The following is a 144,179-nucleotide window of genomic DNA, read 5'->3' as shown; positions in this document are numbered from 1 at the left end:
TAAAGTGATCTCGTAAACATCGCCAACAACGTCTCTGTTCCTTGATCCAATTAGTTATCTGGTCTTTGGTGAGCTGGAGGAAATCACCACACTTACTGACATGATGTTCAGTAGAATTGCAGTAAGCGCACACTGGATAGGATTCAGCCAAGTTGTTAGGAGGCTGAATTACTTTCGGTGAGGGAACTTGGGCTTTGGAGGAGGTCATATGAGAGGAGGTTTTAATACCATGGAGTATGGTTGTACCTCTTAATGGGTGAGGAGGTGGAGGAGGCCTCTGCCGGATAGGCTGAAAGGTCCTTTCTCTCCTAGGCTGGCAGCGGGCTTCTTGTTGTAGCCAGTTGGAAAAATCTAGGAGGTTATAGGAAAGGGAACCTGGTCTACTCAAGCATATCCATCTCTTAAACTGACAGAACTGCTCATGGGGAAGTTTCTCTAGAAGTCGCTCAACATGTGAGCCACAGGTAAGCTCAGAGAGACCCTCAGGGCCCATGGATTGAAGGAGGCCTACTAATGCTTGCACTCGAAGAGAAAATTGGTCCAAGCCTCTACCATCACCTGTACGAATAACAGGCATCTCCATGATGGACCGGAGCTCCTTCAAAGCAAGCTGTCTAGGTTGACCGTAACGCTCATCTAGGGCTCGTATAGCTTGAGTATAAGGATCTGGGGCATAAACATAAGCCAAAGCAAGTCTCCTCGCCTGGTCCACCTTTAGATGATCCAATAGGATGTGGTATTTATATTGCTCTGATTCTCTTGGATCTAACAAGTTGGATAGGGCCATCTTTAACATCATGTACTGACATTCATCCTCTCTTGTGAGATCAGGGAAAGAAGGACCTTCTACCCTCCTATGGTTTAACTGCAGGGGAACAATAGGAGGAACTAGCTGGTTTAGAGGGGCAGCCGATGTCAGGTGGTGGGGCTGCACATTGAGAGGCTGGTATGCCGGCTGGACAGAATAGGACAAAACACCAGGCAAAGGTTGATTTGGCAGTGTATAGGCTGGGAGCATGGGGTTATATGAGGCTGGTGCTTGATATGTGACAGGAAACTGACCACAGCCAGGAGGATGCGTGCTCTGCAACGACTGTGGCATAGGTTGGGTAAGAGGGGCACGACTTACAGGAGGCAGAGGAGATGGAAGCTGTGGCTGAAGTAGGAGAGGAGGGGGCCTATGGTCCTCTGTATGGGCTTGTGGAGATGCTGCTGATTGAAGGTTAAGATTATCAGGGCAAGGGGATGGCAAGCGAGACCGTGAGGAGTGGGTGCTGCTCCTAAGCATGCACTGCTGGATTAGTCTACCCTGATTTCTTAATTCTTCTACCAATTGCTGTAGGAGTGCAGTCTGAGTATCAGGAATGGGAGCTATTGGAGAGGTATGTTGGTGTTCAACTTCAGGGGTTTGCACTCTCTCAGATAGGACAGGTGAATAAGGGTGTGGAATATCCTCCTGAATGTCTCCCTCCGTGGGCAATTCCAACTCCTCTGGCTCTTCCTCAGACTCATCTTCTTTCCAGGGTTGATAATGAGGACCAGTACCAGGAATATCTGCAGGATGGAGCAGTTGTTGTTCTGGTGCTTCTGCTGTAGGTTGCGACCGCTGAGGATATTGTAGGATGAAATCATCATAACGTGCGGGGAGCTGAGCTTGGCGACGTGGGCGCTCATGCTGAGACAATGAGGGCAGGGAGTGACTAGACATATCCACTGATCATCAATGAGCTCCGGCTCGAAGGACCATGAAAAGGAGGATTGATAGAGATGTGTAGGTGGCTGGCTTGAAAACCAGTGGAGGTGTCGGTAAGAACAATCCAGTCTAGTCACTTCAATTACACGGCATCTTTCTTTATTAGGAATGTATGTGTGTGAGCGTGTGGTTTCTACAAGAACAGAAATACAATGTTTTAGTTCACAATAAACATAACATGAAATCAACATGAAATCCACTGGAAATAAAGGAATTTAAACAATACATGAAGTCATCTACTCATAATATAATCTCAGATACATATGTAAATAACTAAAGAACATGCCTAAGCAAGAAATACAGCAAAATAAACACATTTAGGATAAACTTAATACAGAATAATGATTAAGTGTCAAAATAAGCACTTACATGGTCAAATACACACACGCAGGGAAAAACAAAGGAAGAACTCAGTCCTCTGCACAGTGCATCCATGTGCACCAGAATGAAGGTGCTGTGGGCACAGGTGCAATTTATAAGGCCTGATAGTGTCCTAATTGGCTTGAGATTAGGTGGGTGGAGCTAAAACTTAATAGGAAAATTAACAAGCAAAGTGGGGTGTGGCACATGCTTGGCACCTTGACGCTTAGGGACACACAACTTCTCAACACTAAGTGTAGGCCTTCTTGCTTTGTGTGGGCTTGATATACCCTTTACTGCTGTGCGCAGTCAGTGGGATTGTGTGTGTGGCCTTACCTGGTGTGAGGGTATTATGGCCTCTCATTGCTGCCGATATTGCCAATCAGCAATGGACCCTCGTGATGGACATAGGGAATGCCCTTCATGCCTGGGGATGGCTCATTTAAGAGAGGATGTGGATAATCCCTGCAGTGCGGCTTGTGACCTGCCCAGAGGGGAACGACTTCACCGCGCTATTAGAGTATGCAGTTCTGTACCTGAGCGTGGTAGGAAGAGGGAACGCTCATCGGACAGGCATAGTCATAAGCGTTCTCGCAGGCACTCACATGATCGCTATGAATCACACAGATCAGGCCATGAGAAGGTGGTGGAAGTGGCTAAACAACAAACTCCTGCTCCACCAGCGGAGGGTGGCAACACAGACACTCAACTACAGATCCTGGCTGCTATTCAGAGTTTAGCACAGAGGATGGACAGAGTTGAAGCTCGTCACTCATTTTCACCATCACTACCTCCTGGTCAGGAATGCGTTCCTCCACCTGCGCAGCAGGGTAATCCTGACACTGACGCAGAGGATGCTGATGTATTATCTCTTATTGCTCCTCACTCGCTGGTTGATAATGCACGGCAGGCAGAAGGAGGAAGCCAAGAAGGACCCCATTCAGATTCTGCCGAAGTGGATGGCGAATCAACTGGGAAGGATGATTTTCCAGCAAATTCTCTTGTTGCTAGAGTATTTAGTGCAGCAAAAATACTTTGTTTGCAGCCTTCTGTGTCTGACCCTGCTCCTGTTGGGGGTGTCTGGGAAGGTATACCTCAGACTAATTCTCCATCTTGCATTCCAGTGGCAGATGATTATACCTCAATGTTGAGGACAGCATGGAAGAAACCATCTCAGAAACCTCAATTCAATGCAGGCTGCAGACGGTTGGCCAATGCCCATTACCCAAAAGAAACTGGACTGGGGGACATGCCTACTGGACCGGTAGAACAAGAAATAGCATCATGGACAACTCTGGGACCAGCCTATGTATCAGCTAACCCTCGCTGTCCCAAGAAGGAGTGTGCGAAAACTGACCGTTTGATCTCACGATCCTTTAATGCCACTGCACGTGCAGCTCGTACAGGCAATGCTTTGGCTATCCTCTTAGCAGCCTTACGGAAAACAGTAAGTTCGGATGACCAAGATTCTAGGAACCTTGTTGATTCTGCTCTGGCAGCCCACTCACAATTGACACGTGATGTGGGGGACGCTATGTCTTCGGCTGTTTTATGTCGTAGACAGATATGGCTGGCACAGACCTCTTTGCCAGAGACCATAAGAAGCGAACTAATGAATTTGCCAGTAATTCCTGGTCACGTTTTTAATTCAAATTCTCAGGAGGTGCTGGATAAGGCTGAGCGCTCCATTACAACGAGAGAAGCTGTCCAGCGGGCTTGTCATAAACCAGCTCCAGTCTTCAGACCAAGGTTTCGAGAAACACAAAGACCACAGCAACCTGCTTGGTCTAGACAAATGAGTGGCAATCCTGTTAGTGTTCAAGGGCAGAGCTTTCGTGCCCAAAGACAAAATTCTGCCACTTATCCCCAGAGGAGATTTCAGTCCCGTGGGGGAGCCCAACAGAGAGGTTCACGAAGGGGTGCAGGACGTGATGGCACTGCATAGGGGTCAGGGGCTGACCGTCGACTGTTCCTCTCAACTTTCACGGGCCAGTTGGGAGAGAGTGGTCTCAGACCAGTGGGTTTTATCTACAATAACTCACGGGTATCGGCTACAGTTTCGACGGCGCCCCCCCCCCCCCCCCCCCCCCGTTTTCAAGGGTCAGAATGATTGTGGTCAAAGACCCACTATTGGAGCCCGTATTGAGAGAAGAGGTGCAAGCTCTTTTACGAAAAGGAGCAATCGCAAAAGTGCCATTCAACGCACAGCAGAATGGGTTTTATTCAACCTATTTCATATTTCCAAAAAGAGATGGTGGTCATCTTTCCATTCTAGATCTCAGGCACCTCAACCAGTACTTAAAAATTCTTCCATTCAAAATGATTCATACAAAGATGGTAATGCAGTCCATACGTGCAGGAGAATGGTTCACGTCCCTGGATTTAAAGGACGCATATTTCCACATTCCAATTTGTCCAGAGCACAGGCCTTTTCTCCGCTTTGCTTTTCAAGGACAGGCCTTTCAGTTCCAGGTTCTACCGTTCGGCCTGTCTTTAACACCGAGAATTTTTACTCGGGTGATCTCAGCCGCCCTAGCTCCCATTCAGCTGCGAGGTATCAAAATCCTGCCATACCTGGACGATTGGTTAATTTGTGCTCCTTCTCGAGAGCAGGTGATCAGGAACACAGAGGAGGTACTAGCTCACATTCAGTCCCTGGGGTTCATGGTGAACTGGAAGAAGAGCAGTCTCCAGCCTCAACAGCAGGTGAAATTCCTGGGGCTATATTATATTATAACTCCATAACAATGGAAGCATGTCTCACTCCCATAGACAGAATAGACAGCCTGGAGAAGGCATTAGATCACTTTCAGAAGGGGAAGCTGGTGACAGCCCACAGGGTTCAGAAGCTGGTAGGACTGATGGCGGCAGCATCAATGGTGATTCCCTTAGGCCTACTGAGGACACGCCCGATACAGAGATGGTTCAATTCTTTTCGTCTTCATCCAAAAAAGGACAGAAGAACGAAACTATTGGTGACAAAGGCCTGCATGCGGGCCTTACTCCATTGGAGGGACAAAGACTTTCTCCGCAGGGGAACCCCACTGGGCAATCTTCCTCACAGAAGATCAGTGATAACAACAGATGCATCACTGACAGGCTGGGGAGCCGTTTGGGAAGGCAGGTCAGTAAGTGGCAAATGGGATCCCCATTGGTCATCAGAACACATAAATGTGCTCGAACTGAGAGCTGTTCATCTTGCTCTCAAGGGTCTGTTACCATTTTTTCGCCACAAGCATGTGCTAGTGAGAACGGACAGTACCTCAGCAGTTTACCACATAAATCCCCAAGGAGGGACGAAATCACTACGCTGTCTCCAGGTGGCAACGAACCTGCTGACGTGGCCACGGCTGTCCTCACTGAGAGCAATCCACATCCCGGGTGTGACAAACAGAGCAGCCGACATTTTGTCCAGAACAGGGCCTCTCCCAGGAGAATGGCGGTTGCACACGGAGGTAATAGCCCAAATTTGGACCCGATACGGGACAGCTCATGTAGATCTCTTTGCTTCCAGGGAGACAACCCATTGCCTGGGATGGTACTCCCTCACGGTACAGGAGGGCAGTTTAGGCCTGGATGCTCTGTCGCAAGAGTGGCCGACAGGCTTATTATATGCTTTTCCCCCCTTTCCTCTGATTTCCCAGGTCCTCCAGAGGATCAGAGAGGGTCACTGCACAGTTCTACTAGTTGCTCCACGCTGGCCAGGAAGACCATGGTTATCGGACCTAGTTCAGCTGATTCAGGGTCCTCCGTGGCAACTTCCATCGCGGGTGGATCTCCTATCCCAAATAGACGGGCAGATTTGGCATCCAAACCCGATGGCACTGCGATTGTGGGTATGGCCTCTGCAGAGTCCGTCCCTCAACAGCTAGATGAAACTGTATGTGAGACACTGAATAACGCCAGAGCTCCATCTACTCGGGCTAATTACTCCATAAAGTGGAGAATTTTTTCAGAGTGGTGTTTAGGCTTGAATGTTGATCTAATAACCTGCTCTGTGCCACTTGTCCTTAGATTCCTGCAGGCTCAACTGGATCAGGGCAAAGCAGCCAGCACAATCAGGGTTTATGCTTCATCTATTTCAGCATCTCATAGGGGAGTGGATGGCCAGCCATTAGGCCGACATCCCTTGGTAGGTCAGTTCCTGAAGGGAGCTCGTCGCTTATGTCCAAATCGCACTTTGCGGGTACCCAATTGGGATTTGCCTTTAGTACTAGACTCTCTCACTAAGCCCCCGTACGAGCCTATGGCGGATGCAGATTTAAAAGCTTTGTGTCTCAAGACAGCTTTTCTCTTGGCTATATGCTCTGCTAAAAGGGTAGGAGAATTGTGTGCGCTATCTATTAGTGAGGATTGTTTACGTTGGAGGCCGGATGGCACAGGGGTGACACTCTGGCCCAACCCTGCCTTTTTACCAAAAGTACTTAATCCTCAGTTCAGAAATCAAGTCCTGGAGTTAGTTCAATTTCAACCCGCTTCTTCACAGACAGATCAGCAGAGCTTGCTCACCCTTTGTCCAGTAAGGGCATTACGCACCTATGTAAACTTTACTCAGGCCTTGAGGAAGTCTCATTCTCAGCTTTTTGTTTGCTATGGAAAGGCCAAACTAGGGTTGCCACTTTCTAAGCAACGTTTGTCACATTGGTTGGTTGAGGTTATTTCTCAGGCTTATACGGAAAGAGGGTTTCCAGTTCCTATGGGAATACGGGCCCACTCAACCAGAGGTGTAGCTACTTCATGGGCCACACTAAAAGGAGTTCCGGTGGGGGAGATTTGTGCTGCAGCATCATGGTCTACACCATGTACATTTGCTAATTTTTATAGAGTTGACGTAACTAGCACAATGCCTGTCAGCACGGCAGTTTTGATTTTTATAGCGCGTGACGTTCCGCTTCCGGGGTCATGGGCATGACTTTGTTTACATAAGGTCTCGAGAGAAGGCGGAACGAAGGTTATCATCCTATTAGACCGTAGTGACGGTCATCCTTCGGTCTCACAGATCCATAGTTATATTCATAACTTACGTTTTCACTACCTCTGGAAGTGGTCAAAAGTGGACAAGCTCAAATTGTTTTAGACCCTGTTTACACCAGTGTTTAGCACGTCCACTAGTGATGTTTTTTTTCCCCATCATAATTGTTCTTTTATTGATTTACTGAGCACTTTTTAACTTTAATTTCAGGCCCAATGGATGAGAATGAAGAAGTGAATGAAGTGGAGAAACATCAAAGAAGATCTCAGAAATCTTTCACTTGCACTCAGTGTGGAAAGAGTTTCACATTCAAACCATATCTCAAGATTCACATGAGGATCCACACTGGAGAGAGACCGTTCTCATGTGATCAGTGTGGGAAAAGTTTTGCACGTCAAGGACACCTTCAGGAACACATGGTCATCCACACTGGAGAGAAACCGCATGAATGTGATCAATGTGGTAAAACATTTTTGTCGGCTTCAGCCCTGAGGAGACACATGACAGTTCATTCACAGGAGAAACCACATTCATGTTCTTTGTGTGGAAAGAGTTTTTCACGTCTGCAGGATTTACAAGTTCATCAGAAAATACACACTGGTGTAAAAAATCATGTGTGCTTTGAGTGTGAGAAGACTTTTGTTAGAGCTGAAGATTTGAAACGGCACCAGAGGATTCACACTGGAGAGAAACCTTACAAGTGTTCACACTGCGACAAGAGATTCAATCAATCAGGATCCCTGAAAACACACGAGAGGATCCACACTGGAGAGAAACCGTATCACTGCACTGCATGTGGGAAGAGCTTCACTCGTTCATCTAATCTACACAGTCACACAAAAACTCACATTAAGTAGCTTATCTTCAGTTCCAGCACTTTCAAGTGCGATGCCACCTCTCTTTCCTATTAGTTTGTCTTAACCAGCCTCGACCACGGCTGTAGCCAGTTATGAAGTCACTGAGGTCCAGACTTCAGTATATTTCCGAGGTGTATATAACAAAGGTTGTGAAATAATATGCTAATATATTATTAACTCTACTTTAGTGCTGCAAGGATATTGCACAGCTCCAAGATCTTCTCGTCTGAGCTCTGCGGTCTGTCGCCGCTCATCAACATCAGAATATTGAGATGACCAATCAAATTAAAGTAGACAGGCTTTATGTTCACAGAAGCTGCTGAGCGCATGTTCTAGCCTTCAGTTAACGGTCATGAAGTGTGAGATCAAATATAGCTAAACTAAACATTTCATATTTGACAGCTATTTTAGGATAGAAATGATAAGTGACCGACAAAAATAATCAGGAAAACTGATGTATATAAATATCAGTTGAGTCTATGTTTATGACCCCGAACCCCCTGAACTACCTCATATCTGGGACACCGGCGATTCTAGAACTCTACAGCCCTGGCCACAACCATCGACAGTATAAAAGAAACATTGTCAACATTTGACACTTTAAATAGTTTATATTTAACTGTGAGATTCACATCAACTCAAAGATAACGTTTCTTCCCAAAGAGCAATATCGCATATATAATTTTGCTTAAAAGTACAAGTGTTTTTTTTTTTTACATTTCAGGGCTCCAGACTAACTTTTCCACTGGTTGCACTGGTGCTACCAACTTTCTCAGTTGGTCGCACCAGCGCATGATTTGGTCGCACCAAATTGTTTTGTTTTTTTACAACATGGAATTAATCAATGCATGCTGATGAATAGTTGTCCTTATTTGCGTACCCTAGTTTTACACTGATGTAAAAAGACTGACAGTGACACAAGACCTCATGTTGGCAAAATGTTTTAATCTTTTAAATGAAAACCATTCAAAATACCTATAAAAAAAACACCACGTATGTTTTTTAATGTTTGATTGTATTTTATTTAGTACTGTCAATCGATTAAAACAATTAACTAGCCTATTCGCGATTAATCACACTTAACATTAAAGGTTTTAATATATTTTTATATTGTAATAATTTCACATTTAATCTCCAAATTAATGTGAAACAACAAAGTATATTTTAAATATTTGATCTATTAGGTAGGAAATATACATAAATTGAATAAAGTTACACCTCTCAGACTTCACTGTAATTTTCTCTGACTTTTTTCTTTGATTTGATTTTTTTACATTACTGTATCACAGAAGCGGGTTTATTAGGCTGCTGTCGCTTTTAGATGTATACAATGCGGATCTGGATCTGACAAGCATCCGATGTTGTAAACTTTTTGCGTTCATTTAACACTTTTTAACTAATTTAATACTGTGCTTAGGAGGATACTCGACAAACTGAACATTTTGGCATACTTTTGTGTGTTTTTGTCCGTTCAAGCGTGAAAGAGAAGCGGCTGCGCGCTGCTGAAGCGGCATTCTGAGCGCATGAGTCGTGTGTGTGTGTGTGTGTGTGTGTGTTGCGTGTATCACACAGAGAGGAGATATAAAGACAGCGCGCCGCCAGTACAGATTTAAATTCTTATTTTTTGCTTATTTGAAAAGCTTATTTCACGCTTGAATGAATGATAGCGTGATAAAATACTATAGAGCAGCCAATGGATGAAAGAAAAAATCTGATGCTGCATTAATTGCGTTAAATATTTTAACGCGTTAAATATTTTAACGCGTTAAATATTTTAACGCGTTTAACTGAAATAATTAATCGCATGCATTAACGTGTTCATTTTGACAGCCCTAATTTTTGTATAATCAAACATAAACATAATATGTATTTGTTATATTCCTTTGCTCACTTGGTTCCTCCCTGTCCGCACCTGTGCCCTCGTCATCAGTTGTGTCTGAGGCTGTATGCTGGCTCGTTGGCTTGTAATTCCTGAATTCCTAATTCGCGCGTTTCACCATCAGTGTGCAATGCGCGTGACATGTACGTTCTTTAATTAATAAACTTCAAGTGTCTTGCGGAAGAACATTGTAGCCGGAGCTATTTCTCTCCGTTAATGTCTATGGCGAGCCGCGAGTCACGCAGGCACTGGGCAACTCCGCAGCCGAGCCGACCCCGGGATAAAATAGTCAGAAATATAAACACTTATTATAGGCGTACCGTAGTGATTCAGGATAAGTCAAAAACACGGTTTGAAAAATGGATTCATGATGTAGGCTACTGATACAACGGCGTTCTGTTGCGCATGCGTGGATTTAACTGAGTTGTACATGACCATGCACTCGCACAAATGCGACCACATAAAATTTTAACTCGCACATTCTCAAAAAATGGTCGCAGTCTGGAACCCTGCATTTTTTACTAACTGTTCTTGCTCAGGAAGCTTAAGAAGAGGCTGATTGAGATGCTTTATTATCTTTTTAGTCAATAAAGAGAGAGATCTGTCTTATTTGCTTCCAGTTTTACTTTCTTTTTGTATTTGCTGCACCAAGTATTAAACTTTTATTGTCCATTTTTATTGTCTGCTCTTTCTTCTGGCATCAAGAAAAAAAAATTGTTACTTCTAATGTTTTCCTGTTGTTAGTTTGATTGCTTCTATTGCTCTCCTCATTTGTATGTCGCTTTAGATAAAAGCGTCTGCTATATGATCAGATGTAAATGTATTGTATTTAACAGATTTTATAAGGAAGCAGATTGATGGAGGTAAAATACAAGTGATATGAGGAGTTATATAAAGTAAGAGACTCGCTCTGAAAATAAACTCTTATTGCATTTAGGTAAGAAACCGGATCATGTTATGTGAGTCTAAAAGTAAACTGAACAAGGTTCCTAACCTGTGTGTCAAGGTAGGGGATTGTGTAATATCAAACAGAAATAGTGTTAATTATCTTGGCTGTGTCCTTGACAATGATTTAAGTGGTGCAAGTATGGCTATGAAAACTTTAGGTAAGGCTAATGCTAGAACAAAACTTCATGCTAGATATGTTAGTTTTCTGGGTAAACAAAATGTAAAACTACTTGCATCATGTTTAGTGCAATGTCATTTTGAGTAAGCATGCATTTCTTGGATGTCTGATCTGTTCTGTGTATGGTTGGATAAGTTACAGAAATCTCTAAATAAATTAATACGATTTTGGGTTTGAGTAGTTTTTCACATGTTGATGATCCCATTTTAGGGATTCATTGATTTCCCATTGATTTATTTTATTTCTTTCCCCAGCCAAAACATTAATACAATTTCTTACTGATCCCAAACTTTTGAACGGTATAGTGATTAATATTACAAAAGATTTATATTTCTGTTCTTTGTAACTTTCTATTTATCAAAGAATCCTGAAAAAAAATTGAGCATCAAATCATCATATTAGAGTGATTTCTGAAGGATCATGTGACACTGAAGACTGGAGTAATGATGCTGAAATTCAGCTTTGGTCTCAGGAACAAATTATACTTTTTTTTTTTTAATTGTAATAACATTTCACAACATTACTGTTTTTTTAAATGCAGCCTTGGTAAGCAGAAGATACTTTTAAAAACATGCCTGAAAAGTTGAATAAGGCTACTGGGAATGGCATCAAATACTACAGCAAACTCTTTAGTAGTCACAGGGATCTTATAATGATTAAGGAATTCACAGTAAAGAGATGTTCATTATTCTTAAATAACTGACCAAAATTATACCGTTATGTACCAGTTTCTGTAAAATAAAGATTTATTTTTAAACTTAATATATTTTTTTGTTCCAAATCACAAAGTTGAGTGGAGAAAAGTTATGCTTAAAAATGAGTTTTTAATAATCTATCATTTATTTCGTCTCGCGGTGATGACGTCACCACTTTCGCGGTCGCGCGTCTTCTGAGTCTTTTGAGGTAAACAGTTCACACGTTAAATCACGTAACTACTATAAAGTTTACACGGTTTACTCAACATTTTACGGGGTCTTTTCAGAAAGGTTTTCATCGTGTGTCTTTCTTTTCCCATACAAAACGGTAAGATGTTAGCCAACTACTTTGTTGTTATGAAGTTATTAGGGAATCGGATTCATGTGGACAAATTACAAGGGTTGATAATGTTATCAGCGGCTGTCTTTATATTTACATTTATATTACTGTTGTTATATTTTACAGTATCATTCTTGTATTCTCTATATTCTTGTTGAATGAGTATTGATAGTCTATGGCTCATCACTATTATCAGAGCAGCTGAAAAGCCTCTTTATTTCATGTCAATAGATCCTGTTTTCTCCTCATTCATTATGCTGATGTCTTCAGATCTGTAAATTCACACATTAAGCTAATTTTATTGTCAACAGATTTGAGCAATCGACACGATCAGCTATTGTGACATCTGCAAGATATAGGTAAGTTTTATAATGCCTTTTATTTCAATAATCTGTTTTGAACCATGTTTCATATGCAACACAGTAAACAAGTTGATTTTATTTGATTAGCCTTATTGTCTCCTAGCGGAGAAATTCATCTTGGGCATTCGGGACAACAGATGCAGCACAACATACGACACATAACATGATTTACTACACATAACATGAATTACTACACATAATTATCACCTTAAAAAACCGTGAACACATCCCACCTTCCTAGCACCTTCTGCTAACGCATACTGTAATCACTAGCCTCTATACCTAATTACAGCTTGCCCACACCCTATTTGTTTTTATTCAATATTTTAATAGAGAGTGGCACAAAGGAAAATTTAAACCTATTCAGTTTACAGGTCGGTACCCTGTACCTTCTGCCTGAGGGCATCAACTCATACTCACTGTAGAGAACATGATTCGGATCATTAATAATTTTAAAACTCTATTTTCGCACCGCCTCCTCAAAAAGCTCATTAAGAGTAGTCGGTGGCACTGATCCAATTATCTTCCCTGCCCTTTTAATCAATGTTTGGAGCTGTGTTTTTAGTTTAACTGACAGGTTACCAAACCAAGCTATAATACCATATCTCAATATAGACTCAATAACTGTCTTGTGAAAAAGGAGCATAATATCTTTATCAACACCATGAACTCTTAGTCTTCTTAAAAAATATAAACGCTGACACATTTTTGATGAAACATAATCTACATGATGTGACCACTGTAACAGTTTGTCTAAATGAATTCCTAAATATTTATATGTTGTTACTTGTTCAATCGGTACTCCTTCAATTATAATAGGGCTTTGGTCACCTATAGACCTAGGGTCAAAAATCATTTCTTTAGTTTTGTTAACATTAAGGAGCAAGTTATGTTTCTTGCACCACTTCTCCATCTCCTCTATCTCCTGTATATAAGTACCAATGTCTGACTCTTTGTGGAGTAAACTCAATATGGCCGTATCATCAGAAAATGTAATAATAAAATTGTTCCTATTGATGTTTCTACATTCATTTGTATATAATATAAAAAGTAAGGGCGAGCTTACACAGCCTTGAGGGGCACCTGTGCTTATATTAATCATCTCGGAAAGAGTGGAGTTAACTCTCACCTGCTGCTTCCTTTCTGTCAGGAATGAGCCATACCATTTAATAATGTAGGGGTTCACTTCCATCTGATATAATTTGTCTAGCATTGTCTGCGGAAGAATACAATTAAATGCAGAACTAAAATCCATAAATAATAAACGAACATAGCATGATGGATTGTCTAAGTGTTTTAAGATAGAGTGGACAGTTGTAATTAAAGCATCATCAGTACCCCTGCCATTATTATATGCGAATTGGTACGGGTCCAAGCGAAGCTGTACCTCACCTCTTAATTTACCAACCATAATACGTTCGAATGACTTCATCACTGTAGAAGTTAGCGCTACTGGTCTATAGTCATCATTTTGCTGTGGCCATGGTTTCTTGGGCAACGGAATGACAACTGATGTCTTCCAGATAGTAGGAATGACACATGGATCCACAGACGATTGAAATAAGGGGCACCAAGCCGGAGTTAACTCATCCGAAAATGTTTTCACAATAAAAGATGAAATACCATCAGGTCCACTTGCCTTCTTGTTATTCAACTTTTTAAAAACTGCAGTAACATCTCTGGGGTTAATTAATATTCTATCCCGTACTGGGTCACATGGTATTGACATAGACAGCTCTTTACAGCTTATCACATTTGTTTCACAATTCAAATCAAAACGTTTATAAAAGATGTTAAGATCATTAGCCTTATCTAAATCATTCTCCACATTTAGTTGCTTCTTACTAGAGTTCATATTAGTCATATCTTTCACCTTGTCCCACATTTTTTTGGGGTTGTTCGTTAAAAAGGTTTCCCTAACTTGTTTACTGTGTTCCTCTCGCGCCATCTTCAGTTTCCCCCTCAGTTCTTTTTGTATTGATCTCAGTTCCATCAAATCATTATTCCGGAATGCTTGCTTTTTCCTCCTGATCAGATGTTTAATTTCAGGTGTTATATAGTCTTTATTGTTCGGATATATGGTGATTGTCTTTTTCGGCACAACAGTGTCAACACAGAAATGGATGTATCCCGTTATTGTTTCCGCAATTTTGTCAATACTGTTGTCCCTATAAAAAACATCCCAGTCTGTAGCCAGAAAGCATCCACTCAACGTCTCCTTGCTCTCATCCTGCCACACACTGACAGTTTTTGAGACGGGTTTACTTTTTTAATGGCACACTTAAAGGTGGGGATCAAATGGATGATGTTATGATCCGAGTTTGAGAGGGGGGGAGGGGGTTAATTCTGGCAGCATATGCATCTTTAATGTTGCCATAACATTTATCTAACGTCCTATTCTTACTTGTGCTGTTTTTAACATATTGCTGGTAGAGACAGCTCCAGTTTACATTGATTGAAGTCTCCGAGAACAAATATAGGGGAGTCTGGTTTATCTTTTAGCTGCTGATGGACACAGTCTGCTACACATGCAGCTGCTTTGGATGCATTCCCACTTGGCGGGATATATACAGAGCATAAAAAGATGTTCCCATAGTCTCTAGGTAGATAAAAAGGTCTCAAACTAATGCAGATAAGTTCAAGATCAGGAGTACACACCCTGTGTTTTATCGTATAATTATTGCACCAGGAGTCATTAATATAAACACAAATCCCACCCCCCCTCATCTTCCCTGAGTCATTATTTCTGTCCATACCATAGACTGTAAAAAAATATGGACGTAGTGTCCGTGACGTCACCTGTATGTTTCTGAAGAGCATTTTTGAAGCCTAAAGTGGGCGGAGCCGTCCGTCGCCATCTTGGCCTTGCGTCACTCCCGGATAACAGAAAATAGGCAAAATGGCGGGGCGTGAGTGGAGCTGAGGAGCCTGGCCATAGATATGAGCCTGGCTATCTGAAATCACCTAGCTCGACGTGATCGAGTTAGCTGATGATGTAAAGTCAATTAAAAGTTCCTGTTTTTGCCCTTTGAAATATTTTAATAGTTAAAAGACATGGCTACAAGTGAGACTGTGTATTACTTCGAGTATTTGTGTGTGACAGTGATTTATGTGCATACATGTACTTCACTCTTTCATGGTCCGTCAGCGCGGCATCGCTCAGGTTCGTAGCGAGCTTATTCAGTCCATTTTAAATTCTGATTTTGGCCGCCTCTCAAATGGGTTAAACCGTTAAACCATAGATATATTGCCTTTGAAGTGCAAGTAAATGCGCTAGAAAATCCGCGCTCATTTATGGATGTGCATTTATTGCACGGACGGAGAAAGCGCCGACGCCTGCATGATTTCATCTGACGGTACATAAACATATTATAATCCATCTGTTCCGTGAGAGCAGAACGAGCGAGCCTTTATTGACGTTTTAAATTTGAAAACCCCAAAAAGCAACGAAATTGTCAGACATCCATTAGTGCCTGTTCACAGAGGAAAACAACTGAAATAGCGCTAGTTGTTCTCTCAAACGATACTCGACGACAACGACTGAATCCAAAGACGTGGGCTTTGTACCCAAGTATTAAATTGTATGAAATAATCCCGAAAAAAAGCACAAACACTGCAGAGATGGCAAGTTCAGCAGCTAACATTTGCTGAGGTGAAGTGACGACGGCTAGTAACAGCAGACAAACGGCTAGCATTGACATCAGCGGGAATCCACCTGTCACTCAATTGGCCACACCCTTAAATTTAAATATTAATCAACTAAACGGATGAGTTATAAAAAAATTCACCCCCCTCACAGTTGTTATGAAGGGCAAAATTAGCTGTATAGACCAAAGCCACAGAGAGAACCAGGCTGTAAACATGTTTTTTTCTGCTGTAAAGTTGGTAATTTTAACATGAGGGAGATACAGATTTGACTCACTTCTGCAGCCAGGCCAAGCGGCCAGTAAATGAATTGCAGTTTAACTCACTTCCGTGTTGGTTTCAAGAGAGAGACGGGGAGGTTGCCGCTTGGTCCATGCGCACACATGAGAAGCCTCGTACCTGCACTAATGAGTCTGGAAAGTCCTCTTGTAGCCAGGTCTCTGTGTAAATCATTAGGCATGATTCGCGATATTCGTTACACGCCTTTGCATTAAGCTTCAGCTCCTCCATCTTATTCCTTAGGGAGCGGACATTGCCAAAGAGTATTGACGGCAGCGGCGGCCTTGTGGCCCTCCGTCGGAGGCGTAGTTTAATGCCCCCCCTTCTCCCTCGTTTCCGCAGCCGTTTACCTCCGCGCTGCCTAGGGCTGGCCGATATGGAGCAAAAAATATATCTCGATATATTTTGCTATATCTCGATATACGATATATATCTCGATATCTTTACAGGAAAAATAACCCCCCAAAAACTACTGCAAAAACAAATATGCCAAATACCACAGTCTTTTTTTATTGAAGTGCAAATTGGTAGGCTGTTCATGTAGGAACAAAGTGCTTCTGCAACATAAAAAAAAAAAAAAATCCCTGTATACAAAAATAATAATTTAACTGTAAAATAAAGGAAGAAATAATACATATTGCACTATTTTTAATAAACCTGTATAGAAATATCATTACTAATTTTGGCAAATAAATAAAAAAAATGCCATATATCCCCCAAAAACTGCACAACTGTAGAGTAAAACATTAATTAAAAAAAAGTGATAAAAATGCATCTAAAAATTGACATGATTGTTACAAAATCACACTGTCTGGGGCCTCTGGGGGAACTCAGAACAACTGCTAGCATAAAGTTTAAGGTAAAAATAACTGCCATTAAATTATAGTATCTGACTACTATGCAATTAGATAAACTGTTCATTCATTACATCACTTTACCTCTGTCTTTATCCACCTTTATCTTCTTCTCTTCTTTTCGGCAATGTATATAGCAGAATAGGTAACTTAGGCTAATGCTAATTTATAATGTGTCATGTAAATTCGGCCATCCGTCACAATCAGGAAACTTTGAACGTGTCTAGAGCTGGCGCGAGCTGCCAGGTCCGTTTCTAGGGGAGCATGTTAAGTGTGAGTGTGTTAAGCGCCCTCAAACAAAAGCAATGCGGCGAGAGGCGACGCTACACAAAAAAATACCAACAACAACTGATCGCGCGCGCGCGCTGTTTCTGACGCACTTCAAGCACTCGCTGGGCGGGGAAAGATTGATGTGCCTGACCGGACTCGGGGGACTTGAATGAGACAACACGCGAGGGCGGGGGCGAGCACAGCACAGAGAAGGCAAACAAGCAAATTGGCGAAATCAGAATTAAATATAAACAATATATCGATATATACGATATGTCAAAATCCATATCGAGTTTAAAAAATATCTCGATATATCGTAAATATCGAGATATCGCCCACCCCTAGCGCTGCCGTAGCAGCTCCTCCGGAACATCTACCAACAGGCCCGGTTCTGGTGTTACTTTCCTCCTCAGAGACAGCAGCCAGTCCCTGCCATCCTCCCGTAGCGTCTGCTCATTCCCTTCGGCGAGTGCGGTGACATCATATTGTAAGCGGGTGCAAAAGGTGGCTGTAATTAGCAGCAGCAACAGAAGCCACACTCCAGTGACTCTCTTTCCCATCATAACTTCTCTTCCCAGTTCACTTCTTCCTCAATCGGCAGACCACAGAAGCACTTCAACACTCTTGACAATGACAAACAAACTTAACTTGGAAAACTTAGACAAACTTTAGACGACCACATGCACCTGTTCTCCCGTGCCCGTGTCGCAAGCAGTGCTGCGCCACCGGAAGTTGAGTTAACTCAGTTGGTGCGCCATTTGTTTCTTGCAAATCTGTAAATATATTTTTATGTTTTCATCTTTTTTTATTCTTAATTTTTTTACAATGTGACCATAAATACTTAAAGTGTGTGGACTATTTTTTTTAACTCAATAAGTGATTTCTTCTTGATTTTGTTGGATCTGCTCCTCCTCCTTCAGTGAAGCTCCTCCTCCTTCAGTGAAGCCCCTCCTCCTTCATTGAAGCTCCTCCCACTGCAATTCACCAATAAATGCTGGAATATTCCCATCAGCTACAAGTGAAGACGAGCATCAAACCATCAGGAAGAGCTGAAATCTGCAAAGACAGAGTTTATTGAAGGACAGTGAGAACATGAGAGATCCAGAACACTGCAGAATGAAACACACTGAAGAACAAAGAGGTTGGTGTTTATTCCTGATTCTTCATTAGTGAGGCTGAAGAACATTAAGGTTATAAAGCAGTTCATCAGATTTAGCTCTGTTATAGTAGGACAAATAGTTGAATTATAATTAAAGCAGCAAATAATATGAACCGGGTGCAATTATTTATTTATTTTAACTAGGATGTTTGTTATCTGTAAGTCAATATTACCGTATTTTCCGCACCATAAGGCGCACTTAAAAGCCTTTCTTTTTTTTTCAAAAAACGACAGTGCGCCTTATAATCCGGAGCGCCTTATATATGGATCTGTCTGTAAAACAACCGCTGACTTAAACCTTGTTTATACTTTCGCCTGGCACCGGAGCGCGAACCTCCGCTGACTGCGCGCACCTCCCCAAACAGACGAGGCATTTATACTTGACGCAAGTATATACTTATACTTGTTTTAGACTGAACACCAGACCATACAACTGATTTAGACGCGCAAACTGGGTGCCGGTGTGATGAGATGTACTAATATCCGTCTGCTTGGGCAGATTCGGCTCAAAGTCGTGCATCTTCGGATGCGGAGTCGCGCACGCTGTTACAATGACGTAATTTTGCCGCGCGCGCCTCCGCATCCGAAGATGCACGACTTTGAGCCGAATCTGCCCGAGCAGACGGATATTAGTTTTTATTACCTTCGCGCTCATGCGGACGCGTCAAGTATAAACAAGGTTTTACAGCTCAGCCACTTGTTTTTTCATAAATTTTTGCAAGTGGTAGATCTTGGTTTACATTTGGACTTTGGATGTGATCTTAGGCTTGAAAAGGTTGGTGACCACTGCATAACGCAAACCCAGTCAAACGTTTGACTGCAGTATCTTCTATTCTATGCGCCTTATAATCCGGTGCGCCCTATATATGAAAACAGTTCTAAAATAGGCCATTCATTGAAGGTGCGCCTTATAATCCGGTGCACCTTATAGTGCGGAAAATACGGTAGTATTATCTGAGCATTTCTTTCTGTTTATTTTACATCTGGTTCACAATTACTGCAACCATGTTACCAAAATTATGGATATGTCTTAATACAGTTTTTGTGCATTCAAAAATATTGTTATTATCTTGCTAAAACACCAACATTTAAAAACAATGATCAAATAAATAGACTTTGCTACACGTGGTTTAGTTTGTGTAAAAACAGTGAGTGTTAAAATTATAGCATTATTGCGTATTTTTTAAATGTTCATATTTTAGGTAGTTGCATAATTTATCAAATATTTAATAGTTCTCACTACAAAAATGTGATTTATTCAGAGCCCCTAAAGGGACATGGTGATGGAAAAACTATATTTCATTGTTTTTGCGTTCTTTAGGGTTGCAAATGAACAAAGACATTTGCTTTCCTGCTCCAACCCCCTCTTTCTTACCACAAGGGCCATTAGTGATCCATAAAGAAGTGCTGATAGTGATAAAGGTCTGTCGGCCAAGATGTGTGTGTACATCTGAGGTTTGCTAAATGTCACACCTTCAGTACGATGTGGGAAAGCTGTAATCTGCTGATTGGTCAGTTTAAATGTCTCACATTTGGTTTCAATCACATGTTCAAAAGGATTAAAGAAGATTGTGAGGCTTTGTCTACTTTGTTCAACCTGTATATGGTCCGAATGAGCCAAATAATGAGAAAGAACCAAATTGCTTTCCACAGCTATGCAGACGACACACAGCTCTACTTAGCCCTATCGCCTAACGATTACAGCCCCATTGACTCCCTGTGCCAATGCATTGATGAAGTCAACAGTTGGATGTGTCAAAACTTTCTTCAGTTAAACAAAGACAAAACTGAAGTCATTGCGTTTGCAAACAAAGATGAAGTTCTCAAGGTGAACGCATACCTTCACTCCAGGGGTCAAACAACTAAACATCAAGTCGGGAATCTTGGTGTGACACTAGAGTCAGACCTTAGTTTCAGTAGTCATGTCAAAGCAATAACTAAATCAGCATACTATCATCTGAAAAATATTGCAAGAATTAGATGCTTTGTTTCCAGACAAGACTTAGAGAAACTTGTTCATGCTTTCATCACCAGCAGGGTGGATTATTGTAATGGACTCCTCACTGGCCTTCCCAAAAAGACCATAAGACAGTTGCGCTCATACAGAACGCTGCCGCCAGGATTCTGAGCAGAACCAGACAATATGAACATATCACACCAGTACTCAGGTCTTTACGGCAGGGATATAACTACGTGCTGCCTTCCACAAGCAACAACTTCTGATATAAACAGGGAACTTCAGAACATTCTGATGAAACATAAGACTGCAAATCGACTCATCATTCATGTGGGGAAGAATGATATTCATAAAGAGCAGTCAGAACTCCTTAAGAAGGATTTCAATGAACTTTTTGAAACACTTAAAAAGTTCAAACATTAATCAGTGGACCACTCCCAGCAAGAGGAACAAACAGGTTTTCACGGTTGCTTGGGCTTAATACATGGCTGCAAAAAACCTGCAATATAAAAGCAGTGAACTTCATTGACAATTTCAATCTTTTCTGGAGTCAACGACAACTGTTTCATCGGGATGGCCATCACCCAAACAAACTTGGTTCAAGAGTGTTAAAGGACAATATCTACTTCTCCCTCAATCATCCTTCTGCGGTTTGTGCCAATCCACTCAATCTGAACGGCACACACACACCTGGACACAGTATGAATGACCACGGGACTTCACTTCAGCAGCAAAATGGACATGATAACACCACTCCGCCACAACAACTTCTGCTCACGGACACAATCTCAGCTGAGCCCTGCACACAGAGCTCACCACAGACAGACATATCAGAACTGCTTGAAGATTCAGCACCCAAGGACGACTTCCTGGAAAACAGCCAGGGAAGCCAGGACAGCATATCACAGCCTCCGAAGACACCAGAGCAACAGCCCCTTTCACCAGACACGTTTTCCCTCTCGCCAGCAACGCCACTTCTGTGCTTCTCACAGAAAATGGAAGAACTGCTGCATGCTGGAACCAGACAATCCCACTCTTTTGCTGCAAGCCCCCAGATACCAACTAAAAAAAGACAGGCACCGCTGCCACCAAAGCCTGCGGGCCCAGCTCGCCCTCCCCCTCCTTCTGTGAGAGCTCTTCGGCCTCTGCCACAATGCCAGGGCCCACACCCTCCTCCTTCTGCTCGAGGTGAACCAAAAACAACTGATACCAGCTCTCAGTGATATGTGTCGGGTCCCCGCTCTGATAACAGTAACTTTCTCAAATGTTTACAGAACAAGCGGGAACCCAGTGTGCCTCTATCTTTCTCTATTGCTGTTCTATTACATGATAGAAAGTCTAAGGCCTTCAATAGCCGTACAGCAAACCCAACTAATCTGGTGCCTATTACACGTCAAACTAATATTGCTGTGGGGAAAAGTAAGTCTGTTAAGTTAGCTCTTTTAAACATTCGCTCACTTAAAAATAAATCACTTCTAGTCAACGACTTAATAACCACAAACAACCTGGATTTTATGCTTCTAAATGAAACCTGGCTAGAAGACAGCTGCAGTGCAACAATCCTCAATGAAGCAGCCCCTCCTAACTTTACTTTTATGAGTGTCTGCAGAGCTCTTAAGAGAGGTGGGGGTGTAGCTGCTCTTTTTAAAGATATCTATCAATGTAAGCAAATATCATTTGGGAATTACTTGTCTTTCGAATACCTGGGTACTGTGTTAAAAGGTGCTCCACGCATTTTACTTTTCATTATTTACAGGCCTCCAAAATACTCTCCATCCTTTGCTGAGGACTTTACAGAACTGTTATCAACAATTACCTCAGAGTTTGACTGTTTTGCCATTGCAGGAGATTTTAACATCCACATAGATAGTGCAGAAAACAATATGGCAAAAGAAATCAAAAGTGTTTTAAAAACTTTTGATCTGACTCAGCATGTACATGGACCCACACACAATCGTGGACACACTCTAGATTTACTTATCAGTAAGGGTCTAAACATTTCATCGATTGTTATTAAGGATGTACCACTGTCTGATCATTTCTGTATTTTCTTTGATATATTGATCTCTCCTGCCACTGAAGCTAGATCTGTGTCTGTCAAGAAGAGATGCTTAAATGAGAACACTGGTGTCCTATTTATGAAGGCTATATCTTTAACACCAAGCATATCTGCAGACTCTGTTGATTTTCTCCTTGATTCTTTTAACTCAAAAGTTAAAGGTGTAATTGATGATATTGCTCCTGTTAAAGTCAGGAAGAAGAGTGGCAGACAAAAAGCACGTTGGAGAAACTCAACAGCTGTGCAAACTATGAAAAGACAATGCAGAAAAGTAGAGCGCATGTGGCGGAAGACAAAACTTGTAGTCCATTATAACATCTACAAAGACAGCCTTCATGCTTTCAATATGGAACTAAGCAAAGCTAGACAGACTTTCTTCTCAAATATTATAAACAGCAATTTAAACAACACACGCACTCTTTTTGCTACTGTAGAGAGACTGACAAACCCCCCAAGCCAGATTCCCAGTGAAATGCTCTCAGAGAACAAGTGCAGTGAGTTTGCTTCTTTCTTCTCTGAGAAAATCAATAATATCAGAAAGGTGATCAGCACATCCTTGAGTTGCACTGGGGTCAGACAGATCAAACCACCTGAGAAAGTAGTTACTATGTCTGACTTCAAAAAATTGATGGCAAAATTTTGGAAGAAACCGTACAGCACCTTAAAACATCAACATGCGCTCTTGACACACTTCCCACATCATTTTTCAAAAGTGTGTTAAACAGTTTAGAAGCAGATCTTCTAGAAGTGGTAAATGCTTCACTTCTCTCTGGGAGTTTTCCAAACTCCCTGAAAACTGCAGTTGTCAAGCCCCTCCTGAAAAAGAGCTATCTAGATAAGACCATATTAAGCAACTATAGACCGATCTCAAATCTTCATTTCATAGGCAAGATCATAGAAAAAGTTGTCTTCAATCAGCTGAACAAATTCTTGAGCTTGAATGGATACTTTGACAATTTTCAATCTGGTTTCCGACCGCACCACAGCACAGAGACAGCGCTCATAAAGATAATAAACGATATTCGCTTAAAAACTGATTCAGGCAAATTATCAGTGCTGGTACTACTCGACCTCAGTCCTGCATTTGACACTGTCGATCATAACATACTTCTGGACAGGCTGGAAAACTGGGTGGGGCTTTCTGGGATAGTCCTAAAATGGTTCAGGTCATACTTAGATGGGAGAGATTATTATGCGAGTATAGGAGACCATAAGTCTGAGTGGACATCCATGACATGCGGAGTCCCTCAAGGCTCAATTCTTGCGCCGCTCCTGTTCAACCTGTATATGCTCCCAATGAGCCAAATAATGAGAAAGATCCAAATTGCTTACCACAGCTATGCAGACGACACACAGCTCTACCCTATCGCCTAACGATTACAGCCCCATTGACTCCCTGTGTCAACAGTTGGATGTGTCAAAACTTTCTTCAGTTAAACAAAGACAAAACTGAAGTCATTGCGTTTGGAAACAAAGATGAAGTTCTCAAGGTGAACGCATACCTTCACTCCAGGGGTCAAACAACTAAACATCAAGTCAGGAATCTTGGTGTGACCTAGAGTCAGACCTTAGTTTCAGTAGTCATGTCAAAGCAATAACTAAATCAGCATACTATCATCTGAAAAATATTGCAAGAATTAGATGCTTTGTTTCCAGACAAGACTTAGAGAAACTTGTGCATGCTTTCATCACCAGCAGGGTGGATTATTGTAATGGACTCCTCACTGGCCTTCCCAAAAAGACCATAAGACAGTTGCAGCTCATACAGAACGCTGCCGCCAGGATTCTGAGCAGAACCAGAAAATATGAACATATCACACCAGTACTCAGGTCATTACACTGGCTCCCAGTTAAATTTAGGATTGATTTTAAAGTATTATTACTGGTATATAAATCATTCAATGGCCTAGGACCTCAATACTAGGGCTGGGGTAAACGATTATTAATTAAACGATTAGTCGGGCGATTATTTTATCGATTAGTCGACTAATCTAACGATTAATTGGAATTATTTATCCTGTCTGTTATTCGCATATCTCTGTCGAACCGTTACTCCTATGGATTTCAAACTCGACAGCTGTCTGGGCACGAGAAAGTGCAGTGCCAAGTTTGACGTTGTTTGGATGAGAAATGCAAAAGATATGTTAAATATATCGGTAAAAGAAGCACTTAGAAGGTTGTGGTTTAAAAATAAACATTCTGACATAAACACACTGCAGCTACAATGTTTACTTCTGAATAATATAGTATAAATGTGATAAATCCTTTTTTATGCAATTAATCCATTGAATCAATATAAAAGTTATTTTTAACATTGAAACTGTTGAAAATACACAACAAAGTAAGTTGATCCACATATGACAGCCTCTGAACTCGGTCAATACTAATCTGGACTAAACATAGGCTACATTCAATCAGCCATCGCTAAGAAATACCTTCTGAACGACGGCGACCTTCTTTCTTGACGGCGATCAGCTGTAAAATGGCTTAGGTCCTGCTCGGTTTTCGTTGACTTTGAGTAACGTTACAAGAATTGAAAGTTTTTTAAAAGATCCCCTGGGGTTAACGTGTCAGCATTCGACAGAAGTTTGACGCTGTCGTGTGAGAACAAGCAACAGTCGGCATTTCTCTTCCTCCCGCGTGCCTCATCTTCTTAATCTCCTCACGTAAATGATTAGATTTCGATGGCTTACGTTTCTTCCCTACGGCAGAATCCACCACAGGTTCATCAATGCCGTCAAATGTATTAATTTTTTTGTTTGTTTGTTGATCAAAAAGTGCAAAGTAGATAAGGAAAACTAGGACGTCGGGTGTCAGAGCGCCACCGTTACTGTTTACAGTGCGTGGAATGGTGCGCTGTGATTGTTTGAGCGGATTTATGGCATTCTGCAGAGAAAGGAGACTGGCGTTTGTAACGGTTTGGAAAGAAAGGGAGAAAACAAGGTAGAATAACACGGCGGGCGGTGTGTGTGTGGCGACTGGCGAGCTGTACCTCCGGGAATGGTGCAAAAAAATAAATAAATAATAAATAAAGAAGCGTCATCGACGCACCGCTACAGCACTACTCAATACATTGCAGATATGCTCACTGAATATAAACCCAACAGATCACTCAGATCATTAGGATCATATCAGCTAGAAATACCAAGGGTTCACTCTAAGCATGGCGAGTCCGCTTTAGCTATTATGCTGGAACAGCTTCCAGAGGAGATCAGACGTGCTCCTACAGTAGTCACATTCAAATCCAGACTCAAAACACTTCGGTTTAACTATGCATTTACTGAATGAGCACTGTGCCGCTGTTCGTCCGACTGTTTGTACTGTATTTTATTTTTTATTTTTCTAAACTGTTTTAATTATTCTTATTTCTTTTTATTATTTAAATTTCTTGTATGTAAAGCACTTTGAATTGCCATTGTGTATGAAATGTGCTATATAAATAAACTTGCCTTGCCTTGCCTTGCCTTACAGCTGGTGTTAAGATGCGTTTTGGTCAGTTGGATCACAAGTATACAAGGGCCCATTCCCGTTTACACCTGGTGCTTCAAATCCATCTCTTTTATCCACTTTCGACCACTTTTGTTCTGTTTCTTTGAGGGGACGGTCTATGGGCAGGTAAATGTACGAGCTTTCAATATAATGGGTGAAATAAGCTCATGCAATTTGCATATGAACATGACCAGAGACGGACAGAAATATAGACGAAGAGTTTTGTTTCTGCTCTTAAAGCTGCGAATCCACGTCAAACACAGAGTTTTCCTTCTTCAAACCAAACTCGGGTCTTCAGCCAACAAAGTTTAAATGCCGTCTGGCTACAGCGCTTCCCATAATGTTTACACATTTGTGTCTGTTTGAACACACTCGACCACATGAGCGTCTACACTACCAAAGCAATCCGGTTGAATGTGTTTTCGACTACCTCTGGAAGTGGTCAAAAGTGGACAAGCTCAAATTGTTTTAGACCCTGTTTACACCAGTGTTTTGCACGTCCACTTGTAATCTAGTTTTTTTTTTCACTACATAATTGTTATTTTATTGATTTACTGAGCACTTTTTTAACTTTAATTTCAGGCCCGATGGATGAGATTGAAGAAGTGAATGAAGTGGAGAAACATCAAATAAGATCTCAGAAATCTTTCACTTGCACTCAGTGTGGAAAGAGTTTCACATACAAACCATATCTCAAGGTTCACATGAGGATCCACACTGGAGAGAAACCGTTCACATGTGATCAGTGTGGGAAGAGTTTTAGACATCAAGGACACCTTCAGGAACACATGATCATCCACACTGGAGAGAAACTGCATGAATGTGATCAATGTGGGAAAACATTTTTGTCGGCTTCAGCCCTGAGGAGACACATGACAGTTCATTCACAGGAGAAACCACATTCATGTTCTTTGTGTGGAAAGAGTTTTTCACGTCTGCAGGATTTACAAGTTCATAAGAAAATACACACTGGTGTAAAAAATCATGTGTGCTTTGAGTGTGAGAAGACTTTTGTTAGAGCTGAAGATTTGAAACGGCACCAGAGAATTCACACTGGAGAGAAACCTTACAAGTGTTCACACTGCGACAAGAGATTCAATCAATCAGGATCTCTGAAAAAACACGAGAGGATCCACACTGGAGAGAAACCTTACAAGTGTTCACACTGCGACAAGAGATTCAGTCGGTCAGGAAACCTGAAAGCACACGAGAGGATCCACACTGGAGAGAAACCATATCACTGCACTGCATGTGGGAAGAGCTTCACTCATTCATCTAATCTACACAGTCATACAAAAACTCACATTAAGTAGCTTATCTTCAGTTCCAGCACTTTCAAGTGCGATGCCAACTCTCTTTCCTATTAGTTTGTCTTAACCAGCCTCGACCACGGCTGTAGCCAGTTATGAAGTCACAGAGGTCCAGACTTCAGTATATTTCCAAGGTGTATATAATAAAGGTTGTGAAATAATATGCTAATATAGTATTAACTCTACTTTAGTGCTGCAAGGATATTGCACAGCTCCAAGATCTTCTCATCTGAGCTCTGCGGTCTGTCGCCGCTCATCAACGTCAGAATATTGAGATGACCAATCAAATTAAAGTAGACAGACTTTATGTTCACAGAAGCTGCTGAGCGCATGTTCTAGCCCTTCAGTTAACGGTCATGAAGTGTGAGATCAAATATAGCTAAACTAAACATTTCATATTTGACAGCTATTTTAGGATAGAAATGATAAGTGACCGACAAAAATAATCAGGAAAACTGATGAATATGAATATCAGTTGAGCCTATGTTTATGACCCCGAACCCCCTGAACTACCTCATATCTGTGACACCGGCGATTCTAGAACTCTACAGCCCTGGCCACAACCATCGACAGTATAAAAGAAACATTGTCAACATTGTTAAGATCTGTCTTATTTGCTTCCAGTTTTACTTTCTTTTGTATTTGCTGCATCAAGTATTAAACTTTTATTGTCCATTTTTATTGTCTGCTCCTTCTTGCATCAAGAAAAAAAAATAGTTGATTCTAATGTTTTCCTGTTATTAGTTTGATTGCTTCTATTGCTCTCCTCATTTGTATGTCGCTTTAGATAAAAGCGTCTGCTATATGATCAGATGTAAATATATTGTGTTTAACAGATTTACAAGGAAGCAGGATTGATGGAGGTAAAATACAAGTGATGTGAGGAGTAATATAAAGTAAGAGACTCTCTGAAAATAAACTCTTATTGCATTTAGGTAAGAAACCGGATCATGTTATGTGAGTCTAAAAGTAAACTGAACAAGGTTCCTAACCTGTCTGTCAAGGTAGGGGATTGTGTAATATCAAACAGAAATAGTGTTAATTATCTTGGCTGTGTCCTTGACAATGATTTAAGTGGTGCAAGTATGGCTATGAAAACTTTAGGTAAGGCTAATGCTAGAACAAAACTTAATGCTAGATATGTTAGTTTTCTGGCTAAACAAAATGTAAAACGTACTCGGTTACTAACGTAACCTCGGTTCTCTCTAGAGAGAGGAACGAGTACTGCGTAGAATACGCTAGGGGAAAATCCTTTTCCACGAGAATACTGAAGCCAAAAAATTATCCTTAATTTTGTATTAATGTAAAACGCGTTGCGGCAGCATACAGACATAGGCGAGGCAGCTTGCGCGCCTATTGGCTGGTCTGCTGGCAACTGCTTAAGCCTATCGAGCGAGACCTAGAGTGACGTCAGACCCAATGAGGGCGCTTCGCGCCCTCTGCGTCACGTCCCGCCGAAACGGGCGTGGCTTAGGTCTATAAATACCGTTCGCAGGCTTTATATCTCTGGTTTTTCATAGTCGAAGCAACCAGAGCGCGTGCATGCACGGCAGGATACGCAGTACTCGTTCCTCTCTCTAGAGAGAACCGAGGTTACGTTAGTAACCGAGTACGTTCTCTTACGAGAGATTCTCTCGTACTGCGTAGAATACGCTAGGGGAACCTACGGTAAAACACCGTGCGTGCTGGGATCTGATACTATAGACTCAAGGGCGACAGCCCGGAGTTCATACAGTACACAATCACCCAGGGGACTCACAGGGAATCCTGGAAGAGGAGGGGTTTAGCCACTATCTTCCTCTATGGCAGCATAGAGCAAGGACTGCAATACTCAAATAGCTGCATAACTGACAGCGTCAGTTTATGAGATTTGGCCATACTAGACCGACAGTAGTCTGGCCTGTAGTGCGGGAACCTCTAGGTTGTAAAACCTTATAAATGTAGACGGAGAGGCCCAGCCTGCCGCCATACAAATATCTTGCAAGGCAATCCCACTTGACCAGGCCCACGATGAAGCCATTCTTCTCGTGGAGTGCGCTTTGACACCCAGCAGGCACTGCATGCCCTTGGTTGTGTAAGCTAGCGCTATTGCGTCCACTACCCATCTGGATAGGGTCTGTTTCGAAGCGGCTAGTCCCTTAGAACGCCCGCTGAACGAAACAAAGAGCTGCTCCGTATGTCTGAAAACAGACGAGCGAGACACATAAGCTCTTAACGCCCTGACTGGGCAAAGGGAGCTTTCGTCCATATTTCCTTCAGTGACCGGCAGAGCAGACAGGGAGATGGCCTGTGCTCTGAACGGTGTATTGAGGGATTTAGGAACATAACCGTGCTTAGGTTTGAGTATAACTCTAGAGTCATTCGGCCCAAATTCCATGCACGTCGCGCTTACTGAGAGTACGTGTAAGTCCCCTATGCGCTTCACTGAAGCGAGAGCCAGAAGAAACGATGTCTTGAAAGACAGGTGTTTAAGATCAATCTTCTGCAAGGGCTCGAATGGATGACCTTTCATGGCTTCCAGTACCATAGAAAGGTCCCATATAGGGACTGTGGGAGGTCTGGGAGGATTCAGTCTCTTAGCTCCTCTAAGGAAGCGAATGACTAAATCGTTCCTTCCAATAGACTGGCCAAGCGTGGTCGAAGAGAACACTGCTATGGCCGCTACATAGACTTTGAGCGTGGAAGGGGACCTGCCCTTATCCAACAGCTCCTGTAGGAAGGAGAGAACCTCTGTCACACCGCAATGCAGGGGTGACACACCACGAGCTGTGCACCAGCTAGAGAACACTGACCATTTTGAGGCATAGAGGCGTCGCGTAGACGGAGCTCTGGCCTGTGTGATAGTGTTTAACACTCCCTGTGGGAGGTCAGCGGGTACCCGTTGATGGCCCACACATGGAGGGACCACAGCTCTGGGTGAGGATGCCAGATCGAGCCGTTGGCTTGAGAGAGGAGATCCCTCCTCAGAGGCACTGGCCACGGGGCGGTGCTCGCTAACTGCATCACAATTGGGAACCAAGGTTGGCTCATCCAAAGTGGGGCTACAAGCAGCACTGAGCATCCTTCTTCCCTGACCCGTTCTACCACCTGAGTCAGGAGGGAGACGGGGGGAAAAGCGTAGAGAGGACGGCGAGGCCACTCGTGGGTCAGCGCGTCCTTGCTCTTCGAGAAAAATTCTGGACAGTGAGCGTTTTCTTGAGACGCGAACAGGTCTACTTCCGCTCTGCCGAATTTCTTCCACAGCAGCTGGACTGTCTGTGGGTGCAAAGACCATTCCCCTGTCGGAACCTGGTTCCTGGACAGTCTGTCTGGTCCTATATTTAGGAGCCCTGGCACATGCGCTGCTCTCAGCGAGAGCAGGTTGCTGCGGGCCCATATCAGGAGGCGCGTGGTTAGCCTGTAGAGAGTCAGGGACCTGAGGCCGCCCTGGCGATTTATGTAGGACACCACTGAGACGTTGTCTGAACGTATTAGCACATGATGTCCCTTTATGAGGGGACAAAAGCGCGTGAGCGCTTTGCTCACTGCCAACATTTCGAGGCAGTTGATATGTAAGAGCTTCTCCTGCTTTGACCATTGGCCAAAAAGCGGTCTGCCCTCGAGCAGCGCTCCCCATCCCAAGGTGGATGCGTCCGTGGACACCACCATCACTCTCGAGGAAGTCCCCAGGCTTACACCTGATTGGTACCAGTCTTTTGCCTCCCAAGGTTTCAAAGCTGCAGTGCACGCTTGATTGACCTTGAAGCGAAGCCGACCGGAGGCCCACGCTGTGCGTGGTACTCTCTTTCTGAGCCAGAACTGCAGTGGGCGCATGCGCAGAAGGCCCAACTGGAGAACTGAAGATGCTGAGGCCATCAGACCTAGCATCCTTTGAAATGTTTTGAGAGGGACTATCGCGCCGCAGCGGAACGAACCGGCTGCGCGCCGAATGTCCAGTGTGCGCTGAGATGACAGGCGTGCTGTCATTAGCAGCGAGTTCAGCTCTATTCCCAGAAAAGATATAATCTGACTGGGGAATAGCGAGCTCTTTTCCCAGTTCACTGCGAGACCAAGATTCTCGAGGTGATCGAGTAAAATGGTCCTGTGCTCTACGAGCTCCAAGTGAGATTGGGCTAGAATCAGCCAGTTGTCCAGATAGTTCAGCCCTCGTATACCCCGTAGTCTGAGGGGTGCGAGCGCTGCGTCCATGCACTTCGTAAATGTACGGGGTGCCAGGGACAAGCCGAAAGGCAGGACTGTGTACTGATATGCCTGGCCCTCGAAGGCGAATCTCAAAAATTGCCTGTGACGTGACGCCATCTGTATTTTAAAATATGCGTCCTTTAGATCTATTGACACAAACCAGTCCCCTCGGCGGACATGCGCGAGGATTTTTCTGGTCGTGAGCATCCTGAACTGGCGCTTCAGAAGCGCTCTGTTCAGCTGCCGCAGATCTAGTATGGGTCTGAGACCCCCGTCTTTCTTGGGCACCAGGAAGTATCTGCTGTAAAGCCCCCCTTCGCTTTGAGCTTGAGATAGGGGTTCTATAGCCCCTTTGCTCAACAGTTTCAGAATCTCGGCTCGAAGTAGATGAGCTACTTTCGATTCTACCATGGTCTCGACGCGCGCCATGAAGCGGCGAGGGCGCCGGCGAAACTGCAGCGAATAGCCTTCTTTTATGATGTTCAGCACCCATCTCGAAACCCCGGGAAGCTTTTCCCACGCAAGTGCGCGAGTAGCAATGGGCTGGATGCGAAGCACGCTCTGATCGGCACGCGATACAGCGGCTTTTGTGTGCTGTGACATAAGCGTCGCGCTCATGACATCTGAGGCAGGGGGCGCGCTGATAACAGCGGGCAGAATGCCCGCGCTCGACTCCTCTGCAGTGTCTAACTGAGAGGGGGAGGGCTGGGCTAGTTTCATGTCTGTGTGTGGGGGCGTGGGCGCAGAGCAGCGGGCACATACACCACTTTTACAGCATTGCTCGCGTGAGCAGAGCGTATGCATACTGGTTCTGTATTTACAGAGACCGTGAGACATGTGGGAAGTAGCGTTTGTGGGCACTGGGTAGTGGGCACGTTTGCTACGTTTAAAGCTCAATCGATCTGAGTCGATTTTATGTGCGCAAGCCCTGTGTGAAGGGCTGTGCTTGTGTGTAGGAATGGGCACTGAGTAGTGGGCATTTTTTCTACACATGAAACACCGTCGGCCGTAGCCGGGACACCAGAAAATACACTCTTTAAGGGATTTATCTGGGTAGCCGTAAAAACAGCTTTTTTGTGCAGGCAAGCGGGCAATGGAACCGGCTTGTTGGCTGCTAAATACGCTGGACCAGTCACATTTCCTGGAACTGGACGAGCGGCAAGCTTTGGTGGAAGTCCGGCCGCAGCGGGACTTGGACACCGTCGCTTTCCTAGGCGTGCTAGGACGATTTCGGGGCCTCTGGCTTCAACGCAACCTTTTGCCGCGGGGCGGCGGCCGGATGAGCGAGAGCGCGGTCTCGAGCTCTGGGTTTGGCGGCGTTGTGAAGAGGAGGCGGTGGGCGGAGGCTTAGGCTGTGAGCTCTGAGCAGACGGTTTCGCACGGCCTGCTGCAGAACTGGAGCGCTTCGGGAGGAAGTGCTTCATGGCCTGGGTCGCTTTCTGCACCTCAGCGAACCTATCGGCGAATTCTTTGACCGAGGTTCCGAAGAGGCCGCCAGGGGAAAGCGGCGCGTCGAGGAACGCGGTGCGTTCTGACTCAGTCATGTCCGAGAGCGTCAGCCACAGATGTCTCTCAGACACGGTGAGCGAGGCCATGCTCCGTCCAATGGCCTGTGCTGCTTACTTGGTGGTGCGAAGAGCTGTAGCGCTCCTCAAGTCCGGTACGCAGATTGCGTCAGGTCCTCTCTCATCCAGCTTACGGAGGAGATCGGCCTGGTATATAAGGAGCGTGGCCATGATGTGCAATGCTGACGCGGCCTGCCCGGCGGCGGAGAAAGCGCGGCGGAGCAGGGCTGACGTCGTGCGGCAGGCTTTTGAGGGCAGCGCCATCTTAGCACGCCGTCCAGTGGAGGGCGGGCATAAGTGCGCTGCAATAGCCTCTTCGACCGGCGGCAGGGAGTGGTAGCCTCTGTTCTTTGCGTCGTCGACAGCGGAGAACGCCAAAGAGACAGAGGATCGTGTCCTGGTCGAAAAAGGGGAGCCCCAAGACTTAGCAACTTCTTCATGAAGCTCAGGAAGAAAAGGCGCTGGCTTGGATGCAGGAAACGCGCTCCCCAGGCAGGAAGTAGCCGTCCAGCCGGTTGTGAGCAGGCTGCTCAGGCGTAATCCACTCGAGGCCGAGGCTCGCCGTGGCCTGAGTGAGTACGCGCATGAGCTCCGCCTCAATGCTCGCTCTCTTCCCCGTAGAAGCACGGGCAGGGGGGGCGGGATCCTCAGAGCTCGCCCAATCCTCACTGCCTGATGCTAGGAGAGAGCAGGAATCCCCCTCTCGCAGCAGCGCGTCGATCTCATCAGCGTCATCGACAGAAGCGGCGGCAGACCGCGGCCGCTGTCCGTCCGGAAGTGAAGCTGATGAAACCGGAGAAGCAGGCGGGCGCACCGGCGAGCTTCGACGGCTGGGAGAGGGCTCCGGGATTCGCTGAGCGCGGCGCTTTTTACGGCGCGGCACAACAGCAGGTGTGGGCGCAGTCTCGCTGAATAGTGCCAAGCGAGTCCTCAGAGTCGCTAATGGCAACAGCTCGCAGTGAGGGCAGCCGCCGTCAGCGAGCGCGAGAGCTGCGTGATCTTGACCCAGGCAGGAAGCGCATATGACATGGCGGTCCCCGTCGCTGAGTGCGGCTTTGCACGAGCCGCAAGAAGGCATCTTGAAAAAGACGCAGCTCTTTTAGATAGTGTGAGTCGCGCCGGCGAACACACACACACAGTGCAGAGAAAGGATATGGGCGCTGGATAGCGCAGCAGGAAGGCGATGAGGGCGGCGCGGCCAGCAGCTTCGTCAACTCATCCCGCCGAGGTGCTTCTTCAACAGCGCGGCTTCTTCTCGGATCCAGCGATGTGAGTTGCTTCGCTGAAGGATGAAAAATCAGAGATATAAAGCCTGCGAGCGGTATTTATAGACCTAAGCCACGCCCGTTTCGGCGGGACGTGACGCAGAGGGCGAAGCGCCCTCATTGGGTCTGACGTCACTCTAGGTCTCGCTCGATAGGCTTAAGCAGTTGCCAGCAGACCAGCCAATAGGCGCGCGAGCTGCCTCGCCTATGTCTGTATGCTGCCGCAACGCGTTTTACATTAATACAAAATTAAGGATAATTTTTTGGCTTCAGTTTTCTCGTGGAAAAGGATTTTCCCCTAGCGTATTCTACGCAGTACGAGAGAATCTCTCGTAAGAGAACTACTTGCATCATGTTTAGTGCAATGTCATTTTGAGTAAGCATGCATTTCTTGGATGTCTGATCTGTATTGTGTATGGTTGGATAAGTTACAGAAATCTCTAAATAAATTGATACAATTCGGGTTTGAGTAGTTTTGCACATGTTGATGATCCCATTTTAGGGGTTCATTGATTTCCCATTGATTTATTTATTTCCCCAGCCAAAAAATAAATACAATTTCTTACTGATCCCAAACTTTTGAACGGTAGTGATTAATATTACAAAAGATTTATATTTCTGTTATTTGTAACTTAACAATTAATCAAAGAATCCTGAAAAAAAAAAAATTAGCATCAAATCCTCATATTAGAATGATTTCTGAGGGATCATGTGACACCGAAGACTGGAGTAATGATGCTAAAATTCAGCTTTGGTCTCAGGAACAAATTATACTTTTCTTTTTTTTAATTGTAATAACATTTCACAACATTACTGTTTTTTTTTTTTAATGCAGCCTTGGCGAGCAGGAGAGGCTTTTAAAAATATACCTGATAAAAGTTGAATAAGGCCACTGGGAATGGCATCAAATACTACAGCAAACTCTTTAGTAGTTACTATATTTCTTATAATGATTAAGGAACTCTTTACACAGTAAAGAGATGTTCATTATTCTTATAACTGTCTGACCAAAATTATACCGTTATTGTACAAGTTTCTGTAAAATAAAGATTTATTTTTAAACGTAATATATTGTTTGGTTCCAAATTACAGAGTTGAGTGGAGAAAAGGTATGCTTAAAAATGAGTTTTATTTTGTCTATCGTTTATTTCGTCTCGCGGTGATGACGTCACCACTTTCGCGGTCGCGCGTCTCCTGAGTCTTTTGAGGTAAACAGTTCACACGTTAAATCTCGTAACTGCACAGTAAAGTTTACTCAACATTTTACGGGGTCTTTTCAGAAAGGTTTTCATCGTGTGTCTTTCTTTTCCCATACAAAACGGTAAGATGTTAGCGAACTTCTTTGTAGTTATGAAGTTATTAGGGAATCGGATTCATGTGGACAAATTACAAGGGTTGTTATCAGCGGCTGTCTTTATATTTACATTTATATTACTGTTGTTATATTTTACAGTATCATTCTTGTATTCTCTATATTCTTGTTGAATGAGTATTGATAGTCTATGGCTCATCACTATTATCAGAGCAGCTGAAAAGCCTCTTTATTTCATGTCAATAGATCCTGTTTTCTCTTCATTCATTATGCTGATGTCTTCAGATCTGTAAATTCACACATTAAGCTAATTTTATTGTCAACAGATTTGAGCAAACGAGTCGATCAGCTATTGTGACATCTGCAAGATATAGGTAAGTTTCATAATGGCTTTTATTTCAATAATCTGTGATGAACCATGTTTCATATGCAACTCAATAAACAAAAAAAAAAGTTGAGTTAACTGTATTGGTGCGCCATTTGTTTCTTGCAAACCTGTAAATATATTTTTATGTTTTAATCTTTTTTTTTATTCTTAATTTTTTATAATGTGACCATAAATACTTAAAGTGGGAGGACTATTTTTTTTTACTCAGTATGTGATTTCTTCTTTATTTTGTCAGATCTGCTCCTCCTCCTTCAGTGAAGCTCCTCCTCCTTCAGTGAAGCTCCTCCTCCTTCAGTGAAGCTCCTCCCACTGCAATTCACCAATAAATGCTGGAATATTCCCATCAGCTACAAGTGAAGACGAGCATCAAACCATCAGGAAGAGCTGAAATCTGCAAAGACAGAGTTTATTGAAGGACAGTGAGAACATGAGAGATCCAGAACACTGCAGAATGAAACACACTGAAGAACAAAGAGGTTGGTGTTTATTCCTGATTCTTCATTAGTGAGGCTGAAGAACATTAAAGGGCACCTTTATTTTGAAAATGACCTTTCATGTAGTGTGTAACATAGATCTAAGTGAACAAAAACATCCTGCAAAGTTTTATATATGAAAGTTCACCGTAAAAAAAGTTATTGTCTCTCAAAAGTAGGAGTCGACTCTGAGTCAATTTAATGAATCGTTTTTCCAATGAGTCATTTTCCTTTTTGTTGTGACGTCAAGACGAAAAATTATCAAACTGGCCGTGCCCACTCACTGCGCGCGCAGACACCAGGGAAAACTTGAAAACATCATGGCCCTGTCCCAAATGGCACACTCCGGACTTGTGGACCTCCTCAGAGTCCACACTTTGGTGACGTCATGTAGCGCACACCTATAGGGCCCTTGGCGTGAGTCCACGAGGGCGCATTGAGAGGTATTTTTGGGACAGACTCGATCGTCACGCCGGAAATAACGGTCTGGTTGTTGTTGGACAGGAGAAACCACATTTTTGCGCTCCGACGTCTTATCTCCATGTCAACTACACAGCCTAATTCAGGGCTTAAAGTATTCCGGCATGAGGGCAGGTCCGGCCTCCGGCGCAGGCAAAATGTATTTATCAGGCTGCAAATTACAGTCGGAGGCACTTTAATCTGACTTGAATTACACACCGGTCCCCTTCAACCTACCTGTCACCACTATTGCCACCTGCTGGAGAACTCGACTGTTATATATTTGTCCCGATTTTCCGCGCATTTGTGAAAAAAACTCGCCTTTCCCGCACTTCTTACGGTCCCTGAATGCATCTCACACGCAGCCTCGCTCTAACGTGCTTCTCTCGGAAAAACAAAACAATGACTACGTGGATGCTGTAGCTAGTGTTAATGGCTTATTTACAACTTTAAACATCTAAAAGAAGAGGCGATGGGCGCAGGGCAGGTGGAAGACAGGCCTGTTGTTGTGGATTATGCAAAAGAAGTTTTGCAAATTGGACGCTAATGATCGACCCAGACGAGTCATCGGATAAAGAGGCGAAGAGCAGCAAGTTCTACGACTGATCCACAGTGAGTGTAGAGTTTTGCTTATTCTGTGGAGTAAAGTCGGGTGAACAGGGTCGCTGCGTCGCCGCGCTTATCACCGGCGCTAAAATAAGCACTAAAAGGCTCTGTCGCTCTCATGAATTCATTCGCTGCATCGGATCTGTCCATCCCCGGTACCCCACACGAGAGCACGGTGTCGGACCATCCCCGCTACGCTACGTGCCGTGCCAGATTTTCTTAAAAACGGCCAGATTTTCATCCTAGGTCTTAAATTTCATTTAGTCAGGTCTAAAAAAAGTGTTTACCCTCGTTCACTTCCAGAAACATTGAAACACATTGAAAGCTCAGTCAACATGAAGAATGGGGGTGCACCCAAACACTACTAATAAATATAAGCTAATGTGTAAATGTCAGTATTTTATCTTTTTTGACTCATTCTTTTTATAAAAAATTATTTAAAGGCTGAAATCTGAGGTTTATCTTTGTGTAAAACCTTTTTTGTCAAAACTTTATTTGAACTTGGACATGTTAGTAGATAACATGTTGCAAGACACTGTAGTATTAGTACTTTTTGAACAGGATTCAGTGATAACCGTGATAACTTTGGTCACTTTAATCATCTCATCATTTCCTCTCTAGTTATGATCAACTATGATCAACTAAAATTAACAATAATTGTGTTTTTACAGTATAATATGCAAAAGTAAAATTTTCTATTAAAAAAAAAAATCTACCTCTCCCTCTCTCTCACACACACATCAGATAAGCCTAGATAGATAGATACTCTAATGATCCCGAGGTCTAACTAATCTAACTTGCTATCTAACTAAACTAACTATCTACCTAACTTGGATAATGCGTTGTGTAGGTCTTAAATTTCAATCTTCATGGTCTTAAAATGTCTTAAAAAGGTCTTAAATTTGACTTACTGAAACCTGCAGAAACCCTGATTAACAAAACATGTATGAGACTTAATCCTTTATTTACTAGATAATTTTGAATATATTATAATATTAACTTCACATTTTGGTCTATACTTGTATTTTACCTCCCATATATTAAGTGTTTGCACAAATTGGAGATAAATTAGGTCCAAATGTAGAGTAAATGTGTAATAAAAAATAAATATAGGCCTAGGCTACATTGCCTAAATACAGTAGTCTCTATCTTAGTTGTTTTTTTTAAAGTACCGTTAAAGTACCGGATCGATAAGGAGTATTGATAAGAGGAGTAGTATCGATAAATACTTAACGATGCCCATCCCTAACAGTGACAGTATCATAATACTTAGTTTGGGGTTGAACTGGAGTGACAGTCCTATAGACTAGGGCTGGGACGGTATGGATTTTTTCTTACCGCGGTTGAAAAGCAAGAAATTCCCGCGGTATTGCGGTAAACCGCTTTAAACCTCAACCCCCCTTCCCACCCTCCCCCAGTTTTTTTTTTCTGCGACGTCGCGGCTGGAACAACAAACAAAGTGTGACAATGATAATCTCAGGTACTGTTTATGTGCTTTATTTAATGTTAAAAGCATGCAATGTGACTTTGAATATCGTTTAGTGCTCCAGCTTTGTAGCTGTAAAAGCAACAATGGATAATTCACCTCAGATCTTGATATTAAACAAATGGAAACCAGAACGCGTTCAAACTGTGAACATACAAGTGTATTCTTTGACAAATATTGTTTTAGTAACTCAGTAGCCTATGTATTTTTAATAATGTTTAAATGGTGTAAAATTTGTGAATTTGATTAGTCTACTTATCCATTTTCTTGCAAGTGCCGTCAAGATTACTCTCTAGTGCTGTGAGTGTGCACTTGCCGCGACTTGCAAGGGTTGACAAATGCGGTCTTCACGTGAGAGAATTGTGTTAAATAAGCACGTGCAATTAAAAGCTGAGGTCCTTTTACTTTTTTTGTTATTTACGGTGGACGCGGCGTCCGTCGAAAATAGACTAAGCGCCTATCTTTATCGAAGCGGCGCGGAGAGACGCTTCTGAAACGCGCCGCGTCGTGGCTGTTGTAAACACAAGCATTGACTAGAGTGGGCGCGATCAGCTCCGGTAGCCGCGTCGCAGCCGTAACACGCCACAGAGTGTAAATAAGGGGTTATAGTCAATAGCCTATGAATGTTATTATGTGTCATGGAACAACTTGCGTAGTACTTGCGAAAGGTCGGATTTGCTCCATCTATTGATGATAAGTTTTGTTTAGAAAACCTTGAATTCATGCAAGACACAATGTTATTAGACACAATCAATGTCATTAGAATCAATGAATCCATGTCATTAGACACAACGTGAACACATGTGAAGGCCAGTGTTTATTTTTTTCAAATTTATTTATTTTTTTTTTTTGCGGTGATGACGGTGACAAGCTCAGACCCGCGGTAGGCGTCACATGACCGCGGTATTGCGGTAATGCGGTAACTGTCCCAGCCCTACTATAGACTGTGAAAAACTTTCTCTTTTACAGTATATGGGCTCTTCGACTTGCTCTTTGTGTAACCCGATTTGGCAAACCTCGTCAATAGAGGATGACCACTGTATTGTGTGTTTTAGGTTATCTTTGCCAAAAAAATGTATTCAAATCTGAATGACATAACATTGTATTGGCTGTCAATCACGATGGGAGAGTAGACGAGTTACAGCATGTCCACCATATCTTGTGGGGGTTTTGCATTAAGCCATTTGTGGTGCCCTTACCACATTGTGCCTCATATACTGTAAATGTTAGACCCAGAGACAGGCTGGCATAAATGGCTTGCATAATACTAAGTAAGGAGGCCATACTATTTATGACTCATGGCTGAAGTTAAGTTTCTCCAGCTCTCCCAAGGTTGGCAAAAAAATGCATCTCAAAATATGCATCAGATTGATGCTTTTAAAATATGGAATTTTCAAAATGTTCTTCCCGGGGGATCATGCCCCCAGACCCCCCTAAAGGGGTAATATCCTTCTCACCTTTTTCACCCCTGACCCATTTTCATGCCTGAAACGGGCTTGGTAAAAGTCCTGGTTGAGCCACAGAAAGTTCAGGCTCAGGATTTTTTAGACAAAAGGTGAAAGTCTCCCCTACAGCTAATCCAATCAACCTAACGATTCAACGGGCCAGGGGCTCCGAAAGCCATTTGGGCTCCGAAAGGTGAGAATCTCAGTGATCTGACTCATTTAAAACACAATAGAGAAAACAGGACTGGCCGGAAAGGAGACTCTTGCTGGAGACTCAATAATCATCTGAAATCAGTCTACTGAACTTTATCAGTTTATATACTATTGCAGTGGAAAAACTAAATTAAACATTTAATACATTTGTAATCCTACACCACCTGGGCATTAGACAATAAATACATCATGCTTATTTAAATGATGTATACAGTTGTACATAATAATAATGTTCCATTTTAACTAAGATTACAATTTTAACACATAATGAAAATGTGCATGAGTGTCAGATGAATTTATACAGCACAACATCGATGCACCGAAAAAATAAACAATTAATTTACTAAATTAAATTAGAACAGAATATACCTTTCTAATAAATAGAAATACAAAACGAAATAAATCAGAATCAAGTCACAAGATGAGGAGCAAATGTGTGCAAAATGCCTAAAGTGTAGGGAAACGTATATATTCAAAGTGTTCATTCAGTGTTTTAAAGTAGAAAAGGAAAAAGGTAAAATGCAAGTGTAAAAACAAACATAAGAGAGACAAGGAACAGTTCTGAGACTGAACAGGTGATTTGTACATTTTATTTACAAAAAGAATAAGTAATTTACATACCATTGGGTATAAGTGTTTATCTGTCTTCATATAAAAAAGGTGGTTCCTTGTTTTTTTTTGTTTTTTTTTCCTTATTACATTAATGTAAAACAAATAAATATTTGTTATTTTCTTTTACCATTAACATTTGTATTCTGGTATTTCTTTGGAGTTTGGCAAGTTCATTCATTTAAAGGTCCCGTTGCATGCGATTCCATGTTTCAAACTTTAGTTAGTGTGTAATGTTGCTGTTAGAGCATAAATAATATCTGTAAAATTATAAAGCTCAAAGTTCAATGCCAAGCGAGATATTTTATTTAACAGAAGTTGACTACAAAAAACGGCTCGATTGGACTACATCCCTCTACTTCCTTCTTTAATGATGTCACCAGAACCGTTTCTTGACTAACCTCCGCCCACAGGAATGCTCCCTCAACTCCACTGGCTACTTGCGCACTTCTTATAACTTACTGTGTTTACTCAGCTCTTACGGTGATTTTCTGAAGTAAAACTGACGCTTCATCTTTTGTGTGATGTACAATAAACTTTATTAAACTCATCAGTACATGTTTGATCATCATTCAGACAGCAGACTTGTAGGCTATTAATAAATAATGGATACATAGCCTACAAGCAGATGACAAATACGTTATAATAACCGTAATTAAACTACTAAACCATACCTGTTTCATCTCTATACAGCACTCTGACTCTGTAGGCATTATTGTCCGACTCGAAATGAACGCCGTTACTGAGAGTTTCTGATATTATCATCATTCCGTGAGATGAATTTTTCCTGACAGACTGAGCGCGAGCTCATGAAGCTCCGCCCCCTGGGTCGTCCAGCAGCAGCTCATTTGCATTTAAAGGGGACACACTGAAACGGCTCGTTTTTCTGAGTCCCAAAAAATTACAATTTAAACATGCTGTAAAAAATGATCTGTTGGGTATTTTGAGCTCAAACTTCACATACACACTCTGGGGACATCAGAGACTTATTTTACATCTTGTGAAAAGGGGCATAGAACGGGACCTTTAACAAGGCACTGATTTCTAGGAAACTAGAATTAAGAATTGTTTAATTTATTATTTTAGTAAAAGTATTGTGTAATTGGTATAGGGAAAAAGATACTTTACGTTAATTTTCATTTAAAGAAAAAAATACCGGCCAAATTCACCATTCACTGCTGGGAATCCAGGTTTTTTTCTTAATTGGGAAACATTAAAATTAACCCCTAGAGCTAAGAAAAGGGTTACATACTTAATTCTGAAAAAACTGAGATTCTAATTATTGGACAAAAAACTTCCTCACGTAATAACCTAGAATACTGTCTAACACTTGATGGCTGCTCTGTTAAGTCTTCGTCGTCGGTTAGGAACCTGGGTGTGTGTGTGTGTGTGTGTGTGTGTGTGTGTGTGTGGGTGTGCTCTTTGATACCAATCTTTCATTTGAAAGTCACGTGTCTAGTATCTGTAAAACCGCATTTTTCCATCTTAAAAATATATCTAAATTACGCCATATGCTCTCATTGACAAATGCGGAACAATTAGTTCATGCGTTCATGACCTCAAGGCTAGATTATTGTAATGCTCTACTGGGTGGTTGCCCTGCACGCTTAATAAACAAACTACAGCTGGTTCAAAACGCAGCAGCTCGAGTTCTTACCAGAACCAGGAAGTATGACCATATTAGCCCAGTTCTGTCAACACTGCATTGGCTCCCTATTAAACATTGCATACATTTTAAAATATTGCTGATCACGTACAAAGCACTAAATGGTTTAGCTCCGCAGTACTTGAGCGAGCTCTTAACGCATTATAGTCCTTCGCGTCTATTGCAATCTCAAAATTCCGGCCAGTTGATAATACCTAGAATATCAAAGTCGACTGCTGGCGGTAGATCCTTTTCCTATTTAGCACCAAAACTCTGGAACAGTCTTCCTAACACTGTCCGGGAAGCAGACACACCCTGTCAGTTCAAAGCTAGACTAAAAACACATCTCTTTGACCTAGCATTCATATAATACATTATAGACTTCTATAATTCAATGTTAGAATTACAATGCTACAATTAACAACAGAGCTCAAACTATGTGCTATTTATTTTTAGATATAATAATCAACACTCAAATAAAAAAATGTACTATAAATTGCACATGTGGCAGGTTTTGCTTGCTAAATCTAATTATAAAGTACATTTTCTAGTCCAAGTCATTGGACAGAAATGGAATCATTTACTCAGTGGCTGTTGTTTTCATGACAAATTTATTTAAACATACAATAAATAATCAAAACTTTATTAACAGGTTAAGTAAATATAATGAATAGACTAATATAGTGCATATATGAAATGCCTCTCTAAATGCAACACTAAAAGCTCGGAGGTAAATGTGAGATATTATTCTCAAGCTGTTTTATTGATATCTTTCCGCAGTTGAAACACTGGTTGAGAGACGTAAACATATCGATCAATTGTCTCTTCTTCTTCTGCACTTTTTACTGTTAGCAAACAGCATTACAGCATGCCTAGTGCCATGCCCCCTTCTGGATTTGAGCCTGGATCGCCTGTGACTTAATGTATTCGTCGAGCGACTGCATGCGCCGAACCATGACATCCGTACCGAGCGGTTCTGTGTGAATACATGTACTGTTGCACCCCTAAAATATAGTCACAAACTTGCAATGGTCTCCCACATATTTTTTACAATACTAACTGTCCGTGGTTGGTAGTGATAATAGATGAGAAATATACAGTTTTACACCAGCATGCTGATAATGTTTCTTTATTCGACAAAGCCACTAAAGCCTGAACCACTGCCTGAGGACGCCCGTACATCTCCCTCGCAAAAGCGTTTGCCTTCCCACGTGTAATTTTGCGTTTACTCGCAAATATCTCTGAGGTTTTGCGAGTATCAAAAAGTTTCTTGCGGGAACACAAAAGCATTGAAATATATTTTTCCCTCCCATCTAGGGTTGGGTATCGGTTGGGTTTTATCCGATACCAGTACCTACTCGGTATTTTTCAAACGGTTCCGGTGCTTAAACGGTTCTTGAAACGGTACTTAAGAAAACGAAACCGCACACACTTTATCAAAAAAATAATACCTCTGTGTGTGTGTGTGTGTGTGTGTGTGTGTGTGTGTGTGTGTGTGTGTGTGTGTGTGTGTGTGTGTGTGTGTGTGTGTGTGTGTGTGTGTGTGTGTGTGTGTGTGATTTTCTGAAAAAGATTTTCTGATTTCTGATTAAATGAAAAAATGTGCCGTTTAAAAGGCTACTGATGTAGGCGAAAACACTTGAGTTAAGATCAAAATTTTGTCTTCTCATATTATGACTTTTACAAAACAGAGAAATATCTGACACTGGGCAGAAATGTTTAACACACACAGTATAGCCTCATATAAATATACTTGATACTGATATACTTCATACTTAATATGCAAGATTTGCAGTTGGCAGCTGAACTTGAACTTTAGTCAAGCGTGTCAGAGGTTCACTTCATTCACGCACATATGAAACCCTTGCATACACATATACTAAGTAGTCACACATACATGTATACTGCTGAATGCTCAAACTAATACATATGAAATGCACAACGTCACATCTAAAGTCGCTCACGCACACACAAGCAAACTCTACACACACGAGACACGCGGAACTCTCTGCGCACATACTCATCTGAGACGCGAGCACACGCACACACACACACACACACACACACACACACACACACACAAACTCTCCGTTCACATACTCATCTGAGACACGAGCACACACACACACACACACAAACTCTCCACACACGTAGCCTCATGTGAGACGCGAGCACCCACACACACAAACTCGCGCACACACTCATATGAGACGCGAGCACGCACACACAAACTCTCCGCGCACATAATCATAGACGGCGCCTCATAAATAGATAGATCTCCGCAACGTATTGAAGCGCGCGTCCGAGTGAAGACAGTGCAGTGTAGGGGTGGGCGATATGGCAAAAATATCATATCACGATTTTTTTCAGGAAAATCACGATTAACGATTTTATCACGATTCTTTTTATGTTGGTTTTACTATTTTGTAACTGAGCATTACAGCCAAACTGATGTCCATATTTTAAAAACAAAGCTTTAGGTAACAAAATAAAAAAAATGGCAGACAGGGGCAAAGATAAAAATATGTGTCATTATTTTCTTTGTTATTAAATATTAAGATTAAAGATACACATTACATACACAACTTAATATACAAATGAAATAACTAAACAGTGAAATAGGCTAAACAGTGCTTTATGTTTTAAGCTACAGTAGGTGTATTTAACAGTAGCATTGAAGTAATTAAATGAACAAATATGAAAATAAAACAAAACAGACTTCACTGTATAAATTATACATTGATACTTATTAAAGCTACTATTAAAGTTATCAGTCAAGAGCAGTGAGTGATTTTCTCTTTGCATTTTTTTGTTTTATTAACATTAAAGGGATAGTTCTCCTAAAAATTCAAAATATCATAATTTACTCTCTCAAGTTGTTTTAAACTCGAATAAGTTTCTTTCTTCTGTTGAAAATAAAAGTTATTTGGAAGAATGACCAACAGTTGATGTACCCCGGTGACTACCATAGTATATTTTTTTCCTATGAAGTCAATGGGGACCAGCTACAGTTTGGATAGCCACATTCTTCAAAAAATTAATATTAGAAAATATTAGAAGGAAATTAATACAGGTTTGGAACAACATTAGATTGCGTAAATGAGATATTTTTTATTTTTGGGTGAACTATCCCTTTAAGGACAAGCGGCAGCGTGTTTACTATTGCTACTGTCTCTTTAAGAGCTGCGCGCGACGCGTCTAATATACACGCATTTGACAAGCAGATTTTCTCAAGTTTGCTTTCACTTTAGACATAACCGACTTTGTTTATGTAAACCTTGTGTGTATTTAACAGTATAAGCACAATAAGACTCGAAAGATAACTTAACTTAGTCCAGTATCCAGGCGCTGGTAGACAGGCTTTTAGTGCATGTGAGCTTCACATGTAACTTAGGCTATACGCGCTGAGAAACGCATACGTTAGAACAGCGCATCAGCACGCGATTAAATGTTTAACCGACAAGGCATTAAAGCACATGCAAGTTATGAACTTTTGTGAACTGCAGTCTCCTGTTCCGCTGCGTTAACATTTTATGTGAATATACGTTGTTCAGTATGACAGAGGCGCCAGAACAGATATAATGCACGATTCTACGATATTTCTTCAAAAGCAGATCGTGGAGACATTTTAATCGTCCACGATCAAAAAAAGTCATATCGCACACCCCTAGTGCAGTGTGCGCGAGCCACAAGAGAAAACACTGTATCCGCGCCACTGATCGCAGCGGCAACGAGCACTTTGATCACTTGATTTAAAAAACACATTTCAGCGCCAGATCGCCTCTTATTTAACAAACGAACTAAATGCTCTGCTGGTTTACTGGAGATGTTTTATTATTGGATCATTCGTGCCGCGAGATGTTTTATAGGGGGCGGTAAAAAACGCCAGGCACCGAAAGTTTCGTTCTTATTCGGTCTGGTTACTACCGTTTACGTCGGAACCGGTTCTCTATTGGAACCGGGTTTTGGTACCCAACCTTACTCCCATCATAATATCCCATTATTAGGGGCTATATAGATTTGTGACTCTAATGAATAAATAAAAAATAATGTCTAGTACATTAATGAACTCCTTTCATGGAAAATTCCAGGGACATAATGGATCAAAATCATCATAATCTTGTATAACAGTTGTTTGAACAAAACTCAGTACTTTCTGCCATTACATCTGGTTTTTTTTTTTTTTTTTTTTTTTCACTACATCATTTTTCCTTTATTGATTTACTGAGCACTTTTTTAACTTTAGTTTCAGGCCCGATGGATGAGAATGAAGAAGTGAATGAAGTGGAGAAACATCAGAGAAGATCTCAGAAATCTTTCACTTGCACTCAGTGTGGAAAGAGTTTCACATACAAACAGAGTCTGAAGATTCACATGAGGATCCACACTGGAGAGAAACCATTCACATGTGATCAGTGTGGAAAGAGTTTTACACAACAAGGAAACCTTAAGTCTCACATGATCATCCACACTGGAGAGAAACTGCATGAATGTGATCAATGTGGTAAAACATTTTTGTGGGCTTCAGCCCTGAGGAGACACATGACAGTTCATTCACAGGAGAAACCACATTCATGTTCTTTGTGTGGAAAGAGTTTTTCACATCTGCAGGATTTAAAAGGACATCAGAAAATACACACTGGTGTAAGAAATCACATGTGCTTTGAGTGTGAGAAGACTTTTATCACAGCTGAAGATTTGAAACGGCACCAGAGAATTCACACTGGAGAGAAACCTTACAAGTGTTCACACTGCGACAAGAGATTCAGTCGGTCAGAACATCTGAAAAGACACGAGAGGATCCACACTGGAGAGAAACCGTATCACTGCACTGCATGTGGGAAGAGCTTCACTCATTCATCTGCTCTACAAAGACATACAAAAACTCACATTAAGTAGCTGATCTTCAGTTCCAGCACTTTCAAGTGTGATGCCAACTCTCTTTCCTATTAGTTTGTTTAACCAGCCTCAACCACGGCTGTAGCCAGTTATGAAGTCACCGAGGTACAGACTTCAGTATATTTCCGAGGTGTATATAATAAAGGTTGTGAAATAATATGCTAATATAGTATTAACTCTACTTTAGTGCTGCAAGGATATTGCACAGCTCCAAGATCTTCTCGTCTGAGCTCTGCGGTCTGTCGCCGCTCATCAACATCAGAATATTGAGATGACCAATCAAATTAAAGTAGACAGGCTTTATGTTCACAGAAGCTGCTGAGCGCATGTTCTAGCCTTCAGTTAACGGTCATGAAGTGTGAGATCAAATATAGCTAAACTAAACATTTCATATTTGACAGCTATTTTAGGATAGAAATGATAAACAACCGACAAAAATAATCAGGAAAACTGATGTATATTAATATCAGTTGAGCCTATGTTTATGACCCCGAACCCCCTGAACTACCTCATATCTGGGACACCGGCGATTCTAGATCTCTACAGCCCTGGCCACAACCATCGACAGTATAAAAGAAACATTGTCAACATTTGTCACATTAAATAGTTTATATTTAACTGTGAGATTCACATCAACTCAAAGATAAAGTTTCTTCTCAAAGAGCAATATTGCATATATAATTTTGTTGCTTAATATAATCAATATGTTTAAAAGTACAAGTGTTTTTTTTTTTTTACTTTTTTACTTACTGTTCTTGCTCAGGAAGTTGAAGAAGAGGCTGATTGAGATGCTTTATTATCTTGTTAGTCAATAAAGAGAGAGATCTGTCTTATTTGTTTCCAGTTTTCCTTTATTTTTGTATTTTCTGCACCAAGTATTAAACTTTTATTGTCCATTTTTATTGTCTGCTCCTCCTTCTGGCATCAAGAAAAAAACAATTAGTTACTTCTAATGTTTTCCTGTTGTTAGTTTGATTGCTTCTATTGCTCTCCTCATTTGTAAGTCACTTTAGATAAAAGCGTCTGCTAAATGATCAAATGTAAATGTATTGTATTTAACAGATTTTATAAGGAAGCAGATTGATGGAGGTAAAATGTGTGCAATGGTACTCTTGGATCTCCAAAAAGCTTTTGACAGTGAATCATTCAGTCCTGTAAGATAAATTAAGTGTCATGTGTTTTTTCAAGTATGCTGATAGCCTGGTTGAACTTTTATTAAACTGGGAGAATTCAAATTGTAGAAATTGATGTGTTTCTCTCTGAATAAACGATTATTAATAATGGAGTTCCCCAGGGAAGTGTCTTAGGCCCCCTTTTATTCCTCCTATACATAAATGATATGCAAGCAGTTTGTGACTGTAATTTGTTCTCTGCTTTACTGGTTTCAGACGAGGATGTCAGTAAAATACAAGTGATATGAGGAGTTATATAAAGTAAGAGACTGGCTCTCTGAAAATAAACTCTTATTGCATTTAGGTAAGGTTTGAGTAGTTTTTCACATGTTGATGATCCCATTTTAGGGATTCATTGATTTCCCATTGATTTATTTTATTTCTTTCCCCAGCCAAAACATAAATACAATTTCTTACTGATCCCAAACTTTTGAACGGTAGTGATTAATATTACAAAAGATTTCTGTTCTTTGTAACTTTCTATTAATCAAAGAATCCTGAAAAAAAAAATGAGCATCAAATCATCATCTTAGAATGATTTCTGAAGGATCATGTGACACTGAAGACACTAAAATTCAGCTTTGGTCACAGGAACAAATAAGACTTTACTATAAATTCACATGGATTTTTATTTATTTATTTAATTGTAATAAAATTTCACATTATTAGTGTTTTTTAAATGCAGCCTTGGTGATCAGAATATACTTTTAAAAAACATGCCTGATAAAAGTTGAATAAGGCCACTGGGAATGGCATCAAATACTACAGCAAACTCTTTAGTAGTTACAGGGATCTTATAATGATTAAGGAATTCACAGTAAAGATGTTCATTGTTCTTAAATAACTGACCAAAATTATACCGTTATTGTACCAGTTTCTGTAAAATAAAGATTTATTTTTAAACGTAATATATTGTTTGGTTCCAAATTACAGAGTTGAGTGGAGAAAAGTTATGCTTAAAAATGAGTTTTTGATAATCTATCGTTTATTTCGTCTCGCGGTGATGACGTCACCACTTTCGCGGTCGCGCGTCTCCTCAGTCTTTTGAGGTAAACAGTTCACACGTTAAATCACGTAACTGCACTATAAAGTTTACTCAACATTTTACGGGGTCTTTTCAGAAAGGTTTTCATGGTGTGTCTTTCTTTTCCCATACAAAACGGTAAGATGTTATAGCGAACTACTTTGTTGTTGTGAAGTTATTAGGGAATCGGATTCATGTGGACAAATTACAAGGGTTGATAATGTTATCAGCGGCTGTCTTTATATTTACATTTATATTACTGTTGTTATATTTTACTGTATCATTCGTGTATTCTCTATATTCTTGTTGAATGAGTATTGATAGTCTATGGCTCATCACTATTATCAGAGCAGCTGAAAATTCATTCCTCATTCATTATGCTGATGTCTTCAGATCTGTAAATTGACACATTAAGCTCATTTTATTGTCAACAGATTTGAGCAAACGACACGATCAGCTATTGTGACATCTGCAAGATATAGGTAAGTTTCATAATGGCTTTTATTTCAATAATCTGTGTTGAACCGTATGCAACACAATAAACAAAAAAAAGTTGAGTTAACTGTATTGGTGCGCCATTTGTTTCTTGCAAACCCGTAAATATATTTTTATGTTTTAATCTTTTTTTTTTTTATTCTTAATTTTTTATAATGTGACCATAAATACTTGTGGGTGGGTGGACTATTTTTTTTTTACTCAGTAAGTGATTTCTTCTTGTCATATCTGCTCCTCTTCCGTCAGTGAAGCTCCTCCTCCTTCAGTGAAGCTCCTCCTCCTTCAGTGAAGCTCCTCCTCCTTCAGTGAAGCTCCTCCCACTGCAATTCCCCAATAAATGCTGGAATATTCCCATCAGCTACAAGTGAAGATGAGCATCAAACCATCAGGAAGAGCTGAAATCTGCAAAGACAGAGTTTATTGAAGGACAGTGAGAACATGAGAGATCCAGAACACTGCAGAATGAAACACACTGAAGAACAAAGAGGTTGGTGTTTATTCCTGATTCTTCATTAGTGAGGCTGAAGAACATTAAGGTTATAAAGCAGTTCATCAGATTTAGCTCTGTTATAGTAGGACAAATAGTTGAATTATAATTAAAGCAGCAAATAATATGAACCGGGTGCAATTATTTATTTATTTTAACTAGGATGTTTGTTATCTGTAAGTCAATATTACCGTATTTTCCGCACCATAAGGCGCACTTAAAAGCCTTTCCTTTTTTTTTCAAAAAAAGACAGTGCGCCTTATAATCCGGAGCGCCTTATATATGGATCTGTCTGTAAAACAACCGCTGACTTAAACCTTGTTTATACTTTCGCCTGGCACCGGAGCGCGAACCTCCGCTGACTGCGCGCACCTCCCCAAACAGACGAGGCATTTATACTTGACGCAAGTATATACTTATACTTGTTTTAGACTGAACACCAGACCATACAACTGATTTAGACGCGCAAACTGGGTGCCGGTGTGATGAGATGTACTAATATCCGTCTGCTTGGGCAGATTCGGCTCAAAGTCGTGCATCTTCGGATGCGGAGTCGCGCACGCTGTTACAATGACGTAATTTTGCCGCGCGCGCGCCTCCGCATCCGAAGATGCACGACTTTGAGCCGAATCTGCCCGAGCAGACGGATATTAGTTTTTATTACCTTCGCGCTCATGCGGACGCGTCAAGTATAAACAAGGTTTTACAGCTCAGCCACTTGTTTTTTCATAAATTTTTGCAAGTGGTAGATCTTGGTTTACATTTGGACTTTGGATGTGATCTTAGGCTTGAAAAGGTTGGTGACCACTGCATAACGCAAACCCAGTCAAACGTTTGACTGCAGTATCTTCTATTCTATGCGCCTTATAATCCGGTGCGCCCTATATATGAAAACAGTTCTAAAATAGGCCATTCATTGAAGGTGCGCCTTATAATCCGGTGCGCCTTATAGTGCGGAAAATACGGTAGTATTATCTGAGCATTTCTTTCTGTTTATTTTACATCTGGTTCACAATTACTGCAACCATGTTACCAAAATTATGGATATGTCTTAATACAGTTTTTGTGCATTCAAAAATATTGTTATTATCTTGCTAAAACACCAACATTTAAAAACAATGATCAAATAAATAGACTTTGCTACACGTGGTTTAGTTTGTGTAAAAACAGTGAGTGTTAAAATTATAGCATTATTGCGTATTTTTTAAATGTTCATATTTTAGGTAGTTGCATAATTTATCAAATATTTAATAGTTCTCACTACAAAAATGTGATTTATTCAGAGCCCCTAAAGGGACATGGTGATGGAAAAACTATATTTCATTGTTTTTGCGTTCTTTAGGGTTGGAAATGAACAAAGACGTTTGCTTTCCTGCTCCAACCCCCTCTTTCTTACCACAAGGGCCATTAGTGATCCGTAAAGAAGTGCTGATAGTGATAAAGGTCTGTCGGCCAAGATGTGTGTGTACATCTGAGGTTTGCTAAATGTCACACCTTCAGTACGATGTGGGAAAGCTGTAATCTGCTGATTGGTCAGTTTAAATGTCTCACATTTGGTTTCAATCACATGTTCAAAAGGATTAAAGAAGATTGTGAGGCTTTGTCTACTTTGTTCAACCTGTATATGGTCCCAATGAGCCAAATAATGAGAAAGAACCAAATTGCTTACCACAGCTATGCAGACGACACACAGATCTACTTAGCCCTATCGCCTAATGACTACAGCCCCATTGTCTCCCTGTGCCAATGCATTGATGAAGTCAAGTCAAGTCAAGTCAAGTTTATTTATATAGCGCTTTTCACAACATAGGTTGTATCAAAGCAGCTTCACAGTAATAAATTAGAACAATACATCAATGTTTGTTTCTAGTGGAACGTCTACGTTTGGTAATGCTGATCAATAGTATCGTTGATTGATTAATTAAATTAAATATCCCCAAATATCCCCAACTGAGCAAGCCAAAGGCAACAGTGGCAAGAAACCGAAAAACTCCATCAGGTGACCTAATGGAGAAAAAAAAACCTTGGGAGAACCCGGGCTCAGTCGGGGACCAGTTCTCCTCTGGCGTTTATGAACTAGAGGTCGGATTTAACTGTAGGATTAAAAGTATTATATGAATGCCTGGCTGAAGAGATGCGTCTTTAATCTAGTTTTAAACTGGGAGAGCGAGTCTGAGCAACGAACAGTATCCGGAAGACTATTCCAGAGTTTTGGTGCTAAATGTGAAAAAGCTCTCCCTCCTTTGGTGGATCTGGATATCCTAGGTATGACCAAAAGCCTCGAATTTAGTGACCTTAAAGAGCGCGATGGATTATAGGGCGATAGAAGATCCGTTAAATAGACTGGAGCTAAGCCGTTTAGGGCTTTATAAGTCAGTAGCAATACCTTGTAATTAATACGGGACTTTATAGGTAACCAATGTAGGGATGATAAAATTGGTGTTATATGATCATATTTTCTTGATCTAGTAAGTACTCTAGCGGCGGCATTTTGGACTAACTGTAGCTTGTTTATTGAGGATGCAGGACAACCAGCTAATAAAGCATTACAGTAATCTAGTCTCGAGGTCATGAATGCATGAACTAACTTTTCTGCATCAGAAACAGATAGCATATTACGTAGCTTAGCAATGTTTCTAAGGTGGAAAAAGGCTGTTCTTGTAACATATGAAATATGATTTTCAAAAGACAGGTTGCAGTCTAATATAACACCCAGGTCTTTTACTGTAGAGGATGAAGTAACAGGACATCCTACTATGTTAAAGTTGTATTGTGAGAGGTTTTGTGGGTGGTTTTTTGAACCGATAAGTAGTACCTCTGTCTTGTCTGGATTTAATAAAAGAAAATTATGCGTCATCCAATCTTTTATATCTTTAACACACTCTGTCAATTTGGATAATTTAGCGTTTTCATCTGGCCGTGATGAAATATAGATTTGAGTGTCATCAGCATAACAATGGAAACTAATTCCATGTTTCCTTATAATATTTCCAAGTGGCAGCATATATATTGAGAATAATAGAGGGCCTAACACAGATCCCTGCGGCACTCCATAGTTTACTGGAGTTATGATCGATTTTTCTCCATTTAAATAAACAAAATGGTAGCGGTCAGATAAATACGATCTAAACCAGCTTAATGCTTGCCCTTGAACACCAGTATAATTTTGTAGTCGATCTAAGAGTATTGTATGATCTATAGTATCGAACGCAGCACTAAGATCAAGTAAAACTAATATTGAGATACAGCCTTGGTCAGAAGCTAAAAGTAAATCATTTGTGATTTTAACGAGCGCAGTTTCAGTGCTATGATGCGGCCTGAACCCAGACTGAAACTTTTCATAGGTGTCATTTTCTTGTAAGAAAGAGCCCAGTTGAGCAGACACAACTTTTTCTAGTATTTTAGACATAAAAGGTAGATTTGAAATGGGTCTATAATTTACTAGATTATTCGGATCTAATTGTGGTTTCTTAATGAGAGGTTTTATAACTGCCAGTTTAAATGTTTTTGGAACATAACCTAAAGATAAAGACGAGTTAATAATATTGAGGAGAGGCTCTTCCACTACAGGTAACACTTCTTTCAATAGTTTAGTTGGTATAGGATCTAGTAAACATGTTGTTGTTTTAGATGAAGTAAAAAGTTTATTTAACTCTTTTTGTTCTATAGTTGTAAAGCACTGTAATTGTTCTTGCGGGGTGATAATTGAGGCTGAATTATAAGGCGCGATTGAGGATTGAACGTTTACAATTGTGGTTCTGATGTTTTCTATTTTCTCAGTGAAGAACTTCATGAAATCATTACTACTAAACTGTAATGGAATATTTTGTTCAGGAGACATCTGTTTATTTGTTAGTCTCGCCACGGTGTTAAATAAGAACTTAGGATTGTTATGGTTGTTTTCTATTAGTTTGCGGAGATGCTCAGCCCTGGCCGCTTTTAGGGCCTTTTTATAACGTGACATACTGTCATTCCATGCGATTCTAAAGACCTCTAAGTTGGTTTGTTTCCATTTACGCTCTAAATTACGGGTTTCTCTCTTTAGAACATGCGTAGTATTGTTGTACCATGGTGCTTTACTTTTCTCTCTGACCTTTTTTAATCTAATGGGCGCAACAATATCCAATGATCCAGAGAGAATGGTGCTCATAGTGCTAGTTAATTCCTCAAGTTCATCTGTTTGTTTGGGTTCACTGAGCAGCTGAGACAGATCCGATAAGCTGTTTGAAAAATTATCTATGGTGGATGGAAGGATTGTTCTGCCTAATCGATAACGCGGCGCAGCATGATATACTACAGGGGTACGTAATATGCAAGTTACCATGTAATGGTCAGTGACATCGTCACTTTGTGGAATGATATCTATATCGGTTGGATCGGTTCCATGTGATATGATTAAATCGAGTGTATGATTAAATCGATGAGTCGGTCCGGTAATGTTTTGCTTGACCCCAAAGGAGTTTAATAAATCTGTAAACGCAGCCCCTAACGCATCATTTTGATTATCTACATGGATATTAAAGTCTCCAACAATTAATGCTTTATCGAAGTTAACTAATAGGTCTGAGAGAAAATCTGCAAACTCTTTTAGGAAATCAGCGTAAGGCCCAGGCGTAGGCCTGTCGCGATAGTCGATAAATCGATTAATCGCACGATAAAAAAAAATGACCTCGATAATTTTTCCGGCCGCGATAATTTCATTTGCATGCTTGTTTGTTATCCGCGACTGAATGACAACTCTCGTTTCCTTAGCATAGGAAAAGTGAACCCTCTTGTCAGTTGCATTGTCTTTTGTGTGGGGAGGGGGCGCTTGTCAGTCACATGGACTTTGTGTGGGAAGGCGGGAGTGCTTGAGGCGACTGCCGAGAAGAGCGAAAAGACGAGACGCAAGTTGTGACATGGAATTGGTTTCAAAGCCAAACGCGACAGCTGCAGTGTGGGAGCACTTCGGATTCAAACCGAATGACCGTGGTGAACCACTTAACCTGAGCGAGCCGGTATGTCGCATTTGTTGTAAAACAGTATCGACTAAAAGCGGCAACACAACAAACATGCACATGCACCTAAAACACAATCATCCGTTGCAGTTTTCCCAGCTGGGAAAAAAAACAACTAAAACAGACGGGCCGTCTTCGTCTTCCCGACAGTGCACCATAACTGGGGCGTTTAGTCGACAAACAAAGTACAAACAGGACAGTGCAAAATGGTGTGCACTCACTGACAGTGTAGTTCGCTTGATTGCTAAAGAGATGCTGCCCTTTAGTATCGTCGAAAAGCCGGCATTTCGACGAATGCTGCAAACATTTGACAGCCAGTATGAATTGCCTGGGAGAACATACGTGTCACAAACGGCAATTCCACAACTGTACAACAGCATTAAAGATGACATACTAAACGAGATCAAAGACATCCAATTTTTCTCTGCCACTACGGATATGTGGTCAAGTTCAAACATGACCCCCTATATGAGCTTGACTATACACTATATAAGTGCTGACTGGAGCCTGCACTCCAAGTGTTTAGAGACCAGGTATGTCCCAGATAACCATACTGCTGACACCCTTGGAGAAAACCTGAAGTCTGCTGTAGCAGACTGGGGACTGGATGAGCACAAACTAGTTTGCATCACTACAGATAATGGTGCTAACATTGTTGCTGCAATAAGGGATCTCGGCTGGCCATGGCTCAATTGCTTTGGTCACAACCTCCATCTCGCTGTGTCCCATGGTCTGGACAGCAACAAAGATCGGACAGCGCGTGCCATAGGACTCTGTAAAGGTTTGGTCAACACATTCAACCTGAGCTGGCTTAAGAGGAGAGACCTGAGGAAGGCACAGAGTGAGGCTAATCTCCCACAACACAGTCTAATACTGGTGAGTGGTGTTTAATTCATAGATAAAATATTTATATAATATGCTCATTTCGGTTAATTTTCCCGACCGACAACTGCCGCTCGTTATCCGATTTTTATCCGTTATTATTATAAGATTATAATATTGAATTGGCATTAAGTAAAAAATAAAAAAGACACGTGTCTGTGACCCGTTAAAAATAAAAATCACGGGTTTATTTTAACGTGCAAACATGCAGAACAGATCAACAACAGAACCTGGATTCACATAAAATTCACGCACCTGCAGCATTTCTGACAGTGACAACAGAAAAAAAACAATAAAATAATATAAATAAAAAACATAAGATAGGCCTACAATAAATATATTTTATTAACTTAAATAATTAACAAATTATGATGACAAAAAGAAAACACTGAATCAATTTGAAGCTTTAAAAAAAATGGCATTTTTTTCATCAAATAAAAATAGCAGGCCTACCTTAATCCACAGCTCGTCTAGTTTTTATTGAAAAAAAACGATATATATATATATATATATATATATATATATATATATATATATATATATATATATATATATATTATACCATGCAGCAAAAAAAAAAAAAAAAAAAAACTTTAACATAATATTATAATCAGTCAAAATGTTTACTTTCGTTTAACTGTTAAATTGTCAATATGAGCATTAATAAAAATAATGGACATGTAAAAAGAAGTTATTTTATTTAAGAATGTTGATAGACAAACTAATGAACAAGAACAATATTATCTTTCACACAGGATGTTGTCACACGATGGGGCACTAAGCAGAAGATGGTAGAGAGGGTGCTGGAGCAACTCCCAGCCATAAGACGTGTCCTGGTTGAAGACAAAAAACATAGCCACCTCAACCCAACCTGGCAGGATGTTGCTGTGTTGGAGTCTATCAACGCAGCAATGAAACCACTGGCTGACTTCACAGACATCCTCTCAGGGGAAAAATACGTCACGGTGTCCTCGGTTAAGCCTGTGTTGGAACTGATTAAAGACGACCTTCTCTCTCCAGGCCCTGATGACACTGCACTGACAGCCAGTATTAAACAAAACATGTGCAGGGTACTAACTGAAAAATACAGCTCACCTGCTGCAATCAATGTCCTACTTAGAAAGGCCACCATCTTGGATCCAAGGTATCGTGGCAGCATGGAGAAGGCAGATGCATTGGATGAAGTCAAACATCAGCTTGTGCAAGAGCTACTGGACTTAGGACCAGACGAAAGTGGAGAAGGTACAAGTGGTGAGAGCTGCAGCAAAGCCACTGGAGGAAACGAGGATGAACCTACTGCTGCCGCACTCACCAAGAAGAAGAGGCTGAGTGACCTTCTTCAAAACAGAAGAGCTCGTAATCTCAGTCAGGCCCAGGCTGCACTTCCAAAAAGAGTGCAGGCTGATGCAGAGCTGACTAAGTTCCTCCAAGAGGATGCAATTGATGCATCTTGTGATCCCTTGGTGTGGTGGCATGACAATCAAAGAAGATATCCTTTGATGGCCAAGTTGGCCCAAAAATATATGTGCATTTGTGCTACAAGCACCAGCTCTGAGAGAATGTTTAGCACAGCTGGCAACATTGCTACTCCTGAGAGATCCTGCCTTAAGCCACACAAAGTCAACATGTTGGTATTTCTTGCACGGAATCTGCCATAAAATCTCTATCTCTCTCTCTCATCCTTGGTGTACATAGACTGCAATTCACTTTTTTTGCTGGAGAAATTATTTTTCAAAAGTTTTTTGCATATGGCTTGAGGCTTTTTTGTTTGTTTGTTTACAAAGGTCCTAACAGGCAGTTTTGCCTGTTATGGAATGCATGTTGAGCCTATTGTTTAATATTTTTTGAAGTGCAATTTTGTTTACATCCATTTTATTTATTTTTTTTGGTATTTATTCAAGTGCATTTTTTGTTAACAGAGACTGAGAGTACATTACTTTTATTGTTTTTGGTTGTTTTGTTCATTGTTATTGTGGATATTTAAAATGTTTTCCATTTTCAGTGTTAAATAGTCTTTGGAAATAAACGTTTATTGAATTTTGAAAGGTGTATGTGCATTATTATGACATTATCATTATTCTAGATGAAAATGTTCTCAGATCGACAATATTATCGTTTATCGCGATAATTTCTTGGACAATTTATCGTCCAGCAAAATTTGTTATCGTGACAGGCCTACCCAGGCGGTCTATATACGGTAGCCAAGGCTAGAGATAATAGGGATGTTTTTCGAACATCTAAGAGCGTAACATTTAGTACAAGTACTTCAAATGAAATAAACTTATAACCCGTTTTCTGAGTAACATTGAGAAAATCTCTATAGATTGTTGCAACACCGCCGCCACGACCATTCAGACGGGGCTCGTGCTTATAGGAGTATCCTGCTGGAGTAGACTCATTTAAACCGAAATAATCATTTGGTTTAAGCCAGGTTTCAGTAAGGCAAAGTACATCGAATCTATTATCTGTGACTATTTCATTTACAATAACTGCCTTAGGTGTGAGTGATCTAATGTTTAGAAGACCTAGCTATAAAAATTGTTTTTGATTACCAATAGCAACATTTTCTGGTTTAATAACAATTAGATTTTTTCTAGATCCTGCAGTAGATTTATGATTTGATCTCACTAAACGAGGAATAGACACAGTTTCTATGCAATGTTCAACACTATTTATATCAGTTAAATTGGTGCAGCAGAGACTATGATTTGGACTTTTGGTTACTAGTCAAAAGGTATTTAACATTTTGGAGATGTTATCTGACAGAAGATCCGATCCGAATCTGCTTGGGTGTAAGCCATCAGCACGGTAAAGCCTAGGACGCTCCCAAAACAGATTCCAATTATTTACAAAGAGAAGTTTCTGCTCATTGCACCATGACATTAACCATTCATTAAGCGCAAATAATCTACTAAACTTTTCATGACCTAGTCGGTACGTGGGAAGCGGTCCTGACACAATAATCGTTATATCAGGCGATGTGCTGCGTACCGTATCGATCAGATTCCTGAAGTCTTTCTTCAGAACCTCCGTCTGGCGCAGTCTGATGTCGGCCCCTCCCGCGTGCATGACCACGGTTCCGACGCGCTCGTTCAGAATCTCGGGAACGTGAGCAGCGATTTCAGAAACACGAGCACCAGGAAAGCAGTGACTATGCACCTTACTTTTATTTAACGTAGCGTGTACGTGTCGAACGATGGAATCGCCGATGATCACAGCATCGCGTTCTGTTTCGCGAAGAGGGGAGAAGCGGTTTTGTGTGGATATCTCGAAAACCGGGAGGGTCGGAGAGAGTTTTCTTGGTCTAGACCTGGCTCGCGTCTTCCGCTGCGGAAAAATCCAGGCTTCGTGATGGCATGTTGGAGCCGGAGTGAACGAGACCATGGCTGATCGCGACCTCGACGTTCGGGACCGATGTTGAGGAACGCACGGAGTAGACGAGGTCGGAGTCAGCGGGTTAGTAACGTTAATCTCTGATTTGTGTGCCTCGGCACGTGATGTTTCAAGAGCTAACCGCCGGTCTATCAGCTCGGCTTTTCTTACTAAAAGGTCGTGGATCTGTTTCTCAACAGCTTCCAGCTCAGACTGCACCGCGTGCAGCTCAAATGTGTCCTCACCTGCACCAAAAGGTAGACTACTTACATTTGATATATTCGCCATTTTAACAGATGGACAGTAAGTTAAGTTAGCAACGACGCTACCAGTGGTGCTATCAATATTAATACTAATTTATGGCTTAAGTCTTGGATATAATCCGTCTTTTCAGTGGTACGGGTGTAGAGTAGACGCACGATAGGCGAAAAAATGTTTGTTTGTAAATGAGTGCGGAGAACGCGTGTTCAGCCGTGATCCACGGACGTAACCTATAAGAGTATCCAGCGTTGGATCACTAGGCTTGAGACGCGTCTGCTCAACAATCCGCGTTATAACTATGAGGTGAGGAAAAGTAGAAAATGTTCGTTGTAAGTGAGTTTAAAGAGAAATCAAGAATTATAAATCAATCGATGGAGCTCCAAAGACAACAACGCGCTCAGACGCGACGCATGCGCATTCGAAACAGGAAGTCGAAACAGGACATCCAATTCAGACAAACCTCTTTCTGAAGTCAACAGTTGGATGTGTCAAAACTTTCTTCAGTTAAACAAAGACAAAACTGAAGTCATTGCGTTTGGAAACAAAGATGAAGTTCTCAAGGTGAACGCATACCTTCACTCTAGGGGTCAAACAACTAAACATCAAGTCGGGAATCTTGGTGTGACACTAGAGTCAGACCTTAGTTTCAGTAGTCATGTCAAAGCAATAACTAAATCAGCATACTATCATCTGAAAAATATTGCAAGAATTAGATGCTTTGTTTCCAGACAAGACTTAGAGAAACTTGTTCATGCTTTCATCACCAGCAGGGTGGATTATTGTAATGGACTCCTCACTGGCCTTCCCAAAAAGACCATAAGACAGTTGCAGCTCATACAGAACGCTGCCGCCAGGATTCTGAGCAGAACCAGACAATATGAACATATCACACCAGTCCTCAGGTCTTTACGGCAGGGATACAACTACGTGCTGCCTTCCACAAGCAACAACTTCTGATATAAACAGGGAACTTCAGAACATTCTGATGAAACATAAGACTGCAAATCGACTCATCATACATGTGGGGAAGAATGATATTCATAAAGAGCAGTCAGAACTCCTTAAGAAGGATTTCAATGAACTTTTTGAAACACTTAAAAGACTGAAAGTTCAAACATTCATCAGTGGACCACTACCAGCAAGAGGAACAAACAGGTTTTCACGGTTGCTTGGGCTAAATACATGGCTGCAAAAAACCTGCAATATAAAAGCAGTGAACTTCATTGACAATTTCAATCTTTTCTGGAGTCAACGACAACTGTTTCATCGGGATGGCCATCACCCAAACAAACTTGGTTCAAGAGTGTTAAAGGACAATATCTACTTCTCCCTCAATCATCCTTCTGCGGTTTGTGCCAATCCACTCAATCTGAACGGCACACACACACCTGGACACAGTATGAATGACCACGGGACTTCACTTCAGCAGCAAAATGGACATGATAACACCACTCCGCCACAACAACTTCTGCTCACGGACACAATCTCAGCTGAGCCCTGCACACAGAGCTCACCACAGACAGACATATCAGAACTGCTTGAAGATTCAGCACCCAAGGACGACTTCCTGGAAAACAGCCAGGGAAGCCAGGACAGCATATTACAGCCTCCGAAGACACCAGAGCAACAGCCCCTTTCACCAGACACGTTTTCCCTCTCGCCAGCAACGCCACTTCTGTGCTTCTCACAGAAAATGGAAGAACTGGTGCCTGCTGGAACCAGACTATCCCACTCTTTTGCTGCAAGCCCCCAGATATCAACTAAAAAAAGACAGGCACCACTACCACCAAAGCCTGCGGGCCCAGCTCGCCCTCCCCCTCCTTCTGTGAGAGCTCTTCGGCCTCTGCCACAACGCCAGGGCCCACACCCTCCTCCTTCTGCTCGAGGTGAACCAAAAACAACTGATACCAGCTCTCAGTGATATGTGTAGGGTCCCCGCTCTGATAACAGTAACTTTCTCAAATGTTTACAGAACAAGCGGGAACCCAGTGTGCCTCTATCTTTCTCTATTGCTGTTCTATTACATGATAGAAAGTCTAAGGCCTTCAATAGCCGTACAGCAAACCCAACTAATCTGTTGCCTATTACACGTCAAACTAATATTGCTGTGGGGAAAAGTAAGTCTGTTAAGTTAGCTCTTTTAAACATTCGCTCACTTAAAAATAAATCACTTCTAGTCAACGACTTAATAACCACAAACAACCTGGATTTTATGCTTCCAAATGAAACCTGGCTAGAAGACAGCTGCAGTGCAACAATCCTCAATGAAGCAGCCCCTCCTAACTTTACTTTTATGAGTGTCTGCAGAGCTGTTAAGAGAGGTGGGGGTCTAGCTGCTCTTTTTAAAGATATCTATCAATGTAAGCAAATATCATTTGGGAATTACTTGTCTTTCGAATACCTGGGTACTGTGTTAAAAGGTGCTCCACGCATTTTACTTTTCATTATTTACAGGCCTCCAAAATACTCTCCAGCCTTCGCTGAGGACTTTACAGAACTGTTATCAACAATTACCTCAGAGTTTGACTGTTTTGCCATTGCAGGAGATTTTAACATTCACATAGATAGTGCAGAAAACAATATGGCAAAAGAAATCAAAAGTGTTTTAAAAACTTTTGATCTGACTCAGCATGTACATGGACCCACACACAATCGTGGACACACTCTAGATTTACTTATCAGTAAGGGTCTAAACATTTCATCGATTGTTATTAAGGATGTAGCACTGTCTGATCATTTCTGTATTTTCTTTGATATATTGATCTCTCCTGCCACTGAAGCTAGATCTGTGTCTGTCAGGAAGAGATGCTTAAATGAGAACACTGGTGTCCTATTTATGAAGGCTATATCTTTAACACCAAGCATATCTGCAGACTCTGTTGATTTTCTCCTTGATTCTTTTAACTCAAAAGTTAAAGGTGTAATTGATGATATTGCTCCTGTTAAAGTCAGGAAGAAGAGTGGCAGACAAAAAGCACGTTGGAGAAACTCAACAGCAGTGCAAAATATGAAAAGACAATGCAGAAAAGTAGAGCGCATGTGGCGGAAGACAAAACTTGTAGTCCATTATAACATCTACAAAGACAGCCTTCATGCTTTCAATATGGAACTAAGCAAAGCTAGACAGACTTTCTTCTCAAATATTATAAACAGCAATTTAAACAACACACGCACTCTTTTTGCTACTGTAGAGAGACTGACAAACCCCCCAAGCCAGATTCCCAGTGAAATGCTCTCAGACAGCAAGTGCAGTGAGTTTGCTTCTTTCTTCTCTGAGAAAATCAATAATATCAGAAAGGTGATCAGCACATCCTTGAGTTGCACTGGGGTCAGACAGATCAGACCACCTGAGAAAGTAGTTACTATGTCTGACTTCAAAGAAATTGATGGCAAAATTTTGGAAGAAACCGTACAGCACCTTAAAACATCAACCTGTGCTCTTGACACACTTCCCACATCATTTTTCAAAAGTGTGTTAAACAGTTTAGAAGCAGATCTTCTAGAAGTGGTAAATGCTTCACTTCTCTCTGGGAGTTTTCCAAACTCCCTAAAAACTGCAGTTGTCAAGCCCCTCCTGAAAAAGAGCAATCTAGATAAGACCATATTAAGCAACTATAGACCGATGTCAAATCTTCCTTTCATAGGCAAGATCATAGAAAAAGTTGTCTTCAATCAGCTGAACAAATTCTTGAGCTTGAATGGATACTTTGACAATTTTCAATCTGGTTTCCGACCGCACCACAGCACAGAGACAGCGCTCATAAAGATAATAAACGATATTCGCTTAAAAACTGATTCAGGCAAATTATCAGTGCTGGTACTACTCGACATCAGTGCTGCATTTGACACTGTCGATCACAACATACTTCTGGACAGGCTGGAAAACTGGGTGGGGCTTTCTGGGATAGTCCTAAAATGGTTCAGGTCATACTTAGATGGGAGAGGTTATTATGTGAGTATAGGAGACCATAAGTCTGAATGGACATCCATGACATGCGGAGTCCCTCAAGGCTCAATTCTTGCGCCACTCCTGTTCAACCTGTATATGCTCCAAATGAGCCAAATAATGAGAAAGATCCAAATTGCTTATCACAGCTATGCAGACGACACACAGATCTACTTAGCCCTATCGCCTAACGATTACAGCCCCATTGACTCCCTGTGCCAATGCATTGATGAAGTCAACAGTTGGATGTGTCAAAACTTTCTTCAGTTAAACAAAGACAAAACTGAAGTCATTGCGTTTGGAAACAAAGATGAAGTTCTCAAGGTGAACGCATACCTTCACTCCAGGGGTCAAACAACTAAACATCAAGTCAGGAATCTTGGTGTGACCTAGAGTCAGACCTTAGTTTCAGTAGTCATGTCAAAGCAATAACTAAATCAGCATACTATCATCTGAAAAATATTGCAAGAATTAGATGCTTTGTTTCCAGACAAGACTTAGAGAAACTTGTGCATGCTTTCATCACCAGCAGGGTGGATTACTGTAATGGACTCCTCACTGGCCTTCCCAAAAAGACCATAAGACAGTTGCAGCTCATACAGAACGCTGCCGCCAGGATTCTGAGCAGAACCAGAAAATATGAACATATCACACCAGTCCTCAGGTCTTTACACTGGCTCCCAGTTAAATTTAGGATTGATTTTAAAGTATTATTACTGGTATATAAATCATTCAATGGCCTAGGACCTCAATACATTGCAGATATGCTCACTGAATATAAACCCAACAGATCACTCAGATCATTAGGATCATATCAGCTAGAAATACCAAGGGTTCACTCTAAGCATGGCGAGTCCGCTTTTAGCTATTATGCTGGAACAGCTTCCAGAGGAGATCAGACGTGCTCCTACAGTAGTCACATTCAAATCCAGACTCAAAGCACTTCTGTTTAGCTGTGCATTTACTGAATGAGCACTGTGCCGCTGTTCGTCCGACTGTTTGTACTGTATTTTATTTTTTATTTTTCTAAACTGTTTTAATTATTCTTATTTCTTTTTATTATTTTAATTTCTTTTATGTAAAGCACTTTGAATTGCCATTGTGTATGAAATGTGCTATATAAATAAACTTGCCTTGCCTTGCCTTGCCTTACAGCTGGTGTTAAGATGCGTTTTGGTCAGTTGGATCACAAGTATACAAGGGCCCATTCCCGTTTACACCTGGTGCTTAAAATCCATCTCTTTTATCCACTTTCGACCACTTTTGTTCTGTTTCTTTGAGGGGACGGTCTATGGGCAGGTAAATGTACGAGCTTTCAATATAATGGGTGAAATAAGCTCATGCAATTTGCATATGAACATGACCAGAGACGGACAGAAAAATAGACGAAGAGTTTTGTTTCTGCTCTTAAAGCTGCAAGTCCACGTCAAACACAGAGTTTTCCTTCTTCAAACCAAACTTGGGTCTTCAGCCAACAAAGTTTAAATGCCATCTGGCTACAGCGCTTCCCATAATGTTTACACATTTGTGTCTGTTTGAACACACTCGACCACATGAGCGTCTACACTACCAAAGCAATCCGGTTGAATGTGTTTTCGACTACCTCTGGAAGTGGTCAAAAGTGGACAAGCTCAAATTGTTTTAGACCCTGTTTACACCAGTGTTTAGCACGTCCACTTGTAATCTAGTTTTTTTTTTCACTACATAATTGTTATTTTATTGATTTACTGAGCACTTTTTTAACTTTAATTTCAGGCCCGATGGATGAGATTGAAGAAGTGAATGAAGTGGAGAAACATCAAATAAGATCTCAGAAATCTTTCACTTGCACTCAGTGTGGAAAGAGTTTCACATACAAACCATATCTCAAGGTTCACATGAGGATCCACACTGGAGAGAAACCGTTCACATGTGATCAGTGTGGGAAGAGTTTTGCACGACAAGGACACCTTCAGGAACACATGAACATCCATACTGGAGAGAAACTGCATGAATGTGATCAATGTGGGAAAACATTTTTGTCGGCTTCAGCCCTGAGGAGACACATGACAGTTCATTCACAGGAGAAACCACATTCATGTTCTTTGTGTGGAAAGAGTTTTTCACGTCTGCAGGATTTACAAGTTCATCAGAAAATACACACTGGTGTAAAAAATCATGTGTGCTTTGAGTGTGAGAAGACTTTTGTTAGAGCTGAAGATTTGAAACGGCACCAGAGAATTCACACTGGAGAGAAACCTTACAAGTGTTCACACTGCGACAAGAGATTCAATCAATCAGGATCCCTGAAAAAACACGAGAGGATCCACACTGGAGAGAAACCTTACAAGTGTTCACACTGCGACAAGAGATTCAGTCGGTCAGGAAACCTGAAAGCACACGAGAGGATCCACACTGGAGAGAAACCGTATCACTGCACTGCATGTGGGAAGAGCTTCACTCATTCATCTAATCTACACAGTCATACAAAAACTCACATTAAGTAGCTTATCTTCAGTTCCAGCACTTTCAAGTGCGATGCCAACTCTCTTTCCTATTAGTTTGTCTTAACCAGCCTCGACCACGGCTGTAGCCAGTTATGAAGTCACAGAGGTCCAGACTTCAGTATATTTCCTAGGTGTATATAATAAAGGTTGTGAAATAATATGCTAATATAGTATTAACTCTACTTTAGTGCTGCAAGGATATTGCACAGCTCCAAGATCTTCTCATCTGAGCTCTGCGGTCTGTCACCGCTCATCAACATCAGAATATTGAGATGACCAATCAAATTAAAGTAGACAGGCTTTATGTTCACAGAAGCTGCTGAGCGCATGTTCTAGCGCTTCAGTTAACGGTCATGAAGTGTGAGATCAAATATAGCTAAACTAAACATTTCATATTTGACAGCTATTTTAGGATAGAAATGATAAGTGACCGACAAAAATAATCAGGAAAACTGATGAATATGAATATCAGTTGAGCCTATGTTTATGACCCCGAACCCCCTGAACTACCTCATATCTGTGACACCGGCGATTCTAGAACTCTACAGCCCTGGCCACAACCATCGACAGTATAAAAGAAACATTGTCAACATTGTTAAGATCTGTCTTATTTGCTTCCAGTTTTACTTTCTTTTTGTATTTGCTGCATCAAGTATTAAACTTTTATTGTCCATTTTTATTGTCTGCTCCTTCTTGCATCAAGAAAAAAAAAATAGTTGATTCTAATGTTTTCCTGTTATTAGTTTGATTGCTTCTATTGCTCTCCTCATTTGTATGTCGTTTTAGATAAAAGCGTCTGCTATATGATCAGATGTAAATATATTGTATTTAACAGATTTTACAAGGAAGCAGATTGATGGAGGTAAAATACAAGTGATATGAGGAGTAATATAAAGTAAGAGACTCTCTGAAAATAAACTCTTATTGCATTTAGGTAAGAAACCGGATCATGTTATGTGAGTCTAAAAGTAAACTGAACAAGGTTCCTAACCTGTCTGTCAAGGTAGGGGATTGTGTAATATCAAACAGAAATAGTGTTAATTATCTTGGCTGTGTCCTTGACAATGATTTAAGTGGTGCAAGTATGGCTATGAAAACTTTAGGTAAGGCTAATGCTAGAACAAAACTTCATGCTAGATATGTTAGTTTTCTGGCTAAACAAAATGTAAAACGTACTCGGTTACTAACGTAACCTCGGTTCTCTCTAGAGAGAGGAACGAGTACTGCGTAGAATACGCTAGGGGAAAATCCTTTTCCACGAGAATACTGAAGCCAAAAAATTATCCTTAATTTTGTATTAATGTAAAACGCGTTGCGGCAGCATACAGACATAGGCGAGGCAGCTTGCGCGCCTATTGGCTGGTCTGCTGGCAACTGCTTAAGCCTATCGAGCGAGACCTAGAGTGACGTCAGACCCAATGAGGGCGCTTCGCGCCCTCTGCGTCACGTCCCGCCGAAACGGGCGTGGCTTAGGTCTATAAATACCGCTCGCAGGCTTTATATCTCTGGTTTTTCATAGTCGAAGCAACCAGAGCGCGTGCATGCACGGCAGGATACGCAGTACTCGTTCCTCTCTCTAGAGAGAACCGAGGTTACGTTAGTAACCGAGTACGTTCTCTTACGAGAGATTCTCTCGTACTGCGTAGAATACGCTAGGGGAACCTACTGTAAAACGCCGTGCGTGCTGGGATCTGATACTATAGACTCAAGGGCGACAGCCCGGAGTTCATACAGTACACAATCACCCAGGGGACTCACAGGGAATCCTGGAAGAGGAGGGGTTTAGCCACTATCTTCCTCTATGGCAGCATAGAGCAAGGACTGCAATACTCAAATAGCTGCATAACTGACAGCGCCAGTTTATGAGATTTGGCCATACTAGACCGATAGTAGTCTGGCCTGTAGTGCGGGAACCTCTAGGTTGTAAAACCTTATAAATGTAGACGGAGAGGCCCAGCCTGCCGCCATACAAATATCTTGCAAGGCAATCCCACTTGACCAGGCCCACGATGAAGCCATGCTTCTCGTGGAGTGCGCTTTGACACCCAGCGGGCACTGCATGCCCTTGGTTGTGTAAGCTAGCGCTATTGCGTCCACTACCCATCTGGATAGGGTCTGTTTCGAAGCGGCTAGTCCCTTAGAACGCCCGCTGAACGAAACAAAGAGCTGCTCCGTATGTCTGAAAACAGACGAGCGAGACACATAAGCTCTTAACGCCCTGACTGGGCAAAGGGAGCTTTCGTCCATATTTCCTTCAGTGACCGGCAGAGCAGACAGGGAGATGGCCTGTGCTCTGAACGGTGTATTGAGGGATTTAGGAACATAACCGTGCTTAGGTTTGAGTATAACTCTAGAGTCATTCGGCCCAAATTCCATGCACGTCGCGCTTACTGAGAGTGCGTGTAAGTCCCCTATGCGCTTCACTGAAGCGAGAGCCAGAAGAAACGCCGTCTTGAAAGACAGGTGTTTAAGATCAATCTTCTGCAAGGGCTCGAATGGATGACCTTTCATGGCTTCCAGTACCGTAGAAAGGTCCCATATAGGGACTGTGGGAGGTCTGGGAGGATTCAGTCTCTTAGCTCCTCTAAGGAAGCGAATGACTAAATCGTTCCTTCCAATAGACTGGCCAAGCGTGGTCGAAGAGAACACTGCTATGGCCGCTACATAGACTTTGAGCGTGGAAGGGGACCTGCCCTTATCCAACAGCTCCTGTAGGAAGGAGAGAACCTCTGTCACACCGCAATGCAGGGGTGACACACCACGAGCTGTGCACCAGCTAGAGAACACTGACCATTTTGAGGCATAGAGACGTTTAACACTCCCTGTGGGAGGTCAGCGGGTCCCCGTTGATGGCCCACACATGGAGGGACCACAGCTCTGGGTGAGGATGCCAGATCGAGCCGTTGGCTTGAGAGAGGAGATCCCTCCTCAGAGGCACTGGCCACGGGGCGGTGCTCGCTAACTGCATCACAATTGGGAACCAAGGTTGGCTCATCCAAAGTGGGGCTACAAGCAGCACTGAGCATCCTTCTTCCCTGACCCGTTCTACCACCTGAGTCAGGAGGGAGACGGGGGGAAAAGCGTAGAGAGGACGGCGAGGCCACTCGTGGGTCAGCGCGTCCTTGCTCTTCGAGAAAAATTCTGGACAGTGAGCGTTTTCTTGAGACGCGAACAGGTCTACTTCCGCTCTGCCGAATTTCTTCCACAGCAGCTGGACTGTCTGTGGGTGCAAAGACCATTCCCCTGTCGGAACCTGGTTCCTGGACAGTCTGTCTGGTCCTATATTTAGGAGCCCTGGCACGTGTGCTGCTCTCAGCGAGAGCAGGTTGCTGCGGGCCCATATCAGGAGGCGCTTGGTTAGCCTGTACAGAGTCAGGGACCTGAGGCCGCCCTGGCGATTTATGTAGGACACCACTGAGACGTTGTCTGAACGTATTAGCACGTGGTGTCCCTTTATGAGGGGATTTGATATGTAAGAGCTTCTCCTGCTTTGACCATTGGCCAAAAAGCGGTCTGCCCTCGAGCAGCGCTCCCCATCCCGAGGTGGATGCGTCCGTGGACAGCACCATCACTCTCGAGGAAGTCCCCAGGCTTACACCTGATTGGTACCAGTCTTTTGCCTCCCAAGGTTTCAAAGCTGCAGTGCACGCTTGATTGACCTTGAAGCGAAGCCGACCGGACTGGCTCTCTTTCTGAGCCAGAACTGCAGTGGGCGCATGCGCAGAAGGCCCAACTGGAGAACTGAAGATGCTGAGGCCATCAGACCTAGCATCCTTTGAAATGTTTTGAGAGGGACTATCGCGCCGCAGCGGAACGAGCCGGCTGCGCGCCGAATGTCCAGTGTGCGCTGAGATGACAGGCGTGCTGTCATTAGCAGCGAGTTCAGCTCTATTCCCAGAAAAGATATAATCTGACTGGGGAATAGCGAGCTCTTTTCCCAGTTCACTGCGAGACCGAGATTCTCGAGGTGATCGAGTAAAATGGTCCTGTGCTCTACGAGCTCTGAGTGAGATTGGGCTAGAATCAGCCAGTCGTCCAGATAGTTCAGCACTCGTATACCCCGTAGTCTGAGGGGTGCGAGCGCTGCGTCCATGCACTTCGTAAATGTACGGGGTGCCAGGGACAAGCCGAAAGGCAGGACTGTACTGATATGCCTGGCCCTCGAAGGCGAATCTCAAAAATTGCCTGTGACGTGACGCTATCTGTATTTGAAAATATGCGTCCTTTAGATCTATTGACACAAACCAGTCCCCTCGGCGGACATGCGCGAGGATTTTTCTGGTCGTGAGCATCCTGAACTGGCGCTTCAGAAGCGCTCTGTTCAGCTGCCGCAGATCTAGTATGGGTCTGAGACCCCCGTCTTTCTTGGGCACCAGGAAGTATCTGCTGTAAAGCCCCCCTTCGCTTTGAGCTTGAGATAGGGGTTCTATAGCCCCTTTGCTCAACAGTTTCAGAATCTCGGCTCGAAGTAGATGAGCTACTTTCGATTCTACCATGGTCTCGACGCGCGCCATGAAGCGGCGAGGGCGCCGGAGAAACTGCAGCGAATAGCCTTCTTTTATGATGTTCAGCACCCATCTCGAAACCCCGGGAAGCTTTCCCACGCAAGCTCAACTCCTCTGCAGTGTCTAACTGAGAGGGGGAGGGCTGGGCTAGTTTCATGTCTGTGTGTGGGCGTGGGCGCAGAGCAGCGGGCACATACACCACTTTTACAGCATTGCTCGCGTGAGCAGAGCGTATGCATACTGGTCCTGTATTTACAGAGACCGTGAGACATGTGGGAAGTAGCGTTTGTGGGCACTGGGTAGTGGGCACGTTTGCTACGTTTAAAGCGCAATCGATCTGAGTCGATTTTATGTGCGCAAGCCCTGTGTGAAGGGCTGTGCTTGTGTGTAGGAATGGGCACTGAGTAGTGGGCATTTTTTCTACACATGAAACACCGTCGGCCGTGGCCGGGACACCAGAAAATACACTCTTTAAGGGATTTATCTGGGTAGCCGTAAAAACGGCTTTTTTGTGCAGGCAAGCGGGCAATGGAACCGGCTTGTTGGCTGCTAAATACGCTGGACCAGTCACGTTTCCTGGAACTGGACGAGCGGCAAGCTTTGGTGGAAGTCCGGCCGCAGCGGGACTTGGACACCGTCGCTTTCCTAGGCGTGCTAGGACGATTTCGGGGCCTCTGGCTTCAACGCAACCTTTTGCCGCGGGGCGGCGGCTGGATGAGCGAGAGCGCGGTCTCGAGCTCTGGGTCTTGATCTTGATCTTGACCCAGGCAGGAAGCGCATATGACATGGCGGTCCCCGTCGCTGAGTGCGGCTTTGCACGAGCCGCAAGAAGGCATCTTGAAAAAGACGCAGCTCTTTTAGATAGTGTGAGTCGCACCGGCGAACACACACACACAGTGCAGAGAAAGGATATGGGCGCTGGATAGCGCAGCAGGAGACCGAGATTCTCGAGGTGATCGAGTAAAATGGTCCTGTGCTCTACGAGCTCCGAGTGAGATTGGGCTAGAATCAGCCAGTCGTCCAGATAGTTCAGCACTCGTATACCCCGTAGTCTGAGGGGTGCGAGGGCTGCGTCCATGCACTTCGTAAATGTACGGGGTGCCAGGGACAAGCCGAAAGGCAGGACTGTACTGATATGCCTGGCCCTCGAAGGCGAATCTCAAAAATTGCCTGTGACGTGACGCTATCTGTATTTGAAAATATGCGTCCTTTAGATCTATTGACACAAACCAGTCCCCTCGGCGGACATGCGCGAGGATTTTTCTGGTCGTGAGCATCCTGAACTGGCGCTTCAGAAGCGCTCTGTTCAGCTGCCGCAGATCTAGTATGGGTCTGAGACCCCCGTCTTTCTTGGGCACCAGGAAGTATCTGCTGTAAAGCCCCCCTTCGCTTTGAGCTTGAGATAGGGGTTCTATAGCCCCTTTGCTCAACAGTTTCAGAATCTCGGCTCGAAGTAGATGAGCTACTTTCGATTCTACCATGGTCTCGACGCGCGCCATGAAGCGGCGAGGGCGCCGGAGAAACTGCAGCGAATAGCCTTCTTTTATGATGTTCAGCACCCATCTCGAAACCCCGGGAAGCTTTTCCCACGCAAGCTCAACTCCTCTGCAGTGTCTAACTGAGAGGGGGAGGGCTGGGCTAGTTTCATGTCTGTGTGTGGGCGTGGGCGCAGAGCAGCGGGCACATACACCACTTTTACAGCATTGCTCGCGTGAGCAGAGCGTATGCATACTGGTCCTGTATTTACAGAGACCGTGAGACATGTGGGAAGTAGCGTTTGTGGGCACTGGGTAGTGGGCACGTTTGCTACGTTTAAAGTGCAATCGATCTGAGTCGATTTTTATGTGCGCAAGCCCTGTGTGAAGGGCTGTGCTTGTGTGTAGGAATGGGCACTGAGTAGTGGGCATTTTTTCTACACATGAAACACCGTCGGCCGTGGCCGGGACACCAGAAAATACACTCTTTAAGGGATTTATCTGGGTAGCCGTAAAAACGGCTTTTTTGTGCAGGCAAGCGGGCAATGGAACCGGCTTGTTGGCTGCTAAATACGCTGGACCAGTCACATTTCCTGGAACTGGACGAGCGGCAAGCTTTGGTGGAAGTCCGGCCGCAGCGGGACTTGGACACCATCGCTTTCCTAGGCGTGCTAGGACGATTTCGGGGCCTCTGGCTTCAACGCAACCTTTTGCCGCGGGGCGGCGGCCGGATGAGCGAGAGCGCGGTCTCGAGCTCTGGGTTTGGCGGCGTTGTGAAGAGGAGGCGGTGGGCGGCGGCCTAGGCTGTGAGCTCTGAGCAGACGGTTTCGCACGGCCTGGAGCACTGGAGCACTGGAGCACCTGCAGAACTGGAGCGCTTCGGGAGGAAGTGCTTCATGGCCTGGGTCGCTTTCTGCACCTCAGCGAACCTATCGGCGAAGTCTTTGACCGAGGTTCCGAAGAGGCCGGCAGGGGAAAGCGGCGCGTCGAGGAACGCGGTGCGTTCTGACTCAGTCATGTCCGAGAGCGTCAGCCACAGATGTCTCTCAGACACGGTGAGCGAGGCCATGCTCCGTCCAATGGCCTGTGCTGCTGACTTGGTGGTGCGAAGAGCTGTAGCGCTCCTCAAGTCCGGCACGCAGATTGCGTCAGGTCCTCTCTCATCCAGCTTACGGAGGAGATCGGCCTGGTATATAAGGAGCGTGGCCATGGTGTGCAATGCTGACGCGGCCTGCCCGGCGGCGGAGAAAGCGCGGCGGAGCAGGGCTGACGTCGTGCGGCAGGCTTTTGAGGGCAGCGCCATCTTAGCACGCCGTCCAGCGGAGGGCGGGCATAAGTGCGCTGCAATAGCCTCTTCGACCGGCGGCAGGGAGTGGTAGCCTCTGTTCTTTGCGTCGTCGACAGCGGAGAACGCCAAAGAGACAGAGGATCGTGTCCTGGCCGAAAAAGGGGAGCCCCAAGACTTAGCGACTTCTTCATGAAGCTCAGGAAGAAAAGGCGCTGGCTTGGATGCAGGTGAAACGCGCTCCCCAGGCAGGAAGTAGCCGTCCAGCCGGTTGTGAGCAGGCTGCTCAGGCGTAATCCACTCGAGGCCGAGGCTCGCCGTGGCCTGAGTGAGTACGCGCATGAGCTCCGCCTCAATGCTCGCTCTCTTCCCCGTAGAAGCACGGGCAGGGGGGGCGGGATCCTCAGAGCTCGCCCAATCCTCAGAGCTCGCCCAATCCTCACTGCCTGATGCTAGGAGAGAGCAGGAATCCCCCTCTCGCAGCAGCGCGTCGATCTCATCAGCGTCATCGACAGAAGCGGCGGCAGACCGCGGCCGCTGTCCGTCCGGAAGTGAAGCTGATGAAACCGGAGAAGCAGGCGGGCGCACCGGCGAGCTTCGACGGCTGGGAGAGGGCTCCGGGATTCGCTGAGCGCGGCGCTTTTTACGGCGCGGCACAACAGCAGGTGTGGGCGCAGTCTCGCTGAATAGTGCCAAGCGAGTCCTCAGAGTCGCTAATGGCAACAGCTCGCAGTGAGGGCAGCCGCCGTCAGCGAGCGCGAGAGCTGCGTGATCTTGACCCAGGCAGGAAGCGCATATGACATGGCGGTCCCCGTCGCTGAGTGCGGCTTTGCACGAGCCGCAAGAAGGCATCTTGAAAAAGACGCAGCTCTTTTAGATAGTGTGAGTCGCACCGGCGAACACACACACACAGTGCAGAGAAAGGATATGGGCGCTGGATAGCGCAGCAGGAAGGCGATGAAGGCGGCGCGGCCAGCAGCTTCGTCGACTCGTCCCGCCGAGGTGCTTCTTCAACAGCGCGGCTTCTTCTCGGATCCAGCGATGTGAGTTGCTTCGCTGAAGGATGAAAAACCAGAGATATAAAGCCTGCGAGCGGTATTTATAGACCTAAGCCACGCCCGTTTCGGCGGGACGTGACGCAGAGGGCGCGAAGCGCCCTCATTGGGTCTGACGTCACTCTAGGTCTCGCTCGATAGGCTTAAGCAGTTGCCAGCAGACCAGCCAATAGGCGCGCGAGCTGCCTCGCCTATGTCTGTATGCTGCCGCAACGCGTTTTACATTAATACAAAATTAAGGATAATTTTTTGGCTTCAGTATTCTCATGGAAAAGGATTTTCCCCTAGCGTATTCTACGCAGTACGAGAGAATCTCTCGTAAGAGAACTACTTGCATCATGTTTAGTGCAATGTCATTTTGAGTAAGCATGCATTTCTTGGATGTCTGATCTGTATTGTGTATGGTTGGATAAGTTACAGAAATCTCTAAATAAATTGATACGATTCGGGTTTGAGTAGTTTTGCACATGTTGATGATCCCATTTTAGGGATTCATTGATTTCCCATTGATTTATTTTATTTATTTCCCCAGCCAAAAAATAAATACAATTTCTTACTGATCCCAAACTTTTGAACGGTAGTGATTAATATTACACAAAATACTACAAAAGATTTATATTTCTGTTATTTGTAACTTTCTATTAATCAAAGAATCCTGAAAAAAAAAAATTAGCATCAAATTCTCATATTAGAATGATTTCTGAAGGATCATGTGACACTGAAGACTGGAGTTATGATGCTAAAATTCAGCTTTGGTCTCAGGAACAAATTATACTTTTCTTTTTTTTTAATTGTAATAACATTTCACAACATTACTGTTTTTTTAAATGCAGCCTTGGCGAGCAGGAGAGGCTTTTAAAAATATGCCTGATAAAAGTTGAATAAGGCTACTGGGAATGGCATCAAATACTACAGCAAACTCTTTAGTAGTTACAGGGATCTTATAATGATTAAGGAATTCACAGTAAAGAGATGTTCATTATTCTTATAACTGTCTGACCAAAATTATACCGTTATTGTACAAGTTTCTGTAAAATAAAGATTTATTTTTAAACGTAATATATTGTTTGGTTCCAAATTACAGAGTTGAGTGGAGAAAAGGTATGCTTAAAAATGAGTTTTTGACAATCTATCGTTTATTTCGTCTCGCGGTGATGACGTCAAAACTTTCGCGGTCGCGCGTCTCCTCAGTCTTTTGAGGTAAACAGTTCACACGTTAAATCTCGTAACTGCACAGTAAAGTTTACTCAACATATTACGGGGTCTTTTCAGAAAGGTTTTCATCGTGTGTCTTTCTTTTCCCATACAAAACGGTAAGATGTTAGCGAACTTCTTTGTTGTTATGAAGTTATTAGGGAATCGGATTCATGTGGACAAATTACAAGGGTTGATAATGTCATCAGCGGCTGTCTTTATATTTACATTTATATTACTGTTGTAATATTTTACTGTATCATTCTTGTATTCTCTACATTCTTGTTGAATGAGTATTGATAGTCTATGGCTCATCACTATTATCAGAGCAGCTGAAAAGCCTCTTTATTTCATGTCAATAGATCCTGTTTTCTCCTCATTCATTATGCTGATGTCTTCAGATCTGTAAATTGACACATTAAGCTAATTTTATTGTCAACAGATTTGAGCAAACGATACGATCAGCTATTGTGACATCTGCAAGATATAGGTAAGTTTCATAATGGCTTTTATTTCAATAATCTGTGATGAACCATGTTTCATATGCAACTCAATAAACAAAAAAAAAAGTTGAGTTAACTGTATTGGTGCGCCATTTGTTTCTTGCAAACCTGTAAATATATGTTTATGTTTTAATCTTTTTTTTTATTCTTAATTTTTTATAATGTGACCATAAATACTTAAAGTGGGAGGACTATTTTTTTTTTTACTCAGTAAGTGATTTCTTCTTGATTTTGTCAGATCTGCTCCTCCTCCTTCAGTGAAGCTCCTCCTCCTTCAGTGAAGCCCCTCCTCCTTCAGTGAAGCTCCTCCTCCTTCAGTGAAGCTCCTCCCACTGCAATTCACCAATAAATGCTGGAATATTCCCATCAGCTACAAGTGAAGACGAGCATCAAACCATCAGGAAGAGCTGAAATCTGCAAAGACAGAGTTTATTGAAGGACAGTGAGAACATGAGAGATCCAGAACACTGCAGAATGAAACACACTGAAGAACAAAGAGGTTGGTGTTTATTCCTGATTCTTCATTAGTGAGGCTGAAGAACATTAAAGGGCACCTTTATTTTGAAAATGACCTTTCATGTAGTGTGTAACATAGATCTAAGTGAACAAAAACATCCTGCAAAGTTTTATATATGAAAGTTCACCGTAAAAAAAGTTATTGTCTCTCAAAAGTAGGAGTCGACTCTGAGTCAATTTAATGAATCGTTTTTCCAATGAGTCATTTTCCTTTTTGTTGTGACGTCAAGACGAAAAATTATCAAATTGGCCGCGCCCACTCATTGCGCGCGCAGACACCAGGGAAAACTTGAAAACATCATGGCCCTGTCCCAAATGGCACACTCCGGACTTGTGGACCTCCTCAGAGTCCACACTTTGGTGACGTCATGTAGCGCACACCTATAGGGCCCTTGGCGTGAGTCCACGAGGGCGCATTGAGAGGTATTTTTGGGACAGACTCGATCGTCACGCCGGAAATAACGGTCTGGTTGTTGTTGGACAGGAGAAACCACATTTTTGCGCTCCGACGTCTTATCTCCATGTCAACTACACAGCCTAATTCAGGGCTTAAAGTATTCCGGCATGAGGGCAGGTCCGGCCTCCGGCGCAGGCAAAATGTATTTATCAGGCTGCAAATTACAGTCGGAGGCACTTTAATCTGACTTGAATAACACACCGGTCCCCTTCAACCTACCTGTCACCACTATTGCCACCCGCTGGAGAACTCGACTGTTATATATTTGTCCCGATTTTCCACGCATTTGTGAAAAAAAACTCGCCTTTCCCGCACTTCTTATGGTCCCTGAATGCATCTCACACGCTGCCTCGCTCTAACGTGCTTCTCTCGGAAACCAAAACAATGAATACATGGATGCTGTAGCTAGTGTTAATGGCTTATTTACAACTTTAAACATCTAAAAGAAGCTGCGATGGGCGTTTTTTTTTTTTCTTAAAAACGGCCAGATTTTCATCCTAGGTCTTAAATTTCATTTAGTCAGGTCTAAAAAAGTGTTTACCCTCGTTCACTTCCTGAAACGCTGGCCGCAGAAAGTTATTACAAAGTAGCAAAAAAGTATGGAGTTGTAGCCTTCAAAGCGGAGCCCTAGAGCAGGGTCTCCAACACGTCGCTCGCGTGCTCCAGTCGCTCGTGGCTTGATATGAGCAGGGCTCCAGACTAACTTTTTTTATTAGGAGCGCTGTAGCCCCTGACTTAAAATTTTAGGAGCGCAAGCAGAAAATTTAGAGGCATACCTTAAATGGGATGACAAAGCACTGAGCTTAATTTGAGGTGTATAGATAAAGTTAACTTTAATTATTATCATTCATAATGTCTTAATATTAATTCAAAAGCAAAATGAGTGACAAAATATATATTAGGGAGTGAAAATAGCCAGTAAGCGTCCTCTGCAGCTATGTTTACAATAGTAATTTAATCTTTATCTTTTTTTTTTTAAATAGGGTAAACGTACCTATTAAGCTCAAGTACCCATTAAGCACACTACCATCTTGGAGCTCAGATTATAAAAAGAAACAGCAATGTATTATCCTATTTGATGTATTAACCAATTGATGTGTTTGTTACTATATACCTCCTGTAATTTTAAACCAATCAGACCATTGCACACTGAGATATGTGTGTCCATGTGTTCACACTGTCTGGCGGCTATTTTCAAAGCTGTCTGAAAACTTTCACCAGAAGAGGAGCCCCTCAGATGTGCATTTTTTATATGTTTAAGCCTTTATTTTGAAGAAGTACATCTTCTTATTGCAAAATTAAGAGATTAATGTTTAGACTTTTGAATATTATAACCTGGAACCTGGATGTGGGAAATAATTACAGTTAGATCTAAAAGATAGTTTTAGCAACATAGCCCAGATGCTACGAACATAGCTAGCTTACTAGCTGTATAAGATTGTGTGCTACATTAATATATTACTTCACAGGAATTAATGGCTTGTACTTTAAAATCCATAATATTATAATTTTACATTTTATTGATAGTCTTTGGTTTTAAACTGCTGTAATTTTTAAAGAATTCATATTATTGTTAGGTGAGCTTAAAGGGTGCACTACTATGACAATCACACAGCTTCAGTGTGACATCAATTAGAAAAAGCATAATTTCATAGATATTGTCTATAATAGTTGTTCATATTAAAATTGGTATAAACTTAATACATTACCTAGATTATTAATTTAGCTAAATATTTTCCTTTAAATTTTAATTTAATATTTATTAATTAAAAAATGTTTTTGCTCCAATTAAGCACAGTGTGTGCTCCCTTTAAGCTCACCCACATTAAACGTCTATGTAAATACTTAATAATCAGAATTTAAATATTAACTGATGGTTGTCACTATGTTAATCTTCAAAAAAATGATTAATAAACTTATTTTCACAGTCTTAAGATGACAAAAGCTAGACGAAACTATAGTGTATGCCCAAAGATGAAAGAGGCATGTCATACAAAGGAGCCATCAGAAACCTGTCGTATCTGTCCAAGAAGTTTGGAGTAGACAGGAAAGCTCTGACCCAGAGAGTTAAAGGGATACTCCACTTTTTTTTGGAAATAAGCTCATTTTACAACTCCCCCAGAGATAAACAGTTGAGTTTGGCGGTACCACTTTTAGCATAGCTTAGCATAATGAATTGAACCGGACAAGACCATTAGCATCTCTCTCAAAAAAATGATCTATTTAAAACTTGACTCTTCTGTAGTTACATCGTGTACTAAGATGGACGGAAAATGAAAAGGTGCGATTTTGAGAGTATAGTTCCTAGCCATATCAGCCTAGAAAATTTAAACTTTACATTTTCCGTCGGTCTTATTACACGATGTAACTACAGAAGAGTCGAGTTTTAAATAGGAAAAATATCGAAACTCTTTGGTCATTTTTTTGAGAGAGATGCTAATGGTCTTGTCCGGTTATGCTAAAAGTGGTACCGCCAGACCCGGAGATCGGCTGAATGGATTTGAAAACTGTAAAACTCAACTGTTTAACTCTGGGGGAGTTGTAAAATGAGCCTATTTCCAAAAAAAGTGGAGTATCCCTTTAAGGAGCACATTGGTTTGTTTTGTTATTTGATTTTTCAATATGGGTTACATAGCTGAACGTGGACTAGTCTAGATGTTGCAATGAGTTTGAATGACACATCACTATGAATAGGATAGGCTACCTGATCAAATTGAATGCCTTGTTGCTTGATTTTAGTGTTCTGTTTTTTTGTGATTGACTCTGTACCTTCAAATAAAACTTTTTTCAATTATTCCTTAAAAAGGTTGTTTAAAATAAACAAGAATTTTTAATAAAACTTGTTGTGAGCTTATTGGGAACAGGGGTGTGCTTAAAGGGTACAAAACGTACCCATTAAGCACAGCCAGACTTTTTATATTTAATGATGTACATCTTAATTGAAATACTTTTGTCATTTAAAATAAAATGAAATATTATAGTGTGAGAGATTAATATTTTATTTTAAAATAACTTCTTGTACTAAAACCAATATCTTGTGCACTAAAAATGTCTCAATGTAGATTTTGGTGAGCTTAATAGGTACGTTTACCCTAAGTGTGAGTTTCCCTACTTCTTGAAACTTTTAGTTTTATAAATAGGTCTTTAAAGGATGAACAAAAAATGTTTTGGTCAACACATTATTAAAAATAACATTTAAATATGATAATATAGTTTTGAAGTGCTGGAAAAATATGTGTAGGCTACTGTTATAACCACAGTATACCATAGTTACAGTTAGTGTTACTACAGTAAATCCAAGGTGAATGTTGCTGATCTGTGGACCTAAATCCTTCTATAACTTGTTCGCTCATTGCACATGTTTCTCCTGGTTTCCACGTCAGCGCTGTTTGATCTGATATGGTTTATAACAGAGAATTCTGCGTCAAATCTGAATGTTTCTCATTGGATCTCGCAGCAATGTTATTAATTCTGTCGCGAACTCAATGGATTTCTTCACTGGATCTCCACGATGTACAGTAACTGTTTCGCATGATCGCGATCGGCTCGCGACTGGCGAGGAGCTCTGCGCTGTCTATTATTGGTTCGAACTATTAAACGGTCTGTGAAGCAGAATGAGTGCTGAGTAGCGCAGTTTTTTCCACTTTCATTTTGTTTTTATTTATTAACATGTCACGGCATACTCTATGCTTGAGGCTGAGATTGAGTGTTTAAACTGCGAAGTGCCTGCACTGTCTGCAAACTTCGTTTTCCCCGCAGTTCTGGGACTGCAACATTCGCAGCTCATGGAGTTCATCTCCTTACAGTACCTCAACCAGCTGAATTCTCGTAGCCAGTCTTCCCGACAATAGTGGGTTCAGGCCTTTATCACCTTACAAACCTCTGACTCTGAATCATCATCATCCGACTGTGTCTGTCCGTGACATTGATATTTGTCTCCGTCTCCTTCCCACCACGGACGTTTACGCGCGCTCGATTATCTCTAGGACCCTCCCCCTCCACACATTAGCCAGTTATAGTGGCCATTCCCTATTTTTCTCACACTCATTGGCCTGCCACACATTCCAGATTCATTGACGCGCCCCTTCCACGTTTAACGTGAAAAAATAAAAAAATAAATTACTGGTCGCACATGTGCGACTGGGTGTAAAATTCAGTCGCACACTCTCAAATTTTGGTCGCAAAATGCGACCATTTGGTCGCAGTCTGGAGCCCTGATGAGCTAGCTCGCCAGAGGCCGTTCACATATCGCATCTTTTGCGCGCTCAAGTTTGTTCAAATGTAGGCGTGTGGTAAGGTTAATAATATCAGGAACAAAATTATAACTATGCAACCGTCTACTACAGTATCGCATCAGGCAGTGCATTGTAGTCTCCCTGAGGAAAAATTTGATTCATTCATTACTATAGAAGAGGAAGAATTCGCTAAACTCATTAAATCATCTAAATCTACAACATGTATGTAAGACCCTATACCGACTAAGCTACTGAAAGAGATGCTCCCAGAGGTCATAGATCCTCTTCTTAATATCATTAATTCATCTTTGTCACTAGGATATGTACCGAAAACTTTTAAGCTGGCTATGATTAAACCGCTCGTTAAAAAAACGCAACTTGATCCTACAGAATTAGTCAATTACAGGCCGATCTCGAATCTACCTTTTCTGTCAAAGATACTAGAAAAGGCAGTATCTTCACAACTGTGTTCATTTTTAGAAAGAAATGAAATCTGCGAGGATTTCCAGTCAGGATTTAGACCGTACCATAGTACTGAGACTAGTTCAGTATGGCGTACCACAAGGCTCAGTACTAGGACCGCTGCTGTTCACTCTGTACAAGCTACCCTCACTCACTCACACACACACACACACACACACACACACTCTGTACATGCTACCTTTAGGAGATATCATTAGGAAGCATGGCATTAGTTGTCACTGTTATGCTGATGATACTCAGCTCTATATTTCTTCAAAACCTAACGAAACTTACTAATTCACAAAATTAACGGAATGTATAGCTGATTTAAAAAATTGGATGACTAGTAATTTCGTACTACTTGTAGGGACCCCTAAAATATATATGCCTTTTGTTTTGAAGTATTTTAAAATATTGAATATTTGTGCTTTTCATTTTCTGTTTTCACATTTCAATATCATTTCAATGTGATATAACCAAATGTTTTTGTTTCATATCCAATGAGATAGCATTGAATGTAAATGTACTATTGCTGGCCAGTGATTGTTGAGCATGATTAGTTTGCGTCATAACGTGAGTTACGTGAAGGCTTCCCCTTCACGTAACTCACGTTATGACGCAAACTAATCACTAATCACTCCTTCCGAGCATCGCACATGGCATGAAAAGACGGTAATTTGACTGCTTTTGAGAAGTGCGTCATTTTGGAGACTTAATATATTCTGTGTAATATAAGGCCCAAAGTGTAGAGAAACAACGTGTGGTTTATTTTGTTTTTGCTATTTGAAATGGGTTTTTTTTATTTCTGTTATCTTCTCCGTGATCTTTGAGTCATAGTGCTGAGTCAAGACGTGCGTGATGAGGGCTTAACAGCTAGTGACATTCAAATTCATGGTCAATAACTGTGTCGAAGTTATTGGACGTTCATGGTGGAATTCGGAATTTTTCCGGGACTGGAAAGATTGTGTGGTTCGTTGTCATGGGATGTGGATCAACTGCATTCATCGCGTATCAGGACTGCTCGTGTGAAACTGTTCATATCGTAGACTGTTTTCGGGACTGTTGAATGTGTGAGAGTACATTAAATTCGTCAGCTGTTAATGTGCACCAACGAACTGGGCCCCAACGATAACGAACGACCGTATATTTGACTGCGTCACTGACTCGTGTATATTTGACTGCGTCACTGACTCATAACTAATTTGCATACTGAAAGGAAAAAACCTGTTGCAGGGTCCCCGCGGGTCCTTAAAAAGTCTTAAAACGTCTTAAATAAAATATACGTTTTTTAAGGTCTTAAAATGTATTAAATTTCACTAATTTTTGAAGAGTGGCATTAAATTTCATCTGGCGGCATTAAATTTCATCTGGCGGAGTTTCTCCTTTTGTCGGGAGAAACTACCGGTATTTTCCATTTCACCAGCGCACGTCCCTGTCTAAAGACAGTAAAAAGTAGCGTGTGCCTATTGCACAGGCATCACACACCATTTAGGGTGCAGTACGTGTTTTCCGTAGGCCTGTCATAAACAGACGAAGAAGTCTAGCGGCAGACGCGAGCTAAGATAGGGAAGTGCAAATTTAATGATAACTTGCTCAATGATGAGAAATATAGCGGCTGGTTACAAAAAAACGACGGTATACGAAGTGCGGTGACGCGCATATGAAAGGGGAGAAGCACAAGCGCGACGGTCAGGCAACAACTGTCCCCATCCCAGCTAACAATTTTAGGTTATAAGAACGTTTCCGTAACGTTCCCATTAAGTTATAAAAACGTTATTTCTGAATGTTCTAGAAACGTTCAAAGCGTCCAGTTTTTTAGACGTTGTATTAACGTTATTTCTTAGTTATAAGAACGTTATTCAAAACGTTATTAGAACGTTCTATTCTCCTGTTATATAAATGTTGTATTAACGTTCTTGCTTGGTAATAAGAACGTTGTTCAAACGTTATTGGAACATTCAATTCTTAGGTTATAAGAACGTTTCCATAAAGTTCCCATTAAGTTATAAAAACGTTATTTCTGAATGTTCTAGGAACGTTCAAAGCGTCCAGTTTTTTGGACGTTGTATTAACGTTATTTCTTAGTTATAAGAACGTTATTCAAAACGTTATTAGAACGTTCTATTCTCCTGTTATATAAATGTTGTATTAACGTTCTTGCTTGGTTATGAGAACGTTGTTCAAACGTTATTGGAACATTCAATTCTTAGGTTATAAGAACGTTTCCATAACGTTCCCATTAAGTTATAAAAACGTTATTTCTGAATGTTCTAGGAACGTTCAAAGCGTCCAGTTTTTTGGACGTTGTATTAACGTTATTTCTTAGTTATAAGAACGTTATTCAAAACGTTATTAGAACGTTCAATTCTCCTGTTATATAAACGTTGTATTAACACTCCTGCTTTGTTATAAGAACGTTATTCAAACGTTATTAGAACGTTCAATTCTTAGGTTATAAGAACGTTTCCATAGCGTTCCCGTTAAGTTATAAAAACTTTATTTCTGAATGTTCTAGGAACATTCAAAACGTCCAGTTTTTTAGACGTTGTATTAATGTTATTTATTAGTTATAAGAACGTTATTCAAAACGTTATTAGAACGTTCTATTCTCCTGTTATATAAATGTTGTATTAACGTTCTTGCTTGGTAATAAGAACGTTGTTCAAACGTTATTGGAACATTCAATTCTTAGGTTATTGTCACGATCCACACAGGGAAACAGAGAGATCCAATATGCAGTAGTATATTTTATTGGGCAAATCCAAAATCATATCCAGTCCAGGCAGAGGTCAATATCCAATAGAGCAATCCAACAAAAACAGGTACAAGACAACGGCAAAAACAGAACTTGGAAGTGGTGTGATACAAACAAGGACTCCGTGACACATACTAAAACAGACAGGGTATATATACACAGGGAAATAACAATGCTAATGGGGAACAGGTTGAGTGCAATGATCAGTGATAAGGGGCAGCTGAGTGCAATGAAAAGACAAGGATCATGGGGGATGTAGTTCAAGAGTGTGATGGACACCGTGGGGAAGGAGGACATCTAGTGGTGACCCAAGGAACATAAACCAGACACTGTGACAGTTATAAGAACGTTTCCATAACGTTCACATTAAGTTATAAAAACGTTATTTCTGAATGTTCTAGGAACGTTCAAAGCGTCCAGTTTTTTGGACGTTGTATTAACGTTATTTCTTAGTTATAAGAACGTTATTCAAAACGTTATTAGAACGTTCTATTCTCCTGTTATATAAATGTTGTATTAACGTTCTTGCTTGGTTATGAGAACGTTGTTCAAACGTTATTGGAACATTCAATTCTTAGGTTATAAGAACGTTTCCATAACATTCCCATTAAATTATAAAAACGTTATTTCTAAGTGTTTCTAGGAACGTTCAAAACGTCCAGTTTTTTAGACGTTGTATTAATGTTATTTATTAGTTATAAGAACGTTATTAAAAATGTTATTAGAACGTTTAATTATCTTGTTAAAAAGCATTGTATTAATGTTATTGCTTGGTTATGAGAACATTATTCAAAACCTTATTAGAACGTTCAATTATCTGTTGCATAAACGTTGTATTAACGTTCTTCCTTGGTTATAAGAACGTTATTCAAACGTTATTAGAACGTTCAATTCTCCTGTTATATAAACGTTCTCTTAAGGTTTTTCTAAGATTATGAAAAACGTTCTTAAAACATTCCATTCACTTGTTTAAACATTTAAACATTCTCAATGTTTTTGCAAATAATGTATATATGACAATCATTTTATAAAAGCACCTTATTAAGAACTTTCAAATTTAAAAATTAAGACAAAAGATCTAGAAAGATAATTAAAATCAAAAAGACCCATGAATCATGTCTATAATATGTGTAATGTAGTCCATTGAGACGAGCTGAAGTGAACTAAAGTGTAGTTTATTTCAAGATACAGATACAATTGAAACCAACTTGGGTTAAATTGAAATATGAAATTAACATGAAAATAAACCTGGACTAACATAGAACAAACTGATTAAACTTCAAAATAATGAAACTTGAAACAAAACTAAAACAACCTCTAACCCTAACCTATCAGAAAGCTAAATAAAACAAAAACATTTTAAATGACATTATTCACAATCACATCAGCTTCCACTTCCAGCACATCGGACTGGACTGGACCCTGAGAGGATCTCCGGAGATACTGCAGGGAGAAAATAAAACAGTGTTGTATTAAAGTGTGGTGAGATTAGTATAAAAGCACTGGGATGCTGTACTTGCTCATGCACAATATCTAATTACATTTTCTGACAATTTACAAAAAGTTTAATCTGCTTTGGAATATTGGGAGAACACATGAAGATACGAGACTAGCTCTCTGCTCTTGTCCCTAAGCCCAGAGCCAGATGCTACTAAATTTATATTGCTTTTCATGCTCAAGGACTTTGCATTGTTTCTATTTTAATGCACTCTTAAAGTTTAAATTGCATTAATGAACCGTGCCACATCCCAAAACTGCAATCTAATGATAACTTTGCTTAAATCAAAAATATTTTAAAAGGTCATTAATGGATCATAATTATTGCACAAATATCATTAAGCAACAAAAATATTAAAATATTAAATAATTATTGAACTAAAAAATAGTACATTTATTGAATTGATGAAAAGGTACACTTAAGGTGTTTGGTCACTTGAGTGTGACCCAATTATCATATAGGAAAACACGAGGGTTAAACTCAAGAAAAACATTAATGTTGTCTCTCCATCACTCCCCAGAATAAAATGCCCCAGTTAATGTGGTCCTCGTAGTAATCAATGCATATTATGCGTTAATATTTAGCAAAAATTGCTGTGAATATAATTTGTTGTCTCCACTGATCTATATAGATCAGTGGTTGTCTCTCGCCATTGGCTACCATAATATTTTTCCAAATTAAGGTCCCATGGTATTCCACCGAAACGGGGGGGGGGGGGACTTAGGCTCTCTTTTGAGAGCTACATGAAGATTGAGATTCCACGTGACCACAAGATCAAAGTTGTGCGCAACTCTCTTTCAACGGCTCTGCATCACTGCAACGCCAGAGGCGCCGGTTACCATAGAAATTCGTGCCTACATCTGCTGCACCAAGCCAAAAATACAAATTTTAACGCAATTTGAGCAAAAAAAAAAAAAAAAATAGCTGCCTGGAGGAATTGAAAATATGGCCTTCCATACACTGTATATTATAAATTAGCACAATTTACAATACTGATGGTTGTTAAAACGCGTAATTACAGTCGCGTGAAACTGTGAAAACTGAAAAGGGTCCATTACTGTTGTCAAGTGCTCGATCCAAATATCAAATTTAAGAGGAGCCTGGGGATATCCTTCCTTTTTAAATGTCACATAGGAGCTTGTTATAACCTGTAAAACTGCAAACACTGTGGACAACTTACACGATAAAATTACAAATAAGTTACAGATTTCAGATGACGAACTTGACACGAGGCCATAGCTAAGCTAACTTAATTGAGCTAACGTTAGCCGATTAACTTTTGAATCTCAAGAACGCGTTCAAATTAAAATCAGTTTAGCTATATTGAAAAGGCGAACAAGGACACTGGAAAAGGTGAATCTAAATAAAGACATCAATGTAATTTCGCGTTTATTCTTCAGTTTTAACTACATATTTGTGTAGTGTTGTTAACTGCTCTGTGGACTGCGGGAGCAGTTTAGGTTACTCAAGACAGTTCATGCAAACTGTTGATCTAGTTAACTTTATTAAAACAGTAGCAACTGCTGCAAAACTAAGTTAATTAGCACTGATACAAGTATTTGATTCATACAACACGCAAAATTCAACTTACCTAAAAGCTGTCGTCTCCGTGTCCGACATCTTGTCCCGCTGACGCTGTGTTTGATTGACGGGTCGTGTCGTGCGCTGCAAAACCACGCCCATCTTAGGTAATAGGTCGTTCGGACGTGGGGAATGATCAGATAAAACTACAGTCTATCATAACACATTCCCTATTTTCTCTTTGACTGTAATTGCAAAAGTTAATTTTTTTTTTTTAGAGGTAAAATCTAATTTATAATTGACTGTACTTTTTGAATTATTTCCTGTTGAATAAATAATTATTTTATATCTGGGATTTTTTTGTAAACTAATAATAATATTTGAATAAATATTTTAACCCCCCAAAAAAATTTCAGTGCATTGTGTCACATATACAAATTATGTTTCTGAAGTTGTTTATTAGTTTTAATTTAGTAACGTTTTTAAAACGTTCCACTAACAAGTAAGAATAACGTTTTGATACTAACGTTTTTAGAACGTTTATCAATGACATGTTGGCACAACGTTACTTTGGTAACTTTGAGAGAACTTTTATCTAAGTTAATCAGCATCGTGATAAAAGTGTCTAATTCATACAACAAGCAAAATGCACTCAACTTAAATGAATACTGCTATTTTCCTGAACATAATTATTTTATATTCTGGGATTTTTTATTCTGACCATAAAAAATATTTTAATGAAATAGTTAAATAATGTCAGTGCATTGTGTCATTAGTTGTGTCACTGGATTTACAAATTATATGTTTCTGAAGTTGATTTGCAGAATAAAAAGCTGTATAACTCATTTGTAATGACTAATATTTTTTAACATAATAATGTTTTTTAAAACGTTTATCAATGACATGTTGGCACAACGTTACTTTGGTAACTTTAAGAGAACTTTTATCTTAATATATATTTTAACAATAATGTTTTTAAAACGTTCCACTAACAATGTAAGAATAACGTTTTAACGCTAACGTTTTTAGAACGTTTATCAATGACATATAACGTTGGTACAACGTTATAATAACGTTACAACAAGAACGTTTTTGATAACTTTTAGAGAACTTTCAGAGAACGTTAGCCAATGTTCTGAGAACGTTCCCTGTTAGCTGGGATTCAGCTTTTTGCCTATATCGTGATTTTTTTATTCAAAAAGTCAAGGATAGTCTATCTACATACGTGACTTTCACGTTTCCATGGTAATCAGTCACTCGTGCATCACGCCCAAATGCACGCAACCGTGCGGCCGCGCCGAATAATTTTCATAGAGGTCGCAATGAGTTCAAAACGGCAAAAAAACTCTTCACTCCTTATTCACAAAAAAGTCAAGTAAGTTGCAAGTAAGTTGTCATCTATAATTCATGTGGTATTCGAATTGTGTTGCACAATGCGGATAACTCAGCCTATTTCTCTTGTTGAATAATTAACAAGTTTTGTTGTAAATTTAAAATATTCACTAACTGTTTTATTCGTAATATCTTTTATTTTCACAGATATATTATCGAAGCCCTTCAAATTAGAATAAACATGGTGATTGTTAATGCGGAATTTGTATTTTCATGCATTAACAGCCACTATCTGCTTGAATCTTAGGTTAGATTATGTTTACCATAATTTGTTAACACTTTACAATTAGATAAAATTTGTCTACGTTTGTCTAAAAGTTGTCAACAAACTAAGTTCTCTTGAAAAAGCCTAACTAGAAAGTTTGAAGTAGTTTTAAAAGGTTTGCAATTGTAAAGTTTTAGTAAGACTCTGCTAGGCTATTAAGGAAATGTAATTTTGCCAAAATAACAACTTTTATTTTAAGTAAATGTTATTTTTAAAATCAGCTTAATTCAGTGTGATTTTACCATATTTTCATGCTTAACACTGATCATTTGAATAATTGTAATGCGATGATCAGATGCAGATATCTAAATCAGAGAATATAACGTTAGGTTTGGCGGTTGGCCGGTGGATTATTTATTTTTAACAGTGGATTCGAGTGACTAAGTGCACCAGATTAATGAATTTATCTTTAAAATGTACAAAATTTTCTTTTTATTAGCTTACTTTATTAACTAGTAAAATACATGATCAGGATTTTACCATAAGTATATAAAGTATAAGTATACTTTTTTATAGGCTATAAAGTACGGAATACTCAACATCTGCATTTCTTTCTTTCTGTTGTATTGCTTTAAAATTAAATAGCATTTTAAGCCAATTAAAGGTGCTGTATGTAGCTTTACAACCAAAACGAATCATTTTTTTATTGCCTGTGTGTGAAGGGGTTGTAATCTCACATTAAAATTATCCACTTTGCGGGTTTTGCTATTACCTCTGAAAGCAAGTATTCTTATTTTTATGTGAAGGTCCCGGGTCGGATTTACCGCCAGTGACGTCACCTGCATGCGCGCTCCAGAGCCTCTCGCCTCGTCTAGCCTACTGACTTTGCACTCAACAGCGACGACACTGCAACTTATGACATGGACTTATGACTTATGCAACTTATGACATGTCTGATAACACTAAGAAACGACCGGCGCCCAGCAAAACACAGACTCCAACACAAACTCCACATATTGATAAAAAACAACAAAAAACTTTTTTTCTGCTGAAGCTCGTAAGGCCAGACGTGAATCGGATGAACTTCGGGTAAAAAACACGGATCAACATCGGCAGGACATTTGAATAATGGAGAAACTAGGGATGCAACGATACCATTTTTTCAGAATCGATCCGATCCGATACCAAAAATTCTGAGTATCGGCCGATACCGATCCGTACCGATACCAGCGCAGTTTTTTTTTAATCACGTAGAATTTCTATAACTCTGTGTTGAACTGATAATAAGAACTGAAAAAAAGAAAAACAACAACAACAAAAAATAAATGATCATAATCTGACATAACATTTTTTATAAACTAGGTTAGTGGATAATTCAGCAGTAAAATTTAGTCTAGAAAAATCACGAGTGCACAATAATTGTATAAAATCTGAACAGTTTGTGAAAAAAATGTTTAGTGGGGAACAAATTAGAGACAATAAGTGTAATACTAAATCTGGTAAAACTTTACACATTGCTTTTTGTATTGTTGTAAAATACATTCATGAAAAACAAGATAGAAATAAAAAATAGCAATTATTTTATATATAGCCTACTATAAAATTGAGACATTTTTTTAATGTATAGCACAGCTGTTTAATGAGGTAGCAACATATGATAGATGGGACAGAACAAGAACGGCTATTGATAATCTTTCATTGCGTCACTGTATTACGATATGAAAGGCTCCAATAGGCCTATGTCACACTTCCTGCTTCCGGAACGCGGAGTAGGGATTCAGAACTTCCGGTCAACAGTATTTCTCCATAAGGATTTAGATTATCAGCCATAATGTCTAAACCATCCGAGGTAGACTGACCAGGAGCTATGAGGTTGTGAAACGAAGGTTTTTGCTCCTGTAGAAGCTATAAGTTCGTATGAAATCAACCTTGTTTTAAGAAAAACATGTTTTATCCGCGATCTTATGAAAAAAAACTACACTACCCACAATCCTAAGCGTAGCAGCAACGTCTGCGGGGGGGTGGCGGCGGCGTCATTATTTATTATTTTAATTATTTAAATATTAAATGACGACAACAAAAAAGGGTTAATTCAATTCAGTTCATTTTTATTGACACGCACATATTTAATTGACAAAACTAAAGTCTAATAACCTTACAGACTAGCTACAAATCTTGCACCCTTTGTTTGGACATTTAATTTTTCGCGGCTTTTTGAAAAAATACTCCAATGCCCTATCATAAGGGAAGGCCTCAGGACAGGGTCCATTGATTGAGATCCTCAAACAAGCAGCCAGGTGTTCTCCTTGCAACTGATTTCTGAGGTCTGTTTTCACCTAAGGACAGAGCAAAAAAAAAAAAAATTTACCACAAAATGCACTAAAATAAATAAAATGAATAATTATTTGCTGTGCTTGTCAAAATGAAGTTCTTGCCCTGTTCATTGCTGAAAAATCGCGTTCACAGTTTACACTGGAAACTGGAATTACAAGTGCAATGCCTGCAAGAAGGCTCAGGCAGGGGTAGAGGTTGGCCCACTCATCAATCTCACTCGCCAGCAGTCTTAGGATCTCCTCCTGGTCTTTGTTCTTGAAACAACATTTGGTTTACCATCATGGCATTAGTGTGTTGTGTTGGTGTTGTGAACCATAGTTTAGTTTAGTAATCATTTTAATACACCCACCTTGAATGCCCCAGTGAGAACATGATTCTTGAAAGAGAACCACTCCTGCAGTACCTCATTTTCCTGTTCAGGGCAAAATTTCCTGGCAAGAGTCTGCAGCTGAGAGATCTTTATTATTTCATCTTCTGGAGTAGCTCTACCAAGTGGTCCCAAAACACTAAAGGCCCCAAGGATGTCCAGATCATGGAACCGTCTGTCCAGGTGTGTTTCCAGGCCAGTGATGTAAGGGTGGATGACCTACAATGAACAGACCATCAACATCTTTTTAGGAAGAGCCTACACCCACCTTACAGTCATTAAAGGATTAGTTCACTTCAAAATGAATAAGCATTTCTGGATGTTTCTCCACAGAATGGGCTTAAATGGCAACCAAATTGTAGAAGTCCAAATCAATGCAGTTTCAAAGGGTCATCCAGAAATGTTTTCCTACAACAACGTAATTTCTCTACCACTCATATCTGGGTGGCATTGGGGTGAGTAAATGTTTAGGATTTTTTTTTATTTTGAGGTGAACTAATCCTTTAAGGGCCAGGCCATAGAGGACAATTTAGAAGAGGAAAAGGAAAATGTATTAGTTTCAAGGCATTTACCTCTTGCTGGAATCTGGCCCATAGCTCCTCCCTCGACACTTCGTGGACATCTCGCCCTCTCCTTTTCCTCTCCTCCTCATGCTGTATATTGAAGGCTCCAAGTCCTTGTGGATCATCAAGGTCCTGGTGAAGGCGAGACAGGAATGATCCAGGCAGTGGAGTCAGTCCAGCCTCTTTGATGCTCCTGAGTGTCTGAATTGTGACAGGAACCTACATTAAAATAAAAAATAAATAAATAAAAGAGTAGCTTCTGTTTAGTAGACCTGCAAACAACCCTCATTTCAATATATCAAATTAAACTGATTTACAAAAAACATACCTGCTCCTTGATATGTAGAAAGTTGACATGTGCTTTTTGAAAGACTTTTGACAGGCATGCGAGGTGTGGTAAAACATCAGCTTGGAGGTAAACTGCTGCCACAAATCTGTATGTAGCACAGAATGTGTAAAGGCCCTTTGCCCCTGGACATCTTCTCACCTCTGCCTCTTCTGCCAATGCTCCAAGGACTGCGCTCAGGTTCCTCTGTAGGGTCTCGATGGCTTTGTGCTGAGAGAGCCAGCGTGTGTCCTTCACTTCCTGGAAACGTTGCAATTAAAGACTGATTATTGGTTATTAATTGACAGAAGTTAACTACAATGGTATCAAATTACTATTACCTTTATTTTCAGATCACTGACACCCAGGGTGGCGGATGCTGCTTTGAGTGTAGCAGTACGATTTGCACTGTTTCTAAAATATAAATGAAGTTCTTGGAGGTGGTCCCTGAAAGTGGCCATGTACCTTACATCATTTGATGAGTCCTTGCAGGCAAGGGCCAATCTGTGGGCAGCACAAGCTACAGACACAATCTTTGGAAAACTGTCTTTAAGTTGCTTTGCAACTCCATTCACACGACCTGAATATAAATAAAATAATTTAGCGAAAATCATGGGATACAAAAAATAAAACAATCTCACATGAGCATCAAATAATTACCTGTCATAACGGCTGCCCCGTCAGTCCCGAGTCCATATAGTTTTTCTGTTGGGAGGCCTTTCTTCAAGATAACATTCTTGACAGCTGCGACAATAGTGTCTGCTTTGCCATCAGCAATAGAGACTAAATCCAGGAAGTGATTAAACACAAGTCCCTCTTTATCTATGGATCTGAGAGAAAGCATAGGCAAGTAGAATTCACAGTTCATTAACAGCACCCAGAATTTATGGGATTTACATCAAACAAAATAAATGTTCCCATACCGGACATGCAAGTCAAGTTGCCTGCCGACTGACACATCTGTAGTCTCATCAACTTCCAGGCTAATTCCCTGTGATGATTTAATCTTGGTGAGAATTGGCTCCTCTATGACTTCTGCTAAGACCTCAAGCATGTCGTCAATAATACGATGAGACCTATAGTTATTCCTCCTGTCAATCTTGACATTGGGAAAAGGGAAAAAATAACTAATTTTTTTTATTAATGTAAAGATTAAATGTAATCTTAAGTAATGTCTAGGTGACCTTTACCTTTAATTTCCTGAAGTAGTTGCACCCTAGAAGCTCAGCCAGGCTCAAAAGTTTTGGATAGTTTGTGTGGTGGGCTAGTTCATTTTTTACGAGCCAGTAAAGGCACTTGAATCCACCAATGACTGCCTCATGCTCCAAAACAATAGTGGGCTCAAACGAGTTTATGACTGAGATGCCTGTGACAAAATTATTATAAAACTATTTGAAAACTAAAAGTTTATACTTGTTTTTGAAATTGGAACCTACCAGAGGCAAGAGATGCCTGGCATCTGATACTGTCCTGGTGGTGCTCCATAGTGATGTGACGTTCCAAGTAGTCTTTTCTGTATATAACAGCTCCAACCTCAACAAAAGCCCTATTTGCGCGGCCTGTCTTAGGCGCAGGCTTGTGTTGTCTGCATAGTCGACAAAACATTCCTTAAAAAAAAAAAAAAAAAAAACAGCAGTCAAAGAGTTAAAAATTAATAAAATAATGAAATAAAAATATTATTTTTATTATTGTTTCATGATTACACAAATTATGCAGATATTAAATTTACCATGCTTTGTGAGGTACAGCCAACTCTTAAATTGAGGCATCTTTAGCCACTCTGGATCAAATCCAGTGCCTCTGTGCTTGCTGCTTGTGCTTGCTGTCCTGTCTACAAGTCACAGACAAATAGAAATGGGACTGCTTTTCCTGAAACATCTGCTTTTCTGACCTGCCCTGCTTCTACACCTCCCTGTGTTTGCTGTTAACCTCACCTGTTGCTTCAGCCCTACCTGGCTCACCCACAGCAGCAGCATGTTGGCTGCTGCAGTCCTCCTCTCCTACATCTCTCTCTACAGCTAACGTTCCCTGCGCCTCTCTTGCTGCTTCAGCAGCGCTGAATGAAGCCTGGAAATATTCAAAATAAATTAACCGAATAGCTTATCACAAAGGTCGGAATAATGATCTTCCACATGTGTTTCTCTGCTTTGCTATTACCTCTGGTCCAGACTGTATTTGCTCCTCTGGACGAGTCTTTTTAAATCGTTTAAAATAATTTTCAATATTCATCTGGATTGAGGGAGCAAACAGTCGGCGTTATGATTAAATACTTAAACATTAACGTTATGTAGTAAGGGCAGTCGATATTAACAGCTTACAGCGTGTTAACATTATGTATAACTTACATGCTGTAACTGTTATTCTTATGTAAACATAGCTAATTATTAGCTAGGCTCCTTAATGCTTGCTAATGCGTTTCCATTACCCTTCAAATCGAGCAAATTGAAAATTAAGCTCGATGGAAACGTCAATTTCGCAAAAAAGACTCCCATTTATTGCAAAAAGGTTTTACGCTCGCGTGAGGTGGAAATATTTTACAAAACGGCAATGGAAACAGTTTTTGCACATTTACAGTCAACTGACTTGTAAAGCGTGTTTACAAGTTGAGCGCGGTGTGTTTGAACAGATTACAAGACTTCTTTAATTCATAAAAGACAAAATAATTAGAGGAATAACGTTACTGGATTCTAAACCTTAAAGAAATGCCACAATCAAGACCTCCGAGCAGAAATGAGCGAGAAAATACCTCATATGTGCCGCTCACAGTATAAGGGTCTTTCCTTGTCATTAATTAACACGCTTAGGCCTAACTTGCGTCTCTTTACATTAATATTAATATTAATAATGTCTAGTGCGGTGGCTGAGATATATATAAATATAGCAGCTATATAAACCTACCAGCGTCCGTTGCCATGATTTTTGGAACGACTGATCGCGAGATGGAAAAAATTACGTTTTAGTCGCATAACATGGGCCTAACATCAAAATTTTGCGAGAATCTCATGCTGTAATGGAAACGCGACAACTACATAGACTAACTTCTCGGGGGTTATGTTGTGCAAAAGTGTTTATTACTAACCATTCAGCTCCGGATTGATTCTGGAATCTTCGAGCACCGGAAACAATCCGTCCTCCAACGCATGCTTCTTCTTCTTTGGACGTTTGTGCTTTGATTCAGCTCGTGCTCGAAGAGGAGGAGCTATTCGCTGCTCCTCCTCCGTTTGTCAGTTTGTGAGTGAGGGAGAGAAGTGAGCAAGCAGCGCGCAGATCTACAATAAAATACAACTTTACCCATATTAGTAAAAAAAAAAACTGAAAATCAATCCGTGGCGGCCGCGTCGATGCTGTGGCGGGCCGCCACAAATTAATGAACATATGGGAAACCCTGCTCACATTATATTATATAATGGCTTCAGAACACTTATAATATTGTGCACGGAAATTTATGGTGCTTTATAATGTTTGTGTGCCTTTTGTGGGGCTTAACAATAACACAGAATAGTATATGCACAATATCGGATTTGGATCGGCCTTGTCTGACCGATACCCGATCCGCCAAAAATGGCAGTATCGGAGCCGATACCGATACTGAGTATCGGATCGGTGCATCCCTAGGAGAAACCTTATCTACAAACCTAGAATGTACATTTCCTGAAGAAAATGTGAAGTAGTGCTTGCAGTGGGGGAATTCCACGCAAAACTGTCACATCCACAACGCCAACTCAATACCATGGCATTGAGTTGGCGTTATGGATGTGACAGTTTTGCGTGGAATTGCCCAGTGGCAAAATTCGGCACGGTTGATAGGATCCATACTTATCATGGTAGGAGCATGGAGCATTAGTTCAACGTCAAGCTGATAAAAGTAGCCTATTATTTTAACGTTGCAGTGGGAGTTTACCTGAGTTTCCAGCATGTTGTGGGATGCTTTGTGTGTTACGTCCGGTTGTGTCTCAGTCTGGCCGGTACCCACAGTGCTCGCTCATAAATTCGAGCACGCGTAAGAGCACGCGCTTAAACTTATTGGTTGCAATCTGAAACATCACAGCTAGAGGCCGCTAAAAACTACATACAGCACCTTTAAGGAAAAACCTGTCAACAAGCCTGAAAAAAGAATTGGTAGTTATTCTGTCCCCCTCACTTTTGAAGTGATGGCTAGGCTACGGCCCTGAGGCTAACATTACAGCCGCGTTGGTGTCTTTGGGGCACCATTTTACATTCTCCCCAACTAATACACTGAAGGCTGAAATGCTGTGGGTTTTGCACACGGTTAGCCGACATCACTCCTATACATCCAACGAAGACATGAGCACTTCAGGGCAATGTTCCCTGAGGAATGTGCAAAAACATTTAGTTGTGGCAGGGACAAAACCTCTTCTCTTACTCGATTTGGACTTGTTCAGTACATAAAAAGGGGACTTCTGTCAAGTGTGAATCAAGGCAGCTTCGTTGTCATGTTTGACGAAAGCATGAATTGGACCACCAAAGGCTATTAAGACTATTTGCACTGTTGCTCAAATACAAATGTGCTTTGTTAACCTGAACACCCTAGAGTGTCATTTTTATATAGGCTATTTATTTTTTCCATGGTAATGGTCTTAATTTTTATTCTTGAAGGTCTTAAAAAGGTCTTAAAAGTCATTAAATTTGTTGATCAAAAATGTGCAGATACCCTGTGTTGTGAATCGTGGGTTTTTTTCAAGTGTTTAATTGTTTTGAAAGAAATATTGTCAGTGTTTCCCCTACAATGTATTAAGTAGCGGCGCAGCGCCGCCGCTGGATTTTCAGCGCCGCTGCAAAATATTCACATGATCAGTAATATCACGAGTCACGACATTCACTTACACACGTTGTCATAAGGGGCCGTTCACATGCAAATATTTCAAATGTGGTCGCGCGGAAAGCGCACTCATAATAGAAGCGACGCGGCGACAGACACAACGACAGACGCCACGGGAGAGTGAGCAAGCGTTTGTGGAAAGGAGAGAGCGGTACGAACTTGAACTCCGTTTAAGTCTATGGGGTCACTGTGTCCATTTTTTTACTGTCTATGGAAAATATATCGTCCCGCTCCCGCCCCTCCGTGTTCGGCGATCAGGTTTCATTCTCGCGCAGCTTGTTTCGTAACTTCACGTGCGGGTCTTTTCTGTTCCGTGTTTGCGCCGCGCTCTCCGTTTCGTGTGTGTTTGTGTGTGTGTGTCGGCGCACTGCGCTCTCTGCTCAAAGTTCCGCTCTCTGTGTTTGCGCTGCGCGTTCTGCTCCTTAACGGCCCAAACGCTCCGATCATGTAGGCTACCGATCATGCACTGGAAAAGCAAAGTCTGCTCAAATAACGTGAAATTTCTCAGTAGTAGACTTCTGTTTGCTGAGCAACAATGGTAAAATTACCTGCTCTGATCACATGCTCTGGTAATAATTGAGCTTTGCATGACTATACTTTATTTTGATAATTAGTCAAAAAATAAATCTGTTAAATCTGATGTTGCATAGTCATAGAACTGAATGAAGAATAATATACTGATGCTTTATATTTTAATATAGGGCTATTTTCTGTCCAATTTGTGTGGACATTTTTCTTTTTTCCCCCTTTTTTTGTGTGTTGTTTAATTTAATTAGTGATTCTATATTTAAATATTGATGATTACAAGTTTGGGGGAAATGCGATTAATTGAGATTAATCACAGCAAATTGTCTTTCTTACATTTGAGCCCCTGCCCCTGCTGAACTCTTTGCACGTCCCTGGAGGTTAGTGAAGTAAAATAGGCTATGCAAGCTAGTCACCTTTTAAACTAATGAAAAGTTTCATTTGGATTTTAATGTTCAAAATGTCTACAGGATAAAATAAATGAAAGTTCTGGTTACATGATGATGTATCTAAGTGCGAAAGTGTGTTACAGAAAAAAAGATCAGTAGTGCAGATGAGGGAGGAAAGAGTTTAATTTTTCCACTATAAATTTCTACCTTACATCTGAAAATTAACACAAAAGAAAAACATGAATAATCCTGTCCTAATCCTGTTTGTGACCAGTTCAAGGTACATGCTGCAATAATCATGCCTTCTGTTGATGGTATGTCTCAAAATGTCAATTTCTATCCACAAAACTTGCCAGAAGTCATGGTTTAAGGGGTTATTAAAAAAAAAAAAAAAAAAAAACATTCTTGCACCCCCCCCCCCCCCCCACCCCCACCCAACTTCCGGCACGTAACAGCACCGCTGCTGGAAAAATTTATAGGGGAAACACTGATTGTTTTATTTTCCTTATTGCTCTACATGTTTCAGGAGAAAAGTGTTTAGCCTATATCTAACAGGGTTTTGAATTTGTCAACTTGTATGCTGATTGAGGACAGTGTTTTAAAGTAGAAAAGGAAAAAGGTAAAATGCAAGTGTAAAAACAAACATAAGAGAGACAAGGAACAGTTCTGAGACTGAACAGGTGATTTGTAATTTACATACCATTGGGTATAAGCGTTTATCTGTCTTCATATAAAAAAGGTGGTTCCTTGTTTTTTTCCTTTTAAAGGGGGTTATTACATTAATGTAAAACAAATAAATATTTGTTATTTTCTTTTACCATTAACATTTGTATTCTGGTATTTCTTTGGAGTTTGGCAAGCTCATTCATTTAACAAGGTACTGATTTCTAGGAAACTAGAATTAAGAATTGTTTAATTTATTATTTTAGTAAAAGTATTGTGTAATTGGTATAGGGAAAAAGATACTTTACGTTAATTTTCATTTAAAGAAAAAAATACCGGCCAAATTCACCATTCACTGCTGGGAATCCAGGTTTTTTTCTTAATTGGGAAACATTAAAATGAACCCTTAGAGCAGCCTTTCTCAAAGTGGGTGCCGCGGCACACTGGGGTGCCCCCTGACTGTGTCAGGGGTGCCGCCAAAAAATTACGTAGGCTAAAAAAAAAAATCTGACATTTCATATATAAATATATTTGAATTTAAATAAATACATTCTTCTTTTAACCCTTTCGCACATACGATCACATTTAATGTGATTAGAACGGTCAGTGCATGAGGTGATCAACTGCTAAATTCAAATGTGCTTTCGCGTTGGCTGGAGCTGAGCCAGAGACAGGCGCGCTCAGCTGTCATATATCACAACTTTTCAGTGTTTTCATCCACATAATGTTTGTTTTAGGTTTCAGACATATAAGTACTAAAAAAACAATACATTTAGAGTTTGTAAAATACACACTGATGTCAAAGGAAGAGGCAATAATAATCCTTTCCATTATAATTAGTTTTATTAATATCAGATACACATTGTGCAAGTAACTTTAAAGTTTACTCTATTCTTCTCCCAGTTCACCTGCCACTTACTTTGATGTATTTCGGGAGAAGTGGATGAATTCACTTGTTGTAAATCCAACAGATCCGATTCTCTGAACTGCGTCTGCGGCACAAACTAACATGGCGGCGCCCATCGCGCATACAGCTCAACTAACGCGATCGTTATAATGGTGTTCAAAAAACAAAACACTTCCACTTGCATATATTTGACAATCGGAATATCAGATATTTCATGCCATATCTAACAAATTTGTGAATATTTTGAATAAAAAAGGAAAAATGACATAAAAGCAGATCATCATTCATTCAGCTCTGTTGTTGCTGCGGTGTGTCACGTGACAAGCAATAACGCGTCACCATGGAAACCTTAAAGGTCCCATGACATGAAATTTTCACTTTCTGAGGTTTTTTAGCATTAATATGAGTTCCCCTAGCCTGTATATGGTCCCCAAGTTTCTAGAAATTTTAATCGGTGTAAATCGAGCTTTTGCTATCTTTCTCTGCCTTTGAGAAAATGGACGCTCAACCGCGCTGATCTTGAATCTCCTCCTTATGACGTTATAAGGAGGAATGTTACCTCCCCTGTCTCTGCTTTGCCCGCCCAGAGAATATTTCTCGCCCATGAGAAAATGAGCTAGGAAGTAGGAACGCGCGCGATTTTAGTTTGTCCACGAGAGATATAATGGCTTTTGAGCGAGCGAAGCATAATAATTGCTCAATAATTGGATGTACAAATGAACACCGAAGGGTTAATACAGAGCTGGGCTTGCTGAACGTCTGAAACTAAAGTCTGGATCAGTACCAACTCTCTTTGGCTCAGCTAACGTTACACAACTCGGACAAGTAAGTCAACTAATGATACAAGTTGTTGCTTTACTGTTTATGGTTACCTAGCTTGTTACACGTAGAATGTGGCTGTAACATTAGCTATGCAGTTACTTGCGCTAATGTAAAGGTAGACAGCATCAAGTATGTGTGTGAATACACACACTGTAACGCGAGTGTTGTACACTTCTTTGTTATTTGGATTTGGATAGCGTTTTCCTGTTGGTTATACGGCGTGCGCGATATCCGCATTTCAAGATCGCAGAGCTTGATGTAATTGTAATAAGATAAATTACAGACGTTACAGATCTCCCGTGAAAAGGCTGTTAGGTTAGCGTTAGCTACATGATAATAACTAAACCATCCGAATAAAGTACCGTATCCAGACATAATATTTTAAACTAACCATTCGGAAACGTCCTGCTGGAGCTGCTGAGTTGCAACTTCTTCATCCGTTGCTTCTCCATCCGGATCAGATTCTGGGTCAAACTGAAATGCTTGAACGACTGCGTGTCTCCGTGCCATTGCAATATATCCAATGTAAACATGCATGGTCTACCGTTGCCGCAGATGGTCAAGGCCACACCCACCCTCCACCTTACGCCGCCTATCTCCTCCTCATTAACATTTAAAGCTACAGACACCGAAACGGCCCGTCTGAAGGAAGCTCATTCTGGGACTGGCTTATAGTGGCTATAATTCTGCACTGAGACTGAATTTTTGGAAAGAGATTTCAGATACAGTACTAGGGACCACTAAGGCCTATATTAAAGCCTACAAAAAGTAGCATGTCATGGGACCTTTAAAGTGACACGTTCTAAATAACGGTCACCTTGAAAAACTAACGCTGGGGGGTCAGCCAGAATATTTTAAACTTACGTGTGAAAGGGTTAGGAACCTGGGTGTGTGTGTGTGTGTGTGTGTGTGTGTGCTCATTGATACCAATCTTTCATTTGAAAGTCACGTGTCTAGTATCAGTAAAACCGCATTTTTCCATCTTAAAAAATATATCTAAATTACGTCATATGCTCTCATTGACAAATGCGGAACAATTAGTTCATGCGTTCATGAGCTCAAGGCTAGATTGTAATGCTCTACTGGGTGGTTGCCCTGCACGCTTAATAAACAAACCACAGCTGGTCCAAAACGCAGCAGCCCGAGTTCTAACCAGAACCAGGAAGTATGACCATATTAGCCCGGTTCTGTCAACACTGCACTGGCTCCCTATTAAACATTGCATACATTTTAAAATATTGCTGATCACGTACAAAGCACTAAATGGTTTAGCTCCGCAGTGCTTGAGCGAGCTCTTAACGCATTATAGTCCTTCACGTCTATTGCGATCTCTAAATCGACTGCTGGCGGTAGATCCTTCTCCTGTTTAGCACCAAAACTCTGGAACAGTCTTCCTAACATTGGGAAGCAGACACACTCTGTCAGTTCAAAGCTAGACTAAAAACACATCTCTTTGACCTAGCATTCACATAATACATTATAGACTTCTATAATTCAATGTTAGAATTACAATGCTACAATTAACAACAGAGCTCAAACTATGTGCTATTTATTTTTAGATATAATAATCAACACTTAAATAAAAAAATGTACTATAAATTGCACATGTGGCAGGTTTTGCTTGCTAAATCTAATTATAAAGTACATTTTCTAGTCCAAGTCATTGAACAGAAATGGAATCATTTACTCAGTGGCTGTTGTTTTCATGACAAATTTATTTAAACATACAATAAATAATCAAAACTTTATTAACAGGTTAAGTAAATATAATGAATAGACTAATATAGTGCATATATGAAATGCCTCTCTAAATGCAACACTAAAAGCTCGGAGGTAAATGAGAGATATTATTCTCAAGCTGTTTTATTGATATCTTTCCGCAGTTGAAACACTGGTTGAGAGACGTAAACATATCGATCAATTGTCTCTTCTTCTTCTGCAATTATTACTGTTAGCAAACAGCATTACAGCATGCCTAGTGCCATGCCCCCTTCTGGATTTGAGCCTGGATCGCCTTTGACTTAATATATTCGTCGAGCGACTGCATGCGCCGAACCATGACATCCGTACCGAACGGTTCTGTGTGAATACATGTACTGTTGCACCCCTAAAATATAGTCACAAACTTGTAATGGTCTCCCACATATTTTTTACAATACTAACTGTCCGTGGTTGGTAGTGATAATAGATGAGAAATATACAGTTTTACACCAGCATGCTGATAATGTTTCTTTATTGGACAATCCTAAAGCCTGAACCACTGCCTGAGGACGCCCGTACATCTCCCTCGCAAAAGCGTTTGCCTTCCCACGTGTAATTTTGCGTTTACTCGCAAATATCTCTTGAGGTTTTGCGAATATCAAAAAGTTTCTTGCGGGAACACAAAAGCATTGAAATATTATTTCCTCCCATCATAATATCCAATTATTTGGGGCTCTATAGATTTGTGCCTTTAATGAATAAATAAAAATAATGTCTAGTACATTAATGAACCCCTTTCATGGAAAATTCCAGGGACATGATGGATCAAAATCATCATAATCTTGTATAACAGTTGTTTGAACAAAACTCTGTACTTTCTGCCATTACATCTGGGTTTTATTTTTATTTTTTTTCACTACATCATTTTTCTTTTATTGATTTACTGAGCACTTTTTTAACTTTAATTTCAGGCCTGATGGATGAGAATGAAGAAGTGAATGAAGTGGAGAAACATCAGAGAAGATCTCAGAAATCTTTCACTTGCACTCAGTGTGGAAAGAGTTTCACATACAAACAGAGTCTCAATGTTCACATGAGGATCCACACTGGAGAGAAACCGTTCACATGTGATCAGTGTGGGAAGAGTTTTAGACATCAAGGAAACCTTCAGGTTCACATGATCATCCACACTGGAGAGAAACTGCATGAATGTGATCAATGTGGCAGAATATTTTTGAGGGCTTCAGGCCTGAAGAGCCACATGACAGTTCATTCACAGGAGAAACTACATTCATGTTCTTTGTGTGGAAAGAGTTTTTCACGTCTGCAGGATTTAAAAGGACATCAAAAAATACACACTGGTGTAAGAAATTATATGTGCTTTGAGTGTGAGAAGACTTTTGTCACAGCTGAAGAGTTGAAACGGCACCAGAGGATCCACACTGGAGAGAAACCTTACAAGTGTTCACACTGCGACAAGAGATTCAGTGTGTCAGGATCCCTGAAAAAACACGAGAGGATCCACACTGGAGAGAAACCGTATCACTGCACTGCATGTGGGAAGAGCTTCACTCAATTATCTCATCTACACAGTCACACAAAAACTCACATTAAGTAGCTTATCTTCAGTTCCAGCACTTTCAAGTGTGATGCCACCTCTCTTTCCTATTAGTTTGTCTTAACCAGCCTCAACCACGGCTGTAGCCAGTTATGAATTCACCGAGGTCCAGACTTCAGTATATTTCCAAGGTGTATATAACAAAGGTTGTGAAATAATTCCCTAATATAGTATTAACTCTACTTTAGTGCTGCAAGGATATTGCACAGCTCCAAGATCTTCTCATCTGAGCTCTGCGGTCTGTCGCCGCTCATCAACATCAGAATATTGAGATGACCAATCAAATTAAAGTAGACAGGCTTTATGTTCACAGAAGCTGCTGAGCGCATGTTCTAGCCTTCAGTTAACGGTCATGAAGTGTGAGATCAAATATAGCTCAACTAAACATTTCATATTTGACAGCTATTTTAGGATAGAAATGATAAACAACCGACAAAAATAATCAGGAAAACTGATGTATATAAATATCAGTTGAGCCTATGTTTACTTTCTTCACTGACACAGACAAAAATCAAAAGAATATCAGAGAAAGCTCAGCTTTAGGAGGGGAAGAGCCAGACCATAGTAGAGAGACTGAGAGAAAAAGAAAGAGTGATGGAGATGAAGAGAGAGCAGATATTGACAAACAATCTACTGCCCACTGACATGATTTTAAAGCTATTACTATTTAAAGCTTGAAATGCACATATGTAAATCAGAGAAATAAAAAATTTCTCGGGGGAGCGATTCTAGAACTCTACAGCTCTGGCCACAACGATCGAAAGTATAAACAAAACATTGTCAAAATTTGTCACATTTAAATAGTTTATCTTTAAGAACAGCAGTTTTAACTGTGAGATTCACATCAACTCAAAGATGAAGTTCCTTCCCAAAGAGCAATATTGCATATATAATGTTGCTTAATATAATCTATACGTTTAAAAGTACAAGTGTTTTTTTTACTAACTGTTCTTGCTCAGGAAGCTGAAGAAGAGGCTGATTGAGATGCTTTGCTATCTTGTTAGTCAATAAAGAGAGAGATCTGTCTGATTTGCTTCCAATTTTACTTTCTTTTTGTATTTTCTGCACCAAGTATTAAACTTGTATTGTCATTTTTATTGTCTGCTCCTCCTTCTTGCATCAAGAATAAATATTTTTATAATTTTACTTTAGTTACATCTAAAAGTCATGCTGAGTAGAAATACATAATCATGTTTCTCTTGGTCCCTTCAAAGTTGCATTGGATTTTCTCCTCAGCGTAAAGGTTAAGAGACCCATCTATCACTGTTTTACAAATGTTTGTAGAGTTAGTTTCTAGAGTAAATATATAGGCTTTAATCTGTATCTCTGTATCTCGCATCTTCACGAAAGTCGTCGAGGCAGCCCTTGTGCCACTCCGGCAACACAGGGTACTCATCCTGAACTATCTCAACGACTGGCTGATCCTAGTTCACTCTCGAGACCAGGTTTGCGAACACAGGGACATGGTGCTCTGGCACGGCGCCCGTTTGGGCCTTCGGGTATACTTGTATGCTTGGCTCTGCACTGTTTCTAGGCGTTGCTCAAGGACCAACACGTAGTAGTCCGTTCAGACAACACGGCGACAGTAGTGTATATCAACCAACAAGGTGGTCTACATTCCCGCCGTATGTCGCAATTCGCCCGCCATCTCCTCCTATGGAGTCAGAAGCATCTGAGGTCGCTTCAAGCCATTCTCATTCCGGGAAAGCTGAACCGTGCGGCCAACGAGCTCTCATGGGTTCAGCCACTTACTGGAGAATGGAGACTCCATCCCCAGACGGTTCAGCTGATTTGGGAACAGTTTGGCGATGCACAGGTTGATCTCTTTGCCTCCCTAGACTCTTCCCACTGCCCCTTGTTTTATTCCCTGACAGAGGGGACACTAGGCACGGATGCACTGGCGCACAGCTGGCCGCGGGGCCTCTGCAAATATGCAAAAAATGCACAAAGAAACTCAGTGAACAACACAATGCCTATAAAATCTTAATATTTTTAACATATGATACTGTTAAGCAACCTCACGCGCCAAGTGCTGTTTCCCGAATACCTTCACGATTGAAAATATGACATTGATTTCATACAACAGTTCAAATTAAGTCACTTAGAGGAACCATTCCCCTTGGCAACAACTTCTCCCTTCTTATAACACCAGTGACATCCATGTTCCCCATTAAATTGTTTTATATTTCTGACAGTGCAGTGATCAACACACAGACAAGATTAAACACACGAACATTCAAGCTTTGTGCATTACTGTTAGACATTCCTGCTCTAGCTGAATGCATTTATCGACAAATGGCTGCATAAAATAATTAATTTTGGGCTTAGAAGCACCAAACCACTAACCAGCCAGCAGCACATCTGCTTCTCATGTCTGGGGGAAGCCCGTCGATTATGATTTGGATCAGCCAAATGTGGAAGGGAGACGCTTTAAAAATGGGGATACCAACAACATTCCTTTTGGTTGCGCTTATTGGCCCACCCGGACTTGGTTCTCCGAACTGGTGCTCTTCGCGACAGCCCCTTCCTAGCCAATCCCTCTGAGGAAGGACCTCCTTTCTCAGAGATGGGACACTCTCTGGCACCCACGTCCCGATCTGTGGAACCTGCATGTGTGGGTCCTGGACGGGACGCGTCAGGTTTGAGTACCCTTCCACCTCAGGTGGTGGCTACCATCAATTCCGCTAGGGCCCTGTCCACGAGACACACCTATGACTGCATGTCTGTGTTGACTGCGTTGAAGTGGAACCTCTTCGTCTCCTGGTGTTCTTCTCGCAGAGAAGACCCCAGAAAATGCACGGTCGGGTCCGTGCTCTCCTTCCTCCAAGAATGGTTAGAACGAAGGCTGTCTCCTTCCACCCTGAAGGTTTACGTGGCTGCAATCTCTGCGCACCACGACCTTGTGGAGTCGAAAACGGTGGGACAGCATGACCCAGTCATCAGGTTCCTGAGGGGGGCGAGAAGACTAAGGGCCTGTCCCAATACCTCCCCTTACCCTAGATTTCTGCCCTAACCCTTGTTTTTGCATGTTCTCGTGTAGGGGTAGGGTGTCCCAATACTCTAAAGAGCAAGGGGGAGTGCTATTCTCCCCTTAAAATCAACCCTCAAAACATAGTGCGGTCCGATGCAGGCTTAAAACGAAGTGGAAGATGAAATTACCCAGGATACCTTGCGGCCTCAGCAAGCCGGTAAATTTTTTTAAACAAGATGGCGGACACCGCTGGAAAGGAACAATTAAATTGTAGATATATTTTCGCAAATAAGCATGTTAAAATTTCTAAATATGTTGGAATATGTTAGTTTGATGCACATCCAAAGGACTGTTAAGTTTTGAACACTAATGTTAGAAAATATTTCACGAAGCTATCTATATGATGTTGATGATATCTGCCGAGTGCTTCGAGAGAGTCTGCCCATCAAATATACATCTTATCTGGGTAGTTCATCTAATTTTATTTTCGATTTTGGCTTCCAAGGATTATAAAAAGAAGATGTGAGGTAAACCTATTTAAAACTAGCCGCGTTCGTCTAGTGTAGGGCTTGCATAGACTAGTCGAGTAGTCGATAGATCGACTACTTCAACCACTAGTCGACGCTGTCGGAAACAATCGACTACTCAACCAACCGAATGCAATCAACTCAACCGAATGCAATCAACCATGAACTGCGCTCTCCATGATGACGACGAAGAAGTATCAGCAAAGGATTAATTGATTTCTAGCCCTTGCATTAGCTTTACTACTAGATATATTTGTGGAGATGAGAAGGAAAAACCCGCCTGGAAAAACTAGCGCACCACGTTGCTTCCATTATGAGCGCGCTCGCTGCGCGCCTACATTTGAAATGTCGACCTTGAGCGCGGAAAAGACGCGATATGTGAACGGCCCCGTCTGAAATGAAAGGCAAGAACGGCTATTTATTTGGCTTTAGACTGTTACATGAAAATTTTAAAATGAAATGTCATAATTATAATGTTTTGAGAGTTTACTTATGTAATTGTTGCATTAGGCTATGAATTAATAATGTTTATTGATAAGATCTAGCTATTTCATGTCTTTTCATTTACAGTAGCATGAAACACGAGTAGTCGAGTAACTCGAGTATTGTTTTGATAAGAAATCGACTAGCTGAAATCAGTAGTCGTGCAACCCCTAGTCTAGTGCTTCATTTTTTTCTTAACAGCGCGCTGTCACTTCTCCCTAACGTTAAACCCAAACAGCACTGAGCACAATCAGTGATGGTTGTAAAATGCAGTGTCTGCTGATTATAAATTGCGGGAGGTGTTTGATTGTAAAAAGAGCTATTATAAGCACAATGATCCGCGCAAGAGACGTTGACCTTGTTCCCATGGAGGCGCGCGTTCGGAAACGGACTGCAACTAGACAAGCAAACTATACTTTGGGTTTCATGTGCGCGTCTAAACGATCAAATACAGACAAAAATATGGCTAAATGACCGGTTTGGAGATTCACTTTAACACAGTTTATGTCTTAAATGGGAGTTAGTTGTGGAATAGTTGGGAGAAAATGTGTATTATTAGATCTGCATTCGGTCTTAAAGTGGCAGCGTCTAAATTTTCTGAATGAAAATAGTAGTAATAGTAGACACGTCGACGCTGTGCGTGATGTAGTGAGGTTTGCCACGCTAATTTGCATATTGTGGTGTCCCATTTCATAGGGAAAATTCTTCAACTCCACTTCCCTCGTTGAGGGGACTTTACTTACGAGGGCACTCAAAACCAAGTGGAAGTTTTAAGGGGGGAGAAATGGGACAGTGCCTAAATCCTCCTCGCTCTCCTCTTATACCCTCTTGGGACCTCGCAGTGGTCTTATCAGCCCTGCAGAGAGCTCCCTTTGAGCCATTGCGATCAGTGGAGCTTAAGTTCCTGTCTATGAAGACAACGCTCCTGGTCGCTTTGGCCTCCATCAAGAGGGCAGGGGACCTGCGGGCATTTTCGGTTGGTAAAGCGTGCCTGGAATTCGGGCCGGCTAACTCTCACATTATCTTGAGACCCCGGCCTGGATACATGCCCAAGGTTCCTACCACACCTTTCAGGGATTAGGTGGTGAACATGCAAGCGATGCCCTCTGAGGAGGCAGACCCAGCCTTGGCACTGCTCTGTCCTGTACTTTGCGCTCTGTGCTTATGTAGACAGAACGCAGTGTTCACCTCAGACCAGCTCTTTGTCTGTTATGGTGGGAAGCTGAAGGGAAAGGCTCTCTCCAAGCAAAGGTTGTCTCGCTGGATAGTGGACGCCATTTTATTGGCTTAGTAGTCAAGTCAAATCACCTTTATTTATATAGCGTTTTTTTTACAATACAGATTGTATCAAAGCAGCTTCACAGTGTTGACATGAAAATAATACAACAGAGATTGTTTCTAGAAGACATTTGCATCATCGTCCACCTTCAGTAAGGCAGATCAATAATATTGTTGAATATAAGCAAGCCAAAAGCCAAGGCAGTAGCCTATATACGTTTCTTAAAATCTGATTGCAACTCTTTTGAGATTATGTAAATCTGCCCTGAATGTCATCATTACTTCGGAAATGAAATCCCAGCTGTGCCTCGTGGTTCTGAACCCGGGGATATGAACTCACTTGTTAAATCAGGTGACATTTTTATGAAAGTATCAATTAGAAAACAATTGGAAGAAAAGATGTTAGTTTCAACATTTAGATCAGCGTTGGATTACAAATGGACCTAAAGCTGTAGATCCCCTAAATGATCCAGACCAGTTGAACCTTTCACTTACTTGGAATGTTGTTGGTATCCCCATTTTTAAAGCGTCTCCCTTCCACATCTGGCCGATCCAAATCATAATCGACGGGCTTCCCCCAGACATGAGAAGCAGATGTGCTGCTGGCTGGTTAGTGGTTTGGTGCTTCTAAGCCCAAAATGAATTATTTTATGCAGTCATTTGTCTATAAATGCATTCAGCTAGAGCAGGAATGTCTAACAGTAATGCACAAATCATGAATGTTCGTGTGTTTAATCTTGTCTGTGTGTTGCTCACTGCACTGTCCAAAATATAAAACAATTTAATGGGGAACCTGGATGTCACTGGTGTTATAAGAAGGGAGAAGTTGTTGCCAAGGGGAATGGTTCCACTAAGTGACTTAATTTTAACTGTTTATTGAACTGTTGTATGAAATCAATGTCACATTTTCAATTGTGACGGTATTCGGGAAACAGCACTCGGCGTGTGAGGTTGCTTTACTGTATCATATGTTAAAAATATAAAAACTTCACATTTAGAATTTTTATAGGCAGTGTGTTGTTCACTGAGTTTCTCTGTGCGAGCTGCGCTCATTTGTTCAGATTTCTCCTCGAGAGGCTGCGAACCTCAACAGCACAACATTGTTACCGTCAGTAATACATTTATTATCCGATCACTATCAATCACAACTTACAATAAATGTAATAAAATCAGAATTCTCTCATTTAGTGATTCCTTAGTTAGTTAGTTTTGTTGTTGTTGTCATTGACGTTTTAATCAGGCTACTTGTCAGGTCGAGCAAGTAAAATTCTCTTTTACTTGTCCCTTCAAAAGATCCACTTGTCCCGTACAAGCGTTAATGTCGAGCCCTGGGTAAAGGTAGAAGTGCTGATAGTGATAAAGGTCTGGGCCGTATTTATCAAGCCTCTGAGAATTACTCACAAGAACACTGAGAATTACTCACAAGAACACTGCTGAGAATTAACTGAAGAGTAAAACATTACTTCAGACTGAGTAAAACAACAGTCTTCATGATTTGGTTTCTCTTCACATACAAAACAGTAAGATGTTAGCGAACTACTTTGTTGTTATTAGGAAATAAAACTTTATTTAAATTCATATAGACAAATTACAAGACTTATTCAAGGTTCAAGGAGTCTTTATTGTCCCCGAGGGGTAATTCGTTGTGCAGCAGCATGTGACATAAGTAACACACAGATTATACAAAACAACAACCATACAATCAGTAAAAAACTAAATAAATACATACTACACAGAAGTCCACAACTTACATTTACTCATTTAAACAACCTAAAGCAACAGGGACAAAAGAATTTTTATATCTGTTTGTCCTGCATTTAGGCAGACTGAATCTGCGGCCCGACGGCAACAAAATGAAGCAGCTGTTCAGGGGGAGACTTAGGTCAGGCAGGACTGATTGTGCCGAGGGTCCTTGTCTCATATACAGAATTTAAGTCAGTCAGAGAATTGTGGGAAATTTTGCCACACACTTTCACTATACATCGCAGCCTATTCTTGTTTTTAAGCGTAAGGGACCCAAACCAACTCACAAGGGCAAAAGAAAGAATAAAACAGCAATAAAACATCCTCATAAAAGTCTTATCGACATTAAAATTGCGAAGTTTACGATACAAAAACATGCATTGATGTGATTTCTTACAGACAGCGTCAACTTGTGGCTCGAAGGTGAGTTTGTCATCGATTATAATACCAAGGTATTTATATTGCTTCACCACTTCTATAGCTTGATCATTAATAAGGGTAGAAGAGAGGGGGGGGGGGGGGTTCTTTCTAAAATCGATCAACATTTCTTTAGTTTTTGCCACGTTAATATTAATAAAAGATGACTTACACCACTCTGTAAAATCGTTTAAAATAGCGCCATGCTCAGGGTCCTTGTGTGCATGCGTTTGTATATAAAATAAATAAGATGGTGGAGAGGACGCAGCCCTGGGGGGAACCAGTGGAGGAAAGGAGGACATCGGATAAAACACTATTCACTCTCACGCGTTGAGACCTGTTAGTTAAAAAGTTCATCAACCAATTAACAGGTGAGACAAGGATCGATATTAAAAGTACTCTTTAAAATCCCTGCTAAAATATGTGGTTGGATGCAATTAAAAGCTGAAGAAAGTCAATAAAAAGCAGCCGCACAAAGCTCTTTGCACCCTCAAGATGTGAATAGATCAAGTTAAAAAGAGTACATACTGTGTCTTCCACTCCCCGGTTCGGTCTGTAGGCAAACTGAAACGGATCTAGTAGATCCTGGACAGAGTTCAAAAGTTCGTCCTTCACAATCTTCTCTAAAGTCTTCATAGTAAGGGATGTAAGCGCCACTTATTTTTAGGCACCAGGACAATAATTGAGTCTTTCCAAATGCGAGGAACGGTGTGGAGATGTATGGACATTTTGAAAATAAAACAAAAAATGTCTACCAGCTGTTCAGCACAGTTCTTTAATATATGGCCTCCAATGACTTTTCCTTTCCTTTATACCTCTGAAGAGTGTCAGGACCTTGTTTCTGTCAACCTGGACTTTACCTTGCCCAGGGGCAACGTTATTAAAAACTGACAGCTCCTCACTAAAATCATGAATAATAAAACGATTATAAAAAGTGTTCACTTATTATTATTAAACATATTACTATGTTTTCTGTGTCATTTGAGAAATAATAGTAATTTTAAAGCATTTTAATAGTCTTTCAGCAGATTTTCTGACTCAAACAATCTGTTTCTAGCAGCAAATACTTATAATAAAGTGAGATGATCTGCTGATCCTGAATGGCTTGTTGAATGAGTATTGATAGTCTGGCTCATCACTATTATCAGAGCAGCTGAAAAGCCTCTTTATTTCATGTCAATAGATCCTGTTTTCTCCTCATTCATTATGCTGATGTCTTCAGATCTGTAAATTGCCACATTAAGCTCATTTTATTGTCAACAGATTTGAGCAAACGACACGATCAGATATTGTGACATCTGCAGGATATAGGTAAGTTTTATAACACTGTTTTTTTCAATAACGTTTCATATAAAATATGATAAACAAAAACAAATAAGTGGAACTCAATTGTTGCTTTATTTGTTTCTTGCAAATCTGTAAGTGTATTTTTCTAAGTTTTATTCTTTCATCTTTATTCTTTCATATATTTAGTGTCTGGTAATTGTTGTACTCCTTAATATTTTATAAAATTCTTTGCCAATATAACAGATATGTGACCATAAATAATAAGGCCACTGGGAATGGCATCAAATACTACATCAAACTCTTTAGTAGTTACAGGGATCTTATAATGATTAAGGAATTCACAGTAAAGAGATGTTCATTATTCTTATAACTGTCTGACCAAAATTATACCGTTATTGTACCAGTTTCTGTAAAATAAAGATTTATTATTAAACGTAATATATTTTTGTTCCAAATCACAGAGTTGAGTGGAGAAAAGTTTTGCTTAAAAATTAATTTTTGATAATCTATAATTTATTTCGTCTCGCGATGATGACGTCACCACTTTCGCGGTAGCGCGTCTCCTGAGGCTTTTGAGGTAAACAGTTCACACGTTAATCTCGTAACTGCTTTATAAAGTTTACTCAACATTTTACGGGGTCTTTTCAGAAATGTTTTCATCGTGTGTCTGTTTCTTTTTTCTATACAAAACGGTAAGATGTTAGCGAACTACTTTGTTGTAATTAAGTTATTTGGGAATCGGATTCATGTGGGCAAATTACAAGGGTTGATAATGTCATCAGCGGCTTCCTTTATATTTACATTTATATTACTGTTGTTATATTTTACTGTATCATTCTTATACTCTACATTCTTGTTGAATGAGTATTGATACTGTAGTCTATGGCTCATCACTATTATCAGAGCAGCTGAAAAGCCTCTTTATTTCATGTCAATAGATCCTGTTTTCTCCTCATTCATTATGCTGATGTCTTCAGATCTGTAAATTGACACATTAAGCTCATTTTATTGTCAACAGATTTGAGCAAACGACACGATCAGCTATTGTGACATCTGCAAGATATAGGTAAGTTGTATAATGGCTTTTATTTCAATAATCTGTGATGAACCATGTTTCATATGCAACACAATACACGAAAAAAAGTTCAGTTAACTCAATTGCAAATCTGCAAATATGTTTTAATATGGTTTAATCTTTTTTTTTTATTCTTAATTTTTACATTTTAGGGGACCTTTGCAAAAAAAATAATACAGACTTTCGCGTGCGCACGCGTTACAATTTCCTGTTTGGATGATGTGTATATATAATTTATGTATGTATTACATTGCCAGCATGGGGAAACAAAATATTAACATAAAAAAAGTACAAAATATTAAAGGGATAGTTAACAAGAAAGTGAAAATATTCTTCTGAGGAACACAAAATATGTTACGCAGAATATTAGGCATTGGCAGACTCAGTATCCTTTTACAACCATTGTATGAAAAATATGAAAGCAAATGATGACAAAGAAAGCTGATGACAGTTCAATGAACATTTTGCAAAAGATTTTTGTGTTCATCGAAGAAAGTCTGAAAAAGACAGAATGTTTTAAATTTATATAAAATAAAAAATATAAATTTTAGAAAAAGGTTTGAATTTTTTTATTCAAACTGCAATTAGTAGTGTAATTGAATCCAAGTGATGGCGCCGGCAAATCACGCTATTACATCGGTTCACTTGTGGCATTAACTTGACATCGCAGCCGGTTCATTATTAAATTATTATTAGTCTCAGCCTCAGACGTCACGCCCACGGAACGTTGGCTAAACGTCTGATGCATATGGCACACTTTTCTGGAAACACTTCAGGAGTTTCGAAGTCGCGACCTGATTGGTTGAATTCTACAGGATGTCCGCGAGACGTGTGTGTCGCGTTCTTTAACGGTCCGTCTGGAAACAAATGCCGTGACGCCAAAACCCCTCGTGGAAGAAGAAAGCCGTTGTGTTTACAACTGAGACAAATGAGCGCTTACCAGGATCAACTAAACGCTGGATTTTCAAAAGTATGTGAAGTTTGCGGCTCCATTGTTGCAGTAAACTTTCACAACGTTCTTGAATGAATAATTTATTAAATGCACGCCGGTCTGTTATTGTAGGGACATCGACATTATATTGGCACGCCCCTAAACATGACGCGGAACAAAACGAACTGTGATTGGTTACGTTATATGTCAGTCAAACGTCCTCTTGGCCAAGAAAAGCTGCGATAGAGTCCAGACCTTCTGCCGTCAGTCTGAAGGTCTGGCTACGCGAGACTAAATTATTATTAACTCCTGTTCAGTATTAAACTTTGGACCGAACGAAAGATGCGCGAACCCAACTTTACGGTAGGCTATATTTTCAGTTTCGATTCAAATAAATTTGTTTAGGCTCGGCGTTTAAAATAGGCTAAAGGTTGTTTGTAATAAAAGGCACAATGGGCTATTTTTATAGGCTACTATGTTGTTGTTGTTTTTTTTATTATCATAAGTGGTTACTTATTTTTCATTTCTTCTTGTTTTCTGATACCATTCATTTATATCAATATATAAGGATTACTATATAAGGATTTGGCTAGCCAGTAAGGGGAAGTAAAATACGCATAGCCTATATGTTATTAATAGTGTTTATAATGTTAATGTTGTATTTTATTTACAGGTCTTTTACACTATTTCTGAATAGACTAGCCTAATAACAGAGGTGTCAAGTAACGAAGTACAAATACTTCGTTACCTTACTTAAGTAGAAATTTGGGGTATCTGTACTTTACTGGAGTAAACTTACATTTTGACGCAATTATCTGTACTTTCTACTCCTTACATTTAAAAAATAGCCTCGTTACTCCTATTTAATTTCGGCTTGTCGTCATAAAAAAAAAAAGAAAAAATTGGCCAATTACACAAACGGTTTAGACCGGACTCCCGCCTCCTGAATACACATCGCTAAGAGGCTGTAGTCACATTTGTTTGTGCGCAGCGGCAAAAGTCCTCCGAGGGAAACGTAGATGCGGTAAGCGAGGGAGAAAACGGGGCAAATCGCGTCAAATATTGATTGAGAGAGAGAGAGAGAGAGAGATTTTTTTCCTTACATTACTTTTACGTTTATACTTTAAGTAGTTTTGAAATAATTATTTTTTATACTTTTACTTGAGTAAAAAGCTTGAGTTGATACTTCAACTTCTACAGAAGTCTTTTTAAACCCTAGTATCTATACTTCTACTTGAGTAATGAATGTGAATACTTTTGACACCTCTGCCTAATAATAATATAATGCATGTTTCCCTCTCAACATGACCGAGTGCGCCACGCACAAGCGCGCATCCTTGAGATATAAATTATAGTATAGTATAGTATAGTATAGTATAGTATTTAATAAAAAAGGCCTACATCATAAAACTCAGAAGAGTATGTATTTTTCATATGCACGTAAAAACTCATTTTGGTGTATAAATTGCACGATAAACACAATGCGTGCTATAGAGACGCATTTAGTGTGATCGGGTTGCTTATATAGTCAATTATTACCTTTTTGTATTAGTGTTTAAAATATTTAATTTACAACAAATTATATTCATTTATATCTTAATTTATTATTATTATTATTATCATTATTATTATTATTATTTTAAACTTACTGGACGAGGGCGACCATGGCAGGCCAACAGTCGTCATTTACCCTGGATACAGTATATCTATACAGAAGAAAGCCCTGTCTAGGCTCTTCGGTACGGGTTGTGTCGAACCATTCGTTAGTCTGGTTGTTTGATGAGAAAAAGATGAAATGTAGTTGCAATAAGAATCCGTTAAGAATCCGTACAACTGCAGCAGAGGATGACTATTTTATTCTGCCGTGCGGAACTGAGGAAGAGCTGATTCTCTCAGGAAAAAATTCCTTCATCTCAGTAGCAGAAGATTATTACTTGTTTATTTTTATTTTTTTATCAATACACATACAAAGTTTATTAAAAGTCTATTCAAAGTTAATACAATTATTTGAATTGTGACTAAAATATGTCTCTAAGTCTTGTCTTTAGTAGCACCTTGCTTGCTAAAAAAGACACTTCAAAACAACAACAAATTTTAGCCTTTGAGTAAATGTGCTGATTTTAATGTATTTTATAATGTTTATTATGTTTACAAAACATGTCAGAAAAGTTATGATTGGGTAGTGGGCCTTATATCTTATATTATATCTTATCTTATATATGTCTTTATATTGAAGTCCTAATTTAAAATAGATTTCGATTAATTCATGTGCATCCACATCCATGCTCTTGTTTTCTTATATAGATGGCAGTGACGCAAATTGAACGCAAACCGGAAATTGTAACGCATGAGTTTCTCGTGCGCATGCAATAGTTTCCGTATTATTATTTTTTTTTTGCAAAGGTCCCCTCAGGGGCTCCGTAATAAATACTTAAAGTGGGTGGACTATTTTTATTTTTTTACTCAGTAAGTGATTTCTTCTTGATTTTGCCAGATCTGCTCCTCCTCCTTCAGTGAAGCTCCTCCTCCTTCCGTGAAGCTCCTCCTCCTTCAGTGAAGCTCCTCCTCCTTCCGTGAAGCTCCTCCTCCTTCAGTGAAGCTCCTCCTCCTTCAGTGAAGCTCCTCCTCCTTCAGTGAAGCTCCTCCCACTGCAATTCCCCAATAAATGCTGGAATATTCCCATCAGCTACAAGTGAAGACGAGCATCAAACCATCAGGAAGAGCTGAAATCTGCAAAGACAGAGTTTATTGAAGGACAGTGAGAACATGAGAGATCCAGAACACTGCAGAATGAAACACACTGAAGAACAAAGAGGTTGGTGTTTATTCCTGATTCTTCATTAGTGAGGCTAAAGAACATTAAGGTTATGAAGCAGTTCATCAGATTTAGCTCTGTTATAGTAGGACAAATCTAGTTATAAATTATAATTAAAGCAGCAAATAATATGAACCGGGTGCAATTATTTATTTTTTTAACTAGGATGTTTGTTATCTGTAAGTCAATATTAGTATTATCTGAGTATTTTTTTTCTGTTTATTTTACATCTGGTTCACAATTACTGCAACCATGTTACCATAATTATGGATATGTCTTAATACAGTTTTTGCACATTCCAAAATATTGTTATTATCTTGCTAAAACACCAACATTTAAAAACAATTATCAAATAAATAGACTTTGCTACACGTGGTGTAGTTTGTGTAAAAACAGGGAGTGTTAAAATTATAGCATTATTGCATATTTTTAAAATGTTAATATTTTAGGTAGTTGCATAGTTTATCAAATATTTAATAGTTCTCACTTCAAAAATGTGATTTATTCAGAGCCCCTAAAGGGACATGGTGATGGAAAAACTATATTTCATTGTTTTTGCGTTCTTTAGGGTTGCAAATGAACAAAGACGTTTGCTTTCCTGCTCCAACCCCCTCTTTCTTACCACAAGGGCCATTAGTGACCCGTAAAGAAGTGCTGATAGTGATAAAGGTCTGTCGGCCAAGATGTGTGTGTACATCTGAGGTTTGCTAAATGTCACACCTTCAGTACGATGTGGGAAAGCTGTAATCTGCTGATTGGTCAGGTTAAAGGAGACATATCATGCTTTTAAATTGTTCCTTTTTACATATAAATCATACATTTGTAGTCTATATAAAGCAGAACTGCAATGCTTGGGTCTGAATTCCTCATTATTATAGCTCCACAGGCCCCTTTTCTACCCCTTTTCTGAGGTGCGTCTCAATCAACCCGTTTTGGTGCGGTCTCTTTAAATACAACTGAGACACTTCATACCCCGCCCCTCTACAGGTTGCAGAGGTTCAACTCCACCCCGTTCAGCCATTTTTGTAGTTTGATAGCAGAGATACGATTATCTAGCGGCACAGAAACTTTTTATTCACACGTTATTAACAAAATGTCAACAACGGAAGACTTGTCCAGCCAGCCTTACATGTTCGAGCCAGAGTCGGAGCTGGAGCGAGATGAAAATGAAGACGACGAATCTGCAGAACAACGTCTTCATATGGATGTATCGCAATGGTGTGTAAGTTACTGTATTTACACATGAAACTTTGGTCTTCCGACCTTTTACCACCGTGTCGATTTATTTTGATTAATATGTGCGAGGGAGAGAGAGCAAGACAGCGTCTAGTTTGGAGACGGTGATGTCTTGCTTACACTTTCGCCTGGCTCTGAAGAGAGAGAGTGAGCGCGCGCGCGACCGGGTCTCTCTCTCTGCTCATTCTTTCAGTTAAACATGCTCCTGTCACAAGCGCGGCAGTTCATCTACATTAGACGGTGTAATGAAGTGTGTGGGTTACTACATCCAACAACCGAACATTTTAACTTACCCTCTCGTAACTTCTGCATCCTTTAGCTTGGACTACAAAATTGCAGTGAGAAATAGAAATGGCGGATTGCTCGAAGTGTTGGGCCGGGAGTCAATATCCTTATTTGGCAGTTCCGCTGCAAATACTGTGACGTGATAGTTCACAAAACGTCATAGATAACAGAAAAATCGGAACAGGTTGAAAAATATGACCAAAACAGAATATAAAGATATCAACGAAGCACCTGAAGAGAATAATTTCATATTTTCTGTACTTCTAAACACTCCAAATATACAACAAAATGCATTTAAGGGCTAAAAAAGTGGATTTAGCATGATATGTCCCCTTTAAATGTCTCACATTTGGTTTCAATCACATGTTCAAAAGGATTAAAGAAGATTGTGAGGCTTTGTCTACAGCTGGGGCTCATTCTTCGTACGTTGTTTAAAACATCCGAGATCAAATGAGACATCCAAGATGATATCATCGTGCTAATCATGATCTGGCTAATTAGGTTCTTTGAACACACTTGCCGGATATGATTAGTATCGCTGGATTTTTGCTGCATTAAATTAAGGCTGTATAGTCATTTTAACGGTTAAATCTTGAGACTTTTCAGACACTGAAATCTTCCCTTTAGTTAGCCAAAGTTCATTTCATTGTGTGCCCTTGTCCTGGCTAGAGCTGCATTGTAACTGGTTTGGGTCAGGGAATGGGGTCACATGTCATAATCACCTATGAAGAAATGCAGTTCTGTTAGGATCAGCATAAGTGTGTGTAATACAGTGAGCTTGATATTTAATTGTGGAACTTTCCTACCACTTTCAAATAATGTGCATAAATGTGAATCTCTGAAAATGCTTAAGTCATGCACAGATCCTAGCCATTTTGCTTTCACATTTGTGATATGGAAGATTTTAGTCAACTGCCTTTTTTTGTTTGATATAATATTATTAATCTGGAATATTAAGAATCACAATAGTAACTGGGCTGCACATTTACATTGTGAACCCCCTTTCTGTTCACATAATCCCCTTCATTGAGGCCTTGATGGCAGTCTATGGTCAGCCTATAGTCTACCAATCACGTTAGTGAAGCCTGAGTGACATATACTGTAATCGGCATGGTCATGACTGCATGATCTTCATAAAAAAATTATGATAGCCTAGAAAAAAAAACTGCTTTAAAAAAACTGCTTTACAACATTGGGTCTTAAGTGGCTTGGAAATGCCACAAAAAAAGCCCTAAAACTGTTTTTTAAACCTAAAAGCGGCAGGTAAACTCCGAATGACACGACAGACAGCACTTTCCATCAAGTTCTACGCATCTCCAATAGTGTAAAGGAAAGAGCCACTCGCAAATAATCTTAGGGCAATGCAAACAGTTTGTGTTGTAGTTAAAGCCCGACTCCGACAAGTCGAAAATAAATGTGCGTTTCCAACAAATTAATAATGTAAACGACAATCTCACGAGTCACGAGAAAAAATCTATATCTCAGAAAGTGCACTAATCGTGCTGCGATGGACTTCCCGTATCAGCTCCGCTTATGAGCCGCGGTCTAATCCTGTTTACATGAAATAAGCCTGCTCCTGAGCAGGTTTAAGTTTGCGCACATGTTGCTATGACAGCAAGTCCAGGATGAGCGTTGAAGAACCAAACAATCCAGGATCATGCCAAATCACCAACAATCAAATCCAGCTAAGTGAGTTAGCGACGTACGAAGAACGGCCCCAGGTTTTAAGATGCGCTTTGGTCAGTTGGATCACAAGTATACAAATTCCCGTTTACACCTGGTGTTTCAAATCCATCTCTTTTATCCACTTTTGTTTTGTTTCTTTGAGGGGACGGTCTATGGGCAGGTAAATGTATGAGCTTTCAATATAATGGGTGAAATAAGCTCATGCAATTTGCATGTGAGCATGACCAGAGACGGACAGAAAAATAGACGAAGAGTTTTGTTTCTGCTCTTAAAGCTGCAAGTCCACGTCAAACACAGAGTTTTCCTTCTTCAAACCAAACTTGGGTCTTCAGCCAACAAAGTTTAAATGCCGTCTGGCTACAGCGCTTCCCATAATGTTTACGCATTTGTGTCTGTTTGAACACACTCGACCACATGAGCGTCTACACTACCAAAGCAATCCGGTTGAACGTGTTTTCGACTACCTCTGGAAGTGGTCAAAAGTGGACAAGCTCAAATTGTTTTAGACCCTGTTTACACCAGTGTTTAGCATGTCCACTTGTGATCTAGTGTTTTTCACTACATAATTTTTCTTTTATTGATTTACTGAGCACTTTTTTAACTTTAATTTCAGGCCCGATGGATGAGAATGAAGAAGTGAATGAAGACACTGGAGAGAAACTGCATGAATGTGATCAGTGTGGGAAGAGTTTTATACATAAAGGAAACCTTAAGACACACATGAGGATCCACACTGGAGAGAAACTGCATGAATGTGATCAATGTGGCAAAACATTTTTGTGGGTTTCAGCCCTGAAGAGACACATTACACTTCATTCACAGGAGAAACCACATTCATGTTCTTTGTGTGGAAAGAGTTTTTCACGTCTGCGTGATTTAAAAGAACATCAGAAAATACACACAAGAAATCATGTGTGCTTTGAGTGTGGGAAGACTTTTATTAGAGCTGGACATTTAAAACTGCACCAGAGGATCCACACTGGAGAGAAACCTTATAAGTGTTCACACTGCGACAAGAGATTCAGTGACTCAGGAACCCTGAAAAAACACGAGAGGATCCACACTGGAGAGAAACCTTACAAGTGTTCACACTGCGACAAGAGATTCAGTGAGTCAGGAACCCTGAAATCACACGAGAGGATCCACACTGGAGAGAAACCGTATCACTGCACTGCATGTGGGAAGAGCTTCACTCAATTATCTTCTCTACACAGACATACAAAAACTCACATTAAGTAGCTTATCTTTAGTTCACTTTCAAGTGCGATGCCAACTCTCTTTCCTATTCGCTTGTCTTAACCAGAAAATAAAGAAAAAAAATTCCCCAAAGAGCAATATCGCATACGGTATATAATTTTGCTTAAAGGAGTCATAACCTGCAATTTTCACTTTTCCACGAGAATCAATGTATGTTATGATCAACTAACGATTATACACTGGCCGAGAAGCCGATATTTAAAAGTGAAGCGTTTGTTTACCTCAGGGTAAATAAACCAGCGCGCGTGCACGCGCACTCAAATACGAGATTTTGATTTCAGCTCCCTCTTGATGTCATGAGGTAGTAGGATATACCATATATGGACACCGCAGCAGGAAGCCCCCCTTCCCCTCTCCCCCTCATATTCAGTTCAGTCGAGAAAGATGGAGAAACCGAGTGCACACCGGACTTGCTCTGTGGTTGATTGCCATAAAAAACATGTAAATGTGTTTTATCTCCCAAAATCGGACGAAACTATCAGGGACCAGTGGATGAAATCATTTTTAATAACGCTGTCCCAACAACCCTTTCAACTGACGTGCAGAGCCATATAGAGCGTCCACGACAGCCAAAACATCGCATTGATCTCGCGAGACAATAATGCCTTCAGAAATAAGGGTAAAAGTAGGTCTGTGTTTATTTTTTTTCCACTTTTCTTTTTTAGAAGGGCCTGAAAGACTATAATACAGCAGTAGGTATCCAATGTAATACTAGGTTATGACTCCTTTAATATAATCTATATGTTTAAAAGTACAAGTGGTTTTTTTTTTACTAACTGTTCTTGCTCAGGAAGCTGAAGAAGAGGCTGATTGAGATGCTTTATTATCTTGTTAGTCAATAAAGAGAGAGATCTGTCTTATTTGTTTCCACTTTTTGTATTTTCTGCACCAAGTATTAAACTTTTATTGTCCATTTTTATTGTCTGCTCTTTCTTGCATCAAGAATAAATATTTTCTTAATTTTAATGATATCTAAAGCCTGGAACACACCAAGCTAACGGTCGGCCGTCGGGCTGTTTTTGTGTGTCGTCCGACTAAGTTTCCTCAGTGTGTTCCGCACCGTCGGCTGAAATTGGTCTTCGTCTGCTTTTTTTTCGGCCGATTCGACTTATTGAATCGGCGTCGGGCCGTCGGTGAAAAAGAGAACTCTGATTGGCTGTTCAGCTTAGTGAACGAGTCAGTGCACGAGAATAATAGCAAAACAGCGAGCAAAGTCAAAACGGTACAGATAGAAGACCGTTCTAATGTTACATCATCTTACCTGAGTGTTCTGAAAGATTATGTGTATTTTCAGTTAACTTTAGTAAGATGCATTTACATGGTTACTGTGCATTAGATTTAATCAACTCTGTCTGTGTCTGCAAAGGTGTGTGCCAAATGGCCCATACAGATGAATGCCCCATTCAGATGTATGGCCCATAGAAACTGATTGGTGTGAATGAATAAAAAGAATCAGCATTGCTCAGAGTGGATTAGCAAGTTAGACCGAGCTCCTGTGGGAGGTCCTAACAGGTTTCTATTGTTTGTAGCCCATAGGCTATGTCTTCATGTATAAAGTTCTGTCTCAAGACACAGAACATTGGGTTAAGATTGTTGAAGGGCGACATGCTAACATCGCTGCTGAAGGACTGCTACACGACAAACCTTCAATAAATTCTTCCACCCAAACCACTGCTCGGCCAAATACACCAAAATCTAACAGTTCCTTGGCGAATATTTCAATATTAAAGGAGAACTCCGGTCAATTTTAACATTGAGCTAATTTTTTTGTACATTTGGAGTGCTGTCAGTACAGAGAACAATGACAAAAATCGGTGTTGCCTACACCGAGTTATTCTATTTTTAAAATTTGCACCCTGTTGACTTCAATGGGGCAAGTACTAAACCTGCTTTTAGCCTCTTAACATCCTTGATGTGTCATTACAAGTGCACAGAAAATGTGAGTGATTCCTTCTGAGTGAACACGAATGAGTCGGACTGCAGTAGATGTGAAAGATATGAATAAAAATGATGTTATTTAAGCCAGCGCAAATACCTGTGTTTACATCCTGTTTTTCGGTTGAAGTCCAAAGTAGTCGATTTCAGAGTTCACACGCATAGGTTTAATACCTATGATCACGCGCGTGAACTCGGAAATCGACTACTTTGGACTTCAACCGAAAAACAGGATGTAAACAAAGGTATTTGCGCTGGCTTAAATAACATCATTTTTATACATTCCTTTCACATCTACTGCAGTCAGATTCACTCGTGTTCACTCTGAAGGAATCACTCACATTTTCTGTGCACTTGTAATGACACATCAAGGATGTTAAGAGGCTAAAAGCAGGTTTAAAACTTGCCCCATTGAAGTCAACAGGGTGCAAATTTTAAAAATAGAATAACTCGGTGTAGGCAACATCGATTTTTGTCGTTGTTCTCTGTATTGACAGCACTCCAAATGTACAAAAAAATGAGCTCAATGTTAAAATTGACCGGAGTTCTCCTTTAACACGAGAGGAGTGGAATAAAGAAAGTGTTTAGCAGGATTGATATTCAAAACGGTAAGCGCGCACTGCTTTGTTTACTGTTGTTTACGCACTGCTTTGTGTATCTGCAGCATCAGGGACGTGCACAGGGATTTTGAGGGGCAGTTGCTCTGACCTAAAAAAAGTTGCTCTGACCTTTAATTGTCTTGCTACACTGCAGCATAATAAAATGGTTCTCACACTCCAGTAATATTTCTGTGAAGTGAATTAATCTTGCACTTGTTCATAGTTTTTGTATTTTGTCTGAATATATTCAGTTGAATTTCGCCCATACAAATTGCCTTATCTGACCGTGTTTATGTCCAAACTAAATGCCTCTTATGGTCTTATTATTATTTATAAAGATTGCAAAACGTCAGAGATGACAGGTTTATGATAGACAACTTTGTAAACCGTATACAAAATGTATTAACAAATATGTTAAATGTGACTAAAATACACATGAGAAAAAGAGTTCCTCATATTATTGTTTGTTTTTTTGTTTTTTTATTTGAAAATAAATAATCTGGATTGAATTGACAGATGGGGAAAAACTCACTTCTAATAAAAATAAAATAAAATAAACGCTTACATTTTGGGAAAAATACAATCCTTTTTTAACCTTTTGGCTTCCCGTACATTCAGTTGTGCTTCTTGCTCGTATTCAGTTCTGATGGTACGTATGGTAACTGGGCAACTACGCATGATTTGTAGTATGATTGCATAAAGGGAACAGGAATTCCGGTCGGGAACAGAATCGACTGCTACACCGGTCGCGTGCAGCGCTGCAGCCACGTAAACAGAGTTTGCCCTTCCCCTACTGACTTTCACTTTCGGTGCCCGAATGGAAGTGAATGAGGCTTTACGATTTTTTTTTTATCTAGGCCAACATGAAATTCTGCATCCATTGTACAATTTATTTATTTATTTATTTTTCCCCTCGGAAGGGCAACGTGAGTCGAGAAGGGCATATGGGCAGTTGCCCGGGCAACCTGAGCAACCCCCCTGTGCACGTCCCTCTGCAGCGTCGGTTTCCCTTTTTGAATGACGAATATAGACGAATATATCTGCAGAAATAGACAGTTGTCTCATTTACACGCAGGCGCAGAACGCACACGCTAGCTGACAGTCGGCTGTAGTTCTCTCAGTGTGTTCAAGTGCAGCTTTTCCCAGACGTGAGGCGACAACACACATTCGGCTTTCATCAGCGCTAGTTTGTCTGTGTCGGCTTGGTGTGTCTTGGCTTAAGAGTCAAATCACTTGCCAGAAGGCTGTGTGGGCTGGTCACATAGACGAAACTGGGAAAGGTCACAGCACTTTTATATTGTTGTACTATTGTTGGTTTAATACTTGATATTGTGACAGAAACTTTTAACTCTCTCTTTTCCAGCACTTTACACACAGTTGCTCCGTTGCGCTTAAAGAAGATTAAAGAAAATAGTGGTGCAATAGTGGACACCGTGGTACAACAAGCACACTCGGGCCCTTAAGAGAACAGCCAGAGGAATGGAGCGCAACTGGAAGAAAACAAAACTAGAGGTATTTCGCATTTCATGGAAGGAGAGCTCAATTGCATACAGAGAGGCCTTAAAAGCTGCTAGATCTGCTTATTTTTCAACCCTATTAGAAGAAAATAAACATAATCCTAGGTATTTATTTGAAACGGTGGCTAAACTAACAAAAAATTAATCTTTTCCAAGCAGCACAGCAGTAATGACTTTATGAACTTCTTTACTACACTGTAAAAAATTTGTAACACTCCCAAATCAAAAATTTCAATTGACCGATAACATCTAAATTTTTCAATTGGCCCAAGTGAAATTCTGTAAATTCTAAAATTAAATGTACAGATTTTCACTTGGGCCAATTGAAAAATGTAGATGTTATCGGTCAATTGAAATTTTTGATTTGGGAGTGTTACAAATTTTTTACCGTGTTTAACAAGATTGATAATATCAGGGAGAAAATTATAACTCTGCAACCGTCTACTACAGTATCGCATCAGGCAGTGCATTGTAGTCTCCCTGAGGAAAAATTTGATTCATTCATTGCTATAGAAGAGGAAGAATTCGCTAAATCATCTAAACCGACAACATGTATGTAAGACCCTATACCGACTAAGCTACTGAAAGAGATGCTTCCAGAGGTCACAGATCCTCTTCTTAATATCATTAATTCATCTTTGTCTCTAGGATACGTACCAAAAACTTTAAAGCTGGCTGTGATTAAACCGCTTGTTAAACCACAATTTGATCCTACAGAATTAGTCAATTATCTTGAAGATACTAGAAAAGGCAGTATCTTCACAACTATGTTCCTTTGTAGAAAGAAATGATATCTGCGAGGATTTTCAGTCAGGATTTAGACTGTACCATAGTACTGAGACAGCTCTCGTTAGAGTCACAGATGATCTGCTCTTATCATCCGATCGTGGTTGTATCTCTCTATTAGTGTTACTCGATCTTAGTGCTGCATTTGACACCATTGACCACAACATTCTTTTAAATAGACTCGAAAATGATGTTGGCATTAGTGGAATTGCATTAGCATGGTTTAAATCATACTTATCTGACCGTTATCAGTTTGTAGCAGTAAATGAAGAGATGTCTCATCGATCACAAGTTCAGTATGGCGTACCACAAGGCTCAGTACTAGGACCGCTGCTGTTCACTCTGTACATGCTACCATTAGGAGATATCATTAGGAAACATGGCATTAGCTTTCACTGTTATGCCGATGATACTCGGCTCTATATTTCTTCACACCCTCACTAAACTTACCATTTCATAAAATTAACGGAATGCATAGCTGATATAAAAAATTGGATGACTAGCAACTTCCTACTACTAAATTCAGTAGAAGAAGAAGACTTTTATTACAGCTGAAGTTTTGAAAAAGCACCAGAGGATCCACACTGGAGAGAAACCTTACAAATGTTCACACTGCGACAAGAGATTCAGTGAGTCAGAATCCCTGAAAAGACACGAGAGGATCCACACTGGAGAGAAACCGTATCACTGCACTGCATGTGGGAAGAGCTTCACTCAATCATCTAATCTACACAGTCACACAAAAACTCACATTAAGTAGGACTTTAACAATACCTACAGATTTTTCAATAATTGTTCTGTCTGTAAAAAAAAAGTTTAAAAGTTTCGCCTCTCAAAACAAGTTACTCATGCGGAGCAGAAAATGTCCAAAATTGATGCACCCCTTGATGAAAATAACATACAACATTTATTTCCATCATAAGGTGCATCAATTTTTGGTCAAGATCTTGTATTGACAATGCAAGAGTTCAGCACTCTGTAAAGTCTCCTCCAGCACATGCCAATGACTCAATGAGTTTAAGGTCTGGACTCAGAGGTGAAAATTATTTTTCATGCTCCCTCCCAACCATTCTTTCACAATCTGAGCCTGATTAATCTTGACATTATCATCCTGGAATATGGCCAAGATGTTTCTTCCTACATGGTTGTTTAAGAAATGAAAAGCTACACACTCCATCAGTTAGGGTTAGAAGAACTGCTGCCAAACATATAACATGCTAGAAACATAATAATCACTGCGATAATGATCCAGTCATAAGCCCCTTTCACACAGAGATTCCGGAAAATACACGGATAAAGTGACCCGGGATTTGACCCGGGTTCGTTATATTTTGGTTCATTCACACTGCCAGTGATTTTCCGGAATCAGAGAGTGCGTTCACACACAACCTGCAACAATCCCGTAAAGACACGTGACATCGATGTGACTTCTAATGTCTCAGCAGCGTCTTAAGTTTGCTTATGAGCTGTGATTTCTCTCTCGAGAAACCACACTTGTGCATTTTTTTCTCTCTCTGATTCGATCATAAACTTGCGCATTACGTACCGTTTCACAGCTGGCGAACGATCCCGGCTTCGGCGCCATCATTACGTTACAGCATTGATTACAGCTTTTGTTCACACAGTGCACTTTCCGGGACTGAACACGGCAATGTTACTCGGTCCCCAACCCAGCATCAATCCCGGGTCGTGTTTGCGCTCACACACAAGGCGTTCTGGCAATTTCCCGGCAATTTGCCGGGATCATTGCACTGTGTGAAAGGGGCTATAGACTCTTAAGTATTTGCCAATGTAAATACAAACAGCAACTTTTTTTGGCTGGGCAGATTAGTATAGTATAGACATGAATCTATAGTTAGCAGTGGTGGGCCATCAGGGCCAGCATGGCCTTCTCTGCTGGCCTAAACACATCAGAATCACTGACATGCGCTTTAATATTTTTTTTTTTCATGAATGAGTTTTAAATTATTCCCAATAGTCCATTCTCTTAATTTCATAGCTTTTCTCTTGTTTCAGCCATCGTGTGTTGCCAGGATCAAAGCCAAAATCTGCCTTGAGGCCTTCAGAATCAATAGTGCGAGTGCCTGTAAAATAAATGGCAATGAAACTGTTGCTTTAACCAATCAGATAATCAGATTTAATCAGCCAATCAGATTTCGATTTGACTACAACGGGCAGTCGTACAATAACGTCAGCATTTTCACGTCCTTTGATTGGATGGTCAGAGCGCGCACTATTACTGGTAGTCTGAGCCAGCCAAACACATCTGTAGCAAACCACATAAACTAAAACATATTCCTGTAGATTTAATAGTTTTTCTACCCACAAATTAATACTTCTCTCCCTCCTCGACCCCCAGCAGTTTTAAACCTACCGGTGAAAAAATTCATTTATTCAGACTATCAAACTTAACACAGAGTCACGAAACACTATTCGATCTGTCCCGGGGAAAAACAGAACTGACTGTAATGTGTGCCATGATGACGGATTTTGAAGGCAAAAAAATCTGTGTGAGAGAAGGGGTCAGCTGTACACGTCATGTTTTACAGTGACTGTCTTAAACTCCAATTTCACAACAATTATAAAGAGTCTGTGTGATGCAATGCCCTATTATACTGTGTTTTTGTATAATATTGATGGTTTCTATAGCCTTGGCGTCATTATGATGGTATTAAGAGGTGGATTAATTCAGGTAAGACACCACTGAAGGCCTAGATTTCTTAACAGTCCAATAAACAGTTAGTTAAAATTAAGTCACTTACATTTTAGACGCAATGACTGTTTTTGTTCTGTTTCAGCAGCGAAAATAGTTCCACACAAAGATCACAGCAGAACCATCTCACAGGAACACTCAGCCGTGTTTTATTACTGAATGATTCAGCATTTTGAATGAATCGGTTGAGTCAAAGATTCAATGACAGGGCAGCTGCACAATTTTTAAAGTCAAATTTAAGGCTTTTTAAGACCTTTTTAAGACCTGAAGAAATCAAAATTAATACCGTACATTAGGGGTGCGCAATATTGACAAAAATATGTCTCGATATTTTCAAAGTTTTGTTGATAATAATTAGATGATATTTTACTGATTGTGTTTTTGTACTAGTACCGTACTGGTTTAGGCCTGTTGTTGACAGCAAACCCACGATATTCATATTTTTTATATTCTATGTAGTGGTCAGTTCACCGTAGTGACAGAAATTAACATTTTTATTAAGGGGTAATATTTGCCACCTTAAATTGATTTCCAGGGGCATTTTCACCTATATATGGACATTGTTTCTAAACATATTTAGAGCTATGCATCACCTTTTATGTCAAATTCTAACATTCAAATTAAATTATATTAGAATAACACAGTACCAGTGTCAAAATAAATCAGTAAATTAAAATCCATCCTTGCAGTGCAGAGGTGACACAGAAGCGGCATCAAAACTGGCATTAGCCTACTATATTTACACTTCATTTACAATTAGCCTTTCGCCGAGCCCCGCCCCCCTTAGTTACTGTTGCTACGTCCGACAAACAAATGGTCAAACACGACCAGCGCAACAGATTGCCATGACGGGAAGAGGTATACCCGTGCGTGTCAGTGACCTTTTTTGGAGCAACACCACCGCGATATCCTCCAGATCGAGGCAAAAGGGGTTACAGCATATTAATGATGCATTCACCTCATAAATCATGACACACTGGTCTAGCACAGGAAAGTGCATACAATTTCAAGTGCATGCTTTTAAAATGAAAAAGTCTTGGTATCGATATCGGCGATACTGGCCCTGTATTTACTTGGTATCGGATCGATACCGAAACTTGCAGTATCGCCCACCCCTAATAGGAATCCTCTTTCCAGTACGGGAGGCGGGACCATTACTTTATCAGCCAATCAGATAGGAAATGCTTCACTCAACCATATTTGCATATTCATTATAAAAGTTTCACACTCTTAAAGCAAGAGTGAAAAGGGTAAACAAAAATAGCTAATAGATATCCCAATATACTTCCCCAGCTGATTGATTACATTAAAATTGCAAACATTTTTTGTATTATAAGTTTTCGGATATGTTATGTTTATTAAATATGTACTGTAAATGGAGCGTTATCTCACAAATTTGCATACATTTCTAGAACAAAATTCTTGTTTCGTTTTTCTTTTCTTTTTTGACATATTATAGTCAAAGGTTTTTACAGAGGGGATATTGGATTTCTCTTTTTATCACTCCATAAGTTTAAAAAAATACTGTCAACAGCCAGGAAAAAATACATTTCCATTTTTTTAGTAATAAAATGTTGAATAAAATCAGGTAAAAACCTTCAGAATATTGATAGGAATAAAACTGTAAAGTTTGGTATAAATAAGTGCTGCTGAAGTGGAGAGAAAAAGTCATTTTGAGAAAACAGACTTTAAAGATATTTACTGTAATTGAAATCTACAGACGCAAATACAAAATTCTATAAAAGATACACATAAAAGTGTATTTAGAATGTTTTCTTTCCACTAGTCTGAAAAAAAAAAACTTTACTGAAAAGTCAAAAAGCCCAAAATCTCAAAATTGACAGATATGAAAAAACTGCGAGACTTCTCCTTTACCTGTGTTCCTGTAGCATGATCTTCATCTTCTTCTGACTATTAATCATCCTCCTCAGTCCAACTGCCTTGGCTTCATCCTCAGTCCGTTCTCCTGCTGAAAAGAAAGCAAGAAACTATTATATAGCGCTAAGTTACCAGCCTGAACTCAATACAGTATCTCACTTTCCTGTGTCGTCTGTTGGTGACATTCGCTTCAATAAAAGCCTTGGGTTCCCTTATCCCGTTGTCTGTTCTCCCATCTGTGACAACACCAAACACATTGCTTCGCAAAAGACATTTATATCTCATTGTTTTTATCCGAGTAGCCTGATGAATACATATCCAGATCCAACAAAAGAGTAGTATTAGTAAAAGTCAAAAAGTGTCAATTAAATTGTCTATTACCTAAACACCTTGAGAGGCATACCTCTGCCCAAAAACTTTTCAAAACCAGAAGGGATCTGACATAAGTAAGGGATAATCCATGGCTAGGTGTGCATTAAGTTAGGGATAATGTACATCCAGCTGGTTGTTATCGCAGAATAAACCCAGATAGAGTGATCAGTACCCGGACACAAAGCGGAGAGGTCTTGCATTACCTTGAAGGGGTTTATGCTGTGTGTGCCAGAGGCTGCCAGCCAAAGATCATACTGGCGTGATCACGCTCCAGGGATTAACCTAGAGTGAAGGTACCAAATCTTTTCAAGTCAGAAGGCACAAATCCAAGTCGAGACGCGAGTCGTTGTCAGAGTCTTAAGTTGAGTTGCAAGTGTTCTTTGATTATGCCAAGTCAAGTCCAAGTCTGAGTCCACAACCCTGGTACTCATTTACATTTATTCATTTAGCAGATGCTTTTATCCAAAGCGACTTACAAATGAGAACAATAGAAGCAGTTAAACTAACAGTAGGACAACAATATGCAAGTGCTATGACCCTTCTCAGTTTAATCTAACGCAGTACATGTTAAAAAAATTTTAAAGGACAAGGAGGTGTTTTTAACATGCTCTGATAGGAAGGGTCTGATCCTCCTAATGTTGTACAAGGCAAATCAACATGACTGGGCAGTTCTAGCAATGTGGTCTGTGAAGTTCAATTGATCATCAATTACCACTTCAAGGTTCCTGGCTGACCTAGATGGAGTTATGGATGACGAGTCTAGCTGAATGGTAAAGTTGTGGTGAAGTGTTGGGTTGGCCGGGACCACGAGTAGCTCTGTCTGCGCAAGGTTTAGTTGAAGGTGGTGGTCCTTCATCCAGCAAGAAATGTCTGTCAGGCAGGCTGAGATACGATCGGCTACCGTCGGATCATCTGGTTGGAATGAGAGATAGAGTTGTGTGTCATCAGCGTAGCAGTGATAGGAGAAGCCATGTTTCTGAATCACAGATCTAGTGATGTCATGTAGATGGAGAAGAGAAGCGGTCCCAGCACTGAGCCCTGAGGCACTCCAGTAGCTAGATGATAGCAGTGATGGGGTAAACCATGTTTCTGAATGACAGATCTAGTGATGACATGTAGATATAGAAGAGAAGCGGTCCCAGCACTGAGCCCTGAGGCACTCCAGTAGCTAGATGATAGCAGTGATGGGATAAACCATGTTTCTGAATGACAGATCTAGTGATGACATGTAGATATAGAAGAGAAGCGGTCCCAGCACTGAGCCCTGAGGCACTCCAGTAGCTAGATGATAACAGTGATGGGATAAACCATGTTTCTGAATGACAGACACTAGTCATGACATGTAGATAGAGAAGAGAAGCGGTCCCAGCACTGAGCCCTGAGGCACTCCAGTAGCTAGATGATAACAGTGATGGGATAAACCATGTTTCTGAATGACAGATCTAGTTATGACATGTAGATGGAGAAGAGAAGCGGTCCCAGCACTGAGCCCTGAGGCACTCCAGTAGCTAAATGATAACAGTGATGGGATAAACCATGTTCCTGAATGACAGACACTAGTGATGACATGTAGATGGAGAAGAGAAGCGGTCCCAGCACTGAGCCCTGAGGCACTCCAGTAGCTAGATGATAACAGTGATGGGATAAACCATGTTTCTGAATGACAGATCTAGTTATGACATGTAGATAGAGAAGAGAAGCGGTCCCAGCACTGAGCCCTGAGGCACTCCAGTAGCTAGATGATAACAGTGATGGGATAAACCATGTTTCTGAATGACAGATCTAGTTATGACATGTAGATGGAGAAGAGAAGCGGTCCCAGCACTGAGCCCTGAGGCACTCCAGTAGCTAAATGATAACAGTGATGGGATAAACCATGTTCCTGAATGACAGACACTAGTGATGACATGTAGATGGAGAAGAGAAGCGGTCCCAGCACTGAGCCCTGAGGCACTCCAGTAGCTAGATGATAACAGTGATGGGATAAACCATGTTCCTGAATGACAGATCTAGTGATGTCATGTATATGGAGAAGAGAAGCGGTCCCAGCACTGAGCCCTGAGGCACTCCAGTAGCTAGATGATAGCAGTGATGGGATAAACCATGTTTCTGAATGACAGATCTAGTGATGACATGTAGATATAGAAGAGAAGCGGTCCCAGCACTGAGCCCTGAGGCACTCCAGTAGCTAGATGATAACAGTGATGGGATAAACCATGTTTCTGAATGACAGACACTAGTCATGACATGTAGATAGAGAAGAGAAGCGGTCCCAGCACTGAGCCCTGAGGCACTCCAGTAGCTAGATGATAACAGTGATGGGATAAACCATGTTTCTGAATGACAGATCTAGTTATGACATGTAGATGGAGAAGAGAAGCGGTCCCAGCACTGAGCCCTGAGGCACTCCAGTAGCTAAATGATAACAGTGATGGGATAAACCATGTTCCTGAATGACAGACACTAGTGATGACATGTAGATGGAGAAGAGAAGCGGTCCCAGCACTGAGCCCTGAGGCACTCCAGTAGCTAAATGATAACAGTGATGGGATAAACCATGTTTCTGAATGACAGATCTAGTGATGACATGTAGATGGAGAAGAGAAGTGGTCCCAGCACTGAGCCCTGAGGCACTCCAGTAGCTAGATGATAACAGTGATGGGATAAACCATGTTTCTGAATGACAGATCTAGTGATGACATGTAGATGGAGAAGAGAAGCGGTCCCAGCACTGAGCCCTGAGGCACTCCAGTAGCTAGATGATAACAGTGATGGGATAAACCATGTTTCTGAATGACAGATCTAGTGATGACATGTAGATGGAGAAGAGAAGCGGTCCCAGCACTGAGCCCTGAGGCACTCCAGTAGCTAGATGATAACAGTGATGGGATAAACCATGTTTCTGAATGACAGACACTAGTGATGACATGTAGATGGAGAAGAGAAGCGGTCCCAGCACTGAGCCCTGAGGCACTCCAGTAGCTAGATGATAACAGTGATGGGATAAACCATGTTTCTGAATGACAGATCCTAGTGATGACATGTAGATGGAGAAGAGAAGCGGTCCCAGCACTGAGCCCTGAGGCACTCCAGTAGCTAGATGATAACAGTGATGGGATAAACCATGTTTCTGAATGACAGACACTAGTGATGACATGTAGATGGAGAAGAGAAGCGGTCCCAGCACTGAGCCCTGAGGCACTCCAGTAGCTAGATGATAACAGTGATGGGATAAACCATGTTCCTGAATGACAGATCTAGTGATGACATGTAGATGGAGAAGAGAAGCGGTCCCAGCACTGAGCCCTGAGGCACTCCAGTAGCTAGATGATAACAGTGATGGGATAAACCATGTTCCTGAATGACAGATCTAGTGATGACATGTAGATGGAGAAGAGAAGCGGTCCCAGCACTGAGCCCTGAGGCACTCCAGTAGCTAGATGATAACAGTGATGGGATAAACCATGTTTCTGAATGACAGATCTAGTGATGACATGTAGATGGAGAAGAGAAGCGGTCCCAGCACTGAGCCCTGAGGCACTCCAGTAGCTAGATGATAACAGTGATGGGATAAACCATGTTCCTGAATGACAGATCTAGTGATGACATGTAGATGGAGAAGAGAAGTGGTCCCAGCACTGAGCCCTGAGGCACTCCAGTAGCTAGATGATAACAGTGATGGGATAAACCATGTTTCTGAATGACAGACACTAGTGATGACATGTAGATGGAGAAGAGAAGCTGTCCCAGCACTGAGCCCTGAGGCACTCCAGTATATAGATGTTGGGTCTTAGACACCACGCCCCTCCACGACACCATAAAGGACCTACCTGAGAGGTAAGACTTGAACCATTGGAGTGCGGTTCCCGAGATGCCCTTCGTCTTTAGGATTGACAGGAGGATCTGGTGGTTAACTGTGTCGAAGGCAGCAGATCCAGCAGGATGAGAACTGAGGATTTGGAGGCTGCTCTTGCCAGTCTCAGAGCTTCAATTACTGAGAGCAGGGCCGTCTCAGTTGAGTGTCCGCTTTTGAAAGGTTGTTCTGTGTAAGGAAGGAAGAGATCTGTTTTTGAAAACAACTCGTTCAAGTGTTTTCTCTTCTTCCATTCGTCGCGAAAACACTTGAACGAGTTGTTTTCAACCAGATCTCTTCCTTCCTTACACAGACTCTGTAGTCGGAGACAAGATGTCTCATGCCACAGCTCCAACTAGTCACAGACATTATGATAGACTTAAAAACTTTCACAATCAAAAATGAGCCAAGTATGACCCGACTAGATGACCATTTTTAAACTTAAACTGATTTATCTAATGGCTTGGATTGCACCCTTATTATTATACAAGAAAAAGGACAGAGTAGTGAGAAACACTGAAACACGATAAAATGTGATTGTGAAAGTTTTCACAAATTTGGCTCAATCTAAAGCAGGGCATTAACCTGGCGGATTTACCAAGGGGTTCATGGACAAGAGCTTTGCTGTGAAATGAATCACAAATCAAGCAGGTCAAGATGACACTGATTTCAGTCTCCTAAATGTCCGACTTTTGTAGCTACACAGATTCTAAAAGTAAAAGTCACAAATCATGGAGAATGACATATATGATATTATTTCCATGTCTACGACAGCGAACTGCGGATTAATAGCCAAAATAAATCTGGATATCAAACCGCAAACTATCTTTACTGCTGTATGAAACCACCCTTTACACTAGATGATGCTTTACAGTGAACTCTGTTAGAGCTACACATGTAAGTTTATCCGTTCAATAAAATACCTTACTCTCCTGTTGAGTAACAAAAACACCATCATCTCCACGTCGCTTTTACAACTTGTCAAATCCCTCAGTTCTTGCCATCTCCGAAAAAGTCTAGCGGATGTTGATTCTTGTTTTATTACGAGCTCTGTCGCATTCTCTTATCTCCAGCAGACTCTCCTGTGTTCGGTGTTTAAAACGGGCGATTCCCCGGAGGTTGGAGATTTAGGGGCTCGATGTCATCCTTTCTCGCTCGTTGTGACGACTAACCTCTGACACTCCCACACCAGACACACGTCAACTTTCCTCTATTTACAGATATGACGAGACATGCGACGTATGTACGGCAAAAAAACATCCTGACAGATTTTTAATTTAAACACTTATAACAGGCTTACCATAGTGAATCAAAAATACATTTTGGAAGAAGGATTGATGATGTCATTATTTACATTTTGTTAATTTAAATATATTTATTTTACTACAATGTACAGTTCCATGTCAAAATATATATGGGGGTTGCTTAATTTTTTATTTTGAAATGGAGAAAGTGTAAAATTACAGTGACATAACAAATACACACTACAATACATTATATCAATAGTAATATTAAAAATAATAATTTTACTGAGTAATTATAAGACAAGGTAATAAGTAGGCAACTGGAAACGTAAGTTTCTGAACTCTTAAGGTCCTTGCACACTGAGTCCGAAATTTTCGCATGCGTTTTTTTGGTATTCGTCATTCGGTGGCTCTGAAGTGTCAAAACACCTCTCAAAATGCTTGCTACGGATGCAAAAAATGCAGAAAATTGAACCCAATCTGAATTTTCTTATGATGGATGAAAGTTTCGGAGGCAGTGTGTAAATGTGATTGACCAAACATGAGGTTGTATTTATTTTTTAGTGTAAAATTTTGGACGTGAATTTCGCACTCGCATACTTCCCTACTATACAGTAGGCGAAAGACAGTGTGTGACAAAAGAAGTATGTGGAAATTCACAGTGCTCATGAGGTGCTTCTCAATCGGAAGAAAAGCTGCATATCTCGACAGCCACGTCATCAAGGACATCTCAAATTATAAGTCCCTTTAAAGACAGCCTTCGTTTCGCATCCTTCACTCGGTCTGTTACGGAGGAAGCATCGACTGCATCCTTCGCGTCCTCCAAACGCCCACAATTCCAATTCACAAAGAATTAGCATAAAATGAATTGGTACTGAGCTTGTCTAATTTCACTATATGATGCAAGGATGGAGAAAAAAGGCATTATGTTTACTTTAGTTTTTTTGTAAATTAAACACATAATGTTAAACTGTGAGTAATGCACACCACTGAGAGACCACAGAAGCTTGTCATTACCTGTACTGCAGTAGAAAAGCAGTTAATACAAAGGTTTTTAATGTAAAGCAGTATTTTCATGCAGTGAAAACGTGTGATGTAGCCATGCACACTAACTAGACCGCCTCATTCTAGTGTTCAATGCTGACTCTAGCCTACAAGCCTCACTAGGATGCAGCCTTGCGTTTGAGAAGCACCCATAAAAGAGTGGGCAAGAAGAACCCGGATGACCTACACTGTAAAAAAATAATCCTATAGAAAAAAACGGTAAACTACTGGCAGCTGTGGTTGCCAGCATCATACCGTAAAATTACGGTGTGTTACTGTTTTTGAAATTAACAGCTAATTACAGTTTTGTCAGCTACAGTATAAAACTGTAATTTAACAGCTATATATTATTACGGTATGATGCCTGTAACCAAAGCTGCCAGTAGTTTACTGTTTTTTTACAGGATTATTTTTTACAGTGGTGAGATTCTGGAGTGTGCATACGGTGGACACTTTACCATCCCATGAGGCCACGGGAGAGGATCTGTGAATGGCAGTAAAGCGAAGGAACTGACGCTGGTAGGTCACATGATAATAGTGATGACTAGTTATGAAAAGTTATGACTTATTCAAAATAAGTACCTACACAAGAGAGCATGCGATTCCAGACGCAGCCGCTGGAATGATACAAACGCACTAATATAGGGCAAAAAAAACAGGTGTAATAAATCAGGCTTAATGAGTGGTGTTCAGCGGGAGTCTGAAGAGTGGCGCCCCCTGCTGATCTGGAGGATACGCGAGTGATAGTGCTAAGATGCTGATGAATAGGGTCTCTAGCACTCCAGTGATGAGCCCGTTCTTGCATGACAGATTATTTACCTGATATGCATCACAGTACTGAAGAAATTTTGCATTTTACAGGTTTTATTTAATAGAAATTAAATTTCAATTCGACATGCATAAGTGCACTTAAATAAAGCATTTGATCTAGTCTAAATCATTCTGTGAGATTACAGGGAAATAATCAGGTTTGTGAAATGCAGTGCACAATTCTGTTAATACTGTTAATATCTGATGTGTTAATGGTTTAAAGCTCAGTGCTCAATCAACAGGTTTAGTTCAGAGTTCCGACACGGTCCAGACTCCCCTCCTCTCATCATCATGTTTGGCAACTCGGGCTGGTCTGGGGTCAGTTGACCTCCTGTTCAGACTCAGTCTCGCTGTGGATATTACTGGCAATATGAGTCAGATCCAAACTCTGGGTTAACATCAAAGTGATAGCCTCGTCCGCCTCGATGCCCTCCATGAACTCATCCAGAGACAGCTCGCCTAAACACAAACCGTTACATACGTAAATCATATTGTTTTATTTACATATTTAAATAGCATAGATAGATAGATTACCGTCTCCATTAACATCAATTCTGTTGAACACCATGTCGGCCAAGTCCTCAGGAGAAATCTCCTGGTCTTCTCCGTTGATGGCATGAACAGCCTAGAGCAGAAAAACAAAGTGAGCCAACAGGAGGCGCTGAAGAGAAACTCAGATGTCGCTGAATTAAACACGACACCTTGAAGATCAGCAGCAGCTCGTCGCGCTCGATGCATCCGCTGCCGTCCATGTCGAAGAGTTTGAAGTACCAGCGTAACTTCTGCTGAACGCCTCCCTTCAGGACCAGACTCAGAGCAGCCACGTACTCCATGAAGTCTATAAAGCCGTCCTGACACACACACAATACACTTGAACAACATAGCACCATTTACACATCATAATATAATATATGTCGTTTCACTTGTAGCATGCACACTTGCATATTGATGTGATTATTTATGCCACGGACACAGAAATATAGAGCAGAAGAGACTAGATGAGTAAAGTCTGATGACAAACTTTGAGGTTGGCTTGACAGAAAGTTTGAAATAACTTTGAAAAGCTTCAAGTTTGAAGATTTTACTCATAGAGGTCAATAAAACGACTTCATGGAAAGTGTTGTGACGTGAATGAAAGCCATGATTAGACAAAGTAGAGCAGTCAATGAGGAGTTTACACACTCCTGTTAACCAGATTACCGGCTTTAATGGGTCTTAGTCAAGACCTCTGATCTCGTGCAGCGCTGCTGTTTGATCTGAGTTTACTGTATTAACACAGATCTCATTACCCATCATCATCGAGAGAAATGAAGCATAAGGGACGCGAGGCCATCTCTGACCAATGAGTTCATCCAGCACTAGCGTCTCTGTTATGATCTGATTGGGCTCTTGGTACTTTGAAGAATCACGGGTAACACTTTATAATAAGGTACATTAGTTAATGTATTAACTAACATGAACAAACAATAAGCAATACATTTGTTGGAGTATTTATTAATGTTAGTTAATAAAAATCCAGCTGTTCATTGTGTGTTCATGTTAGTTCACGATGCATTAAATAATGTTCACAAATTCAACCTTTGATTTTAATAATACATTAGTAAATGCTGAAATTTATAACTAAGATTAATTAATGCTGTACATTCTTAGTTCATGTTAACTAAGGTATAATGAGCCTTATTGTAAAGTGTTACCGAATCAGGTTTATACTTAATTTCATGAGAACTGATTAACTTCAACACACTTTTTTTAATAAAAAAAAGGATAATATAATAACAACAATGATAACATTTAGCAGAACTGTAAATAGTAAATAGAATTAAAACAGATTGTCTTACGTCGTTTACGTCGAAGGTCTTGAACATGGTCTCGACGTACTCGTTTGAGGACTCTGACAGATTCTTCAGCCCGAAGAACTTCTTGAACTCGTAGAACGTGAGCTGGCCGGACGGACACTCGGTCATGAACTTTCGGTACCACTTGTGCGAGTGGCAGGCGGTCAGCTCCTGCAAGGACATGCCGGGCTGGTTCCCCATGATGCTTCAGGACAGGTCGCTCATCGGTTCCTCACGCCGACACACACTGAGACACCGGCTCAGCATGCAGGACAGGCGAGTGTATCCCGACCAATTACTACTGACGTCACTCGCTGGGCTGTTCTTTTCCGCTCTGGAAATTACCGTGAATTAATGCCGACTTACAGGGAATCTGAGCTGAATGTGTCAGAACGACCCACTAACCTGAGATCAAGACCTCTACTTAGCTCTCTGTCTGTCTGTCAAACAGGACATTAGTTGTTTTTTTTCTGAACTAATTCCTAACGTTCTAGGGAATAAAACGTTTTTGTAACCATAAACTAAACATTGCAGGGAGGTTTTGTTGTGACAATCTAGTAAGAACAGAACATAGTCTAGTGGTTATTTTTAGGTTTTATTGTTATAACAAAAAAATCTGTCCATTTATCTGAGTTTGGCACTGGTACCCAGCATGCACTGCGGCATGAATCTTTTTTGTTGATTGCCGCCGCTTCTGAGTTTTTGATGTCTATGTGTGAACGTTCTGGTGATGGTGTGATGTTGTACGATGTAAAAGAACAAAAACAAAAGCTAAATCCAAACGTCTCTTTAATGTAGGAAGCATTGTTAAAGCAACTCAACAACTAAGCTTCTTCATCATCTCACTAGATCCTCTTATTAGGTGTTACTGCCCTCTAGCGATTACACTCAGTATCACAATGATTCACACAACACAACATCTTCCCTCTCTGTTAAGAACAGAACACTTTTCATATTATGAAATGATTGCAATAAAGGCATTAACAGTAGTTACAAAAGAAGGGGAAGTCTGTATTAACATAACTAATATCTGGCAGTCATAATTTCCTTACCACTGAAATGAAATGATTTCACATGATTGAAACTCAGAACACTTTTCTTTTACAGAAAGGTTCAACCAAAGACTGTTCTTAACCCTTCAAATCTCAATCCGTTGCATTACATAGTCTTTGTGCCACTTCTGTTTGAATCTAATATGTGGTGGTTTCGGACAAGAACCCTGAATGGGTGATGTGCAAGTTGGTGTACCATGTTTAGTTCCACTTTCAGACGCAGAATGAGAACAAGCCAAGTGTGTAACACGCCATCTCTTCCCATCACTTAGCAGGAAGGTGTTTGGACTCACAAGCTTTTCCACTGTTAAAGGAGAAGAGAAACTGAAGTGTTTCACATTTGCTGTCCTGCGGTAAAACATGAGAGCGGTTTTAGCGTTTTAGACCAAACATATAATGGTGAGTGATAGCGACCTGGTGAATCATTCAGTGAATGATAAATAAAGCTAAATAAAATTATCCCGTCAGAAGAATTGCGTGATAACTTTATTATTTATTTTCCATCTGTGTTATCTCAGTGAGCTTTTGTGAGGTTTTACACATAGCGTTTTCAGACGTTTTCCAAAAGTTTCTCATCCACACTCAAACGTCAGAAAACGCCTGAAAACGCTAGTGTGGACGGAGAGCATTTTTAAAGGGGGGGTGAAATGCTATTTCATGCATACTGAGTTTTTTACACTGTTAAAGAGTTGGATTCCCATGCTAAACATGGACAAAGTTTCAAAAATTAAATTGTACGTTTGAAGGAGTATTTCTGTGCCAAAAATTCCGGTTTGTCACAAGTTTCGGAAAGTTTTCTTCGAGTATGGGTATGTGTGACGTCAGATGTAACGGAATTTCCTAATATGGGTTCTAAGGGCACCTCTCCGGTAAGATCGCGGGCGCGCGCGCACTCGTAGACCAGAGCAAGAGAGTGAAAGCAGTTCGCCATCAAAGCGCCCTGCCCGGCTTTTGGGAAGTCAATGTCACCAAAGAAGTGTGTTTTTGGTTGCCAGGGCAAGACAACCCTGCACAGATTCCCAAAGAACCCAGCGTTAAGGGACCAGTGGATGGAGTTTGTTTTCCTGAGCATAAACGGAGTTGTGTAAGACTGTTGTTCCCTGCATTTCGACGATGCTTGTTTTATAAACAAAGCCCAGATCGACGGATTTGCAGATCGTCTAATGCTTAAGGATCGAGCAGTCACAATGATAAAGGTTCGCGGTCATGCGTTGGAAACCGGGCGGTGAGTAAAACTGCTTCTATTGTCTGGATGGTGGAACATCTCAGTATGTTATGGTGTATACCCCGGGTCTTAAGAAATTCAGCAATGTGACAGAGCACAGTGACAATGCTTTCCGGATTTCCATGATGGCTGAAAATGGTGGTCAGAAAGTCCATGACACTGTTAGTTGTGGCGTATG

The 144,179-nt window shown here is 40.8% G+C and overlaps 1 protein-coding gene and 4 long non-coding RNA genes across 6 annotated transcripts; 4 read left to right on the top strand and 1 right to left on the bottom strand.

The window, feature by feature from the left end:
* Positions 1-35,548: 35,548 nt before the first annotated feature.
* On the top strand, positions 35,549-49,209 carry LOC308701398. Its single transcript, XR_014031434.1, has 4 exons — positions 35,549-35,699; positions 36,017-36,064; positions 36,314-36,554; positions 47,261-49,209. It is a non-coding gene; the product is annotated as an uncharacterized lncRNA (long non-coding RNA).
* Positions 49,210-50,084: 875 nt separating this feature from the next.
* LOC308701763 lies at positions 50,085-67,706 on the top strand. Of its 2 annotated transcripts, none has more exons than XR_014031505.1 (4): positions 50,085-50,247; positions 50,544-50,591; positions 50,871-51,091; positions 66,305-67,706. It is a non-coding gene; the product is annotated as an uncharacterized lncRNA (long non-coding RNA). The 2 variants fall into 2 exon arrangements; XR_014031506.1 differs by having other exon boundaries at positions 50,118-50,247; positions 50,851-51,091.
* An 8,802-nt stretch (positions 67,707-76,508) lies between these two features.
* On the top strand, positions 76,509-106,244 carry LOC308701397. Its single transcript, XR_014031433.1, has 4 exons — positions 76,509-76,668; positions 76,992-77,039; positions 77,291-77,551; positions 104,501-106,244. It is a non-coding gene; the product is annotated as an uncharacterized lncRNA (long non-coding RNA).
* Positions 106,245-114,871: 8,627 nt separating this feature from the next.
* LOC308701896 lies at positions 114,872-124,053 on the top strand. Its single transcript, XR_014031531.1, has 4 exons — positions 114,872-114,919; positions 118,354-118,432; positions 118,494-118,674; positions 122,495-124,053. It is a non-coding gene; the product is annotated as an uncharacterized lncRNA (long non-coding RNA).
* A 15,876-nt stretch (positions 124,054-139,929) lies between these two features.
* LOC308702489 (guanylyl cyclase-activating protein 1-like) lies at positions 139,930-142,664 on the bottom strand. The gene is made up of 4 exons (XM_081385367.1): positions 141,728-142,664; positions 140,591-140,740; positions 140,424-140,514; positions 139,930-140,348 (listed from the first exon to the last, which is right to left on the bottom strand). The coding sequence occupies exons 1-4, from the start codon at positions 141,923-141,925 to the stop codon at positions 140,209-140,211; spliced, it is 579 nt and encodes a 192-aa protein (XP_081241493.1). The 5' UTR covers positions 141,926-142,664; the 3' UTR covers positions 139,930-140,208.
* Between the last annotated feature and the right edge of the window lie 1,515 nt (positions 142,665-144,179).

This window comes from Scardinius erythrophthalmus (genome assembly GCF_964197995.2).
Source record: "Scardinius erythrophthalmus genome assembly, chromosome: 14".
NCBI lineage: Eukaryota > Metazoa > Chordata > Actinopteri > Cypriniformes > Leuciscidae > Scardinius > Scardinius erythrophthalmus.
Note: the sequence above shows the minus strand (reverse complement) of the source record. Positions and strands in the feature narration are given on the sequence as shown.

What these genes read in the sequence shown, in the direction of transcription:
- LOC308702489 (XM_081385367.1), bottom strand. Translation starts at nt 141,925, where the DNA reads ATGGGGAACCAGCCCGGCATGTCCTTGCAGGAGCTGACCGCCTGCCAC. An exon ending in AGCTGCTGCTGATCTTCAAG is followed by an intron (nt 140,515 to 140,590) that starts GTGTCGTGTTTA and finishes TTTCTGCTCTAG; the next exon opens with GCTGTTCATGCCATCAACGG. An exon ending in AATTGATGTTAATGGAGACG is followed by an intron (nt 140,349 to 140,423) that starts GTAATCTATCTA and finishes GTTTGTGTTTAG; the next exon opens with GCGAGCTGTCTCTGGATGAG.